The 105,006-nt window shown below is 36.6% G+C and overlaps 12 protein-coding genes, 1 non-coding gene and 1 pseudogene across 19 annotated transcripts; 7 read left to right on the forward strand and 7 right to left on the reverse strand.

Annotated features, from left to right (window-relative positions):
• The first annotated feature begins 5,520 nt into the window (after positions 1 to 5,520).
• Positions 5,521 to 7,165, forward strand: LOC137745766 (uncharacterized). Its single transcript, XM_068485774.1, has one exon. The coding sequence runs from the start codon at positions 6,161 to 6,163 to the stop codon at positions 6,662 to 6,664; it is 504 nt and encodes a 167-aa protein (XP_068341875.1). The 5' UTR covers positions 5,521 to 6,160; the 3' UTR covers positions 6,665 to 7,165.
• Positions 7,166 to 15,944: 8,779 nt separating this feature from the next.
• LOC137745132 (E3 ubiquitin-protein ligase RHF2A-like) lies at positions 15,945 to 22,123 on the forward strand. Of its 2 annotated transcripts, none has more exons than XM_068485021.1 (10): positions 15,945 to 16,164; positions 16,255 to 16,403; positions 17,919 to 18,056; positions 18,178 to 18,224; positions 18,926 to 18,988; positions 19,070 to 19,175; positions 19,552 to 19,934; positions 20,039 to 20,146; positions 20,267 to 20,635; positions 21,220 to 22,123. In XM_068485021.1, exons 2-9 carry the CDS (start codon positions 16,398 to 16,400, stop codon positions 20,580 to 20,582), a joined length of 1,167 nt encoding a protein of 388 aa, XP_068341122.1. In that variant the 5' UTR covers positions 15,945 to 16,164; positions 16,255 to 16,397; the 3' UTR covers positions 20,583 to 20,635; positions 21,220 to 22,123. The 2 variants fall into 2 exon arrangements, with proteins under 2 accessions (XP_068341122.1, XP_068341121.1); XM_068485020.1 differs by having other exon boundaries at positions 15,945 to 16,155.
• A 5,534-nt stretch (positions 22,124 to 27,657) lies between these two features.
• Positions 27,658 to 31,323, forward strand: LOC137745073 (fasciclin-like arabinogalactan protein 16). Its single transcript, XM_068484946.1, has 2 exons — positions 27,658 to 29,274; positions 30,891 to 31,323. Exons 1-2 carry the CDS (start codon positions 27,762 to 27,764, stop codon positions 30,962 to 30,964), a joined length of 1,587 nt encoding a protein of 528 aa, XP_068341047.1. The 5' UTR covers positions 27,658 to 27,761; the 3' UTR covers positions 30,965 to 31,323.
• A 16,093-nt stretch (positions 31,324 to 47,416) lies between these two features.
• On the forward strand, positions 47,417 to 50,092 carry LOC137745020 (small ribosomal subunit protein uS7-like). Of its 3 annotated transcripts, none has more exons than XM_068484871.1 (5): positions 47,417 to 47,541; positions 47,982 to 48,082; positions 48,975 to 49,246; positions 49,493 to 49,696; positions 49,815 to 50,092. In XM_068484871.1, exons 2-5 carry the CDS (start codon positions 47,987 to 47,989, stop codon positions 49,867 to 49,869), a joined length of 627 nt encoding a protein of 208 aa, XP_068340972.1. In that variant the 5' UTR covers positions 47,417 to 47,541; positions 47,982 to 47,986; the 3' UTR covers positions 49,870 to 50,092. The 3 variants fall into 3 exon arrangements, with proteins under 3 accessions (XP_068340972.1, XP_068340971.1, XP_068340973.1); XM_068484870.1 differs by having other exon boundaries at positions 47,423 to 47,541; positions 47,962 to 48,082; XM_068484872.1 differs by having other exon boundaries at positions 47,496 to 47,541; positions 47,977 to 48,082.
• A 1,322-nt stretch (positions 50,093 to 51,414) lies between these two features.
• LOC137746125 (small ribosomal subunit protein uS10m) lies at positions 51,415 to 53,051 on the forward strand. Its single transcript, XM_068486197.1, has 2 exons — positions 51,415 to 51,524; positions 52,446 to 53,051. Exon 2 carries the CDS (start codon positions 52,482 to 52,484, stop codon positions 52,812 to 52,814), a length of 333 nt encoding a protein of 110 aa, XP_068342298.1. The 5' UTR covers positions 51,415 to 51,524; positions 52,446 to 52,481; the 3' UTR covers positions 52,815 to 53,051.
• A 733-nt stretch (positions 53,052 to 53,784) lies between these two features.
• On the reverse strand, positions 53,785 to 58,176 carry LOC137744899 (protein WVD2-like 4). The gene is made up of 9 exons (XM_068484711.1): positions 57,866 to 58,176; positions 56,224 to 56,474; positions 55,763 to 56,122; positions 55,618 to 55,673; positions 55,356 to 55,433; positions 55,160 to 55,238; positions 54,808 to 54,879; positions 54,567 to 54,674; positions 53,785 to 54,474 (listed from the first exon to the last, which is right to left on the reverse strand). The coding sequence occupies exons 2-9, from the start codon at positions 56,461 to 56,463 to the stop codon at positions 54,019 to 54,021; spliced, it is 1,449 nt and encodes a 482-aa protein (XP_068340812.1). The 5' UTR covers positions 56,464 to 56,474; positions 57,866 to 58,176; the 3' UTR covers positions 53,785 to 54,018.
• A 6,211-nt stretch (positions 58,177 to 64,387) lies between these two features.
• LOC137746036 (calcium-dependent protein kinase 26-like) lies at positions 64,388 to 68,781 on the reverse strand. Its single transcript, XM_068486083.1, has 7 exons — positions 67,021 to 68,781; positions 66,536 to 66,679; positions 66,262 to 66,414; positions 65,846 to 65,961; positions 65,591 to 65,758; positions 65,032 to 65,256; positions 64,388 to 64,939 (listed from the first exon to the last, which is right to left on the reverse strand). Exons 1-7 carry the CDS (start codon positions 68,060 to 68,062, stop codon positions 64,814 to 64,816), a joined length of 1,974 nt encoding a protein of 657 aa, XP_068342184.1. The 5' UTR covers positions 68,063 to 68,781; the 3' UTR covers positions 64,388 to 64,813.
• A 1,412-nt stretch (positions 68,782 to 70,193) lies between these two features.
• On the reverse strand, positions 70,194 to 72,080 carry LOC137746037 (fra a 1-associated protein-like). The gene is made up of 2 exons (XM_068486085.1): positions 71,816 to 72,080; positions 70,194 to 70,799 (listed from the first exon to the last, which is right to left on the reverse strand). The coding sequence occupies exons 1-2, from the start codon at positions 72,010 to 72,012 to the stop codon at positions 70,421 to 70,423; spliced, it is 576 nt and encodes a 191-aa protein (XP_068342186.1). The 5' UTR covers positions 72,013 to 72,080; the 3' UTR covers positions 70,194 to 70,420.
• Positions 72,081 to 73,292: 1,212 nt separating this feature from the next.
• On the reverse strand, positions 73,293 to 73,365 carry TRNAR-UCU (transfer RNA arginine (anticodon UCU)). Its single transcript has one exon. It is a non-coding gene; the product is annotated as a tRNA-Arg (tRNA).
• A 75-nt stretch (positions 73,366 to 73,440) lies between these two features.
• On the forward strand, positions 73,441 to 77,058 carry LOC137746038 (putative pentatricopeptide repeat-containing protein At5g06400, mitochondrial). Its single transcript, XM_068486086.1, has one exon. It carries the CDS (start codon positions 73,493 to 73,495, stop codon positions 76,634 to 76,636), a length of 3,144 nt encoding a protein of 1,047 aa, XP_068342187.1. The 5' UTR covers positions 73,441 to 73,492; the 3' UTR covers positions 76,637 to 77,058.
• Positions 77,059 to 77,380: 322 nt separating this feature from the next.
• LOC137746039 (iron-sulfur cluster co-chaperone protein HscB homolog) lies at positions 77,381 to 81,514 on the reverse strand. 2 transcript variants are annotated; one of them, XM_068486087.1, is made up of 8 exons: positions 81,047 to 81,514; positions 80,593 to 80,689; positions 80,396 to 80,485; positions 79,459 to 79,524; positions 78,941 to 79,009; positions 78,395 to 78,537; positions 77,909 to 77,989; positions 77,381 to 77,828 (listed from the first exon to the last, which is right to left on the reverse strand). In XM_068486087.1, the coding sequence occupies exons 1-6, from the start codon at positions 81,394 to 81,396 to the stop codon at positions 78,400 to 78,402; spliced, it is 810 nt and encodes a 269-aa protein (XP_068342188.1). In that variant the 5' UTR covers positions 81,397 to 81,514; the 3' UTR covers positions 77,381 to 77,828; positions 77,909 to 77,989; positions 78,395 to 78,399. The 2 variants fall into 2 exon arrangements, with proteins under 2 accessions (XP_068342188.1, XP_068342189.1); XM_068486088.1 differs by having other exon boundaries at positions 77,909 to 78,031.
• Positions 81,515 to 85,388: 3,874 nt separating this feature from the next.
• On the reverse strand, positions 85,389 to 90,098 carry LOC137746040 (uncharacterized). Of its 3 annotated transcripts, none has more exons than XM_068486091.1 (11): positions 89,785 to 90,098; positions 89,003 to 89,159; positions 88,739 to 88,869; positions 88,079 to 88,187; positions 87,939 to 87,978; positions 87,635 to 87,724; positions 87,415 to 87,514; positions 87,159 to 87,295; positions 86,970 to 87,072; positions 86,041 to 86,729; positions 85,389 to 85,833 (listed from the first exon to the last, which is right to left on the reverse strand). In XM_068486091.1, exons 2-11 carry the CDS (start codon positions 89,139 to 89,141, stop codon positions 85,557 to 85,559), a joined length of 1,815 nt encoding a protein of 604 aa, XP_068342192.1. In that variant the 5' UTR covers positions 89,142 to 89,159; positions 89,785 to 90,098; the 3' UTR covers positions 85,389 to 85,556. The 3 variants fall into 3 exon arrangements, with proteins under 3 accessions (XP_068342192.1, XP_068342191.1, XP_068342190.1); XM_068486090.1 differs by having other exon boundaries at positions 89,003 to 89,226; XM_068486089.1 differs by having other exon boundaries at positions 89,003 to 89,235.
• Positions 90,099 to 92,985: 2,887 nt separating this feature from the next.
• LOC137744546 (L10-interacting MYB domain-containing protein-like) lies at positions 92,986 to 94,570 on the forward strand (annotated as a pseudogene).
• Positions 94,571 to 96,156: 1,586 nt separating this feature from the next.
• Positions 96,157 to 96,887, reverse strand: LOC137744547 (agamous-like MADS-box protein AGL62). The gene is made up of 2 exons (XM_068484333.1): positions 96,801 to 96,887; positions 96,157 to 96,648 (listed from the first exon to the last, which is right to left on the reverse strand). Exons 1-2 carry the CDS (start codon positions 96,885 to 96,887, stop codon positions 96,157 to 96,159), a joined length of 579 nt encoding a protein of 192 aa, XP_068340434.1.
• Between the last annotated feature and the right edge of the window lie 8,119 nt (positions 96,888 to 105,006).

Below are 105,006 nucleotides of genomic sequence, written 5' to 3' on the forward strand. Positions count from 1 at the left end.
AAAGAGTGGAGTAATGATTAGTTAATTGAAGGATGATGTGACTTTTGTTGGATGATTAATCATCTGTGCAATTTGTAGACGTAATATTGATCAATTTCGTGGAGGCAATTGGATACAAGTAATTAAGCCAATAAAATGTTGGACGATAAAAGTGTATAATGTGAATGTGACAGAGATCATGGACTCCCAGTCCCTCATGAGTCGTCGCCCTAAACTTTAATGACAAACGAGTATCGTGCAAAGCTTCAATTGCGTTCGTGGCCTGCGTTTTGGATTTTAGGGATTTTCATTAGGATAATAAACTTGCTTTGCCAAATTTTTGGTCATGCAGATACAGTACGCGTGTGTATATAAATATATTCAAAAAGGCACATATTCGATAGTTCTTCTTATAAATAAATATTTTTTTCTACTTGAAATAGATAAGTTGATCGGAATAGTGTGTTTTTCTTCTATATCCAAGTACAAACTTTCCTCCTATATTTAGGTTAGGCTTAATTGTAGCACTGAAGTTTCTGAACTCTCATATTAATTTCTTTGGTCGGCTTGAACTTAAGAATATGTTGGACCATTGATCCTTTTCACTAACGTCGTCCTTTTTGTTTCCTGTTAAATTTAAAGGTATATTAGAACTTCAAAAAATAATAAAAGAAGCTAAAAAATAAATGAATATTTATAAATTAACATCTAAAACTGAAAGTGACACACCTCGACATGGAATGTCCACTTGGATTCCGAATCGAGCTATGATGGCCGACTCTCGGAGGGTGACGAAACCATAAAGTGTAGTGATGTGGAAAATGTGAATAAATTTAAACATAAAAGTGCCTAAGTATAAGAGTGCGCTGGTGAACGGGAATGAACCCATATCACACGTGATATCAGAGCATAAATAAAGTACAGTAGAATGGATTGAGAATTATACCATCAGAGATAGTCTCCAATACCATATTTGCTAAGAATCCTCGTCGATACGAAAGTCTAGTTGTTAAACTTGGAGGGGTGAAAAATAAAGGTGACTGAGCCTAAAAATAAAGTTTTATAAAAAAAATTTTGAAAGCGTTATAACCCCTCGCCGTAAAATAAGTATAGTTTCCAAAATATACATACTATGTATAGTATGAAAATACCTACCGTAGCCTACTAAATCAAAAAATTGCCAATATGACACAATAGTTCATATATAAGTGCATGATGTCAGTAATCGTATATTTCCGCATAAGCAAACATATCAAACCAAGTGCTCATCGACACATGCTGATACACGAGTTCATGCTTCGTTATTTTGACATGAACATGATTGGGTGTAATAATGATATACGCTCTAGTGCTACAATCACATGAAGACTGACATTATTCACGGTCACATATGAGTCGGAGTTGCCTATTGCAACCTGTATGACAAAACTGGCACCTACTTGGATCCAAAGCGAGCGTGTGGTGCAGATGTGAACATACACATGAAAGACTGGCCTTAGCCCTGGGCAAGCACTAACACCGGGTGCAGCAATGTATAATGGGCAAACAACATAACTATAATCATGCCACAACCATTCAACAATTCTAGCCAATATTATACTATTCATGACATAAATATAATTAAGGCATCCCCTTATAGTAAGCTTACATGCACATCCCGTAGGATTATTTCATCACTTCCCAACAATAAGGCATTTCTTACGAACATGAATTTAATTATGGCAATCACGTAGGAAATTCATTAATGAATGTATATATAGAAACTAACCTATATATATATATATATATATATCAAAAGAAAGACCCAATCACAGATCATGTCGTCAAGTCAAACCCACCTCGTAGCATCGATAATCCTTGTGAAGCGTTTCACCTAGAAACGAAATCCTTTGGGTAAATATAATGTACTAATGTAATTACGCGTTTTCGTACGAAGTACGACTAACAAAGGAACTATCTTAAAATGGTCGAATTTTGGAAAATAGATGGCGGATTTGAAATCAGGACGTCGAAATACGCTAAGGAGGGTCCCCGGCAAATTTTGTAAAAAGTCAACGAAATAGTCAACGGTTAACCCTAAAAGTAATCGAGACATCCCAAGTCCGTTTTTGTCATCCATTTAATGAAATTATAAAGTTTTAATGTAGTTGACCTGACAACCCGTCCCTAATTTTACGACTTTATAAATTTTATAAGAGTGAATTAACGAAAATGTCCTTAGAGGCAAGATTGTTGACTTTCATTGACCATCTTTTCGTGACGTGTATAAGCTACTATTTTAGTGTATTCTTGAAGTACCTAACAATACGAACGCGTAGGCACAAGCGAGATCGAATTTAGAGCTACAACTAAGATTTTACGTTACTACGAAACTCGAGGGTGTTTTGTGAAATTTAAATTTTGGGTATTTTAATATTTTAATACTTTCTGAGTGGATATTTTGAATATTGTATAATTTTTCTGGTTTGTGGGACCCATACACACACAAGCTCTCCACCCATTTTGCACCACGTGTCCCTTCTCTCTCTTTTCGAATCTCATCACTCAAACTCTCCCCTTCTCTCATCCCTTCCCATTCTCACACTCTCTCTAACTCTCATTCTCTTCGAACTCGTCTCGTGAGATTGCAACCACTGGCGCAGAGGTCAGCGACCACCTAACCCCACCAACTCTCCCTCTTTTATTCATCTCAAACCTTGAGACCCTCTATCTTCTCCCTACGTTTACTGCACATATGAAATCGAACCATCAACCATCGGCGCCAACGAGATGTCACAAATTTTGGGTGAAGGTGAGTTGGCAAAATACATTGGGATGAATATCTCTAATTGCTTAGTATAAATCTAAGTGTGATAAGTGATTTTGGGTAGGTTTTTGTGACAGAAATAATTCAGAAAAACTATTTCCCAGTTTCCAGTGGACCCGTATCTTGCAGGCCTTTTGCCAGCCAATTTTCGTCCACAACTGAGAACCAAAATGGTATCATTCGAATCCCTACCATCCTATCTTCATTTTGGTTCAATTTTGGAACGAAATAGGTTCATTCCCACTCACAAGGCACTCTTATTTTTAGGCATAAATTTATTCACATATCCCACCACACTACACTTTATGGCTTTGTCACCTTCCAGGTGTCGACCAGCACAGCTCGATTCGTAATCCAAGTGGACATTCCGGGTCGGGTGATGTCAAAAAGAAAAAAATTGAAATCTGAACTATAAAAATAAAAAATGAAAATGGTTGGATTAGTAAGTTGTAAATATTAGGCAATGCGATTTCAAATTTGGTATGTGATTTCGGAAAGAAAAAAAAAATTTCTCCTCCCTTTGATGCAAAGTTGATTTGAAACCTTGTGTCAAACTATTGCAAATAAATAAGATCAAATTTTCTGAATCCAAAACGCGAGTGGCATCTCTACGGCCTCAATCATTGACTAATACATGTTTAAAACTTTTATTTTTCTTAACTTTGTTGTCATACATTTAATATGTGTCAAATAATGATTAGGGCCACAGAGAGGATACACCTATGTATAGAAGATTTGATTTCCTAATAAATAGCTCAGTTTTTTGCGGTAGACTTCAAGTGTTTGTACAATGTCTGTAACAATGTAACTAACTATAGAAAACTATGTAGGATAGTAAGGGAGTATGATTATCTCCCTTCCAAATTCTCTCACTGTCCCTCCTTTCCTCTCATACTTTATTTTTGTCTTTCTCTCTTTATAAATATGTCAACACAAGATATTAACGTAGCTTATTTGTAACCGCTCAAATAGGAGGGAAAAAAAGAAAAAGAAAAGAGAGATTTTGAGGGGAGAAAATCCTATCCCGATATTCAGACTCTAGTTCTTGACTACCCTTATGGGCAGTTACTTCTTCGAATAATTGTATTTGAACCACAATTGAAACATTTTTGCTCACCATTATAAATTATGATGTATACACCTAATCATCTATCACGTGTCCTTTATCTTAATCTTAGTTAATTTTTTTTCAAAAATTATAATTATGATGGTGAGCAAAAATGCTCCCACCACAGTTTCTAGGAAATTGCTAGTAATTGTCTAGGAAAAAAATTAAGAAGAAAAATGAAATAGCTATGGTTGGTTCGTGACACAGTGCTAGTCACATCAGGACAGGTACCCTAAACGTGATGAGGGTCTCATCCCGTTCCCACTCACATAAACGCGGAAATTGCACGTCATTGGATTAAGTACGCAGAATGGAGTTTGCTTTGTTTATTTCATTAATCCATAAATAAATGTGATTAGCCGAACTCCCTAAAATATTGATATATTCAAAAAATAAAAAATAAATTGATTAACAAATAAACTAATAGTCTTAATGCCAAAAGGAATGAGTCACGACGGCACATAGCAAGCATAACTCTGTTTTTGTACTGGATTGGTTTTAGGAGATCAATCAAATCATACCAACAAAGCACACGTATTACGTTAGGTGTTTGACATATAGGCAGATTGTAAGCTCTTTCATGTTTCGTGCCCTTCTGTTTGTGTAGTCACAATTAAACCACGTTAACATTTTATATTACTATTCCTTTTTATCTTATTATCTCTATAAAAAAATAATATAAAATGTTAAAATAACTTAAGCGTAACTACACAAAACAGGAAGGCACGAAAAGTAGAAGGGTAAAGAATCTACCTCTCTTTGACATATATTAAATAAATAAAATTACGAAAAATCACTCATATATAAAATTACGTACGCATTCAATTAAGAAGTTGATCGAACAATAATTTGACAACAAAACATTTAGCAGGATTTTTTAAGCACATCTTAAAAGTTTAGTGGACTAAATATTTGACATAGTTAGAGTAATATATCAAGTTTATGAGTTAATTATATTAATATTATATTCAAATTTTCTCATCAATTATAAAATTATAATTTATGAACTTAATATATTAATATCACATTCACTCATTTCACCATAACCGAAAGGCCTCAATTTGGTTCTTTGCAAAAACAAAGACAAAAATCCAACTTCACAAAACTTCTCACTTGTATTCGATGGAATTAGATCCTCTACCGATCCTCTTATTGGGGATTCGGGTATCAATTAATAACAACCGTTCATCAAATATCGTTAAACTATAATTTTTTTTTATATATATTTTTTATACAAAACGAAGTTACTTTGCTTTTGAGAATCTTTAATAAATAGTTGATATTAATTGATTATCTGGATTCTCAACGAAGATATCAGAAGAGAATCTAATTCTGTATTTGATTGCTATTTGACTCTCTCTCTCTCTCTCTCTCTCACATATCGATCTGCCTCACCCTTCTTGTTTATCTTTCTATTCTTTCGGTTACTCTTCTATTATTTTAAGTTCTGCCTTTCGGTTGCTCTTCTTAACCATTTGTGAACTTAAATAAATCCCCCACTAATCCACTTCACACCCTCCTCCTCTTCCTCCAAATAACACCACCCATCTCTCTCTCTCTCTCTCTCTCTCTCTCTCTCTCTCTTCCAACACATTGTTTGCCATTTTTGTAACACCCAAGAAAAAACCAAGAAACCCTTTCCCTTCTCCCCCCCCCCCCCCCAACAATCAAATAAAGCGAGAAACCCCTCCAAGAAAAGCCCCATAACCCTACGAAAATACCCAAAAACCTCCACAACAACTTCCACCCGACCGCAATACTCGTTTCCCAAACTCCTCCACCTCCATCCGTTTTTTGGCCTCCTGATACCACCCATACAGCTCCCCACACACATATCTTTGCCGTCTCACTCCTCCCCGCACGGCCACCCCATTTCCCACAACCTCCCCCTCCCATGGAGTCGCCGCTCGTATTATTCTTATTACTCAATCTTTGAACCTTTTGCATGCGACAAGGGTCGCCGGTGATCCTCGAGCAAGGAATTTTATTTCTCCTTATCAGATTTCTTCTTCTTCCTTGTCTGAGGATCCAAGACCCTTGCTTTTTTTTTTTTTTTTTTTTCCGGCAAAACTAAACACCAAAAAATCACTCCTTTTCTTCCCATTTCTCCTGAGAATTTGATTCTGCAATATTCTTGAGATTCCCGCATCGGAAATCGAAATTAAATTCTGGGTTTTGCCAGAAATCGTTCAATCTGAAAAACCCAGATAAGAATTTTCTCCATTTTCCGTTTTCTATTTTCCCAATTTTTTTTTTAAATTTGAATTATGTCAGCATCGATAACCTCATCGCGGCAGCTATTTCTCCGGCAGACTTCGTCCCCGCGCCGGCAACCGCTGCTCCGGACCCAAGTCTCAACCAGCAGCGCCCGATTTGCTGAAGTCGCAGGCGGCACAGCTGCCGATTGCGCCGCCGTGTGCTGCTGCTGCCCGTGCGGCCTCGCCAACCTCCTTGTCCTCGTGATCTATAAGGTCCCGGCGGGGCTCTGCCGCCGCGTTCTGAAGAAGAGGCGCCGCCAGAGGCTCATCAAGAAGGGGCTGCAACATCGCAAGTGCAGTTGCGGGTTCGCCGGCTCGGAGCTCCAGTTTCACACGGTGGGTTTGGAGTGCGTGGCGGGGATCACCGACATGTCGCAGAAGGTTTCCGACGACGAGTCGTATGATGAGGATGTGATGCAGCTCGAGAAGGAGATGTGGGACCGGTTTTACAGTACCGGGTTTTGGCGAAGCCCATCCCAGAGGGAACCGCCTAAGGTTCTCACTGGTAAATAATTAAATCAAAATATTTAACGACCAGTCAAATGACCAGAATACCCCCCAAAATAAAATTTACCGAGATTATTTGGGTTTCATCTGTCTCTTGATTGGTTGGCTGCCGGGTGGTGCATTATGTCTACTTGGTTTTGGGTTTGCCAAAGTTGAGGGGCTTTCTTTTTATTCTTCTAATTTAATTTAATTTACTGTGGTTAAATCTATGTGTATATGGGGATGTGGAAAATGCGCTCTTCTGCTGTGTAACCGGTAATTTAACCGTCCGATGATTTATCGGTCACTTGATGTGAGAGATATTGATGTGAGAGATAGAGAGGATGTTAATTGCTGAATTGGGTTTTTCAGGGTGATGGAAATTTGTATATTGTAATTGTTTGATTGTCATGTGTTTGACTTTGGGGGTTAAATGTGGATCTTGCGCACATTTAAAAAAAAGAAAGAAAAAAAAAAAAGAATGTTGAAGGTTTCAAAGATTAATGGAATTAATATATTGCCGGCGTATTTTTGCTTTATTTTTTATTGGTTTATATAATTTTTAACATATCTTCTAGATTATATTCAAATTGTCTCAGCAAAGAAAACAAAAAAGACCATGTGGGATCTCCAAAATTGGTCTTTGGGATGGTTCTAGATAATTATTTGGAACCATATTTTGGTTTTTGGGATGGTTCTAGACAATTCTTTGGAACCATGTTTTGAGGTTAAGACTGCGTTTTTGGCTGACTTTTTCTGTGGGGGTTATGGGGGAAGGTGATACTTTGAGGGAGAAGCGTCCGTGTTCTTTCTAGAAGGGAAATTAGGCCATAGTGGCTAAATAATGTAACTGTTCAAGGAATGTTCGTATTCGTATGTTTTACTAACACAAGTGATGTTTTATTTTAGATAATATATGAAAGGCAATTTGAACTTGAATGGTTAAGAATAGTACATATGTTGTAGTTAATGTGATAAGCTCACGACTGTGTGAAGAGATTCAAATAATATTTGTATTCATATGTTAAGATATGAGAATGACATAAATGCGGAAGCAAAAAGTATAAATATGACCATTGTTAAATGAGCTAAAAATTTATACAATGTTCATGGTCATAAATATTTTAACTGAGATTATATAAAGGCGAGGGTCAGTGGTGAAGCCACATATGGGTAAGGAGGTGCACCCGCATCTTTGGTCGACGGAAATCAGTCCTAAGAACGAGAATGTAGGTATTGTGAATTCGGAAGTGCTATTGGAATTCTTCTTGATGTACCGTGAGTAGCAAGAGGATAATGTCAGAAGATGAGCAAAAGATTGGTTTGTTTTCACAAGATTACTACTGTCTTTGTTGAATAATTTGAGTTTGAAGAAATAACTCTAGTACTTTAGGATTCACACGTGCATTGGCTGTCCCTTTTTTTTGTCACACAATTTGTCAATTTCTGACCTCACTATTGCTTTCACCCTTTTACATTTCGCCCCTCTCTCTCCTTCCGACAATTCATGACTTCGTCACTGGCGAGAATAGAAGGTACAAATTGTTTGGAAGATTTACTTATGGATTAATAGTTTTTTCTCAAAAGAAGATAGAAACACAAAAACCATTTGATTGCTTGTTTTTTTTTTTTTTTTTTTTTAAAAAAAAAAAAGAAGAGGAAGGTGAAGGATCAACCCCGAGGTTGGGAGCATTTGATTGCTTGTGTGTAAAGGGTTTCAAGGTGAAGTTTTATTTTGTCCTCCTATCATGGTAGGCAATGATAGTAACTCTTAAAATGCTCATTTGGGAGTGGCATAGAGTTGGATGTTGAAAATGAAAACATGGGGAACTTGGTAGGGCCATGTGTATGTGGCTCTACTCTTGGTCTTGATATGCTGCTAGATATTCCTTCTTTTCCATAGATCTTGTTTTAAGATCTTGCTTATCCATTTTTTCTTTGCTTTGTTCAAATCCTATGTTGCTTCACCTTTTGACACAATTTTCTTTGCACACTTTGGTCAAATTCACACTCACACAAAAATAAAGGAAATATCTCAGGCTATGTTGAGGTGAGAGATTTTTAGGTCCTAAATAATTTGGTCAAGTCGGAAAAAATAGATGAGATATTGAAAATGCAGCATCAAAAAATATGTGAGAGAGGTTAGCAATATCTCGTCTTTACGCTCGTACAATGCATTCTAATAATTCTTTGACATTTTGTAATCAATCTCTGACTAACTTGACATCAATCCTTTGGAGGTTGAAACTTCCTCACACCAAACATAACCTCACAGTCACAACACGCTCCCTCTTTAACTTTTTCTTTAATAACGGATTTGAGACGTCTTCAACCGTTAAAAGTAAAAAACTTTCTGAGTGAACTTGAAAAATTATATTTTGGTCTGAATGTAACATTAGTGGGGCATGAGCTAAGCCTAGATGTTTGAAACCTTAATGTCAAAATGCATTTAAAATTCTCTAACCATTATCCTACGGCAATAATTTTTGCTAAGAAGCATGTTTATACAATCAATTCGATCCCCCGATTGGATCGGAGGCAAACGCCCTACGAAAATATCACTTAGATTTAAGAAAGATTTTGTATCAGCTCACACCAACAAGAAAATGTCATTTCAACAAGAAAAATAACGTTAGAGTTCTGACGTCCACAATTTCTAACGCACATACACAGATTTTTTTTTTTTTTTTAACCAACAGTACTAGGGGGAGGGTTGGGCTTAGCCTAACAGTGGCTAATAGTAATGTGGTTCAAATTCGTCTTTGATGATAATCGAATCTAAAACTTTTCACTTACAAATGAAGAGAAATACTACTGAAAATGACACTCAAATTATTAAAACTCAACCGGAATCAAACAAGAAGGTATTATGCATGACAAATATTTTTAATCACTTGAAATATATATTGTTTCTGAAGATGCATTAAATTAGTATAATTTTGGATGGTAAAATTTACAACAAACAAATTAATCAATAATAGCAGAGTCATCATCAGATTCATCACCTTTTGAGCGGAATGTCGGTGAGAAGTGTAAGCGGTGAATTTTATGGTGAGAGGCATCAGCTTTCGGTCAAAACTGCAGTCATAGACTGTCATAGCGACTCGTGAGTTCATGTCAGAATTGCAGGCGTGGGCGTGTAAACTGTCCCTTTTGTCTCTGTCCCACAAAAGAAGGGCACCCTACAAAAGAAGGGTATCCTAATTTACTGATGTGAGAAAGTAAAACAAATTCGAGAAAGAGGTTTGACTAGTTTTACGGACTCTTTTGGTTCACACGAGATTACATAATCTGGAGATGCTTTTGGTCTTGGGTGAAATTAAGTAGTGATAATCATACATGCAGGAAACTTTATTAGTGGATAATATTAATAGAGAGGATTAGGGCCACTTGCGTCGTGGGACATCCATGTCCTTGTTCTTTATCCTACTAGAATATTCCAAGTCCAATTTGAAGTTTCGAAGATTTCAGGTGACATGGGACCACATAAAACTTTGCATTCTTGGAAAAATTTTGAGATTGATTTCACGTGTTATAATATTGATGAACATATGATGTTTCGATGTATATTAATATACAAGCAATAATGCAAAGAAGAAAATCAAATTCAAAACTTCGGTTGTAAAAGGTGAATGCTGTAACTAAGTGAGCTACAAGCTCCTTCATTGATTTATGGTATATCAATAATAGACGATAATGTGTTACAGTTTCAACTGAATAATAACACAATGTGGTGATTTTTTTAATAAACTAAAATATTACTCGCTTTCATGGGTGGTGTTCAAAATACACAAAATAAAAGTGGGAAGCTAGGAATAATTTTATTTTTTTTTAATCCAAATTCAACCCAACCATAATGAAGAAAGTAAAGGTTTTATCATAAAATCAATTGGTAATATGAAAAATAGCTTAACTGCTTATAAGCATATGTAAGATCTGTTGGATAGTGACCAAATTAGGCTAGGAAACAAAACAATATTGATGAGGGAACATCATGATGAGGATTATGTTTCCTTGTTTTGTGGCTTGATTTGTTCCTTATTTTGTGGTTTGATTTGCTCCTTATTTTGTGGCTTGACTTGTTCCTTGTTTTGTGGCTTTTTCAAAGCCATAATTATTTGGCTTTCGGGTGGAAGAAAGGAGGAGAAGAAAAGGGGCTGATTTTTATTTAAATGCTAGCCTAGGGAGAAGGTTTGAAAGAGGAAAAGCATCCAAAGAGATGGTGAGAGCATTTGGCTCTACCATGGGCACGGGTGAGAGAAATCAAGAGAACTAGAGTGAAAGATCTCTTGTGAAATAACTCTTGGGGTAGAGTGAGGCTCTTGGGAAAATTCTGTGAGTTGGTGTACAAGGGATATGGGATTGGGTTATGTCGATTTAACTCATGTGTAACTTGTACTGTTTTTCTCATAGTGAAGAGCAATATCTCTCCGAGGACGTAGGCAGGTTTTTGCCGAACCTTGTAAATTTCTCGGTATCTTTATTTCTCGTATTTTAAACTATTCAACTGTGGATTTGTATGTTGATGAAGATAATCAGCCAAGGCACAACAAGATCTGCTCTTTTCTTGACGTAAAATCCACTCTCAAACACATATATAGGTGGGTTTTTGAGGGTGCACTTCATATTGGTAGAGATCTTGTATTCATCATGGTCAATGAATGGAAATTGTGCGAAGTTTTATTCAATTTTTTCAAACCAAACTTTACCACTTTTAAAAGTTTTAAAATCAATTCTAAAATGATATCTTTCATTTTCTTTCGTTTTCTACACACCAGATTCCAAAATTATTTCAAAGATCCTAATGGACCAAAAAAAGAAGAACTTGTCCCAGCTTTTGCCTTCTTCTCATCACTCAATAGTCATGAGTTGTGACCCCCATAAAAACAGTAACACTTTATAATTAAGAAGACCAAAAATATTATGTTTTAGTCCTTCGATCTGTGTGAGCTGTTGGAACCCTTTAATTTATGTTCTTCAAAAGCAAGGGCTTAACTATAACCTATATTTTCCAGCCATTGTATCGATACGGTGGAGGGGAAGTTTTCATAAAATACTGTGTAGCTTATTCAAACAATTTTGTGCTTATGAATGGAACATTCATATTGTAAATTATAAAGATTATATCTGCAAAGAATCAATTAAAACTAAGATCATTTAGTCAATCAATTGTAGAAAATAGATAGACGGCTTGTAATGGTTTTATCAAATCCTTCATATGTTTTTAGACAGTTCAATGACTAAACGATCTTAGTTTTAATTGAATTTTTGGTAGAGATGATTTTCCTAAGAGATTTATAAGGAAGCGATCATAAGTACAAAGTTTTTTAATAGGCCACTAAGTATTTTGGGAAGAGCCAAGTCTTTCTCATCAATATATGAACAATGTTAACAACTCCAACAGCTTATTCATCCAAAAACACATTTTTTTCCAATACGAGCGATATTTTTATTATAAACTAGTCTAAAGAGAGGGGGAGAGTTTGAACCCCCAATGTTTTTCTTGTAAACACCCTCATTAGTCAATGACTATCCGATTCAACGAAATTCACTATTTAGTATCTAGTTTTTGAAAGAGATATATTTTACGTATAAATCTAAGTGACAACAATTGTCGAATAAAAATTCACTCTCATAAGACAGATGTATGGTGTAAATATCATTTGCCCCCATCTATCCCATTATTTGGCCATACGCTAGGTAGGAAAAGAATGGTCGAGCTGCCATAACCATAAGCAAACTCATTAAATTTGGTAGGGTTTCTGATAGAGACTTCGTTCCCTTGACTGTATTTAAGTACATATGGCTTTTGTATTATTATTGGTGGCTAATAAGTAGAAACTACACAGTTATCGGTGGCAAAAGATGATTAGCAGCCAATAAGGGCCACGGAGATTGATTATTCTTGTTCTTGATCAACAAAATGTCTGGGTCCTCTTTGAAGGGCCTAGCTGCCGAGGAAAGACAAGGACTAGTCTGCAGGGTGACTCGAAAGTGGCAAGCATAAGTGTACTTCGAAACGATGTAAGATGCTCAAACTATGAAGCTGCACATGAGGCTGTTTTTTCTTCTGGCCAACCTCGTTATTTTGTTTATTTATTTATTTATTTATTTTTATTTTTATGTTTTTAGGGTACCACATCAATTTTTTGGTTTGTGTTTGTAATTACGGATGATACAATTATCAACATTATAAATAAGGGAAATATAATAAAGTCGCACTATGGTTTAGTGATGATTTTATTCAAGTAAGAAAAAGTTTCAAATTTGACTCATATGGATGAAGACTATTTATAATTGACATATTATGTTATTTACACTAAATCCTCCTTGAACAAAAATATTGTTATATAAAGGTATTTAAAAAAAAATGTTTACGATATTAACAATATATTAATAATATTTATATTAATTATAAATTGGTCAATCAAGTGATGTGGTACAATAATGCACTCAAAGTATACAAAATTACAAAATTTGTCGCTACACCTAACACCCCTCCTTTATCATATTTTGAAATAGATCAATACAGATTCATACACTGCATTACAATTTATGTTATGCAAACCATTAAATTCAAAGTTAGTGTTTAAGTTGCTATTTTCTTATAGTTAAATTAGTCAAATCTAATATTCAAATGTTACAAGTGACTAATTTTACTATAATAAAACATGAGAAATGCTAAGGAGACTCTCAAAGTGGGAGTCTTCATGGATTCTCCGCCACCTCATATTTTTTGCACAATGTTTTATAATGTTGGCATGAGAATTGTGCCAAAAAATGAGATATCAAATAGTCCCACTTTTGAGAGAGTCTCCCTAGCATTTTTCATTAAACATAAATGGCAATACTAAAGAAAGTTGAGATCCCACCATAAAACTAATTGACAATATGAAAACTTGTTCAACTACTTATAAGTACATGCAAGGTCTCTTCTCCTATTAATGTGTCATTCTCAACACGCTGCCTCACGTGTGGCGAATTTTCAAGCCTAAGATATAGAAAAGATAAATTGGGTGACTTGGAGTACGTGTAACCATTGACTTCATACCCGGGACAACCTGCTCTAATACCATGAGGAAGTTGAGGTTCAATCATAAAAATCAATCGAAAAATGAGTAGTAATCCAACTACTTATAAGTACATACAATATCTCTCCTCCCATCAACGTTAAATTTATTCTCAACAAATGCAGAATTTGTATATGCAGTGCAATGTAGTCTTTGATTTGAGCTTCAAGGATTTGAGGCTTCTTCCTTGTCCCATGCATATAAGCAGTGGTGGTTGCCGTCCTCCTAAAGGAAAAGGAACAAAGAAATGGCCTTATTAAGCGAGGTTGCATAGGTGATGGTCATTATATCTTTTCGAATACGAAAGGAGGAAAAATAATTTTCTAATTATATGGGCCCGAAATTCATATGACATTTCCTTATTGACATAAACTTAATTAATAAAATATACAATTGATTAGGTCTAAAACAATTTATATAGAAACGAATCCTCTCTAGATTTCTTCTTCTTAATCCACGAAATTCGGAGATCCGGACCATTGAAATTTGATCCAACGGCTAAAGTTATTACAATTTTTAAAGTGGGCCCCTATTTGTAGCCGATTAAATCAAATTTCAATAGTCTGGATCCCCGGACTTGGTGGATTAGAAGGAAGGGATTCGGAGAGGATCCCTTTCCAATTTATATGACTAATTAGTAAATATTTAATTATTTTTTTACTAAATAACTTTGTATTTTAATCGTACAGCTATATGTTAAAATGAAAGTATAATAAGAAAAGTTTGAAATTTGATTTCAAAATTCTTTTTAATTAGAATTGAAAAGCTTGTTTACGATGTGGTCCGTTATGAAAATTACCCCTATCAATAGCAATTAACTGAAAACTATGCAATGGTTCGGTAGCTATCAGCAAAAATTTCTCAAGATGTTCTGTTGTCGGATGCTAAATACTAGAAGTCCATCACGAGTCTCAGTGTTCGGTAGCAAGCAGCCAAAAATACTGCATATGTTTAAGTATCTAGCAACAAAAAAAAAAGACCTCAACATTTCATCTTTCATTAAAAACATGTTCAATAGTAAGCACTATTGTTGCCGTAAGCCATCACGATTTATAATGCTCCCGAGATCTTTTGCGTCGTCGTTGTTCATGATGGAGATTTTATTTGTGTGGGAAGAAATTCACAGTCTAATAACTAGCTACTATTTAGACAAAGGACAAATTCGAGCTTATGACGACTTCTAAATTGAGAAGAAAATTATCAATAAACTAATAACTAGCTTACGTTTGCTGAAAAACTTTGAATTTCTTCGGTTAAATACCACTAATGAGTTGGTATATATGATTACATACCGTACGAATCTTGTATTGGATAAATTATATTATCCTATATGTCAATTGTCCATCAAATAAAAACGAACGAACATAATAGGATGAATAAGTTAACATCTTCTATTAATATAAAAGGGAAACAAATCCAACTACTAAATTATTAATCACAAAAACACAAAATGTACAAAATAAAAACAAATCACTAGAGTGTGGGCCTAATATTTGAGAAAAATAAGAGTGACTACACCCAAGTTTTGTCTCTAAACATTCATCAAGTTTATTAAAAAAAATAAATAAAATTCTCATACCTATATATAAAATTATCACAAAAGATTGTGTGATTTCTTAACAAAACAATAATTTTCTTTGGATAAGCATAGGGTTTTGAAACACATAACGTGGCAACCAAGCGAGTGATGAACTCCACAACTGTTGAACTTTGCTTACCGTGCTTATTTAACGTTAGCAATTGTTCTTCATATTGCGTCTGGCTATAGTGAAAATTTTGCTTCAAGAAATAAAAGAACCATGCAATCACATATTGAACAAAGACATATGGCATCAACGGAAATTACAAAATTAAGAGAAAGTCTTCATAATTAATACAAGAAAAACGAGGGTAAAAAAAAATTGAAAAATGGGCGTCCAAAGAAAAATAAAGGAAGTGAATTCTTCGAAGTTTTGTAAATTATTTTAGATGTTCAAAAAACCATCTTAGAGTAAATTGAGCGTTAAGGGTATTCAAAAACAAAACTTGGGTGTATACAGAATCATTAAAAAAAACAAATTGAGCTCAATACTTTTCTAAACGACCCCATAAAGATAAAGATCCAATGGCCGGCGTCGAATCTTGAGGCCTTCCCTGCCCATTGTGATACGTCGTGGTCTGTGGGGGTGGGTTCTGCATTCCAATAAAAGACAAGACAAATAAAGCAAGAAATACCCCAAAAGTGGGGAGTGGGCAAGGAACATAAGAGAAAAAGTTGTATATTTAGAAAATAAATGATGTTCCTAATCTTAATATTTTAACATATATTAGGTGAAATGAATATGTTTGTTGAAACATATATTATATTCATGGTTGTTTACCTGAAAAATACGGCAATATAAAACCTGAATTTTCCCAAACAAAATCAAAACAACCAGGAACCAGCAACTGCACACCCAAAATTTGAAGGTAAAAAAGGTGGAAATAAACACCATTAATTTCAATTTATTTTTATTTCCTTCTGTTTTTTCACCATTGATCAATCAATTGTGCACCGCTGAATTGTAGGGTGGTTCATTTCGTTTGGCTGCCGGCTTGCTGGCTATGAACCTCTAGTGGGGTTTTCTGGTTGGGAAATTCAGAGCTCGATCTGCTGCAATTTCGTGGCTGTTCTTCTCTGAATTTCTTTACTACCATCTCTAATCCCCTTAATGGAGGTAAACCCATCAATTTATTTTGGAATTTGATTGAAGTTTTAATCTTTTTTGTTCTTAGGATTGAAATTTTGATGTTTTGTTCAATTATGTTGTTGCTTTGATTTGGTTATTCAGAGTATTATTTTATCTGGGTTTCATATAATCTAATATGTATGTGTATTTGAACGAAATTATGGATGGAATCATGGAATGGATGGATTATTGATGATATGTGTGTGTGTCTGTTAAACAAAATGTTATCCTGTTTGAAGAAGTTTTTTTATTTTTTATTTTTTTTTTATATATATGAAGCTATGCTTTTGTATTCGAGCGATGTTCTAATCTTTTTTTTTTTTATATATGAAGCTATGCTTTTGTATTTGAGCGATGTTCTAATCTAATAAAAACTACGGGGAGGGGAATTTGAACTTGGGTGCAGGGGATTTGATTATTAAGTTTATTGTTTCCTCTTGGTTTCATATATGTGCGTATGTATTTGTATATTCGAATAAGCAAATAGATGGAATGGATGGATGAATGATGATATGTGTGTATGTTAAAACAAAATGTCATCCTGTGTAAAGGAGTTTTTACGTGAACTATTTTGTTTTTGTATTCAAGCGATATCTAAACCACAGGGAGGGAGATTTGAGCTTGTGTAAAGGGGATTATGAACAATGATTTTCCCAAATTTATTCATGGTTTGATATGAAATTAGCTATAGGTAGTTTCTCTGCTGGTGGGCAGAAAGGTAAATGGATGTTTTATTATAGTTGTGGAGGCTACTTCTGCCAAACTACCATGGGGATATATGTTAGATACTGTTGAATTTTGAAATATCTAGAGGCAAGTTGTAAGGTTTCTCTTCTCTTATGGAAAAATATCGGCACAGTACATCCCAGAGCGTTTGTTAATCTCTGATACAACTATGAAAGATATAGTTTTTCGCTTTGAGTTCTGCATGCTAAACATTTCGAGATCCTTTAAAATATATATAAAATTTTACCTAAGTCAGTCAACTTCTTTAAGCAAGAAGAGATTTTCTATATCCAAATTTCCAAACAGAATAATGGAGTGGTCTTGATTTTTAGTGTTGATGATACAGCGTGTGAATTTATCCATCACAGGTTTTCGATTTTATGAATGTCTAGTTTTCACAAATAGAAAAAGGGAACTAGAGGAAGGTCGGAATGGTTACAGTAGTAAACTAAGAAACAATTTTCCCAAAAATTAACAGTGGATGGGGTCCCAGATAAAGCTAAATAGGATAAGACCTAAGATATTCGTATCGCCAGCATCAGTTGATAGTTTGAGGTTCCCTGAGCTGGTTTTTTGTAATTTTGGCTACTCATGAGAATTTTTTAACTTAGCCTGCAGCTGCAAATGTGTTACTTGTTTTACTTCAAAAATATTTAGGACTGAGATCGGTTAACTCTTTGAGAATAGATGCTCATTCCGTTTGGGATTTAATTATGCGACTTTTCACAAACCATGTACTCTACTGATTATTTTTGAAATTGGTTTTGTGTGTTAAAGATTCCAGATAAAATGGAGGCAGAGGCTGAAAGTCATATGATATCAGCTGCTGCATTTGTGGAAGGGGGAATACAAGAGGCTTATGGCGAGGCCTGCAGCATATGCCTTGAGGAGTTTTGTGATGGTGATCCTTCAGTGGTAATATATCAAGAAGTGTATCCTTCTTTTTGTTTTCTCCTTGCACATGAGAATCTTATGTCTTCATGCGTTGATCTTATATAGATGTACCGTTCATTCCATTCTGTGTCTCGCTTTGCAGGTTACTTGTTGCAAGCATGAGTTTCACCTCCACTGCATCCTTGAGTGGTACAAAGCATATTAGTTTCAATTAGGGCTCTTATTAAAATCAATTATCGTACTTTTTATTAATTAATTTGTATTGATCTTTCATTTACACTTATTTTAACTTTTCAGCGAGTCTAGTTTTGACCTCCATGTGAGGCCAGTTTTTTGCACCAAGCAGTACAAATTTTTTTAGGGCACTGCACCACCATGGGCAGCATTCATGGACACCACCATCTTTACTTAGCGATTAAGATTAGGAATATGGAAGGAGCAAGAGATGCGACACTGGGAATAATGGGGGTGGAAGGGTTGATTAATACTCTTTAAATTGTGGTTGGGGTGAAGATATATGAATTGGCTGTGGCGATAGCGCCGTTCTTTATTATATGGGTTTCGGTGACTTGGCTGATATGTTTTCCTTCAATGCATGGTTCCATTTCCCAGCAAATGTAAATTTAAAGTTTAAAATATGACTTCATGATGATGTTAATATTTTGGATTTTGTCTGCTAATGAGATATCCACTTAGTTTCTTACTTTGGTTTAAGACAATGTTTGGGTTTCAAGTTTTATCTTGCACGAAGATTCTCCATGCACATACAGACACGTTTACAAGCATACTTAGATCATCAATAACTATTGATTGGGAATGGATTACCAGCATAATGTTGTTGGGGGAAGGTAGAAACTCTCAGAATCTAACAATATTATACATTCATATAGGTGCCAGCGAAGCTCTCAATGTCCCATGTGTTGGCAACCCATTAGCTTGAAGGATCCTTGCAGGTTCGTTTTTTGTCATTTTTTATTTTGACATGTTATATTTATTGACCTGGAGTTAACTGAAATGCATACGAATATTGGCAGCCAAGAATTACTGGAGGGAGTAGAAAGGGAGAGAAGATTTAGGGAGACAGCAAGAAATGCACCCATATTTCATCATCCCACCCTTGGCGATTTTCAATTTCAGCATGTCCGTCATCTTCTTTCTTTGGTTTTTGTTGTTGGAATAACATTTGATACGTAGGATTGACTTGGCTTGGACTAATTATAGGGATTGGATTGGATTGGTTTGGCTTGCCTTGGGTTGGGTTGGTTCTGTTTAGGCCCCTCATGTTAAATGATCTAAAATAAACCCACATAGAGGAGGTATAATCCCAACTTATCCAGTTCTTAATTAACCCAATGTTTGGCCCAAGTTAGAATTTGTGTTAAATAGCCCAATCCAGTCCTAGTCTGGTCAATCAAACGCCCCCTAAAAGTATAAACTTTAAGATTGTTTCATCATGGTTTTTAATGTGTTGATGCAATTTATTGACAAAAAAATGTGTTTATGCAATGGAATGCAGTTACCTGTGGGTACTACCAATGCTGAACTTGAAGAGCGCATAATTCAGCACTTGGCTGCTGCTGCTTCTATGGGAAGGGCCCACCACCATGGTAGAAGGGAAGGCCATAGGAGCCGATCATCTGCTCGTGGTCATCCACACATCTCAGTACCTTCTACTCATTCTAGGTCATCTCCTCTTGGTCCTGTTCATGCCCCCGGAGGAGACAGTGAACCAGCTGAAATAACTGTAGCAAGTCCATCTACCCCACTTACATCAGATGGAGACGAAACATCACGAATGAGCACAACATATCCTTCTGTTCAGACAGATGGAATTTCTTCCTTGCCATCTGGGTCTTCAAGCATGCATAGAAATCGTCAAGGAAATTCCTCTAGCAATTTGTAATAATCATTTTCTTATGTTGCATTTATGTTATTGTCTAGATCAGTATCTGTATGCACTTCTATGCAAGGCATTTGTATGACCATTTAGTATCTTTTTGTAGGAGCTCTACTAGCCATGCCTCCTCGTTGAATCAGGACAGAGCAGGACCATCAGAACTTCACTCTCTTTCAGAGTCTCTGAAATCTAAGTTTAATTCTATGTCAATGAGGTATGATATAAAGTAACCACCCTTCCATTTTGGACATCACCTTAGTAGTTTAATGCTTTTGTGTGTATACAGTCGGTTTGCTCTTTTACCATCCTCATTTGTTTTTGTACGAGTACCTAGGTACAAGGAATCGTTTTCGAGGAGTACACGAGGATTGAAGGAGAGGCTGTTCTCTCGTAGCACTTCTATGTCGGAACTCAGTTCTGAAGTCCGTAGAGAGGTTAATGCTGGAATTGCCACCGTATCTCGAATGATGGAGCGCCTTGAGACAAGAGATAATAGTACGGACAACCAGTCTTCTGGAGTGAATCAGACTGCAGATGATTCTGCTGCAGAGCAGAACAACCAGAACCGTGCAGGGATTCGTGGAGAAAACCCTTTGAGTGACAACAATATGCCTGGTACTACATGTGCCACAGGTTCTGCTTCACATTGATCTGCTATTCATTGTTTAAGCAATGCATCTATCCTCAGCATTTCATAATTAAGGTGAGTAATAATGTTGGTTTGAGTTTTATTATTCTGGTATCGAAGTTTCATCACCAATGCCACCTTATTTACGACTTGTTTCCATCACTATTGGTACTTATTAGGCACACTGTATGTAGTGAGAATGTACAATTTTGATTTGAATTCTGTGCTTGCATGCAATATTTGTTTGTGTGTGCAGTGCCGCAAGCCCATCACCTGACCAGTGTAAAAGGGATTTTGTAACCCAAAATCAATTTCACCAAAAGCTCTTTCAGTCCTTTTAGAAGCACTTCCAAACAAGTCCTTACTCTTAATCACGTGTTCATGCCTGATTTAACTGTATGCCGTCTAGCTGGCTGCTTTATCAATTAGGTTGACAGTTATTTCCGCTGCCATTTGTTCAACCATGTTTTTTTTTTCTTTTTCGCGTGAGTGAGAAATGAAGAAATCTGTGATCAAATGAAAGACCTTAATTCAACTAATTCGTTTGAAGTTTTACAAAGTTACAAATCTGCTTGCTTAATGTATATATGTACACCTATCATATTGATCCAAGTTATCTGAGTTTAGTATGGCATTAAGGTTGTTACCCTTTTCTCCAGACATGGGATGCTGAGGATGAGATGCTTTGCACATCAGGCTGGAGTTAAGGAATTTGGGTATTTGGAAACTAACTCGATTGCGGTCTGAATTCGAATAAAGAAGAGAAGGTCTCGACAGAAGAGCATCGATCTGGACAGATATATTATAAACGGGTATTATCTGTGTATATATTTTTATATAATACCCAACATATAGTGCTTTAATTATGTCTGGATGGTCTATATTGGCACTGAATTAGTTTGGATGCTAAGGAGAAATGTTATGGAAGCCTTTCCGATATGCTGTGTTACACATTATTCGTTTGAATTGAGCACTGAAATTTTCGTTAACACCTTTATGAGGACCGGTTCTTTTTTCTTTAGACATTTTAGGATGGAAATTAGTGGAAAGTAAAGTCTACCCACCCTTTAGTTAAGGTGCCAAAATGCTTTCTAGGTTGTTCTTTCGAATTGTGATTTGTCTTTCCTTCTGTTATTTTGTCTAATACAGGAACAACTTGAGGAGCGGGATGTCGTTTTGAGGGATGTGAGATAGCTAGCTGGATTTCTGGCTTTGCATGCTGATGGACTTGCCATCTCACATCCCACAAAACCGGATCTGCTCCTCAAGAGGTTTGTTATAATAGAAATGTATATGTATATATTTAAATTTCACCATTACCATTTTCTTACTAACGTCTCATGTTTGACCCCTTCACGTATTGGTCTTAAGAAGGTGGTCTGAGCTACAACATAGCCCATATTTAAATAATGCTTCTATTCTTCTTTCTTTCTTTCATTTAGTCTCGTTGCAAAATCGTCACTTAACTTCTTGAAACTCGCATTCCATTTCACTTCGTGAAAGGAGTTTAAACTCGCATTCTGTCTCACTTTTCCATGTATAAAATGTCTGTCCAGATGGATGCTCTTCCGTCGGCGTGTTGTGTCTGTCCAGATGGATGCTCTTCTGTCTCACTTTTGTGTATTTTTTTTTTTCTTATAGTTTTAGTTGGCTAGACATGTTGCACGTTGTTATTGAATATGTGGGTTCCATCAGCATGAGTGAGGTGGGGGAGGGTTGCGGGTGCGAAATTGTTGACGGTCTCCCTGCATGTAACCCGACCGTATGAATCTTAGACGAGTGGACGAAAACAAGGCAAAGTGAGACGGATTGTGAGTTTCAGGAGGTTAAGTGACGATTTTTTATGTTTATGAGGCTATACGGAGACTTGAGATTAGTCTCAGGAGGCAAATTGTTGATGTCTACATTTGGATCAACTATCTGAGTGTCAAATCTCTAATCTTCATTGTCACTCGTGCTCTAGCATCGCCACTCATAGCGTTTGATGTTTAAGTTTTCAGAGAATGTTTTCGGGATTTAAGTGTTTTTCTTTTTAAACAACGATATATTTACGCTAATTATAATTTAGTCTAAGTAGTCATACTTTTTACGGATAGTCATCTCCTTTTGTAAATGATGGTTTAGAGGAGACATTTGGCTCTCTTCAAGGTGGAATTTGGTGTAACAAATAACTAAAAATGTGTAAAAATTAGAAAATGGGTACAAGGAGCTATAAATAGAAATTACATCATGAGTTAAAATGCTAGGGAGACTACAGTTTTGTACTACATTGATGTATCATCACATGTGACAAATGATTTATACATGTGATGGTGCACTAATACGGTATAATTACGTGGTCTTCCTAACATCACCCTTTATTTTAAACCAATTTTGTAAGCAAGAAATGCATTTTCATTTTGCATTAAAAACGCAAACAATATGATCTAACAAAAAACACAAAACAAAAACATAATAAATACACCTTATTTGATACATTTTTGAAATAATTATTGGTCTACATGTTCGCCACAAATATTGTTTAGCATTAAAGACATAATGGTCATGAAAACTTTTTAATAGAAGTAATATTTCTACTCTAAACTGCATTAAGCGAATGAATAGAGTTTGGATTCAAGATACAGTTGAACAAAGAGATATATCTTATCCATCAATTTTCTTCAATAGTACGAACTATTGAGTAGTAAATGAACAATCATGATTGAATTGAGAAATTACTATTTTTACTTATTTGTTAATCTAATGAATGTAACGCTGAATTACCGAATAGTCTGGACTATTAAATACTTATCTTTTATCCACCAGAGAAATCCTACGCTTGCAAGTTTAGACGAAAACTTATTCCCAAAGTAAAGAGGGGTGTATAACATGCAAACTCCACTTCAATCTTCTTTTTCCTAAATCATTAGGCCCCTAAAATTAAAAAGAACTAAAAGAAAAAAGACTTTATCTCCAAGTTAGGGGGACACTCAACCTCAAAGTTATAGTATATGAATTAAGTGTAGGAAACCCATCAAAAGTTTATATATCATTTTCCAACTATGCGTTACACAACAATTGGTAAATAGAAAAAGATACGTTCTAGAAAAAGTTAGAAAAAGTCGGGTACAAATTAAGCAAAATAGTTGGTGTGTCATGTGCGCTCTTCAAAAATTAAAGGTTTTTATTGGGTAACTTTCATGTTTAAAAAGGCTAAAATGTTGTTTTTAACCCGATTGTCTCTTTACAATTGCAAAACAGTAGTGCTACCTGCACATTTATTTTTATTTATCGCATACTTTTTTAATTTTCAACTATTAAATTAAATAAATTGAAAATATCAATGACAAAAATTATCTAAACAACACTATCATTTGCAAAATTCATCCGTATCTTTTTTGTGTTTTTAACTACTGATTGGTACTTTGTACCAACTAATTTCTTAATAATATCTTGTATAAAATAAGTCTTTACATAGTTAATGCATACGACGTTTTTGTCAGTCAGGGGTTTTTTGATATGGGTCCAAAGTAATTAAAAATTAGATCTATTTCAAAAATCAAAAGTCACTAAAAGTTGGACCTATTTCAAAAGGTGACGTATAAAATTGGACTTATTTCAAATTTTTCCTAATTAAAAAATGATATTAGTTTTTTCATACTCTAGTTATATAATTTTGATTTTTTTTTTTTGAACCAACAATAGTATCTACGATGTGAGAATAAGTGGGTTAAACTTTACAATGAATCTATCATAATAATGTGGTTTAAATCTTTGATGAGAATTAAACCTAAAAACCTCTTATATTTACAAGTAAAAAAAAAAATATTATCAAACCATAATACTAAGTGATTTATAATTTTGATTTAGCACACCGAAACATTATGAAATCCTCGGGGGTATGTATTTGTAACATTTACACTATGTTTGGATAAGGGAAATAAACATGGAATTTTGGTAAAAGTCAGAATTTATAAATTAACAGGCACCAATTCTCTTGTTTGGATTTATAAGCATAGAAATTTAGAATTTCTGCATGGAAAAAAAACTTGGAATTTGGGACATCCAAATCCCAAGTTGAAATTCCATGTAAATAGGTGTCATTTCTCAATTTCTATGATTGAGAGTTTAAAAATAACAAATTTTGTATTCAATTTCATTGTTCTTTTAGGTTAACCAAACAAGAAAATTTACAAATTCTAGAAAATAAAATATCGTCATTTCAATTTCCGTCATTTTTAAATTCCTTAGTAATCTTAAATTTCTTCACCCAAACATAGTGTTAGTTTATGTGTACAATGGAATTTGATGGCCGGATGAGGCTGACAAGCAATCTGCCAGTGGAGAAAACGTCACCGTCCGTCCTGGACTTTAATAATAAACGAGACGAGAGAAAGAAAAGTGTGACACGCGCGCTTTAAGAGAGTGACGTGGAGGGTGTTTTTGTTGCTTAGCGTACAACTTTGGGCCTTCTTCGTGATTTTCTTCTTTGTAAAATCGGAGGACACCGACGGCTTGCCGTGAAGCCTTTTTAGCTACCCACAAGCTTAAGCTTCGGCTTCGGCTTCTCCCTTCTCACCTACTCACATGCACTCTGGAAGATTATAAAATAATAAAAAATTAAGAAAATTTTTATTTAAACCCATATAACCTTTACCAAACTTCTTATTTGCATTCATTTGATTTTTAACAAAATTATTAATATCTTTTTAAACCCAAATTTAATACCTAATATACCCTTATAAACCCAATTCAATATGTGGATTTATTTTTACACCCATTTGATTTTTAACTCAAAAGCTGCCGCAGCAGGCTGTGCCACTTGACTGCGGAATAGTTACCGCCAAATCTGAGGTCGTTGGTTCTTGGAATACCAATGATGGCTGCTCACTTATTTTGTATTTCTCAGGTCCTCATGTCAGGAATTTTTCACGCATGGTGCTGGAAATGCAACGTTTAAATCCTCTGTCAGCTCTTCAGATGTGCAAAACCCCTACGCTTTGTCCTCTGTGTTCTTCAAAACCGAGTGCCAATTTTCTTTGTGTCCTCATTTTTCTTGAATTCCCATAGCTTGCATATTTGCCAGTCTGCAAATTTGCAAGATAAAAATCAATGGCTATCAAGGGCGTTCATGTCTCTGATGTTCCAAACCTCGATCAAGTCACAGAAAATGCTGCCACACTGGCCGTACATTCTCCGTGGTTGGTTCAAGGTCTCGGCATTTGCCATCGAATTAATTACTTGGAATTCAAGAAACAAAAAACCAAGAGGAATCTAACTTTTGGAATTGGGTTTTTTATTTTTTTTTATTTTTTTTTGGGTATGTGTGAATAGGTGTGAAAGATGACGGTGAAGAAACGAAATGGGGATACAAATGGCCAAAGTTCGTGGTGATGGGACACAGAGGCAGCGGAATGAACTTGTTGTGTGCTTGTGGATTAAGAGTAAGAGAGGCAATATCTACAAGTCTTCTTGGTTTTTTGGGGTGCAGACTTTGTATTAGGACTTTTAGGCAATATTATTTGCACCAATAGCTACATTGATGCCATGATTTTGGGGTGTAGTCAGACTACACCGACAAAGAAGAAGGAAAAAAAAAAAAAAAATAGAAGAAGCAAACGAAATCCAAGGTCCTTGCAATATCTACTAGTCTTTTTTATTTTTTGGGGTGTAGATGGACAGTGGGAGACTGACTGCAGCAATTTGCTGTTGCAGAAAGATAAACAAACTATGCATGATTGATTGAAAAAAAAAAAATTAAACCCAAAATACTCAACTTCTAAACTCTAAAAAATTGAAAACAAATGAACAAAAAATTCATAAATTGAGTCATACCTTGATTGGAGGATTCAAAACTTCAAAATCACCATCCATCAATAGAAAAACTTATTTTTCTCTATGAGAGCTATTAGGGTTTTAGCCAGAATAAATGTAAGATAAGTAAAGAGTGATCGTAGGGTTTAATTATAGTGTTTGAGTTTATTGATAAATTTGAGTTTTGTTATTAATTTCATTTTTGTAATTATACAATAGGGTAAAATAGACAATTAACATTTAAAATTTTAAGTTAGGTGTAAAAAGAGGTTGCATGGGTTTAAATAAAAGTTCCCAAAAATTAATCAATCTTTTATTATGGAGGACTTTTAATTAATTTGTGTTTTTGCAGCATAAAATGAGCTAATTAAGCACTTAAAACATGAAATCTCTTTTTACTCCCTCAAACGACCCCTTACCAAAAAGAAATGAAAAATGAAAAAGATATAAGGCAACGCAGCGGTGTGAAGTTTGTATCGCGGACTTGTAGTTAAGTAGCACATTAAAGTAATTAGTTGCATGATAAATTTAATTTATGTATGAAGTTTATAAATTGTTAACAAGTAACAATAATAACTTCTATATATGCATTACAACTATGGTAGATTTGAGTTATATGTGGTCATGAGCTGACCTTTAACTCATAGTGCATGCGATATACTATTATGTAATCAATTTATCACGTGTCAATTGTCAATAAATACACATTTTGAATATATGACAAACATTTATTAGATGGTGATACCATTAAAATTATATCTTGATTGCATGAGAGAATCTCTCATATTGTATCGCTTAAAAACTACCATGCGACTCTGTCGTCATGACCCACCACATCAACGTATATCATGTTTGGTATCCAATTTGCCTTATACTCATAGGTAATGGACAAACTAATGATGTACATCGAAAAATAAAAATAATTTTTTTCCTATAATTCAAAATATATGAATTGGATTAATACCATGTAATTTGGTTATAAATTGACACATTAGTAAATGAAAACGTCAAATATGATGAGAAACGGTGCATTTGAGTTGGTACGATCGCATCAAACAGATATAATTTTTTGAATAAAAAAATTATATATTGTTTCATTTGACAACGCAACACAGAACTCCCCTCTTTATTACAACATTTTTATATCAAACACAAGTACAACTGGCGTGGCTTCGACTTCAACTCCAACTCCACCAGCTTCGCTTCACTTCCACACAACTCAACTATCTCGAAGCCAAAGCTTTTAGAGAGAGAAGCAGCAGCAGCAGGTGCCAGGTGGTGGTGGTGAGCACTAGGAGAGAGAGAAAGCTAGAGAGAGAAAGAGAGAGAAGTCTCCATGAAAGAGAGAGAGAGAAAGAGGAAGTCTCCGCGTGGTCCCCACCTCTAGCTGTCAACAAAATTAACTCTCATGTCTCTCACCTTCTTCCGAAGCCTCTTAATCTCACAAACCCCAAACTCCTGTTATTCCTTCTTCTTCTTCTTCTTCTTCCTCCTCCTCCACTTCTCTACTTCCACTTCCCACCGCCGCCAAACACTCCCACTACAAAACTCCAACTCCAACATTACCAAGGCCAGCTACCCAGCAGCAAGTCCGAGTTGTTCGCCGTATCTTTCGGGCGCCATGGACTCCCAGATCTATGGTCGCTGCTTCTTCTTCGTCTTAGCTCTCGTCCTATCCGCCGCCGCCGCCGCCACATTGCCATCCAACAAATCCTCCACCGCTGCGGTCAACTCCAACTCCGTCCTCGTCGCCCTCCTCGACTCGCATTACACCGAGCTGGCCGAGCTCGTCGAGAAGGCCCTCCTCCTCCAGACCCTCGAGGAGGCCGTCGGCAACCACAACGTCACCATCTTCGCCCCAAAAAACGAGGCCCTCGAGCGTCAGCTCGACCCGGAATTCAAGAGGTTCCTGCTAGAACCGGGCAATCTGAAGTCCCTCCAGACGCTGCTCATGTTCCACATTATCCCCAGCCGCATCGGGTCGGCCCAGTGGCCTTCCGGGTCGGGTCACCACCACAAGACCCTCTCCGGTAACCACGAGCACATTCATTTGACAACCCACAAGCCAACCGGCCGCAAATCTGTTAACTCCGCGCAAATCATCGGACCCGATGATGTGACCCGGCCCGACGGCGTCATCCACGGGATCGAGCGCCTCTTAATCCCTCGCTCCGTCGAGGACGACTTCAACCGGCGACGGAATCTTCGGACCATATCTGCCATTCACCCCGAGGGAGCTCCCGAGGTCGACCCCAGAACCCACCGCTTGAAGAAACCGGCTCCTCCGGTTCCAGTCGGGGCCCCACCAGTTCTGCCGGTTTACGACGCCTTGGCTCCCGGCCCGTCTCTAGCTCCAGCTCCCGCACCCGGACCCGGCGGGCCCAAACACCACTTCGACGGCGAGAGCCAGGTGAAGGACTTCATCCACACTCTCCTCCACTACGGCGGATACAATGAGATGGCGGACATTCTGGTGAATCTGACGTCTTTGGCGACGGAGATGGGGCGGTTGGTTTCGGAAGGGTACGTGCTGACGGTCCTGGCGCCGAACGACGAGGCGATGGCGAAACTGACGACAGACCAGCTGAGCGAACCGGGGGCGCCGGAGCAGATTGTGTACTACCACATCATACCGGAGTACCAGACGGAGGAGAGTATGTATAATTCGGTAAAGAGGTTCGGGAAAGTGCGGTACGACACGCTGAGGCTGCCACATAAGGTGGTGGCGCAGGAGGCGGATGGGTCAGTGAAATTTGGGCAGGGGGACGTTTCCGCGTATTTGTTTGATCCCGATATTTATACGGACGGGAGGATATCGGTGCAGGGGATTGACGGGGTGCTTTACCCTACGGAGGAAGAGGAGGCCAAGTCGGAGAAGAAATCTGCACCGGTTGTTAAGGTTGCTGCTAAGCCCAGGAGAGGTATATTCAGTAACTTTTTTCTTTCTCTGCATCTTCGATTCCTTGCTTAAATTTGTGTTTGCTAGTAACTAGGTTTGTAATGTGTGTCATAATTGATGAAAAAATATGTTTTCTTTGAGGTTGGATTAGGTCTAATTGGACTGGAGATTGATGTTCATGGTGGAGTAGGTTGAAACAGTTTAGAAATGGGTCAGTTATGTTATACTAGATGTTACCAATGATTAGGATGATGTGGTCATTGATTTATTTATGGATGGTTTATCACTAGTTTTCTCATTATCGGCTTCATTTCTCCAAGTTTCCGTAGTTTGATCGGTGTAATGTCAATGAAGTTTCAGAGAGGCTAATGGCATCTGCAGCTGTGTTTTTAAAGCCAAAAAACCCTCTTCCACCCCTTCTCCTTCTGATATGGCACCTAAGAACCCTAGATTAGTCACACTCCCATCCTCCCCTGTTGATATCCTCGGTTCCAAAGCTTTTCGCTGACATCTCATGACGGTTGCTAAGGTTGCTGCTAGCAATTCCCGGAGTTGCATGCTTTGTTTTACTGCGATTTGTTTGTTTCGTTTTTTATTGATTGATTCAATTCATGTTTGTTGTTGTCGTGAGGGGCTGATAAAAATGCATTTGTTTTTGAGGTTTGGTTAGGAACTAGTAAACATTTCACTAGTCATTTTGTTTTGTTTTTGATTGATAGCGGAGTGGGTTGGTTTCTGGAGAATCAGTTTACAACTGGGCTGGTACTAATTCATTCATAAAAAAAAGGGGCGGCTTATTACATGTTAAATGCGACAAATGATTAGGAGTGATGCGATCATTGATTGATTAATGGAGGTTTTCTAAGATTTATCATTTGATTTATGGGCATGGGCATACCCAAGAAGGTGACACCCAACAACCCTATATAAGTTGTAGTATTTCTTAACATGTAAACCATCTCAAACCATCTATCAGCTTGAGATTTACATCAATCAACGGTTATTAATTCCCTAATTTTGCACAAGCAACACAAAGTAGGACGCTTTTACTCGTGTTGTATGTGCCGATATTAGGACATACCTAAGATTATAGGGCTACAAATATTTTCTTGGGGGTAGAAGGAGGAAGCTTGGAAGGTAGGGCTAGGCAGCAAAGACTGTCGGTGCAAAGGCATAAAAGTTTTGACATCACGGACCTTGGAGTGCAGGGGAGGAGAGGGACCCTTCCACCAGTGTGTGTTCCGAATCATATGAAATGGTCTTATTCCATCATGGAATTTCCATGTGACACCAGCCAAGCATTACCCAGCGGTGACCTAATGAGATATGACCCACCACACCACACCACAGCCTGTCCCTTAATCTAATCTCTCCTACTAATTGAAAAGTCAGCTGGCAGGCTTTGTTCTGTCTATCAAGCACATTACCTCCCCAGCTCAGTAGCTGACCTTCATATTATTTTTATTTAATTTTTCCCATTTATTTATTTAATTTGTTTTAATTTTTATATTTTTGGATTGAATTTCATGCCGTTTTCCAAGTGGTGATTCCTTGGTATTTATTATATATTTGCATGTGATATTACAGGTTTTATTCAGTTGACTTATATTTTTTCCGTTTTCGACTTTAAATTTTCAGGGAAATTGATGGAAGTAGCTTGTAGAATGCTTGGAGCTGTTGGACATGATTCACACTTCTCTACTTGTCAATGAAGATACTCGTCTCTCTCTCCCTCTCTCCCTCTCTCAAAATTACAATTTCTGCCCCGACGAAAGAAAAAAACAAGGATGAATATTTCACTGTAACCAGTTATCGATAATGGTAAATACCGTTCTTTCTTCTACATTCGTTGTAATTTGTTTTTCGAAACACGTTCGGTTTTTTGGGGGGTAAAACAGAGTTTTGGTAAGCATGGCAGTGTAGGATGATCGATGATATGAGTCTGCATGTTATATAAATGATTTGAATAATGAATGAATGTATAAACAGAGGGAGCGTTTGGCTTGTGGGATTTCTTTGGATATCCCTCTCAAACAAAAGAATCTCCATATCCCTCTTGATTTCTCTCCCCTGATTTGTTATCAAAACTGTAATTACATACTCATTCTTTAATTATTATCTTTATTTTTCTGATTCTTTTGTTTGGGTTACCATGTTTGCATGAACAACATCCTTTTTCTCCATCGCTTTGCTTGTGAATCAAAACTTCAACCTGTTTGCTTGCGCATCAAACAACCAAAGTTCTTGTGTCCTTTTAGCACCGTCCGCTGATGTGTTCCCACCCGAGCAATCCACCATTTGCATTAATACAAATTATAAACTCGGAATCCTCTACGGTGTAATTTTGTTTATGAACAAAAATCAAACCCACGCGAACATGAAATAAGAAACTAATAAAGTGACTTAAGTGTCGGATCACCTGAGATAGGTGCACCACTTTTTGAATCTAACTACGCCGACCGGTCGCTCTAGTTCACCGACTACTTACTGGGAAATTTTCATGCGTACCACTAATTTTAAGCTACTAGTTGCCAACGTACTGAGGTTGAACCTTTTGATACCAGAGGAAGATACAAACGCAGACACCTCGATAAAAGAAGGGTGATTTTGTATAAAATCAATACAAAGTTACCATATTGACATTAGATCAACAATTTTTATGTTAATTATAAATAGGTCAATCATGTATTTGTGACATTTAAATGCATTTAAAATAAACAAAAATTACAGAATCTGCCATTACAGCTGGCACCTACTTCAACTGACAGCCAATTTCTCATATTTCCTAATTCTATTTTTTACATTTAAATTTAGACACTGTGTTGTAGTGTCCATTTCATAGTTTTGTTTTTTTCATCACTCACATGCCTCATACATGCTCGTTTTTATATTTGGATTCAGACATTGTAGTGCAATGTCTGTTTCTTGGTATTGTTTTTTATTTTTCGATTCAAACACTGTGTTGAAGTGTCCGTTTCCTGATTCTATTTTTTTCATCACTCATATGCCTTCTATGCTTAACACCTCACACGACTCTTGATTTCTACATTTGGATTTAGACGCTACAATGCAGTGTTCATTTCCTGTTCTATTTTTTACATTTGGATTCAAACACTGCAATGCAGTGTATGTTTCCTGGTTTTCAATTGTTGATCGTAGAAGTCTGTGTTTTTTGATTTTGAATTGCTGACCATAGTGTGTGTTTTCTAGTTTCGCATTGTAGGCGTGTAAACGGTGGTGGAAAAAACGCAAATGTGTACTGAAACAGTTTCGTGAAAGGGGAGAAATAAAATTCAAACAGTTTCAATTGCTTAATTAGCGATCAAAATTGTCAAGCTCCAAGAATTTGCGAAATTGTTTCCTCTTTGATACATCAAGTCGACTACAAAAAAATTAAAATAAAATAAAAGGTTTTTAATCCTACTCAAGTTTCATCGTTGGTATCTAAATGTTTTCCTAATTTAATGAATTCTTTCTTCACACATTGACTTTGCAATATCATCGCCCCATTGTGCTTTATAGATGTAAAGACCTTAAGAAGTTACAGAATTTCACAGCCTTTCATAGATGAGAAAGCACATGTCTTTGACTTCCACAAGTCCCAACTAAACACCAGCAGTCGAACCCTTGAGAATCAACATTGCCGACTCCCAATTCTAGTAATTCCAATTCGATTTCAGAAGTTGAGGAGAGAGAGAGATGGCGACGAGTCCGTCAATATTGAAGGCAGTGCTAGTGATAGCTGGGATGTGCGTAGGCAGGTACATAGTGGGCCTAGCTCTATGTTGGTACTTCATAGAGGTCTTAGTCGTCATCTCCCACTTTTCTTCTTCCTCCTCTTCTGCTTGCCCTCCCTGCTTTGGCGATTGCTCTTCTCACCATGTCCTCCATCCCCATTGGTAATGACATAAAGCATATGTGGCATTGATTATTGACCTATCTCTAATTAATAAAAATATATCATTGATCAAGTCCAAAATAAAAATATGTCCTTGATATATGATTAAATTGTAAAATTTTTGTTGATTTTTTGGCTAAATTACCTATAAAAGAAATAGGCTACGAATTAATTATTTGGTATATGTCCAAACTTCACTCAAATTTCTTTGAGGAGTTATTATGTACTTGAAATTTAGCTACAAGAACATTAAAGTGCAAATAGCATTTTGCCATTATTTGTGTAATAGTCTTTTTTTGCCAATATTTCTTCCAAATAATAGAAATAACTGAATTGATCCTTTTGTTATATGAATTTAGACCTCAAATTTCTTTTGCATTAATTTAGAATCTTGAGGTGGTGGTTGAGTTGGTGGTTTCACATGGTATGATTAGTTGGTATTATTTGTCACTGTGTAATCAATTGGGGAAAAAATAAATAAAAAGATTTTGGTCAATTATGGTAGTTGCTTAATTAAATAAAACCCTTTTTTGCATGCTCATTATATATCATAAGATTTCTTTTTGTTCTTTCTAATCAAACTTAGGCATTTAAAAATCGATTTTTAAAAGGAAGATATTACCAAGATCCTTTAGATGTGGAATCATCACTCACTTGTCCCTACGTGGGACATGTAATTTTGCATTTTATTGTCAAAAAATGGAAGTGACAGTAACGGAAAGTGTAGTATCCCACATCGCCCGTGAGGGCGTGGTCTTTGGGCCTTATATATCCATTGCCAACCTTAAGTTTCAACTAGGCCTTTTGTGGACTCCCTGAGGGGAGAGCAGGCGCTGGCTACGGCTGAGTACCGGTCCACAGAAACAAAACCGTGTGGTAGCTCTGTCTTCGGGCAGGGAATGCCAAAGCGGACAATATAGTTGGGGCTGAGGGTTGGGATGTGACAATTTGGTATCAGAGCCAGACTCACGGTCGTGGTGTGCCGACGAGGACGTCGGGCTCCCTAAGGGGGGTGGATTGTAGTATCCCACATCGCCCGTGAGGGCGTGGTCTTTGGGCCTTATATATCCATTGCCAACCTTAAGTTTCAACTAGGCCTTTTGTGGACTCCCTGAGGGGAGAGAAGGCGCTGGCTACGGCTGAGTACCGGTCCACAGAAACAAAACCGTGCGGTAGCTCTGTCTTCGGGCAGGGAATGCCAAAGCGGACAATATAGTTGGAGCTGAGGGTTGGGATGTGACAGAAAGGGATCATAAGAGGATCCCTTCCCCTTAATCCACTAAATCAGGGAATTCGTGCCGTTAAAAATTGATCTAACAGGTGAAGTTATTATAACTTTTAAAGTAGACTCGTGTTTGTAGTCATTGGATTAAATTTCAACGGCACGGATCCCGTGATTTGGTGGATTAAGGGGAAAGGATCTAGAGAGGATCCCTTGCCGTAATATTATTCAATTCACCAATATCGATATTTTAAACACTGGCCATAATACACGTATGAATCAAGAATTAATTATTAGATACTGTGTGTGGATGCAAATTTCTTCATCCTTGTTCTTGGACAAAATTGCACCTACAAAACAAATAACACATTTGGTCAAGGCCAAGAGCCTCCCACAATGAATTGGTGGGGGGGCTTTGGCCGAATAACCTCCGATGCCAAAGTTAGAATTTTGAGGGAAAAGTGTTTGGAGAATTTAGAGAATTTAGTAAGAGTGTAAAACTTAGGTTTTGGAGAAAATGAGGGTGTTTATATAGGGGTGTGGCTAGCCCCTTCGGGAGGAGATGGACCGGCCACTTGGATGATTTTTTGGGTGAGATTCATGATTTGTAGCTAATTAATAAATTAATTGAATAATAAATCAATTAATTAGCTAATTAATATAATTTTAAAGGAAAATTTTGGGGGTTAGCTTGTGGAGAATATTTGATGAGGATGGATGAAATAAGTTTTAAATCAATACCTATTTTGGGCACTTTTGACTTGATTGAGGGATGGTTGTCCACTGCTTGTGCGTAGGAGTTCCGGTGTTCCTCGATGGTAGTTTTGTCCTTTTAATCCTAGAATCCACATGTCACCTCCATATTCTTCGTGATTATTTTTGGCTCCAGATTGATAAGTATGTGATGTGAGAAGTAAAACTTCCTTATAATGACAAGTAATAAAATAAAACATTTCACTAGAAAGAATAAATTGTACATAACTTCATTGAAATTTTCATCATAAAAGCAACACAAGTTTTATGGAAGTAAACTAATATCACAAAGAAAGAAATTTAAAAAAAAACTAAAGAATGCATAGGCTCATGGATATTTCATGCAAACTTTTTGCAAATTGTCTGCAAACACTGGATATTTCTTGAAATATCGAGGAAATTGACTGATTTCTGGAAATATCGTGGATGTGGGGCGAATTTTAGTCTTCCCCTCTTTCCATATCGTTCCCTGAATTTTTGGATATTTCTGTGGAAATATCGAGTATATCCAGGATATTTCAAACACTAGTTGTGGCTTCATTTAACATTGCCTAACAAATAATTTTAAATTTCCATGTTTTTGAGAAAATTTCCATCATTTCCATTAAAAGCAATTGATATCAATATTAATATATGATATATCCGTTGATATTTTCACAAATTTACCTATCGATATTTCCACCGAAATCGATATTTTAAACACTGGTTACATCACATGTTTTATTTATCAACACCAACCCAAAAGCGGAAGTTCAGCATTCACTCTATTGCAACATGTGTGTTAATTACACCACTTGACACACAAGGAGAAATTCATATAGAGACCCCGATGCTCTCGAAATCCTCAAGAAGCCAGAAACAAATAATGGTAAAGGTCTTTCAGGGACTGTTCGAATATCTTGTACAAAATTCATTTGTGCTCATCAAGTGTTTGATGAAATATATGATAAACATATATCTTCATCACTTGAAATGACGCGTCAACATCCTTCGACAAGATGCGTCGACAACACTCGGTAATGAATCTCAACAAAACTCAACATGGCTTTTCGGCAGAACTCGACAAATGTTTTGTTCTGCCGACATGCATCCATCATAGCTCGATAACATATAACATGCACACCAAATACTCGACGAAATTTCCAACCGAAAAAAAAAAAAAAAAAAAAAAAAGGTTTTGTTTTTCATTTTGTAAAATATTAATGCAAAAACACAAATTCATCGTTCACACTGTTGCAACATAGTGTGTTAATAACATCACTTATCACATTTAAAGTGGTTTAGTCAGTACTCATGGGCTTGTAGAAGGCAAAGTTTGATGCCCTTCAACTCGTGCCAATGAAGAAAGAAGAAAGAAGAAAGAACAAGAACTGGTCTAAAGCTAAAGTCCACCTAAAGAATAAATATAAGAAACCCAAATTTCAGAGGAACAAAATGGGGTTCTGCACCGATAAATTCAACATTTTTAGCATCATTGATTGATCAGTGGCAGCTGCTACCGACCGGTCCCTTCCAAGTTATGTAGTAGGACCCTGTAGCATTAGTCAAAGTTAGGAACAAATTCTTGTTTTAATTTCTTTGGGATATATCTGGTAAACGGATCGTGTTTGTCATGTTAGTATTAATTTTGTGTCATTTGTTTTACCAAATTATACAAATCAACAAATTCTACCAATCAACAAATCTAGATTCTTGAAATTTGATGCAACGGCTAAAATTATTATAACTTTTAAAGAAGTCCTCGGTTTTTAGCTGTTGAATAAAATTTCAAAAGTTCGAATTTGTTGATTGGTAGAATTTGGTGAAGGGATCCTCTCCGGATCCCTTTCCGTTAAGGGGTTCATGTTAGCCAGATTTTGATCTAATGGAAGCCTAAACTTTATTAAACATGTGTCCAAACATTGTTAAAATTTAAAACAAATTAAAAAAATAAAAAAAAAAAAAAAAAAAAAAAACTAAATCAAAAGCAGAAGAACAAAAGAGCAACTCCGAAGCTATTCTATTATATTTTCTTTTCTTTATCTTTTTCACTAAGGTGATGTTAGACGATTTTTTTCTATACATAAATGGTAAACGGTAGGCTCTACAATTTTCAAAGTAAAATGGGTGAGTCCATCTACTCTTTCATATATCTTGATAAATTTTGTTTTACCAATTTTGACCTGAAATGTTAAAACTCCGTGTTGTGTTGATGTTAACATAGATAGTCGTTATTAGTATTGCAAAAGTCTATTTAAAAATTTTCCCTTGTAAAAGTATAAAGAACAAATTGCAGTTTGATAAGATGATTTTTTATTTTTTATTTTTTATTTTTTTGGCGTTCTGCTAAGAACTTCCTTTGATGATGAGAAAACACTTTGGTTTAATCCGTTGAAGTAGTTATTCTCACTTACTTGCTACTTACAGTTTAACACATGCTCATAAACTTGGGACAAGTTTTTACTTTCTAATATGGGACAATACTAGGCTCGTAAACTTGGGACAAGTTTTTACTTTCTAATATGGGACAATGCTAGGCCACCATCAATTCTTACCTCTTTTAGACAATATCTTCTATTTTTGTCAGAAAAAATTCCAAGATATTTTCTCAAAATTCGACTAGCTGTACCCAGCAAGGGCAGTGGGAAATGAAATAATGAACGAATGAATGTATAAACTGAGGGAGCGTTTGGCTTGCGGGATTTCTTTGGATATCCCTCCCAAACAAAAGAATCTCCATATCCCTCTTGATTTCTCTCCCCCCTGATTTGTTATCAAAACTGTAATTACATACTCATTCTTTAATTATTATCTTTGTTTTTCTGATTCTTTTGTTTTGGGTTACTATGTTTGCATGAACAACATCCTTTTTGTTCCATCGCTTTGCTTGTGAATCAAAACTTCAACCTGTTTCCTTGCGCATCAAACAACCAAAGTTCTTGTGTCCTTTTAGCATTGTCTGCCAATGTGTCGCCACCGTAACAATCCACCATTTGCATTAATACAAATTATAAACTCGGAATCCTCTATGGTGTAATTTTGTCTATGAACAAGAATCAAACCCACACAAACTTGAAACAAGAAACTAACAATGTGACTTAGGCGTCGGATCACCTGAGATAGGTGCACCACTTTTTGAATCTAACTACGCCAACCGGTCGCTCTAGTTCACCGGCTACTTACCCGGAAATTTTCATGCGCTACCACTAATTTTAAGCTACTATTTTCCAACATATTGAGATTGAACTTTTTGATACAAGAGAAAGATTCAAATTCGACACCTCGATAAAAGAAATAGGCTACGATTTAATTAGTTGGTATATATATTTCCAAACTTCACTCAAATTTCTTTGAGGAGTTATTATGTACTTGAAATTTAGATACAAAAACATTAAAGTGCAAATAGCATTTTGCCATATTTGTGTTAGTCTTTTTTTTTGCCAATATTTCTTCCAAATAATAGAAATAAATGAATTGATCTTTTTGTTAAATTTCTTTTGCATTAACTTAGAATATTGAGGTGGTGGTTGGCTACAGGATTTAAATCCAGGCATCACAAGTTGGTGGTGTTGCATGGTATGATTAGTTGGTATTATTTGTCACTGTGTAATCAATTGAGAAAAAATAAATAAAAAGATTTTGGTCAATTATGGTAGTTGTTTAATTAAATAAAACCCCTTCTTTGCATGCTCAATATATATATTATAAGATTTCTTTTTGTTCTTTCTAATCAAACTTAAGCATATTAAACTCGATTTTTAAAAGGAACATATTACCTAGATCCTTTAGATGTGCAATCATCACTCTCTTGTCCCCACGTGGAACATGTAATTTTACATTTATTGTCTAAAGATGGAAATTGACCGTTATATAACGATGTTTTTGGTTTTAATATTACTCAATTCATTCGTGTTACAGTATGTGTTTTATTTATCAATACCGACCTTAAAACTCAAATTCCACCTTCACTATATTGCAACCCGTGCGTAAATTTATTTATGCTCATCAAGACCCTTCAGAAGCTAGAAACAAATAATGGTAAAGGTATTCCAGATATTGTTCAAATGTCTAGTACAAAATTTATTTGTGTTCGTCAAGTGTTCGATAGAATGCATGTTCAACAGATCTCAATAGCATTTAGCACGCGTCGACATCCTCAACAAGATGTGTCGGCAACACTCAATATATCTATACAAAACTCAGCATGGCCTTTCGGAAGAGCTTGACATATATAGATATCAGTCGATATGAACGCATTATAATTCGATAGATTATGACAGACATACCAAATGTTCGACGAAATGCCCAACTGAAAAAATTGATTTTGTTTTTCAATTTGTCAATATTAACGCAAAAACACAACTTCGTCGTTCACACTGTTGCAACACATGTATTTAACAGCACATGTCACATTTAAAGTGGTTTAGTCTTTACTCACGGGCAAGTAGAAAGCAAATTATGATGCCCTTCAACTCGTGCCCATGAAGAAGAAGAAAGAGCACAAAATGGTTTAAAGCTAAAGTCTACCTAAAATGTAAAGACAAGAAACCCAAATTTCAGAGCAACAAAATGCGGTTTTGCACCGATAAATTCAACCTTTTTAGCATGATTGATTGATCAGTGGCAGCTGCTACCAACCGGTCACCTTTCCAAATTAGGTAGTAGGACCCTTTAGCAACAGTCAAAGCTAGGATAAAATTTTTGTTTTAATTTCTTTGGGGTAAACCTAGAAAACGGGTTGTGTTTATCTTGTTCGTATCATTCTTATGTCATATTTGTTATTATAACGGGTCGTTTTGTGTCAAATCCGTGATCTTAACGGATTCTTAACAATTGACTCGATAACGACCCGATTCATTAACGGATCGTGCCGTTTTATGTCAAGTTACAGGGTTATGCAATAAATTTTCATATCTAATGTCTAGACCTTGATAACAACCTAACTCGCTGACGAATTGATTTGAAATCTATTATTTTTGTATCATTTCATGTTGAGTTAACGAAATGTTTTAAGAAATTTTTAGGCCTACTTTGAAAAATTAATTTAGAGACCATTTTACCAAAAAATGAAAATAAAAAGAAAGATCATATTTACATTGGAATTTAGTTTATATATATTTGATTACCAAAAAAAAAAAAGAGTCAAAGCTAGAGATGTACTTGGTTAAAGTTATAATAGGACCATTAGGCCAATACGGATAAGGATTCTCTTCAGATTCACTTTGTGAGGATTCTAACAATTCATTGTAAATCGTGCTACTAATTTTCGTTAGATATTATTTGTGTTTAATTTTAAATAAAAAAAGTCATATGATTTCTAACCGCACGATACACGATAAATGGTTAAAATGTGAGAATTCTTAGGATTCCTATAATTTGAATCCAGATGGAATCCAAATCCAGGCTAACACATTAAATTATTTGACATTTGGCATTTCTTAAGACGTCGCAAACTAGTTGTTAAGGGTTTCATGTTAGCCAGACTTTAAGCTTAAGCTTTATTCAACATGTGACCAAATATTGTTAAAACAATTTTTTTTTTTAAACTAAATCAAAAGCAGAAAAACAAAGAGCAACTCTCTTATATTTTATTTTCTTTATCTTTTTCATTAAGGTGTGTCAAACGATTTTTTTCTATACATAAATGATAAAAGGTTGGATTGGTGAGTCCATCTACTCTTTCGTATCTTTTGATAAATTTTGTTCTATCAATTTTGACCTGAAATGTTAAAATCTCGTGTTGTGTCGATGTTAACATAGATAGATGTTATTAGTACTGCAAAAGTCTATTGAAAACTTTTCCCTTGTAAATATATAAAGAACAAATTACAATTTGATAAAACGATTTTATTTTATTTTATTTTATTTTTTGAAGTTCTGATATGAACTCTCTTTGATGATAAGAAAACACTTTGGTTTATTCCGTAGAAAGTAGTCTACTTACCTGCTACTTACAGTTTAACACATGCTCATAAACTTGGGACAAGTTTTTACTTTCTAATATGGGACAAGGCCACCATCAATTCTTACCTCTTTTAGACAATATCTTCTATTTTTGTCAGAAAAAATTCCAAGATATTTTCTCAAAATTCGACAAGCTGTACCCAGCAGCAAGGGCAGTGGGAAATGGAATCAAGATCTCGTTTCATCCAGCTTTTAGCTAGGGCTCCTTTGATTAGGGTCAAAGCAAAGCCTTATTCCTTAGCCATTGATTTAATATAAGAAAAACTAATGAAAAATGCTTGAAAACTTTGAGTTTTAATCATAAAGACAAAATAAAGGGTAAAGTGAATAGTATCAGGATTGATTTTTTAGTGTAAAAATGTAGTTTTTCGTTAAAGTGAACAGTATCGAGATATTTTCGTTAAAGTTCCCTTTAATATATTACACACACACACACGTATAAATACCAAGATTTTGTAAAGCAAATGTTAAGATCCCAATACGCAACTACATGGAACATTTCATTTTGTTAAAAATAACAAAATACATGCATGTAAATGTGTTGATTTGAAGACAAAGTCATAAGATGCAAACTAAATTTGTTTGAAACTTTTATTAGGGACTTGGCTTGGATGTTTTAGTACAATCACCTACTAACAATTAGATATGCTGTAATAACATTCAATGATTGTGTCAAATTGTTAATGTTTTCAAAATAAAATTGTTTTACTAATTTTGACCTGAAATGTTAAAACTCTGTGTTGTGTCGATATTAATATAGCTAGTCGTTATTAGTATTGCAAAAGTCTATTTAAAACTTTTCCCTTGTAAAAGTATAAAGAACAAATTGCAGTTTGATAAGATGATTTTTTAAATTCTTTTTTTTTTTGGCGTTCTGATAAGAACTTCCTTTGATGATGAGAAAACACTTTGGGTTAATCCGTTGAAGTAGTCATTCTCACTTACTTATTACTTACAGTTTAACACATGCACATAAACTTGGGACAAGTTTTTACCTTCTAATATAGGACAAGGCCACCATCAATTCTTACCTCTTTTAGACAATATCTTCTATTTTTGTCAGAAAAAATTCCAAGATATTTTCTCAAAATTCGACAAGCTGTACCCAGCAAGGGCAGTGCGAAATGAAATAATGAACGAATGAATGTATAAACAGAGGGAGCGTTTGGCTTGCGGGATTTCTTTGGATATCCCTCCCAAACAAAAGAATCTCCATATCCCTCTTGATTTCTCTCCCCCTTGATTTGTTATCAAAACTGTAATTACATACTCATTCTTTAATTATTATCTTTATTTTTCTGATTCCTTTGTTTTGGGTAACTATGTTTGCATGAACAACATCCTTTTTGTTCCATCGCTTTGCTTGTGAATCAAAACTTCAACCTGTTTCCTTGCGCATCAAACAACCAAAGTTCTTGTGTCCTTTTAGCATTGTCTGCCAATGTGTCGCCACCGTAGCAATCCACCATTTGCATTAATACAAATTATAAACTCGGAATCCTCTACGGTGTAATTTTGTCTATGAATAAGAATCAAACCCACACAAACTTGAAACATGAAACTAACAATGTGACTTAGGCGTCGGATCACCTGAGACAGGTGCACCACTTTTTGAATCTAACTACGCCAACCGGTCGCTCTAGTTCACCGGCTACTTACTCGGAAATTTTCATGCGCTACCACTAATTTTAAGCTACTATTTTCCAACATAATGAGATTGAACTTTTTGATACAAGAGGAAGATTCAAATTCGACACCTCGATAAAAGAAATAGGCTACGAATTAATTAGTTGGTATATATATTTCCAAACTTCACTCAAATTTCTTTGAGGAGTTATTATGTACCTGAAATTTAGCTACAAAAACATTAAAGTGCAAATAGCATTTTGCCATTATTTGTGTGTCTTTTTTTTTTGCCAATATTTCTTCCAAATAATAGAAATAAATGAATTGATCTTTTTGTTAAATTTCTTTTGCATTAATTTAGAAATATTGAGGTGGTGGTTGGCCAATGGCTACAGGATTTAAATCCAGGCATCACAAGTTGGTGGTGTTGCATGGTATGATTAGTTGGTATTATTTGTCACTGTGTAATCAATTGAGAAAAAATAAATAAAAAGATTTTGGTCGATTATGGTAGTTGTTTAATTAAATAAAACCCCTTCTTTGCATGCTCATTATATATTATAAGATTTCTTTTTGTTCTTTCTAATCAAACTTAAGCATATTAAACTCGATTTTTAAAAGGAGCATATTACCTAGATCCTTTAGATGTGCAATCATCACTCTCTTGTCCCCACGTGGAACATGTAATTTTACATTTTATTGTCTAAAGATGGAAATTGACCGTTATATAACGATGTTCTTGGTTTTAATATTACTCAATTCATTCGTGTTACAGTATGTGTTTTATTTATCAATACCGACCTTAAAACTCAAATTCCACCTTCACTATATTGCAACCCGTGCGTAAATTTATTTATGCTCATCAAGACCCTTCAGAAGCTAGAAACAAATAATGGTAAAGGTATTCTAGATATTGTTCAAATGTCTAGTACAAAATTTATTTGTGTTCGTCAAGTGTTCGATAGAATGCATGTTCAACATATCTCAATAGCACTTAGGACGCGTCGACATCCTCAACAAGATGTGTCGGCAACACTCAATATATCTATACAAAACTCAACATGGCCTTTCTGAAGAGCTCGACATATATAGATATCAGTCGACATGAACGCATTATAATTCGATAGATTATGACAGACATATCAAATGTTCGACGAAATGCCCAACTGAAAAAATTGATTTTGTTTTTCAATTTGTAAATATTAACGCAAAAACACAACTTCGTCGTTCACACTGTTGCAACACATGTATTTAACAGCACATGTCACATTTAAAGTGGTTTAGTCTTTACTCACGGGCAAGTAGAAAGCAAAGTATGATGCCCTTCAACTCGTGCCCATGAAGAAGAAAGAGCACAAAATGGTTTAAAGCTAAAGTCTACCTAAAATGTAAAGACAAGAAACCCAAATTTCAGAGCAACAAAATGCGGTTTTGCACCGATAAATTCAACCTTTTTAGCATGATTGATTGATCAGTGGCAGCTGCTACCAACCGGTCACCTTTCCAAATTAGGTAGTAGGACCCTTTAGCAACAGTCAAAGCTAGGAACAAATTTTTGTTTTAACTTCTTTGGGGTAAACCTAGAAAACGGATTGTGTTTATCTTGTTCGTATCATTCTTATGTCATATTTGTTATTATAACGGGTCGTTTTGTGTCAAATTCGTTATCTTAACGGGTTCTTAACAATTGACTCGATAACGACCCGATTTGTTAACGGATCGTGTCGTTTTATGTCAAGTTACAGGGTTATGCAAGAAATTTTCATATCTAATGTCTAGACCTTGATAACAACCTGACTCGTTGACGAATTGCTTTGAAATCTGTTATTTTTGTATCATTTCATGTTGAGTTAACGAAATATTTTAAGAAATTTTCAAGCCTACTTTGAAAAATTAATTTAGAGACCATTTTACCAAAAAATGAAAATAAAAAGAAAGATCATATTTACATTGGAATTTAGTTTATATATATTTGATTACCAAAAAATAAAAAAAAAGTCAAAGCTAGAGATGTACTTGGTTAAAGTTATAATAGGACCATTAGGCCAATACGGATAAGGATTCTATTCAGATTCACTTTGTGAGGATTCTAACAATTCATTGTAAAGCGTGCTACTAATTTTCGTCAGGTATTATTTGTGTTTAATTTTAAATAAAAAAAGTCATATGATTTCTAACCGCACGATACACGATCAATGGTTAAAATGTGAGAATTTTTAGAATTCCTATAATTTGAATCCAAATGGAATCCAAATCCAGACTAACACATTAAATTATTTGACGTTTGGCATTTCTTATGACGTCGCAAACTAGTTGTTAAGGGTTTCATGTTAGCCAGACTTTAAGCTTAAACTTTATTCAACATGTGACCAAATATTGTTAAAACAATTTTTTTTTTTTTAAACTAAATCAAAAGCAGAAAAACAAAAGAGCAACTCTCCTATATTTTATTTTCTTTATCTTTTTCATTAAGGTGTGTAAAACGATTTTTTTCTATACATAAATGATAAAAGGTAGGCTCTACAATTTTCAAAATAAAATTGGTGAGTCCATCTACTCTTTCGTATCTTTTGATAAATTTTGTTCTATCAATTTTGACTTGAAATGTTAAAATCCGGTGTTGTGTCGATGTTAACATAGATAGATGTTATTAGTACTACAAAAGTTTATTGAAAACTCTTCCCTTGTAAATATATAAAGAACAAATTACAATTTGATAAAACGATTTTTTTTTTTTTTTTTTTCTGAAGTTCTGATATGAACTCTCTTTGATGATAAGAAAACACTTTGGTTTATTCCGTAGAAAGTAGTCTACTTACCTGCTACTTACAGTTTAACACATGATCATAAACTTGGGACAAGTTTTTACTTTCTAATATGGGACAAGGCCACCATCAATTCTTACCTCTTTTAGACAATATCTTCTATTTTTGTCAGAAAAAATTCCAAGATATTTTCTCAAAATTCGACAAGCTGTACCCAGCAGCAAGGGCAGTGGGAAATGGAATCAAGATCTCGTTTCATCCAGCGTTTAGCTAGGGCTCCTTTGATTAGGGTCAAAGCAAAGCCTTATTCCTTAGCCATTGATTTAATATAAGAAAAACTAATGAAAAATGCTTGAAAATTTTGAGTTTTAACCATAAAGACAAAATAAAGGGTAAAGTGAATAGTACCAGGATTGACTTTTTAGTGTAAAAATGTGGTTTTTCGTTAAAGTGAACACCATCGAGATATTTTCGTTAAAGTTCCCTTTAATATATTACACACACACACATGTATAAATACCAAGATTTTGTAAAGCAAATGTTAAGATCCCAATAGGCAACTACATGGAACATTTCATTTTGTTAAAAATAACAAAATACATGCATGTAAATGTGTTGATTTGAAGACAAAGTCATAAGATGCAAACTAAATTTGTTTGAAACTTTTATTAGGGACTTGGCTTGGATGTTTTAGTACAATCACCTACTAACAATTAGATATGCTGTAATGACATTCAATGATTGTGTCAAATTGTTAATGGGTGATTGTATTAAGAATTTTAATGTACCTAATCAACAAGAGCAGAGCTAGAAATTTTTTACCCGCTAGCTATCGCAAGCTCAAAGTCTAATAACCTTTCTTTCAAGTGTCTATACCTACAATGTAATACTATATCGTTTCTTGAAAATGAAGATATGTAAACTTTTTGAGAAAAAAATTAAGAGAGGTATGTAAGAAATAAAAACGAGTATGTATAAAGCATAACGCAATAAATAACGCCTTGCAGATTTATATTGAATTTTGAATGGGCTTCACAGCCCAAAAACAAAGATGGCTTAAAATTCTAGTGCATTGGGCTATAACCAAAATGGACCTAGGCCAAGGCGGATAGACCTCTAAATCCAGAAAAATACAAGCAAAGAAAAAAACCCATTACATCATTCATAATAATTGGGAAATGATGACACTTAATTATGGCCGAGTATGAGGGAGCTGGGTCACCGACTCACCCGTGCTAATAATCTACATCTTCTATTGTTATTGGCACGAGACAGTACCGTGATGGTGAACTCGTACTATACAAATTATTATCCACCATCACACGCCCCATAGGAAACAAAATGGAGAAAAACTTAGTCATTTCATTGAATCAAATTGAAGACGAAGATGAAGAAGAGAATGGTGGTGGTGGAATCTCTGGTATAGCCAATCGAGTCTTTGTTTTTTCTAATGCTGTCATTGCCAGTCCTCTGATTAGATTCATTTCCAATTTGCCAATGATGCGCATGAGCAAAACAAGTTTTTTTTTTTTTTTTTTTTTTTTTAATGTAAATCTGACTAAATTATACAAAGATTTTGGAGCGAATAAGTTAGTCATCATGAGGTGTATAAAATAAGTGGGACAAGATTAATTTAACTGATGCCTTTTTAATACTTAAGGGCACCAAACACCTCATGCTAAATAGTCTTTTTCGGTGTTTAATAAACGTGTAAAATGAGATGCACGTGTTATAATATAAGTAGACGACATGATTGATATGTTTCATTTTAATGTATATTTCTCAATATCCTTCCACTTACATCATGACATGTGGTGAATTGTTATGGGACTTGTCTGGGTACATCGAAGAATCTCTCATGAGTTTGGACGGGGAAAAATAATTTCGAGAATTAATTAAAAGAAGTGAAAATATATACAATAGGGAAGGGTAAAATAGTAACACCAAAACCCAAACCCTAGTACTTGACCAAAAAAGAAAAAAAAAAAAAAAAACCAAAACCCTAGTAGATCACTTGTATCCTGCGCCGCTTTGTTGTCTCCTCCAAGCTCTCCTACCCTCCTCTGAAACTCCAACCTCCAGGTCAGTTTCATGGAATCTGCTACTTACTATGAACTTTTTAATTTTCTTAATTTTTTTTATTTATATTTTTATTAATGCTTCGTTATGTCATTGTTTTATTGAGAATTAAGCTTCAATTTTCAGTTGGGTTTCTGAATTGAAATTAGAAATTAAAGAATCAAAAATATTGTTCTTAATGTGATTGAAAGTTTGTGATTTATCCTTTTATTTTGCTTCCTAATTTTATTTGTCTAATTTTTTTATAACTTGATTTGTATAAATATATGGGTTAAGCCCCCGTAATTAATTAATTAGTTCAACATTTGGAACATTTGAGGCAGGCATTGTCAAATAGTTGTCAGGTTTCTGTAATCCCATTTCTGGGTGAAGGTGTTTTAATCAAACTAGGGTTTATAGCATTGAGTTTTCTAACTTTTGTAGCTTGAATTGCGATAGTGCAGAAACCATGGCCGCTGCTGATGTAGCTGCTCCTGCATTGGAACCAACGCAGCCGCACTATGATGTCAAGCTCTTCAACCGCTGGAGCTTCGACGATGTCCAGGTTTCTGGCGTTTTCGCTTAAATTTTGTACCTTGTTTTTCCAGAATCTGTGATGAATTTGATGAAATGTGGTTGAGTTTGGTAAAAATAAGTTTAGGTGGATTGTAATTATTGATGGCATATATTTAGAGGTACATTAGGTTTGATGTTGATATATACTCTGTGGTATGAGATAATGTTTCGGAGTGAACCGATGGTTGGTTAGCCCTCGAGGATCTGTGTTTGTCGTGCAAATCTTTGTTGGTTGCTGTCTTGCTTTTCAGAAATTTTAGACATCTGTGTGGCCTTGTTTTGTTTCTTAGATGCGCCGTACGTACAAGTTTGTTCTTGTCACGTGTATTTGATGCCGTAAAAGTGTACGTACACTTAAGTTAATTTCGTATATATGTTGATTCTCTTCATGACCATTAATCGTTGCTATCGATTCCTTGGTAATTATGTGTCAAGTTGGGATCCGGTGACACATGCATTTGACACATTTTTGTGGGGAACACTCCATAATGTATTTAAACGATCCAACTGTCTATCTTTTATGTCTTACCTCAAAGATCATTTCTACCAAAAAGTACCCAAATCCGTGACCATATGACCGTTGGCTTAAATTTAGTGTTTCTTTGTAGATCCTAATTCGTCAATTTTCTTCACTACAAATGTATGTCTTAATGGTTTTGGATTTGTCTATTTTCTTCAAATAAATGATGTACTAACATATATATGGTTCGGATGGTTGAAATACATTACAAAGTGGACCCTAGAACTAGGTGACAAAACGTGTGTTAAAAGCATGTGTCCTCAGACCCTAATCCTGTGATAAATTTCATTTTTTTGTTGAATATATTGATTAATTTGTTATACTCACGGCTGCTAATTATAATATGAATTGCCACTTTTAGGTCAGTGACATTTCACTGGCAGATTACATTGGAGTTGCACCTTCCAAGCATGCAACTTATGTACCTCACACTGCTGGAAGATACTCGGTCAAACGATTCAGGAAAGCTCAGTGCCCTATTGTGGAGAGGCTTACAAACTCACTCATGATGCACGGGAGAAACAATGGAAAGAAACTTATGGCTGTCAGGATCATTAGGCACGCGATGGAAATTATCCATTTGCTAACTGATCTGAACCCAATCCAAGTTATTGTTGATGCTGTCGTTAACAGGTACATAAGCCAATATGTTAATATCTTTCTCATAGTAATAATATACGTTGCCCTCAGTCCCTTGTTTGATGCTTAAGGGGAAGCTTATGTGCCCTTTAGTATAGTTTTCCTGATTACATGTTGATTTTTATATCTGTTGGGAACTTGGGATTACGATAGATGTGACCTTTCTTCTTCTTTCAGTTCCGTATTTGCATATCCTTGTTTTTTTTTCCTCATGCTGTATGTCTTCTTTCTGCCGATCAGTGGTCCACGTGAAGATGCAACTCGTATTGGATCTGCTGGAGTTGTTAGGCGTCAAGCTGTGGATATCTCACCTTTGAGACGTGTAAATCAGGCTATCTATCTCCTCACAACTGGTGCTCGTGAGTCTGCTTTCAGGAACGTCAAAACTATTGCTGAGTGTTTGGCTGATGAGCTTATTAATGCTGCCAAAGGTTCCTCTAACAGGTACTGCGCTTATTTGCCTTTTACATGTTATTTTCTCCAAAGTTATTTGCAGTCTGATTTCATTTCTTCCCCTTTTTTATTGTTTGTTCGCTGACGATTGGTGGTGTTTTACGTGCAGTTATGCAATCAAGAAGAAGGATGAGATTGAAAGAGTTGCCAAGGCTAACCGTTAAGAGGCTGCGAGAAAAATTTATGCAGGGAGGAGAATTTTGTACCCGTATTTGTTTTTTGCCCATTATTTAGAATTTTTCGGATATACCCTTGAATGCGAGACATGTCTCTGTCCTTTTATGTTACGAAACCAGTCATCTGTTAGTTTGGATCTTGTAATTTTATACCGTTGGATGCGGTTGATTTGATCCCTTATTCAAATTATGCAATCTCATAGACACTCTACACATGTTTCGAACTTTTGATGTATCGTTTGCACTCAATAATGGCAACCCTCCATGGATATCATTACTTGGAGACTCACCTGATTCTTTTAGGAGGGTTGCCATGGTGGAAGAACACTTATCTTCTCCGTTAGCAGCCTTCTGGAGACAAAGTTGTACGCAACCGGAAAGTTGTCGTCGGACAGCGAAAAATCACTGAAAGAATAAGAAGTTACTTGCATTTGCATATGCCATTGGTTTGATGTCTGGATGTGGCACTGCCGAGAAAGTAACAATGTGAGGCTTCAAACTTATATCCCGTCGCCACCAAAAGAAACACCTACAGCTCGCCTGCTCGGACCTCTTCCAGCCCTAGCTTGTGGATCGCTCCACAGAAAACCACGCATAAACCCTTCCTCCGGAGGTTCACCAAAACCGATTAATCGCTCTAATGTCGCTCAATTTCACTCCATCAACGCTGAAAAGATCGCCATGGGTTACAAAAACTTACTATTGATTACATGAACGCTTTAATGTAATCACCATCTAACGGTCTCATAATAAAATATGTATTTAATACAATACCATATGACCATCAAGATGGAGAACTATTATAGTGTGTCGGAAACAGGACAATTGCATCAAGTGTCATAATACAACTAGTTGGATATTTGAAAAAAAATTCAACCACTTATACTATGACACCTAAGAACATCTCCAAAGAAGATGTCAAATTTTAAACATCAAAATGATAGTTGATAGTTTATGTGGCAATTTGACATTTTATACAATATTTTGCTCCACCTGATATGTCAAATAATAATGTCATTTAATAAATTTTTTATCTTTTTGTGGAGTCCAATGATTAAAGCAACCAATCAAATATTTCAAAAATATAACAACATTTATTATATATTATATTAATTTATTAAAATATCATTTAATAAATTTGACATCTGCTGTCAAATTTGACACCAAAAGGCTTTACCTTCAAATGACTCAGCTCCACCTAAGAAATTGAAGGCTCGTTTGGAGAGGCATTTTTTACTGTTATATGCCTATGTAACAATTTTGACATCTCCTTTAGAGATGCTCTAATGTACCAAACCATATTTTCAGCATACTGAAAAATCTCATATGCAAATAGTGATTATATTAACCACATGCGAGTATTTTAGTCAAATCTCAAAATTAAATTAGAGCGAAAGTTTACACACCAATTCTCAACGTTAGTTTCACTTTTCTTAATCCACGTGGCTTTATTAAATTATACATGTGGGGCTCACATGTGAGCCACATCAGCTTTTCTTTTGGTCGACTAAGCATTACTAAATTTACGTTTGGTTAACGGGTTCTTCTACCCTGCGCCGTTCCCTTGTGCTCACCGATTCAGCGAACCCCTCCCTCCCGGCGCCATTTTCTTGTCGCCCGCCGTCTGGAACTCCCACATCCAGGTTAGGGTTTATCTCTCTCGCCCATCTCTGCAACTTCTCGCCCTGATAGCTTATCCTTGTCATTACATTTATTTTTTTAATTTCAGTTCTTAATTCTTTGTTAAAGTTTTTTTGTTTATAAGAATTTGGCTTGAATTTCAGTTAGGTTTTTGAATTAAATAAGAAATTAAAAATCACAAGTTTTGGATTTTGTACGACTGATTTAGTGATTCATATGCTTTTTCTCCTTTCATTTTTCTTGTTAATTTTATTTATCTGATTTTTATAACTTGATTTGTAGAAACATATGGAAAAATTCGAGCAAATGTCATATAAAGATCACTTTTTTAATCTAAATTTGCGGTTTATCACTTCTCAATAGGGAGTAGGATTACAAAACAGTTAATTTGGTATTGCTTGATTTTTAGTTACTGCCATTACCAAATGTTAACGCGACACATTACCGAGCCCAATGGCGCTCTAGATTCATGTAACCGACTCCGCTTAGTGGGAAAAGGCTTTATTGTTGTAGTTGTTGTATTACCAAATGTTAACCATTTTTTCTTGGTTCTTGTTAGACAATGAGGTGGGATGCAACGTTCACAGTATGAAAATGCGTTGAAAGTTATGACTTGTGACATTGTTTTCAACCTTGATCCTTGAATGAACTACCGTTAGTAAAGATTTAATTTTCGGCGTTCAACGTCCCGAGCTAAATTCTTGGTTTCACCACTGTTTTCGATACTTGTCAAAGGATGATTTGTTGAAGATTGTGATAGATATGTATATGCTCTGATTTGTGCGTTTATTTTCATTTCATATCCCAACATTTATCATGAAATTTCCAGATTGGATATATATTTTTGTTCTTTTTTATTTAAATTGCTAACTACTTTGTGTCATGGTGATTTCTATAACTAAGATTGTTTAGTAATTGTTAAGGGCCTTGTCCAAGGAGAAAGACCGTCACCTAAAGTAATGGCCGCCAAGATATGCATAGCCATTCGATCATTTGGTCGTCCATTGACGGAAAACATCAACTGGGGACTTCCACCTTACACACGGAAGATTGCACTGCCGGAATCAAGAGTCTTGTACACTGTGTTACGATCACCTCATGTTGATAAAAAGTCCAGAGAACAGTTTGAAATGAATGTCAAGAAACAGTTTCTGGTCATAAACACAGAAACACATGAATTGCAAAAGAAGTTCTTTTGGTTAAAGCGCCAGCGCATATTTGGAGCCCAATACGAACTCCGATTTTCTTGCAAGACCCGTTTGGACAAGGAAAAACTCCAGAGATTGCTTTGAAGTAAGATCCATGCATTGGACCCGAACTGCTGGATGGTTCTGGTTTTGTTTTGATAGGAAGAGGAGATGAGAAAAAAAGGAGCACTTCAAATGTTAACGAAGATAGGTTGATCTCTAATAAGTTCTGTACGCTTACGTTCTGGTTTTAGCAGATAGGATGACGATTCGGAATCGCTTTTGGTTACAGTAGAATTTGTTTACTTGTTATTGAGCAATGATTCAACACTTTATATTTCAGCTTCGGTTTGGATGTTTCACAGAATATTTTGCTTTTTGTCAACAAATAATCGCATCATTCTCAAACTAGCCTCTCCACACATGCTAATGTGAGCGTATAGACTTTTTATGTTGTGTGTATTTTGATTGCGGTGAATGTGTCTTATCGAACTGCTCATAACTAGTCCTACGGTGTAGTAATACTTATCTTGTAAGTGAAAAGTCTACGGTTCAACTCGTGCGTATGATGAGAACGTATAATATTGTGTTGAGTTTGATACCTAGTGTGTGACACATTGTGTAGCTTAGCGATTATGCAGTGGGAGGCCTAATCAATAATCCCCAGCCAATTTAGTTGTGTTTCATAGAGGAGGGAGCTTGTTCATTTCCTGAAGAGCTTTTATCACTGGTTCAAGAAACTTGCAGTGTCTTAAGAATGGCTTCCAAGGTCAAAGGCATAGATGTAATCCTTAGTTCTTAGACATGGTATTTAATGCAAATTTGGAAAGTGGGGAGAACAATAACCTAAAAAATGGTTTCAAATTATTTACCTCGAGTGCTTATTACTTGCAAGTATAGTGTCGCCGCATGTTTGATTGTTTTGGATTTGATTCAATGGTCCTCAATCACTCAATGTTAACCATTGGATTCAATTGTCAAATATGTGTCGTCACTGAGTGTCAGCAGGTAATAAAAAAAATCGTTCAGAGTTCCAACAATTGCAATTTGAAACATAGTCTTTAGCCTTTTGATATGTAGGGAGAAAAAGCAATCATCAATTATACATGAAAGACTCATAATCCATAGATCATTGTCTTCAAATTTCCACAGTAATTTGATGACTGATAAAAAACAAACTACATTGACCTTTAGAGATATCGATATACGACTTTCACGAGCATCCCATGATGGTTCCGTATTCACAACAATATGCAACTTAAACCTTTCAAGATTCTATGAACACAATGCTTCGGCATCACAAATGTCGTTAAACTCCAACCGAAACTTCATGAGGCATGATCTCGGGGATAGGTGCACCGAGGACTGGTTCTTTGATCTGGCCAACACTCACTTCAGGCTCTATCTCATCTTTGAATTCGGAAAGATGCCCTGACTGGTCCTGAGCTTCTTCAGTTTTTCCGGTGTGCGCTTTCTGGTCTTTTGTTTCTTTGATACCCTTTGGTGGTGACTTTGCAGGCTTTGCTTCGGTTTTAGTAGCAGCATTTTCCTGAGAATGAAGCCTAGTTTGAGACTTTTTAATAGGCTTATTTGGATCTATGACATCCTTTTCGCTTTTAGTCTGTAATCCTTTCTTTGAATTATTCAGTTCTTGATTCAGACGTGGGCTAAGAGATGCCCCAGCACCTTCTGAAGAACTGTTTAGCGAAGAAATGGAGCTCTTGTTCCGTCCAAGTTTTGGAGATTTTGGCCGTGTGGTTGGAATCTAAATTGATGGACAGAGAAGAGTCACATACAATGCTGTTATACAAAAGCAAACAACATGAAGCACAGGTAGGAGAAGAGTCTAACAGTTACCTTCTTGAGTTCAACTTTCGGAGGAGGCTCTTTATAGAAACTTGGCATGGGCGCCGCCTTAAACGTCAGGCTCTTCCTTAGTCGCTTGATCTCAGCTTCCTGGCTTTCCTGCAAAATAAGCATATGGAAAATATAACGAATATGCTGAAACGGAATTATGAAACAGAAGTTGGAAATAAACAAGTTGATATATGAAGAACAAAAGTATAATCGTCGGAGTGCTGTAAACTAGTCTCCACACCTTTGATTTTGCTTGCGAGTTATTTTTTTCTTCTTCCTTAGCCTGTATCTTTTCTTCCAGCTTCGTAAAAAACTGATGAACAACGAATAAGGTTCATTAGTGATACGAGTTGATTATAAAACTGTTAATATAAGAAATAATTGTTGAGCAGAAGTTCCTGCATCCAAAATGCCTGCAATTTGGAATTCCACATATTGGGAGGATGCTATGGCAGCGCTCAAATAGTGGATAGAGACCCACATAACAGGGCATGTTTTAGAATATAAAACGATTTCTGGCTTGCATCCTGAATTTTTAAGCTTTTGAAAATAGCAGTAAACTTCATAAGAACCTATAGGTATGTTCTACCAACCTCCTTCCGTTTTTCAGCACGTTCTTCCAACCTAAAGGAAAATCCAGAAGCACTGATCCTCCGCCCGCTAGGTGTAGTCCTTTTGACATAACACAGAATTCATGTAGGTATCAGTACAACAAATTAAATAATTTAGATACTGGCAGTAAAGATTAAGAGATGTGAAACAATTAATGCTCTGAGATATGAGGCATACGAAGCAACGGAGTGAGCATCATCATCCTCTTTGATTGGCAGAGTTGTTTTTACAGCATTTAAACTTTGATCAACTGATCTGTTATCACATAAAGCATCATAAAATGGCTAATCAATATCATTAAGCAGAATAAGTTTCCAGTTGAGAAATCTTTTCCTATGCACAAATTACGCATAAGTAAACAGTACAACGATCTATAATGTTTGAACAAAAAACATAAAGGTTAAGTACACTCGCGTACCGAATAGCGGTTGTAACATACCGGATCCCATTAGATGGGTTATTGGCGGATGTATCCACAGAACCAGACTTGCCGGACTGATGCAATTAAGAGCAGGCATTAGCTACATTTAAGAAGGATAATAAGAGGAGTAAAATATATAAGTAAAAACCTGAAAAAGTCTTACTGAAGAGGATCTAATGCTGGGTATTGATGCTAAAGAAGTCCTCTTAATGGAAGCTCCAGTTGTGTTCCCATCCTTTGAATGAACTCCTGTGGATGCCCGCCTAGCTGGATTATTCAGACGAGAAACCAAAATGGGAGACTCAGCTTTGGTTGCTCCTCGAGCATGTTTGACTTCTGTTTTCACCGGGTACACATCAATACTCTTCTTCATAGGATCTGCACGAGACCCTCTTGCTGGGAAAGAAAGACTCTGAGAAACTAATGCCCTCTCCTTACGAGGGAATGGAGTTGCGCCTTTCACAGTAGGTTTATCCTTGGCCGGTTTGCTCTTTGAAAAATCATTGTTCGGAGCATGAGGATTCTGAATAGAAAACACAAGTAGGAAAGGGCATTGGTACATGTGTGTCATGAAAATTGATAAGAGAAATAGCTCAAATGACAAGGAATTCTGGCATGCAGTACCTTTGCGGCTTTTGAATTTTTACCAGGCGGAACAGTCGCAGAGGCTGCAACTGCAACTTCAGAAGAGTTAATGCCTTCATCTTTTGTCACAGGTTCAGATATTCCGTTCACGGCAGGAACTTCTGCATTACCATCAGCATTCTTTCCCTCTTTGCTCAAACTCGGTACTGATACATCTACATGTTTTTCCTCGATAACACAACTCTCATCGTCGAATGTAACCCCATTTTCAGACTCCATTTGTGACACAACTAATAATAATATCGAACAATGACACAGCAAAGTTGAGGAAACAAAATCACCAAGAAATCTTATCTTTAATACCATTTTGATTAACATGAATGATATAACTGAAGTTATATACTGAAGTACTAAATGTATAAATAAGTCATATCATTCAGTATATACACTTTTCTAATACTTTATAATTTATATGTCATTTTATTTTGCAATTTATGTATCAATACAATTATGTATTTTTTTAAGTATAAATAAGCATTTATTTATACAACATATAATAAGTTTAATTAAATCCGCCTACGCGCTAGCCCTACCAACCGCCCGACTAGCGCTTGGCGTCTTTTAGAACCTTGAGTATATACCAGCAAGATATGTGGGAAATAACAATACTAAGACATCCCGAATTCTACATAGTTAAGTAGGCAACAAACATGAATGGTTATCCTATCCTCCCCAGAAGAACTCATATGTCATAACAATTCCTATCATTTTCGGGAGTGCCAAAATCACTTCTAGAGTGTTTGGCAAAAATTTAAAAGTGCTTTCAATGAGAATAAATCACTCCCAAGCGAGAATCACTCAGGGCCCTTGATGAAACTTTTAAAATATCAAAATCACTTCTAGATAAGCACTCCCAAACCAACACTTATCGTTTCAGGTTCTCAAAACGTAAGGGTTTACTCTGATATTTCCCAGTGTACCAAAGAACAAGACGAGGAGATACCCTCGAAATATTCATTTTCTATTTGGCTGGATTTATCCCTCCATCAAAAAGAGAAATTTAAAGCACAATTTGTGGCATGACAAACTACAAACCAAAAACACCACGAAATGTTTTATGATGAAATGATCCTAACATGCTACTGGGAAAGAGTTCCCATCATTTCAGTCATGAAACGCTTGATAATTCTGAGACCATAATGTATATCATTCCAGATCCACAACACATAATCCTCAACATTCCAACAGTTCTTCGAAATTCGTTCAAAAACCAAACATCTGCACAGCAATGGAAGCTAACCCTTTTACACTCAACACTCCATCACATTTACAAAATCCAAAATCCCATCAAGCCTTTCGTAGAAATTACGTGGCTCGGAATTACTTCAAAAGAAAAAGAAATCTAACCAACTAAACCAATTGTATAATTAGTCAACTGAGATTGTCACTACAGTTTTTTTGAAGAATTAATTACGAAAAAACAACTCTCTGAGGCTCATGATTTAGTTCTTGCGCACTCACATTTTCTAGAAAATTATCAACATATGCAATGTCTCAAAACATACCCAGAAAAGGGTAAGCAACAGAAACAAAGAAAACGCAGAAACCCAACAAAATAAGCAATTCAAAGGTTAAGAATTTAAGGTATAATCTTTAAGGATCATAGAAAATAAACACTTACAGAGATTATCAGGCAGTTTTCGAACTTGATTTGTTGAATTTGGGACTGAACGATTTAAATAAGCACTTGAAAGAGTGATTGATAGCGAGACCAAATAGCAATGGAAGCAAAATTCCACTGCTGAATTATGAGAGAAGAAGATAAGAACAGAGCAGAGGAATATAGTGATTGTGCTTTTGGATTAGAAGCACTTTGTGATGGTAAGTGCTTCTGATGGTTGGATCTTGAAAGCTATGGAGGGAGTTGGTGATGCACGCTCTGGTTGGGTTCGAGAAATCCGAGGGAGGGAGAGAGAGATGGCCGTGTCAATGAAGCGGATAGAGATAGAAAACAGTGAGGGAAAATGACTAAACTACCACTATGGAAGTTACTAGCAAGTTTTTGAATTCTGAACGGTGATGGAGGGAAAGGGGATGTGTGAAGAAGATCGAGGGTGTCAAGAGTTTATCTTGTTAAGGTTAGAAAATCCACATTAAGATATTTCTCTCCTCTCTGTTGGGATTATGGCAATTGAGTTGTGGATTCTGCGAAATGTTAAGGATTTCGTTTACCGTTTATGGAAATGCGATTATATTTTGGAGGGAAAAATTGTTTTCTAACGATGACAAGTTTTTTCGACCGTTGAATTAGTTATAAGATTTACGTATGTGTAAGTGAGATGTTACTTGAAGGCACATTGCTAGATGTTATTTGAAGACACATTGCTAGAGGAATTTATGTTATATCAGAAAATACTAATTGAAAAGTTATTAGAGAAGGATATTGTGGATCTTGATTAGGGTAGTATTGTTGCCTACATCATTAAATATAGTGAAACTCTCTATTGCTGTAATATTCCTTACCACGAATGACGGTGGTGCTAGAAATTATGACGACTTATAATGATGATGTTGCTTACTATTGAAACTATATTCGATGACAAACTATTGAATAATTTGAGGATTTTTAGTTGTTATTGAATATTGGGACTCATTATGAACTTCTAGTATTTGACTAGTGCACAGTTTCCCGGTTGTTTTATACTGAAATATTAAAATTTTTGGTGGACTTACTTTTGAGAATTTTGGATTTCTGACTATTGAATCGTTATATAGTTTTCATTTATAAACCAGTTTCAATTCAATTATGTACTAAACGAGCTCGAACATTTATCAAGCAGATTCCAAGACCTTAAACATTCCATTCAACCGAACCGACCGAAATTATGGAAAATATGTCAAAACTTAGAAGTACGAATTCTGACAATTCGTACCCTAAACTTCCTACATAGAGTGTTATTTTATTATTAGTTCTTAGTCGAGATTAGTTTCAACTTGGTCATTCTAACAGTCGTCAGTTCAATTTCAGTTAGTGCAGATCGTCTTCGACACTTGTTCAATGAATTAAAGGATCAATAATGTAACAATTTGTAACTTCCGGATAATAATGTGTCAATTTCTAAATGACAGAAACCAAATTACAAAGGTACCCTTATAGTTTGTCCTAAACTACAAGGATGTAAAATGCAATTTATCCATAAATGAAAGCTTAATTGAAAACCTAATTAAAATGGAAGAAGTGAATAAGCAAGTTGTCTACCTTACATGATTGTGCAGACTATCTCACCATGACCCCAATAGGATGATTAAGAGCATTAGTCAATCAATTAGGGGGTTTTCTTATTTCATTGTCTGTCTCCTTCTAATTGTGGGTGTGATATGATAGACAATCTGATGAATATATCTTGTCAATACCAAACAAAGAAAATTACTTGATGGTTAGATTACAAACAAAAATATATACTAATTAATTAGAATATAACACAAATCAAAGAAAAAAAATTAATCAAAGCTGAAGAGTGTTTTTTATTATCATCTATTAAAATATTAGATGGAGATTACTCAAATCACCACTCAAAGAAATTAAAAAATAATAAGACAAATTAATTATCCTTTTCCCTTGCGTACACTTTGAATGTTATGTGACTATCAAATCCAAGAATATTAAGTTTCATCATATTATTCATGACCGAGAGAATTGTTGATTTAGTTTTTAAATTATTATCCGAGTGAAAATTAAATTTGTAAACTATATTTTTTTTTTGAAAAAAAATCAGTTCTTAAACTAATTAAAATCAGCCAATTACATCCCTAATATTAGATTTGAAATTATTCTATTCAATTTTTCGTCAATTTAAGTCACGTGACATGCATGCGATACACTTTGGGGGAGATTGATAGTTTTTCATGAGTTTCATGACTTACCTTTTGAAGAATTACTGTACGGAGTTAACTTTAGAGAGTAAACTAGACGTTAAATTCACAATTTATATGCAACGTTAAGAGCTTATAAGCAAAAAAAAAAAAAGAAGATAGTATTACCATCTAAAATGTGTAGCGTGACTTAAATTGACAAAAAATTAAATAAAATAACTTTAAGTATAATCATAAGGATGAAATTAACAGCTTTTGAAATGTTAGACTTCCTTTATCGAAAAGTAATTTATAAACTTAATTTTTACTTAGGTAATAATTTAAGAATTTAATGATCGGTTCAACCTTTACGATTCAAACATGGCAGGGCAAAATGGTCAGGCAGCATAATCCAATAGAATAAACTGGAAGGGGCAAAATGGTCAAATGACAAATCAACCAATGATTGAAAACAGCCGGAGGAGAGTTACTGTTGGAGAACGTTGGGTCTGCGTTTTTATTGTGTGTGGGGTTCACAGGTGGTGGTGCTGTCTTTCCCGATGACGTGGCAGCGCAAAGCAGCATGATTGGTCTCACGTTAGGCCAACCTGGACACCCTACCACGTCCACCAACCGCGCGTGAGCTGTAACAACGTGCGTGCGAGATGGCCATCCGACGGCTGCTTTTAACTCGCCAGATAATCTCGGCCGTCCATTTGGGGATCGATCAAGGAAGAACATGGAATTGTTTGGGTTTATGCCCGGGATTTTGTGGGTGGTGCGTTGCATTCAACGGCTAGGCTGGATTCTCAAGTGTCCTCTTCATTTGTGATTTGGCACTTTGCCCCTCTTGGCCCTCAATGCATTTTCATGCAATCTCCACATATTTGATTCATTGACAATATTTTTATTTTAATTTTAGCAATCGAAGAGAGTGCACTGATTATTATTTGGTCTAGTAACATTTGTTTTAACTTAGTTAAAAGATATTACTGTTACAGTTGATACTGATCGGATACGATTATCAAAAATCCTTCCTCCATCTGACATCTTTCAAATCTCCCATAACTTTGGAATCATTTGCTTATCATCATGTTCAGAATTTAATCAAATAAGCATTAATTTTTTAGAAAGAAAATTATTTGACTTCTATCATGGAATGTGTCTTTCTACTTTATAAACATATTGCATTTTGACACGTGAGCATAAATTTTTCTTTTTCACATTTTGAATGAGTTGTTTTTCATATATGTGTCATAATTCATAAGGAAGGAACCAACCATTGTTTAATTTTAACTAAATTTACTAAAATGGTTTGATGAAAGTGCATCAAATTTAAGAACACCAACAAAAGGGTAAATACATTTTTGACCAAATGAAACTTTGACAGAGTAAGAAAGTGAGGGTTAGGTAGTAGATGTTGTTTGTGTCGCTACATGTGGTGATTTGTGAGGCCTCATTATTTTGATGGCTTTGTGTGAGGGTTCCAGTGCTAGTTTGTTGTGTTTATTGTATGTGCGACAAATGGTTTGATGAAAGTGCATCAAATTCAAGAAATTTGTCACTAGATAAATGTATCATAGAGCACCTCTTGTAATTGGTTGTTTTTTGTTATAAAATGTTCTATCGCTTCCGTAATAAATAAATTTAAAAAAAAAAAAAAAAAAAGGAAGTTTAGTAGAAAGCCCAAAAACAAAAAAATATGGTAAGAAAAGAAAGAAAAAGTGAAGGAACAAATATATACCCTCTAAACTTTTTGTGTGGTAATCACGACCACAAAAAATCTTTCGAAATTGCAAAACAATCGTAAGCTTATAAAAACACAAGTATACATTACATGTGCAATCTCAAGGAAAAACAAACAACAAGAACCCACATTTCACAGTGAGACCAAAACAAAAGAAAACAAAAAGAAACAGGACCATAAAGTCTCAGAAGGATGGCCCCTGCGGCCAAAAATTAACACAGAATTTGCCTTGGCTCCATAATTTGAAGCTCATGAGTTGTTTGTAGTCTAAACTGCAGTTTTTCGACAACTTCGTTTATTGGCCACTGGCCACCACAAGGTCCATGTCCCCCTTTGCATCCCAAAGCATCATTTTCTACTTTAGGCGTATGTTATGTGAGGTATATATTTGTTCACATTTATAAGGGTAATTACATTTTAAGCCCTAGATTATTTCTTTCTCGTCTTCATTTTTTCGGTCTTAAATTGAGAAACACTTATCAACTAGCTCTTGATCTATTAATATTTGTCCTTTAATGTTGAAATCGGTTCCAAGTTAAATGAATAAAGAAAAGTTGAGTAGTACTCTTATTCTATATTATCGAATTTGTGACCAATCTTAAACATGATATCGGGGAGTAGAATTCTCTATCTTTCCTCTTTTTATTTCTCTCTCTCTCTATAGAAAAGATAACACAAGATGTTAATGTAACTTAACTGTGAGCGTTCAAATAAAAAAAGATTGGAATGGAGTAAAAAAAATAGAGGGAAGAGAATCTGGATCCTAGGTGGTGATCTATACAAAGACTTGTTGTGCAAAATTAATTAATAAGTTGAATGCCCCACTTAAGCCAATCCCATAATTTCCGCAAGGCTGTATCATTTGCTCTAAAAATATTGAACTTAAGAGGTGAAGCTCAAAATTTGTGGCACCGACAAGGCTTACATGTCTACTGTTGAACTGGTGACCGAGCTTTTATCATGTCAAAGAGTACTGGTTGGAAATTAGTAGAGCAGGTTCTGCCCTTTGATGAACGCATAACATCCATAAACTTGAGGTGCACGAAAACAACAGATAAACAACAAATTAACTTTACAGTACGTAGAACTCTTCTCATGCATAATGTGAAATAGATGATTTTTTCAAATAATTAAGATCATTGTGATTTTTATCTGAGATTCGAACGTAGAATTTCCAACCAGTAATGCTTTTAGTGGAGAGTGAATCTTGTAGATCAAATAGCTTTTAGTTTGTGTTTTATATTTTTCTATTGGAATTTGTGTTTTCTAATGGAGTAATGTTATTCATATCATTTTTTTATACCACATTTCTATACCATCTTAGGTGGCATCTGATGTGGACAGCCACATCATTTGAAAAATTTGCAAAACTCAAGAAAATGAATAAGAAAGACTCCTTGTATACCACAATCATCATTTAATTAACTAGTTTTTCTTAATTATTAGTTTATTAAATAATGAACTAAATTTAAAAATCTGATTAATTCAAATGATATAGCTGTCTACATCAAATGCCACATAAGGTGGTATGAAAATATGGTACAAAAACATAGTATAAATATCATTACTCTTTCTAACGTAACCCATCTTCCCGTCACTGTAATTGTCAGCTTCTGCCACAAAGTCTCCAAGACCAGCAGATGGGACAATGGCTTTTCGATCAAGGAGACCACCTTTGAAACCGGGGTTCCTTTCCTCTTAGAAGGTAGGGTCGAAGTTTCCGTCGAGGGTATCTATATATGCGCACAGTTGGGGGGACTCAATCACGACAGAAGATAAGGTGAACTATCAAGTCCGGGTTGAAATACCACCAAAGAAGAAGGTAAAACTGAGCCTCCAAGCGAGGCAGGGTACATATGCGATGTTCCCTTCTCCTACATTCAGACTGGCACCTATCATCGCCGGCATAATCATAAAAAAGATCATTAAAAAAGCGTGAGCCGTTATTAAAACATTATAAAGTTGATGATTACACCGGAGTCGGTTACTTCGACTTCCATTCCCTCACAGAACCGCTTGATGTTGATAATTAATCATGCATGCATGCATGCATGCATGCACGCACGATATTCTCCATCATCCGGACCAAAATAACAATGGTTTCTATATCTTCATCAGATGCAGTACTCCCTCCCTCTCAATAAATAATGCAATCGTGCCCGTCGCGACTTGCAGCCCAAATGCATGTAATATATGTCTGTTGTTGTGTTGTTTTCAAACATCAATTTAGGGTTTTATAATGGGCAATAATTTACTTGCCACATAACACCGGCATGTTTTGCATGTGGCTATGTTTTAATTCTAAAATACATACATGTTTGTTGTTGCGTTTGCTTGACTGTTAGTTCAATGTTACCAATATATCTACTTACGTGGCAACACAAAAAAGTTCGTAATAAAATCAGCAAAACCAAGTTTAAGAAACAGGAAAGCAGAAGTAGTGAGATGTTCCAAAAACGATAATCAATATCGTAATCGGAATTGTCCATTATCTTTATCATTATTTAAATATTATGTCTGTAAAACATCATTCAATTTGGAGACCGTTTAGTCATCTATACATGTCAAACCAATCAACAGGTTTAATAACGAATAGTATCTTCATGATGAACCATCCATATAATGGAAAATATATTCCACAAAGAAAAAAAAATATGAAACTGTAAGCAAGGGGTTTTGTAACTTCATCGAACATTCACCTCACCACTGACGTCATGCGTTTCGTCTTTGAACGCTTCCAAAGACCATAACATAAAAAGCTATGTACAACCTTTTGTTGAACTAAGTTGGGAGTCTTACCTTCCTCTTTGATTAAGTAAAAACCAATAACACAAGATAAAACAACACTAATAACCAGAGAGGTTATGCATGTGTTTATGTACAGTCAGTTTTTTAAGAATACTGATAAATAAATTCAAACGTGAAGTTTAATGGCACCTATACGTATTTACTGAAGACCTTAATTCTGATCTGCAAATCTTCAAAAGCTGCAGAAATTCACAAAAGGTGGAAGGAGAAAGGGAGCCATTGTTAACAAACAGAGACTGCCTCCCTAAATCCAACGCTGAGGGCATTGGTGTGAATCCCCTTCTTATCAAAATCTGCATTGCCTTTCTTCATCATGGCAACGAACTCGTTGTAGTCTATTTGCCCGTCCTGAAAAAACAAACAAGTGCATTAAGTACTTGAAAAAGTTTCCATTTTGTTTTTAGCATCAATCCTATGATTTGGGTACGTCGTGTACTTACATTGTCCTGATCTACTTCTCGGATCAATTCTTCCAACTGAATGTCGACAATGCCAAACTCCTCGCAGGCTCGTTGAAGTTCTTCTTGAGTGATGTAGCCACTGCCATCCTTGTCAAAATATGAGAAAGCTGCAAATAAGTGATCTTCTCTCTCTATTTTGTTTAGATGCAATGTTGCTGCTATAAACTCTCCGTAATCAATTGTGCCACTATTGTCAATATCTGCCTGCATTTCAGAACAAGTAGCGTTCATATAAGAACAACAAAACGAGAACAGCAAGAGATAAATCCTCATAAGTTAAAAAAATAATTTGCTCCAATCGAAGAAAGGAAATTGATATGCTAGTTTACTCTCACATTACTTAAGGATTAACACCGTAGGCCACATAAGCAATCATAGAATAGCGAACAGATTCTAGGAAAAATAATGCAAGCATTCTCGTAATCTACTAACAAGATGGGTCATAGACTATCTACAATTTTTAAGTTTTCCTCATGCCTGAGGGATCATTTTCCGAAGACCTAAGGGCAGCGAACGATAGTCCTGATATAATACTTACAGCTTGCATAAGATCATATATTTCGGACTCATTTAGATTAGCTCCAAATTTTTTGAGTCCATCTCTGAGTTCATCAAAAGTAATTTGACCACTATTGTCAGTATCTATCATCTTGAAAATTTCTTTTAAACCAGCAATTTCTTCTTCCAAGAGGTTCTCTGCAATGATCTGCACACAATAAAGTCGATATTTTATAGGATAGTATTCACAATGATTTATAAAGTTTTAAGTATAAATGGTAAATGCAAGACTTACTCTAAGAGCCATTTTCTTAAATTTGTTCATTGCAGAAAACTGCTTCAAGCGACTTAAAACAGCGGAATCAAGAGCCTTGTCCGGAGCCACTCCATCAACCTGAACCCATGGGTGGCCTGCAAGAAATCAGAACATACATTATTGGTTTGAACTGCAGACGTAATCCTCCAACAGAATGAAAACATTTATTTTCGCTTATAAAAGTTTCACCCCTAAAGTTTAATTTTAATCAATCATGTCAATGGTACAATTCATTCCAATGTTCTTAGTTAAACGTATCGCACGGAGGATCTGATTATATAGAGAACCGTAAGTGAATGTGCAAAATGAGGAGCGAATGTGTGTGTCAAGCATACTATTGACAAGGGGATTACAGTGCCACTTTCTTCATACTATGTACAATCATATAAACTTACAGAGAACTTGATGAGCAGTTAGCCGCTTTTTTGGGTTTCTAACAAGCATTCTCTTAACGAGATCTTTGGCACTTTCAGATATTCTAGGCCAGGGATCCGATGAGAAGTCAAGATCGCCATGCAGCACCTCTTCAAATATCTCTTGCTCAGTTTCTGTTTGAAATGAATAGAAAGAATAAGAAGAGGGGAAAGAGCAAGAGTGCATTGTGAAATTACACACATATTCGAGACAGGAAGACAAAAGTTTGTCCAGTAGACAGATTAAAACTCTTACCACCCCAAAACGGAGGAACCCCACATAATAGAATGTAAATGATAACACCGGCACTCCAAACATCTGCTTCTGGACCATAGTGCTTGCGCAAGACTTCTGGTGCAACATAATAGGGGCTTCCAACCACATCACGGAATCTCTCCCCTGTAAATTAATTGTATCAGTAACATAAAAGACACAGAAAATTTGTATGTAGCACCAGAAAATTACCTAAAAGTCAACTAATAACTGAGAGCTGGAAATGTTTTGACAAAGTAAAAGAAATATTATATATATAACAGGACGTGCTTGACATCATTCAGATACTAATACCAATCCGATTGGTGTTTCGTATGATAAGTTACCGAAAGGTCAAAGGGTATCGATTTAAAATGATCTAAATTAACTTGAGACAAAATCATAAATGGAAATGAGATGGATCGAAAGAAAAACAATGAACATAAGATGGATCAGTAAGGAAAGAAAAAACAAATTGTAAGACGTACCTGGCTTAAAGAATATTGATAGTCCAAAATCGATAGCCTTAAGCGGTGAATCCTCCTGCTCGTTGACAAAAAGAAAGTTCTCCGGCTTAAGATCACGATGCATGACACCCAAAGAATGGCAAGCTTCTACAACTCCAACTATAGTCTTCGTCAGTTGAGCTGCCTTTCTTTCGGTGTAATGCCCTCGCTGGATAATCCTATCGAAAAGCTCACCCCCTGCACATAATTCCATGACAACATGAACTGCAACAGCATCCTCATATGTTGCTTTAATTGTGATTACATTTTGATTCCCTGCCAAGTGATGCATAATCTGAATTTCTCTCCTCACATCCTCCACATCTTCTGTAGTCAGGAGTTTCCTTTTAGCGATGGATTTACAAGCATACTCCTTTCCAGTCGCTTTCTCCACACAGAGAAAAGTCATTCCAAACTGCCCGTGTCCGAGCTTTTGGCCCAAATTGTAGTACTCCTTCAAGTGCCCTGTTTTTGTTTGCAAGACAGACTCGGCCTGAAGCCCTGCACTTGCTACCCTCTTGACATTATGGGGCTTCTTGGGTTTCGCTGGCACTGCTGGCTTAGTCTTTTCCTTTTTCGCTACTACTTGTACCAGTCTAGCCTCTCCCATGTTAGTCTCTTCCATTTTCGCTACTACTTGTACCGGTCTAGCCTCTCCCCTGTGAATTGTTGGTGGTGCTAGTTTAACCTCTACCTTGGGAAGTGTTACTTGCCTCGCAAGTAACGTCTCCTCCTTGTGTTTCTGAGGCTGTGCCGGTTCCTTAGGCTTGTCTGGATGAACCTTCTCCTTCCCACTTGTAGCCTGCACGGATTGATACTCTTCCTCAGCTATCTTAACTGCTTCTGGGGCCTTGTTTTGAACATAGAGAGTAGCTTCTGATGGATTCTTACTCAATTGCGGCGTTTCATCAGTACTATTGATTCCTCCACTGGAAAAACTGCCAGTTGATCGAGACCACCAGAGTGAATTCGAGACGGAATGGATGAGTGCGTCCTTGGTTGATCCGACGCAGTTGTTCCCCATCTGGATATCGATGTCTCAATTCTTGTCAGAATTCCAAATGCAGACACAGATCATATAAGGGGCAAAATCCCCTCTCTTATCTCCCAAAAAGGAAATGGATATTAAAATGGAAGGACCAAAAATGGAGCATTATCCACCAATTTAACCAACTCAATCCCAATCACTTTAAGAAGAATAAATACTTGAATCAAAGAAATATCACCATCTTCTCAAACAAAAGTTGTAATTCCCTCGTACCGTCGAGGTTCTCTGGAGAAAAAGGTGCAACCTTTTAACCCCAGGAAGAGCCTCAAAATAGACAGAAACTCCAAAATGAACTAACCAAAAGGAGGACTCCCCCTTCAAGTTAGAAAAGAATATGAAATTTCCTCAGAACCAATCAGCCCTCCAATGTATACCCAACAGAGAAGACGACTGCCCGAGGCTGAAACCGAAAATTCAACAAAACCCAATATTTGGGGCAGAAAATATTGACAAGTTCCGCGTCAACAAGGAAGAAAGTTTCAGAGTATGAAGAGAGAGAAACAGTGGAAGAATTAGAGAGAGAGAGAGAGAGAGAGAGAGAGAATGACAAAAAAACAGTCGTTTCGAGTGGTTATTTAGATTGTGGAGAAAGAGTATTAGGATTTTCTCTCTACCCTTTTCCATATTATATAATCGCAATCCGCACACGAACGGAGAAGGAAGGAAATTGTGGTATGAAAGAGAAAGGGTGTATGTTTTTCTGTTGGAATGTGTCAAGATGCGTTTCTTCTCTCTCTCTCTCTCTCTCTCTCTCTCTCTCTCTCTTTTTCTTTTTTCTTTTTAATTTTTTTTTAACAATTTTGACTAAACACCCACAGAGATTTTCACCTTTCCGATGGCCACTGAAGCGGAATGGACGGCTGGGATCTTTGTGATTTGGAGGGTTTAAGGTTGGTAGGATATGACCGGCACGCCACAATGGGGTCTGACAACTGTAAGTACAGCCGGGAGCCGATTTGGTCATCTGGGGGGGTCATTGCGTGGGCTGGGCACTCCGCCGCCGGCAGCAGGCCGTAGCCGGTGAGATTTCTTCTCTCTATTCCGGTGGAGAAAAATTAATTTAATTACCACTTTTGCTCATCACACCAGCCACAAATTAAGTGATGATTTCATTTCACGTGGCAGATTGAGTCTAGATATGTTACGTAATTTTAATCGCAATAAGAGCTTATAACACGTCATGATTTCTTTTCATGTGGCAGATTGAGTCTAGATATGTTATGTAAATTTTAATCGCAATAAGAGCTTATAACACATCATAGGTTTTCGTTGGACCAACCCATCACCGCGTGTCATGTTTAACCGGTCCACACTTACTCCAAAGAAATCACGATTGCGGATAACATATAACTTAATTACATGGGTTTAGGGGAGGGAGAGTATAGTATAAGCAATAGGCCTACTTAATCTCGTAGTCGTAGGAACATGTTTGACCGACTCCACGAGGTCGGCTGGTTTTCGTTGGTCAATCATGGCTTACATAGTTGTGTTGCACCACTATCTGCCTTCTGGTACTGGTTGGTAGGTTATATGGAAACTTCGTACAAGACTTGGGCAGTTGCATCTATCAATCAGAGGACTCCCCCAGTCTCATTCCACATGAAAGTTTATTTATAATGTGAAACGAATCAACGAAACATAAAAAGCGTCAAGAGTCGACCTATTGATGCGATGAGCGGGAGATAAACACGTAGTTGTATACAACCAGTAACATTAGATTGTGTTTTGTGGTCCAATAGACAGTCGGATATAATGGTTTCATCTAGAATATTTAAATCTAGCTGCTCATGTGACAATGTTTTGCATGCATTGACGCGTTCTAGAAATAAACAGAGGATTCTCATTCAATATGAATTTGTATATTTAATGTGAAGCGTGTGAAAACGAAACAAGAAAAGCATAATATGGCATTGTCCTTAGGCTCAGATGTCATAAAATTATATACTTGAATCGAGAAAATGTGCCCCATCACAACCGATTTGTATACAACCACATGTCTATCTCTCCCATCATCGATGAAAGAGGTCGACACATAGTTTCGACCGATACGATATGATCAGCTAATGCAATCGGCAAATAAGATTTCTCTAACATTACAGGAAGATGATTCATGCTTAAAACTAAAACCAATTAGCAAAACCATTGCTTTATAAAGATGAACACATTATTCTTTAGATGGGCTTGCAGGACACAATCCTTTATAGGATCTTCTCTACTATAAACGAGAAATTTCAAGTTGTATTCTATATTAAGGAGAAAGGGAAAATACGATACTAACAGGGAAACGGATGTAGTCATTCTTCAAACACATCACGGACAATGGACAACTCTTCTTCAAACATCTCTCGCCAACCCAGAGAGATCAACTTGTCCTGAGTCGCCATCACTTGCTTTAGGAAAAGCTTCCTGCTGACGATGACCTTCCATGGGCACCTCTCGCCTCCTAGATGGTAGAGGGCAGGAAGGTCCCTCATCAAAGATGTGTGGAGTCCCAAAAGCACTGAAGAAGCCACTCTTCAACTCCTCCGCTGCTTCAAAGAATCGGTTGAGGCCACCCATAAAGTTGCGGTCAATGTCTTCAATGTCACTTTGTAACCCTGGGAAGTCAAACGCTCCATGCTGTGATGACCCAAAGGTGACAGACCGTTTGAGCATCTCGTCAGTGACATCATCTTCTGTGTACTCTTTGTTGGATTGCACCACTTCAACAGGCCTAACAAAACATAGTACTCAGCAATTGGTTCTACATTGGTCAACGTTATACCAACATAAAAACTGCCCATACTCAAACAAGGGAAGAAAAAGAAAAGTTTTTTGTATGTGCTAGATAGCTCCAATTACGTCCCAGAAGCTGCAAAAGACAGTTGGAGACATGGTGCTCATAAATGTTTCACTACATAGGTAGCTCATCCTCATACCAATATACTATAGTGTTCAGCTTTAATGTCAATGTAACTTTATTCGCACAAGCATAAAACGTTTTATCCACTGCTAAACCAATTCTACTCGCTTCAAATTAAACTCGGACAATTTATCACGGAACAAACAGCATAAAGAACTGCTGAAACTGATACCATTCTCTAACAAGAACCGCAAAGACCTATTTTGCATGACCACCTCTAAGCATATTCATCTGACATAATCTAATCAACGCCACAACGCTTTCTGTATGCAGAATCAAATACAATCAAATCAGAAGTCTTATGTGTACTCTTATTAACACGAGTAAGATTCAATCAACCCTGCAAATAACCACGCGCTATTTATACTTCACTAAACTGTAAACCTCGGGCACTCGAACAAGCTATACACGAAGGCATAAAGATTAGGGCCCATTCTCATCTCTCGTCTCATATTTCCATAAATATTTTTCTTAATTACAAACAACATACAAATTGGATTCAATTTCGTACTGTGTTGTCATAAAACTACAGAAAACCCAACATTCCTATAATCCAACAAATATCATAACGTTCAACATTTTTCTATCCTAAGGCATAAATCCCAACAATAACACCCCAAAAAATCCTCAAAAAAATAAAAAATAAAAAACTATAATTGGCATAGATATGACAAAATTCAGCTGAAAAATTAAATCCAGACTAAATCAAAGTGACACCATCAGACAATTTCTATCAAATCACAGAAACCTTAGATAAAAATATTCCCAATTTGTCATTGGGTTTTAGGGGAATGAAGAAATCGATGGAGAAAGAGATTGGGATTTACCGGCCGGCGCAGTCCCTGAGAAGCTGCTCAGTCTTCTCGCACTTCCGCATGAACTTTCCAGGCTCCACCTCCTCAGTCTTGCACTGCGTCTTCACCACCTTTCTCGTCGAGCATCGCTCGCCATCCGATCTAGGGTTTATGTCAAGCGCCGAAGAATTGCTGTCGCCTTCTTCGTCGTCCCTCCACACCCAACCCATCTTTCTTCTGTACCTCTCTGTTCGCGCCAACTTCAGAAAATCTCTGCGATTTTTGCTTAAGTCGGTGGAAGGTTTGGGAAGATCGATTCACTTCGGCTCCAAGGCTGCTTGTTGGGCTATAATTGGGCCGTTGTGGGCTTAGTTGGAGAGGAGGTTTTCGGCCCGCCAAAAATGGATGCCATGTAGAATGACAAGATCTCATTGGTGATACAGTGAAGCCGTTATTCTTATCCATCTATTCTATTCTATTAAAATAAAGAAAAACTAATGAAAATGGTTTGAAAATTTTGAGTTTTAATGATAAGGATAAAATAAATAGTATCAGGATTGACTTTTTAGTGTAAAAATGTGGTTTTTCGTTAAAATGAACAGTACCGTTGACTTTTCGTTAAAACTTTTTTAAAAGAACCCTTATTGTTAACTTTTTACCAAGTTTTTTCCAATTTTACCCTCACTTTTGATACACAATACTTACATTAGGAGGGCAAAATAGTAATTATGTATCTTTTGAGAAAATGACAATCATATCCCTATTTTTCCTATTTTACCCTCACTTTTGATGTACTATACTTACATAAAGAGGGCAAAATAGTAATTATGTAATATTAAGAAAAATATGCCTTTATTAAAAGATCTGATCATTATTGTCTCATAGTCTTTTTAAAAACTTTAAAAACTAATCACACTCCTTAATAAAAAAAACAAAAAAGAAAATGAAATTATTCACACACAAAGTGTGTGCTCATCTTCTAGTATTTTCTTTTAAGAAAAGTATGTATATGCCACTTAATACTACGGTCTGGTAGTAATTTTTTTTCACTCGAAAGTGAGAGGTTTTAGGTTCGAATCTCGTTGATGGTGAATGAGATACCAAATTAAGTTGCCCATTGGCTTAGTCGAACTCCTCATTCTCTTAGTGTACAAATATCGATGTACTGAAAAAAAGATAAGTACGTACGGTGATGCGTACATTAATAATAAAATGACACATGGTTATTCTTATACTTTCTTTTAAGTACATACAGTAATTTAAAAAACAATGTACATTAATAATAAAACGACACGTAGTTATCATTAACGATACGTACTTATACAGCATTGATAATGTTGTAAAACCGTTATAATTATAATTTCTTTTAATCTCAGTATGTACAATAATTTAAAAAATAACGTAAGTTAATAATAAAACAACACGTAATTACCGTTGACGGTACGTACATATGTCACATTAATAATGCAATGAAACTGTAACAGGATAGAAAAAAATATCAAAATTCCCGCACGCTCGGTGGGACTCGAACCCACAATCCTTTGATTAGAAGTCAAATGCCTTATCCATTAGGCCACGAGCGCCTTTATTCAAGAAGTACAATCTTAAATTATTAAGCTTTAATTATCAGCGTATCCACTCCTTATTTTCGTGTCGATCTATGCTTTTAGTCTGTGAAATCCCGCGCAGAATACAATTTGAAGGCGAAGCATGAGAAGCTTAATCAAACTACAACGCTTGTGTTCGAGCTCAAGCTGCAAGATTATCCATTTCCGCTTCTCAAACTTGTACAAGATTAATCGTTTTGTAACGGTTGCTCAACCATCAAAGCCTAATAAGAAAACCCACTCCAAACAAGCACCAGAAACCGGCGGATTTGGCTCGCTCTTCACTGAAATTACTGAGATTTTGGGAGCTGAAAACGTTACTGCGGATAAAACCCCATCTGGGTTTTTGATTTCGGAGGAAACCCAGGTGAGGGTTGGGGAAGAAGATTGCCAACCTTGCACGCAAACTGTTTGTAAAAATGCGGAGGAGAGTGTACTGCAAGAAAAGAAAGATATAACAGGTTTGGAGGATGCGCAGGTGGAAAATTTGGCTGAAAGTGATGTCAGCCCCGTGGTTCAGGAGGTTACAAAGATTGTCAGGACGGAGAGTGGTTTGGTTTCAATGGAGGAGATGTTAGAAAAATCGGGTTTTCCGTTGGATTCAGATATTGTTGACAAAGTGTTGAAGAGGTGCTTTAAAGTGCCACATTTGGCTTTGAGGTTCTTCAATTGGGTGAAGCTCAAACAAGGGTTCTGTCATACAACTAAGACTTATAATACGATGCTGTTTATAGCTGGGGATGCAAAAGAGTTCGGGATGGTGGAGAAGTTGATGGAGGAAATGGAAAAGCATCTGTGCGAGAAAGATGTTAAGACTTGGACTATTCTCATCTCACAGTATGGAAATGCTAAGTTTATTGGCAAAGCATTGTTCTTCTACGAAAAGATGAGGAAAGAAGGTTTTGAACCGGATGTAGTGGTTTACAGGTCGATGATACGTGCACTGTGTAATACTGGAAAACCTGAAGTTGCGATGGAATTTTACAAGGAGATGGTACAGAAGGACATGGGACTTAGCATAAATTTATACAAGCTGTTATTGAATGGTATAGCTAGCTCTGGCGATACTGCTTCTATAGCCTTGGTTTCAGATGACATGATTAGAGTTTCGCAGATTCCAGAACACATTGTTTATGGTTGTGTCTTGAAGAGTTTCTGCATATCTGGAAGAATCAGAGAAGCTTTGGAATTTATTCGTGAGCTCAAGAATAAAGAGGTTATGCTTGGCCCTGAGTATTTTGGCGCTTTGGTGAAAGGATTGTGCATGGCTGATAGAATCACAGATGCTTTGGAAATTTTGGAAATTATGAAGAGGAGAAATATTGTTGATGGGAAGGTTTACGGGATCATCATCAATGGGTACTTAAGAAATAATGATGCTGATAAAGCACTCGATCTGTTCAATAGCATGAAAGAATCTGGATACGTGCCTACAACTTCTACCTACACAGAACTGATGCAACACCTCTTCAAGTTGAATGAATTTCAAAAGGGCAGTGATCTGTATGATGAGATGCTGGAAAGCGAAGTTGAGCCAGATATTGTGGCGATCACAGCCATGGTTGCAGGTCAGGTTCGTCAAAACCGTATATCTGAAGCATGGAAAATATTTAATAGTATGAAGGACAAAGGCATCAAGCCCACATTGAAGTCGTATTCTATATTCATTAAGGAGCTTTGTAGAATTTCAAGGACAGATGAGATTCTCAAGGTCTTTGATGATATGCGAGCATCTGATATAGTCATTCGAGATGACATATTTAATTTGGCTATGTATCATATGGATAAAAAGGGAGAGATGGATAACCTTGAAAAAGTAAAGCAGTTGCAGAGGATCTATAAACTTCATCCACGAGAAAGAGAAGAGGTTTCTAATATTGAAGCATCCGGGGGTGACGAACTCAGTACACGGACGGACTTTAATTATTTACAACCAGCGAAGATGGATTGTACGTTCGTGGAGCCGCTTTCAAAGGCTTATGATGAGCATCATTTGCAAGATATTTGTAAAATTCTGTCCTCTTCAACAGATTGGCCCTTAGTTCAGGAAGCTTTGAAGAATTCTGCTGTTGATTTCACTCCAGGACTCGTTGTGGAAATTTTGAGGAATAGCAGCGTGCATGGTTTCGTAGCATTACAATTTTTCGCGTGGGTAGGAAAGCGAACTGGTTATAGCCACACTACTGATACTTACAACATGGCTATCAAAACCGCAGGGCGCGGAAAAGATTTCAAGCACATGAGAAACCTCTTTTACGAAATGAGAAGAAAAGGTTTCTCAATCACACCAGATACATGGACAATAATGATAATGCAATATGGTCGAACAGGTATGACAGAGATTGCTCTGCGGATTTTTGGTGAGATGAAGTCTAGTAATTGCCACCCAACTCTTAGTACCTACAAGTATTTAGTCATATCTCTTTGTGGGAGAAAAGGTAGAAAGGTAGACGAAGCAATTAGAATTTTCAAGGAGATGATCCGTGCCAGTCATGTACCTGACAAAGAGTTGGTTGAAACGTATCTTGGTTGTTTATGTGAAGTTGGTAAGCTCTCAGATGCCAGAAGGTGCATAGATTCTCTTCCTAAAGTTGGTTTTTCGATTCCTCTTAGTTATTCCTTGTACATTAGGGCTCTATGTCGAGCCGGGAGGTTGCAAGAAGCTTCAGCATTGATGGATAATGTTGGGGAAGACCGATCAAAACTGGATCAGTATACTTATGGGAGCCTTGTACATGGACTTCTGCGGAGTGGACAACTAGAAGCAGCACTGGCCAAGGTGGCTTCTATGAAGCAGGCGGGTGTAAATCCAACCGTCCATGTTTATACATCCTTAATAGTTCACTACTTGAGAGAGAAGCAGATAGGAAAGGCTTTAGAAATTTTTAAGGAAATGCAACAGAAGGGTTGTAAACCAACAGTCATTACCTATTCTGCGCTTATTCGAGGGTACATGAACATGGAAATGGTTTCCGAAGCTTGGGATGTCTTTCACAACATGAAACTTACAGGAACATTGCCAGATTTTAGAACGTATTCGATGTTCATCACTTGTCTTTGTAAGGTGGGCAAATCTGAAGAAGCAATGCGGCTTATAACTGAAATGATGGAAAGTGGGATTGTTCCGAGTGTGGTGAATTTTCGAACCATATTTTACGGGCTTAACAGAGAAGGTAAGCAAGATTTGGCTCGCACTGTAATGGAGCAAAAGCTATCATTAATAAGAAGCCGCAAGGTGTTAGCATAATTCCTCCTATTCCTCGTTTCAAATTTGGAGGTGCTGGTAGTGGTGACATGGGAGTAGCACGGTGTGCACTCTTCCCTCCGTTGCTTCAGATCTGACTACATTAGCTTTGAAGATTTCTCATTCGCCCTTGCTCTTCTCCGACCAAAGGAAACCAAAAGTGACAGGTGAAGCTAACATTGCGACGGAGGATCGGTTTTTCAAGATAAAGGATTTGAAAAAGTCTTTGCAAAGGAAAATAGGCTAGATAAGACTGAAAACAAGAAAAATAAGAACAGTGATGAAGCTGATGATGACTAACGACGAGGAGGAGGATGACAAAGATGCAGACAGACTTACAAGGTGCTACATTTATGTTTTCTCCATTTGTTCAGTTTTACAAAATCATGCTTCATCTGTGTTTGTGTATTAGACATATATATATATATATATATATATATATATATATCCAGTAGTAACCATGGCTTGTGTGCTACAGATATGAAAACTTCAATGGGAAAAAAGGAAAAATCGCCCTCACGTAATGCGGTTGCGGTTGCGGTTGCGGTTGCGGTTGCGGTTGCTGCTGGAGAACTGGTTGTGTCTCCATACCTGTACAAATTGAAATTGGTTCCCGAGGCTTGACCGATGTGGTTCTAAGGGTTCCAATGTAATTGAATTTCCGTTGGAGAATTATAGACTTGGCTGCTTGCTTGGGCAACAAGAAATACCCGCAGGAACGACATTTTGTCTTTCTAATTTCTGCATGAATTTTCCTCGAATTCATATCGTTAAGATTCAGGAACTGGAGGTAAATTCCTCGCACGGACAAGATTCGTATTCTGTACATTGTTTTGGCTCATCGACGTTGAGGATCAAACGGATTTTCGAAATGAAAAATACTCTATCGTCCACCCCGGTTTCAATTGCTCTTTCACCAGTGCAGAATTTGCGGGCACCCGAATCAGGCAACAACGCTTACAGCCACTGAATTCAAGTAATTCGACAGAAGCGGTTTCGAAATTTACAAATGTAACAAACATGAGTGATTATTAAGAGCTGCCTCTGAACCATCTTCATAAGATTACAGAATCATACAATGGAAAAATATTCGCAGCTCCAACAAATCTCAGCTCAATCTTCTTATTTCCAATGTTTAATTTATATCCAAGGGACGCGGGAAAAATCTCAACCCAGGTCTTCAATTAAAACCTGGCTGTAAAGATGAACAATCTAGGCTCAGTTCACAGCTTTCGTTCAAATGAGAAAAAAAAACACAAGACTTAACATACTCACACTTTGTTGCGAAATCTTCTTGTCAATCGTGCAGTTAAACTTTGTTTGTTCAAGAACCATACTGTTTGAGATCCTAAGAGCCTGAAAGTTGCCGGATGATGGCCTAGTTAGCATATTATCCATCTGTTAACAATGAAAACATATAGATCCAATCTTTTCAAATAAATATTCAATTTACTATTTGACATTACAGGATGACAGCATGACCATATAAAGCAAATGGTACCCTCCATTCTCCCATAATCCCGTCGGAAGTGAGGTTTCCGGGTCCATATCCATGAGGTCTCTGTCTGTTTGTGTTCTCGTACATTACCATGCCAAAGAGAAAACCAAACAAATGTGCACTGGATAGAACAGAGCCATTCCCCAGGGGCACGTTCGTGAACACAGATATGATTATGCACCTTCTGCCCTATATGTTGACTCCTACACTCATTTTTTTCTATTGAAGATTGATGATTTAGCTAAATAGTTGCGTAGTCTTACCTTTATTACTGCTTCTTTACAACACTTTCATTTACACGCTCATAGTAAGTCATTCTCCGGATAGCTTTTAGAGCTTCTCCAAAATTGCGGCTACGAAATGCGTTTGTAAAAACGTCGGACCAATGCTTTAGTTTCTCTTTCATCTAGATGAGCAAGAACAGAGATGAGTTGATAAAAAATAAAACGAATAAAAGGGCAATAAGGTCAACATCACGCATATTTTTATTAACAAAAGAGGTGAATTAAAAAGGTAAAAATGCAAGCTCTTCTTCATGGAACTTGAGGAAACACAGAACCATTACAATAGAACAAAAGAGCATGAAACACTAATTAACCTTGGTCGAATCTAAAGAATCACACTGAAGACCCCTTAGTAGCTTAGTCCACTTAACTTTTTATCTTTTGGCAATTTCTCTGTGTGATAGTTTTGAGAACTATGAAACTCTAGGAAATTGCTCTACAAATTAGACTGCAAGCGATGTGACAAGAATTGTCGTGTTCCTTGCTAATTATTCCCACATGTATGTAAAAAGTCTTGGTTCATACCTGAGATTGAATCTCATTCAAAGCCTGAGAGTCAGCAGCCTCTTCAACAGCTTCCCTGATTTCCAAAATCTGAACTTCCCGAGCCAGAAGGTATAAGAAAATCAAATTAATATTCACTCAATGACCCATCAACTTCAGCATATCCATCAAAACAAAAGAAAAACAACTCAGTGACTCCAAACGTCTATGGGAAATGTTTCCTCCAACATTAATAACAAAACTTCATTTCTTGAAGGAAAAGAATTCTAGAATAAGAATTTAAGAAACCATTCAACTACAAACCATCCCAACTGTAAGTTTTACGACACAAGCTTCAACTAGATTACAAAATTTTCTAATGGATGATATTCGTCTCAACTATGTGCACTCCAAATATGTCAAATTATCCATCAAGCTTACAGAAATAAGATCTTTACCATTTTTTCAGTCAATATTTCACTACAATCAGATTATGAGTAAAATTGCAAAGAGATAATAGGTTGTATAAATATGACAGGATTTCAACTTCTTCAAATTACCTCAGTTAGCAACTCTGATTCTGAAAGTGTCTCTTCTTCATCAACGTCCACACCTTCAAGCTTGAGCTGAAAAAAAATAAATAAATAACAGCTTAATTTCAAAACTTGTAGAATATGAATAGCAAACACTAATAAATTGGATGATCAAGAAACTTTGCCTAGATTATCTTCTCGCCCTTATCTTTTGAATCATGGGACCATGAAACTAAATGCAGGTACGGAAAGCTACTCACAGAGGGAAATGATAATACACACACAAATTCACATCATGAACTATTGAATGATAGGATTATTCATCATGACACTGTTGCAAATGAAGAATGTGAAGTCATCCATGTTTTAACTGAAGAAAGTTGAGGTACCACCATAAAATCAATTGGCAATATGAGGAGTAGCCCAACCTCTTATAAGCCCATGCAAGGTCCCTCCCCCCATCAATGTGGGACTCATTCTCAACACGCCCCTTCACGTGTGGCAAATTTTCCAGCCTAACACGTGGACAACACAACGGGGTGACGTAGAGCACATGTGGCCATTTGGCTTCACACGTGGGACAACCTGGCTCTGATACCATGAAGAAAGTTGAGGTTCCACCATAAAACCAACTGGCAATATGAGGAGTAGCCCAACCTCTTATAAGCCCATGCAAGGTCCCTCCTCCCATCAATGTGGGACTCATTCTCAACATTAACTATGCGTGTCAAGAACCTCTCTATCATGGTCACAACACCCACATACACACACATAGAAGCCTTTGTAAATAAATAACTGTTAGGGTCAAGATTGATTTGTATCATACGAATATTGTTAGTTATTTACCAAGTAATCACATTCAATAAGACCCTTTTCTACCAAACTAGTCCAGTTCTCAGAACATTCGTTTGAACACAATAAAAATGCATCAAACGATAACCTCATACGCAAAAAGCACACTTACAATGTAAATTGCCCTCGCCAAGGGCTGGCTTAGTGTGCGATATGCATCAATCACCCGAGCAGACTGTTCAGCAGCATACTCTCTTTCTTTCTAAAACCATGGTAAACATTAAAAAAAAAAAACATTTACTCTATCCGGAAAGTGTTATCTTTTACATTTCCCATATGTTGAAAATGAAGATATGTTATCACAAATACCTCTGATTTAGTATGAACAAGATCAGGGTGCAGTTTTTTCTGCCAGGCCTTATACTTCCCCTCCAGATCGTCCACTTTGGTATCGTACTTTCTCTCCCTGTTAATATTAATTTGAACAAAATTGAAAACAAATCCTTCTAGTTTGTGAAAAATGCTCAAATAAGTATAACAGAAACTAGCTTTGTTTTCCTATAACCACGCAGACAGTGACTAATTAAAGACTCAAAATTTTCCCTTGGACTTGTAGCTCGTTTGGTTAAGAGCATTCGCGCATACACCCGAGATCCCGAATTCGACTTTTCCCCCACCCCCAATATATATTATACCAAAAAGAAACAATTAAAAGTTCAAAACTTTCACCTTCTTTCTAGCTCTCTCTCATTTTCTCAGCAACCAAACAGATAGAAATAACAAAGGGAGAGAAAACATTATTGTTAAAGCCTTAATTGCTTACAGTCCAAATATCTGAAAGTAATCCACCGACTGATCCACCGGCTGAATGCACCGACAAGACGAACACAACAGAAACGGCACCGCTTCGGGCGAGGCACTACAGTTCCAGCACCTAGCGTCCGCTTTCTCTGCCGATCGGGAGCTGACGAAGCATTTCCCGGGAATTCTGTGATTCCCGGGTAAACCAAATCCGCCGAACGGGAAAAGGCGGCGGTCCGCTTCTACATTGGACGTGAAAAAAGCGGGAGATTGGAAATTTCTTGACGAATTGAAGGAGAAAAGAGCGGTAGTCGGAGTTAGGGTTCGCCGGAGAATGGCGGAGAGAGGAGTGAGCAGTTTCTTCTTCGACATTGTTGGAGCATACAGACTTGTTCAAATGCAACTTCCAAGGCTCTAACCGTTGAAGTGAGAAGCGGCAGTTTATTGGGACACGGGAGGAATTTGGCTCAAGAAGAAGGGTAGAAATGGTAATCTCGGTTTCGGAGATGATTCTAGCCCCGGGGGTTTTTTAGGTTGACACGTTTTTTATACATAAAGTCGAATTTAGGATATTTTCAACAAATTCGACAAAGGTTCCCCCCTCTCGGTGCTCTTTTCTCTGGCAAGAACACACCCACACACACCCATGCCCACACCTATAGCTCTTTTCTAACCTCGTGGTTGTGTTTTGGACGTCAAACCATGAAGAAACCATCTCGGAGACATTTCCCAGTTTTCCGACGAGCATCGCCCCTTTCGAGGAAATTTCCGGCCAAACCACGGCGATTTGGCCGGCGTGCAAGGTATACTAATTTAGTATTGAATAAGTTATACTCATTTGAATCTTACCCAGTTTCCGGCGGACACCCGTGGCTTCCAGGCTGTTTTCCGGCCAACTCCGGCCACGATGACGGGAACCAAGGGTATATTTCGATTCCTTACCTTCGGGGCTTCAATTTGGTATATTGAATGACATGTTTTGGTTGAGTTTTGGGCTCCATCGGAGCTTCGGAATTCTCAGGCCGAAAACCTGCCTTCTCCTTCCTTGGAATCCGGCGAACCACCAAACCCAAGGCCTTTGAGCCTTTCCTGCCAAGCCCAAAACCCTAGGCAGCCCAACCCAACCTTTTTATTTATTTTATTTTGTTTTGTTAATTCAAAGGCCTTTGGGCCGTTTCCTTTAGGGCCTTCGGCCCATTAACCCTAAACCCATTAGACCCAAACCCTTAGGCCCAAACCCAGATCCAACCCAAATCCAAACCCTTTAACCCAATCCGGATCCAAGCCCAGACCCGTTTGACCTGCTGACCCAGACCCGGTCAACGGTCAGCGTTGACTTTTACTTTGATCGGTCAACGTTGACTTTGACCGTTGACTTTTTGGGTTTTCGTGCGGGACCCCTCTTAGGCTAATTTTAACGTTCTGAACCCGTTTCTGATGTCCGTTTCCCCAAATTCAATCGTTTGAGTAGAGTTTAACTAAGTGTACCCTTTATGTGTTTAGGGGCGATTATCTGTGACGTTTCCTTCTTCGCTAGATGGCGTGGCTTTTTGACAGCGAAGTACTGTGAGTGGACCCCTTCTAAAAATGCATGTTTTGATAGTATAAATGCATACATGAAAAGCATGATTTGATGATTATGTTTAGGGGTGGTTCGGTATGGGATCCCATACCGAAACCCTTGTCCCGATTCCCAAACCGAAATTTTCGGGAATCCCAAATTCAATACCAATCCCAAACCAAATTTTCGGGAATCTCAATTTTCGGGAATCCTGAAATAATTTCGGGATTTCGGGACAAATCGGGAATCCCGAAATGCTTTTGGGCTTTTGGACTAAAATTTGACATATTATGCTTTTGGGCCCAAACTGCCAATTTGTTATTTCTACTAATTTGCCCACTGCACAAATTTGACATAGTTTCATAAATTAAGTTTCAATCTACCCACTGCCCATTTGTGCACAAAGTTTCAATAATAACAAAGTTTCAATATGTCCACTACACATGCATCATGCATGCAATAAAAATAAATTAGGTATCAAACCCAAAAGCAAAAATAATAGTTACAAGCCAAGGTTTTAAAATAAATAAAGTAACAAACTCAAAAGCAAAAATAATAGTTATAAGCCAAGTTGGGTGGTGATTCTGGTGAAGGAAGGCTGGTGGCACAGTGGCTGCGCTTCAAGCTCTTGATGGAACGGAAGTGAAAATTGAAATGTGGGATCTGACCTAAAAACAAATGAACGGCACAGATTAAATCTAAAACAGTGAACGGTTGAAATAATTCTCTTATAATTAAAAAATAATATATATATAATATTTATTTCGATTCGGTATGGGAATACCGAAAAAATGGAGATGCAATACCGAATCCCGTACCGAAAATTTCGGTTTGGTTCGGGATGACATACCGAAAATTCCGGGAATTTTGGTTTGGGATCGGGATTTTTTCGGTTTGGTTTGGGATTTTTGGGATATTTTTCCAGCCCTAATTATGTTTTATGAAACGTTTTACGAGATAACATGCTTACTGAGGCTAGTTTGAATTATTACTATTTTTCCTTTAACCCATGTTCTTATAGAATATCTGATGGATGACGATATGATATTTAGAACATGTTTAGAACACCTCTTTATAGTATAGATGATACATGACTTTATACTATGAAGTTGATTTTCAATATATGTATGTTCATTGGTTTTGTACTTACCTAGTGGTCCTTTCCGCTACGGGACGTAGGGATAGATATGGTTCGTCCCGGACGACGGTTTGGTGTTGGCATAGGGCCTGGAGTGTGTTTTCCTCTGACTGTCTGCTCAGAGACGGGGAGTCGGCATGGGGCCTGAAGAGTTATATCGGACATTCACTAGTGTTTATTGTTTATGTGAATTATGATTTGAGACATTGCACGACATGTTAGGTTTCGGAAAACCTATGTTTATCATTATATATGTGTTTTCATAAAACCTGGGGGTTAGTATGTTGATAACTGCTTTATTATACATATATATATATATATATATATATATCAACTTGGTCCACTCATGTTTGTTTTGCGCCCCCTTCAGGACTTAGAATCGAGGCATACAATCCTGACGTCCAGGCACCTTCGCATCGGTATCTTCGAGTTCTCTCGGTGTAGGACACACTCCTTTGTTTCATTCAATTTTATATTATTTTCTTTTAGTGTTCTAGATTAGAGTTGTGCTCTGAACACGGTCCTTATTTGCATATTCATTATTCTTTTATATTTATAAACCTTATTTATCCTTTGTTTTCAGTATTTGTACTCAATAAATGGCTTTCGTCACCCTCGGGTGTTGGCCAACACGTGCCTATCCTGGTATTCGGGGAATATCAGGGTCAGGGCGTGTCAACAGAGCCCAAATAAAATTTGATTTCATGAGATGCTAAATTGAACACCCTAGAATTGTTTTGATCGAAGGCAACTTAATAGAATGAAGTAGGGTGTTAAAATGACAGAAATAACCATGAACACAAGTCATGTGCGAGGCATATGACTTATTTTGGATGAAAAACTTAACAGAGTTAGGGTGAGATGACAAATTGATGATTTCGGAAAAATTAGTATGACAAATTGTTTAAAATTTTAGTTTATATGACAAATTGAAAAATTGGTACAAATTCATATGACATTTCAAAAAAAATTCCTTTAGTTTAACAAACAATCTAAGTAAAAATAACAAAAATAAAAGGAATAAAATTAGAAGTAAAAAACAACATGTAAAAGGGCAAATTGTCAAATGCGTGAGTCTGTGACAAGAGGCTAGTAACCATATAATTTGAAAGAATCAACTTGATCATATTACAATTCGACAATAACATAAATATTTTGTAACATTCTCAACGTATATATATATATATTAGGCAAATATCTTATGTTGCTAGACAATCTAGTAAAAGAACATTCTGCTATTTGCTAAACAATTTTGGCGCAAACAATTTTATAGAGAAATGATAAACGCACATCATTTTTCCTACTACACATCTATGTTTAGCCATGTCCATTGTTTCTGTTTTATTTATTCAATTTGATTGCGCGAAATGAAGATGAATGTTTGAGAAGCTAAAGAAGATACGCGGGAAAATCATATTTCATCTTATATTGCCATCTGTATATCACTACATGTACGTATCAAACAAGAGTTTAAAGGCTTGGGGGCCAAGGTAACTCCTGCAATGAAGGAAAACAAGTCACTTGGCATGGGTTTCCTTAAGGTTGAAATAATATGAAGGAAAACTTACATGTCACGAACGTATACACCCTTCGTGCAGGGGAACTTACTTGTCAAGGGTGTGTATTCTCGTTGTCGTCGAAGTTATTTTTCGAAAACGCAAGATGTGACAAATAGATTTACTTTATTATTGTAGATTATTATTCCCGAATATCGTACATCCTTAAAGTCTCCTAAAGCAGTATACTATATCTTTAAGCATCATATAAGTTTTTCTCATGAGTAACATGTTAGAGTTACAGTTCAGCCTCTTCCCACCTCTTAAAAATATGTCTTTAACTGATGCTGAAGCAACAGAACCGAAGCGCTTTTTGCTGCCTTGACTTCTTTGTTCTACTAGGGCGACTTTCTTGATCACCGTTGATCTCGGAGTTCATGCGGTCGGAACGATGCATAATATGATCCACAGCAGGTGTCTCTGTAGTTCCGTCTTTGGAGGAAAGCAACGCAACCTGGTTACTGTCATGAGAAACCGAAAGTTCCTGCTCCAGGGAAGTAGGTAGTACTCTGTTAAGGTTAACATCCTTCGACAAGGAATTCGAACCTGCCTTGCTGCAACGTAAGATGAATAAATAAAAACGTTAAACTTTTGGCTCCGAGATAAAATCACGAAAGGAAGTAAAAGATTGATCATGGTGTCTTATTGTAATGCTAAATGAAGTGATAAAATACGTTAAGGATAAGTTTCTGAGCTAATTTTGACGTGTATTATTTGCACCGCCAAGAAGAAAGTATGATCAGTATTATTGACACAATTACCTTAAGTTGTGAATGACAGAGCTATTCCTCGCGGACTCGGGCTGAGTCGTCTTGACAACCTCTTGTTTAGATGCTTCAGGAACATGTTCACCACTTCCACAAACTCCACCTTCTAAAGATTTTGGGTTACCTACATTATTTTCCTTTGGCGGGATTCCATTGGTGAAGCCAGAAGAGGACCGCATTTGAGCATTCAATCTATTTTGCTGAACCTTATAAATTACCTTTTCTAATGTTCCTAGAGCTTGTTCCACTTCAGAACTGATCAAAACATTTCTCTTTCCATTTACATGATCCCCTTCAACAACTCTGTTGGGTGTTCGAACCTCAAATCGCCTGCTTTCTTCGCTCTTTACCTCCTCAATCTCATCAAATGAGTTTCCACCTATAACTTGTGCAACTTCTGGAGCAACTTCACTTCCAAGGTGAACTTGTGCATCATCTGGAGAAGCATTAATTGTAGGGTGATCATTATTGACTTTATGATCCACATCTACCAAACTCTCATCCGTCTTATCTTTTACCAGATGTTCTTCCGAGAGCCTGAATGTATCATTATGTAGCTTCTTTTCTTCCAAAGCCCCATTTGATTTATTATGTGAAAAGAGAGCTTCACGTATATGAGAGTACAGCGGGCCACTCAAGGCCTTACTGTAATCTTCGTTGCAGTTAAGCTTAGAAGACACTACCTGTAAGTTTGTAGGAGTGTTAGCATTGGAAAAAGTGAAGAAACGTAAAAAAAATAGAATCTCATACATTAGAATGAAGGGATGCTTGCATGCAGTTTCAGCAGAACGCCCAACATGCAACCTCAATAAATTTCCCTACCCTCCCCTTCCTTTTCGAAATCTCTTTTGAGTATATAATTTTTTGCACACGTCTATGTATCTTTAGCTGCATCGTTTTATACTAAATACAAAACATATAACCTTTTGGTAGAGTTTGAGACCATTGCCAATGAGCTGCCTTGAGATAAAATTTATAAGGGATGGCGGGATGAAATCCATCTTTATATCCGTACTTGATATTGTCCTACAATAATAGACGTTCTTCAAAGCTTTAATGACAAACCACAGAACAAAGTCAACAGGTATTACATTCAAGTTGCCATGGCTTACCGAAAGTAACTTCTTTCGTTGGTAACCTTCTGCAAAGCAAAGCCACCCACCATATCTATCCTTACAGCATCCTTTGCTCCAGCAGTAGCCTCATTGGTGGGACAATTAGTACCATCAATGCTTTCCAAGTCGGAGATCTGAGACGACATTTGCAATAAATCAGTTTATTCAGGTTTCTATTTTGGAATTGCAGGAGTATTGGGATTATGGAAACCAAAACAAATATTGAAGCCAAATGATTATTTTGGTTACCAACCGATTTAAAGAGCACAACAATCAGATCATCTTGGAAGTACTCAAACATAAAATAGTGTACAGCTGCCTCCCTAGCTGAAAGTGGCCATGGAATTTTCATCCTTTCTTCCAAAAATATAAACAAAACTCAGCATTCCATATGGAAATATTCTCGGACGTGAGAAATCAAATAAGAATTTTTTTAACACATGATATAGTTTTATGTTTTATCTTAGACAAACCTCACTAAAGATATCTGTTCACCGATCCTGACCTTCTGCAAACATTTGCTAGAGAGGATTTTGAAAGTTGGAACTGTAGACTGAGGCCACCTGGAGGAAGTTGAAATAAACCCAATTATTGTCTAAATGAGTTAAATCCCTTCAGTACAGTCTTTTAGCTCCTTAACGACACCGTTGTTGCAAACTTGTAGCCGATTTCTCACAGAAAACAACTTTTTCAGTATAAATTCCATCAAGCAGACCATATCTCATTACAAAATATATGCATAAATCAAGTGCATATGCAGTGATTGAAATGACTTACCATTTCTTGTAAAGGTCTGACTCCCACGAGATGCATAAACCTACAACAAAAGGAACCTTGTTTGTCTCAAAAACACTCTTTTAAAGTTCAATATTTGTTAATGAGGCATATGAACTTTCAAGTATTTTGGTTTCACTTACAGACATCCACAGGCCCATCTACATAGCCTTCAGCAAGTAATGTATGAAAGGGACTGCCTTCAATTCCCTCACGATACATCACACGGAACTCTTCATTATCGTGTTTTAACTGTAAGCAAAAAATTATTTTGAACGTCAGTGTCACTGTCATCACACAGGGGTCACCACGCCTTGTTGATTAAAGAATAGAAAAACTTACTAATCATTAATATAAATGAAATAACATTTAATGACTGCTGATCAACATCCCAATTGAATAAACCCCCTTAAAATTTCAAATATACTGATGTAAATGAATAGCATTAGATTTCAACAACAATAAAAACCATTTTTCAAACAAGTGAAGGTCAAAAATTAGAACTTTACAATGTTCATGACGATGTTAAGTTTTAGAAGTTGTGCGTATTGAAAAGAGAGTCAGAACCACTTTCCCTTAGTGCATGATAACAACAAAACTCAGCAGCCTTAATTCTCTCACTTATTAAAGCGAAGAGAATTGATTCTACAGAAGCAAATTTATAGTTGAGGCCATGAGGGAGAGGCGCGCACATACACACACACATATATACATGTAAGGGAAGTAGAAAAGTATTATAACTACGAAGACAGTTGCAGAGCAGAGCAGGATTTGAAGAACATAATGCAGATTCGATAACATACTTTCCATTCGGGTTGGGTTGTGGTCTCACAGGTTTTCAATCCCTTGTCATTAACAAGGGAAGCACTCCTTAACATATCCAGTAAATTGGATACTTCAGCCGTCTTTTCTTCAACCATATTCTCATTGCATCCTACAGGAGCCATAAATATAAAATTATTAAGTGTTCACATATTTCTTACACCGCTTTAAGACATCGGTGGTGCATGATTGTTGCCGGATTAAATATGTCAAACACAAAAAGGAATTTGTTAAGAACTAGCAACCTTCATTTTCATTTTCCAAAGAACGAATCAGCTGATTCTTGACAAGGGTTTTCAATGCTTCCTCATCACTTAGACTAGGAGATGCCAGTGTCCTGTCCAGCCTCTCCCTGTACTGGGTGATCTTTCGCGGTTTCTCCATCTTCGTATCTCCAAAAAACTGCGAAGATCCCTCGTTAAGAAAGTTATGCTACCAGTCAAGCCAGATATTCCCAATATTTTGCAAACTTCATTCCCTTAACACATAATTATTTATAAAAACAAAGATTAGAGTCTGTTATAATCAAGAAAAAGCTTCAAACATCACACGTGCCATAAAAAAAATAAAAAAAAGACATAATCAGTTAACCTTTCATTAAACAAACTGTTACATATTGAAATTTATAAGCGTATTGAGCAACCAAAAACATTCAACTCCAATACTTCTTTTGAATATATTCCATATTGGGTATTCAGGTTCAATATCCATACCGCTTTTTCTTATTGCATAGAACAGTGTTCTCTCTCTCTTTCCCGGAGTTGAAATGAATTTAGTGTGGATTATCACTCGTATCAAAAAATTCCAACATTCACAACAACAACAAAAATTCAGTTTTGGGCAGATGGGATAAAAAAAAAAAAAAAAATAGAAAACACTAATTCGAGTGCCTACACATATAAAATCGCATGAATATCATCAAAAAAAAAAAAAAAAAAAAAAAAAAAAACCAAAACAGCAGCAGAGATACCAAAAACGATAAAAACCCATAAGAAATTTCAGTCAAAAGTTTGAGACTTTAACTCACAGGAAGCTCTGTAACCAGTTGCAGTGACTGCCCAGTTCACAACTGTGAAGTCTGAAGAGAACCCAGAATTCGAATACTGAAATCTTGAGGATTTTGTGCAGATCTCAATGGAAAAGTAATGATTCCGAGCACTGAAAAAAGAGGCAAGGCCAGCTGATTTTTTTTATACCCAGACGGATTTCAAACATGGAAAAAATAGGTCTTTGGGCGTAACGGATTGCAGACGCATAGCAGCTAACTGAAAGTCTAAAACCACATGCTAAAATACATATCATAAATTAAAAATCATATTTGTTTTTCTTTTTATAAGACGATACTGGGTAGAGGGGTTTTGATCCGTAACAATTTTATCGAATTTATTATCTTAAGTGGTCGTTTAGGAGAAATTTTTCCAAGTGACGGGAACACCATGACACGTGGTGTTCCCTCACACATTAGGATTTAGTTTTATTTATTTATTGAAATATAAAATTGAAAGATATTCAAGATGTCAAATCCTAATGTGTGAGGGAACACCACGTGTCATGGTGTTCCCGTCACTTGGAAAAATTTCTCGTCGTTTAGAATTCAAAATAATTGAAAGCGTTTAAAAAAAAAAAAATTTAGGTTTTAAAAGTATTTTAAATGCTATCAAGAAGAAGCATTAATTATGTGTCTTTTGTATGCAGCACTTTAAACGTTTTTTCAGAATTCACTTTTATTTTTACTAAGAATTGATTTCAAAAATAATTTCATCAAAAGCATTTTCAACCATTTTAAAAGCATTTTTAGACAAACTAAGAAAATAAAAAGTGAATTAGGGGAGACAAACAAGAGTAGTAGATAAAAGGAGAAAAGAAATAAATGGTTACATATATGGTTGAACCATTTTAGAGATTGTCACATCACATCCACATCTAAATATACTCAGAGCTCGTTTACTTATTAGTAATGAAAATGAAAAGAAAGGGAATGGATTCCGTTTATGACTTCTTCCGCCTTTACTTATATATAACCGGTAATGAGATTACTTAAAATCCGTAATGAATTAACTCAATTTTAGCAGTTTGATTAACTAGGGGAAGTTGTTAATCCAATTCTCTTTCCTCGCCTTTCCCATTCCAAAGTGAACTGATTCCATAGTTTTTCATTACTAATAAGTAAACGAGTCTTATAGTGGTTTTTATTTATTTTTTTGTCAGTTCACCTAAATAGAGCAAACTATTTGGTATATATTTAAAAAAATTGTTATTAACATTTAAAAAAAAAAATTCATTCTTTCTTTACAAGTATATTCTTCCTTCAAATATTAAATTTTTGCAGTGAAAAATAATAATTTTAAAATGCAGTAACAATTATCAATATTTATGTCAATATTCAAAATCCGTGGGGTGCGATGCATAAAATACACTTGACATGATGGTGATTATACCAAAAGCCAAGAGGGTGCTTGACACGTTGATTTATTCGTAACTAGTTATGGACGTTAGCCATTCATTGACGTGGCGGTCAGGTGCGGTTGGAAGGAATAGGAAGCCACTACTAGATTCGCGCCCCTACGCGCAATTGAAGCAAACTATGGCTGTATTCAATTGGAACATTTCGAATTGCTTACTAGCTAAGTTAGGTTGATCGATTGGTGATATTCATTTTCATTTGAAAGTGAGAGATTTTAAGTTTGAATTTTATAAATGATGAATTCGATATTAAATTAGGTTACTCATTATGTGGCTTAGCCGAAATTTCATTCCCCTTAATGTAAAATATCAATGTATTAAAAAAAAAATCATTGGGTAATAACGTATTTTTATCGTATAAATTTGATAATTTTAAACTGTGTAATTTTTTAATTGTTATTTCATTATCATTTAAAAAAAAATTTATTTAGTTATTAATGTTTTAAATAAGTTGGCAGTTCATTATGAATATGTAATTTGCTGTCAATTTGTTGAATATCTTTATATGACCAAACAACATTTGGTTCAAATGATGTTTTGTGTAGAGGACATTCCAAATAAGATTCAGAAATTAAACAATTTTGAGTACGGGGAACCTCAACTTTTTTTCATGATATAGGAGCAAGTTATCCTATGTAGGAAGTCCAAAGGTGACACATGCTCCACATTATTCCTATCTGCGCTATCTAGACATTTAACTTGGAAATCGCCACATGCGGGTAGTGTTAAAAATAAATCTCGCATTAATGAGGAAAATGACTTTACATCTACAATAAACATACATTGTTCGCAAGAGCTGAATATGAGGCGAAGATAAATATTATCTTAAACTCTATTGAACATGTTATTGTTTTGCGGAAGAAATACATCATTGTATCGTTGATGATGTTCTTATTTAATAAAATATCGAAATCTAAGGGCCTCAACATGTTGTAATAGAATGTTGTGAATCAGGTGACGTTCTTACCTAATACGCGTGAATGTGTTCCAGGTGTGTACATAAAACCAAAAGAATGAAGTCGTTGTGAGTCGGTGAGGGAAAAAAAACAAACACAAAACAGATGGATTTTTCGAAAATTATTCCATAAGTCGGATAGAATAAAAAATTTGGTTGTTGAGCATGTGACTGGAATCACTGGATCAATTAGATGAAAAGAATATGTAAAATATTTGAGGATATGCGCACTCACATTTCTTATATGCTTAGTTGTGTCCCCTTTTTTTTTTTTTCTTAATTTTTTTTTTTAATTTTTTTTTTGTGGTAAACTAGTTGTGTCCTCCTTTTGATAAGAATAAAGAAAGCATCGAAAATGAAAGAAATGAGACGTGATATCCGTGCACTATTTTTCTTTTCCTGCACATGCCAAATGAGAATTGAGGGACAGAAATATATAAACTGTGGTGTGCAAACCTCTCGGGATGCCATGGTCAAAATATTTTAGCAGCCTAAGCTTTTTTGTTATTATTTCGTGAGGAGTTGTAAGGCTGAAAGTGAGTCATGTAAGAAGGAAAAGAATAAAAAAAAAGAGAATTTAGTCGGAAGGAAAGGAGCAGTGTCAGAAGAAAATGGTGAACAAGGTTATGTTGAGACAATCTTGGTGGGGAAAGGAGCAATGTAATAAGGAGATGGTGGAGCTGGTTTGAAAATTTAGTTGTGGTGCCGGGCGGCACGGTGATGGTGATGGCAGCTGTGGAGTCGTAGCAGTTCTGTCTACGGAGGGGGAAATAGAGACGGAGATGGTGTAAACATGATGATTGTGATGTAATGTGTGAGAAAGAGAGATGTGATCCTAAAAAAATTGACTGGTCACAGACTATGGACCAATTCTTCCTTGAACTAATGTTGGATGGAGCGCACAAAGGGAATAAGGTTGGTCGCACTTTCAAGAAGAAATCATGGATTACCATGATCACATGCTGTAATGAGAAATTCGGGTTTCAGCATGGTAGGGCGGTATTGGAAAATTGGTACACTGTCAGCATGGTAGGGTGGTATTGAAAAATCGGTACAATGTGTTCAGGAAACATTACAGTAGCGTTAACATTCTGCTTGATGAAAAGGGTTTTACTTGGGACGAAACACAACAGAAGGTGGTGGCTGATGATCCTGTCTGGAACAAGTATGTCGAGGTATATTTGAATTGTTCTTGATTAGTAATTTAATGGAGACATTCTATTGCTCGTACCTTACTTTGTTATAAATGCAGGCACATCCCAGTTTCCACGTGTACAGAAATAAAGCTATGTCATATTATTCCGATTTGTGTATCATATGTGGAAATGACGCTAGATTTTTGAAAAAGTTCCATCAAGCCGCAATCGAGCTCTTTACAAGGGAACCAGTGCCAAGAAAATTGACGGAGATGCTCAGAAGAAGTCAATGGGTTCAAGTGATGTCAAGAATTTTTCAGATCGAAAGGAAAGGCACCGTCCTGTAAGCACACAAACCTTACAACTGTCTAAGAAACCATTAAGTACGGATGGAGTTGCGGCCAATGCTCTAGGAGATATGGCAGTTGCAGAGTCACCGTTGAAGAAACTGAAGAAAGAGGCATCTCCGTAGAGAAATTTACTGATGTCCTAAATGCTATTGACATTTTGGAGGATGAGAAGAGAGCCAGGATATTTTTAGCATTGCACCCCGCTCTGCGAAAGAAGTGGTTGATGAGAAAGCTTCGTCCACTGTGATCCATCTTTCTTCCTCCTCCCATTACCTTCACAAGGTATAGTTTTGTAGCTCGTAAGTCGTAAGTTGGGCACATTGAACAATGCTAGCAATATTTGTAGAAAGGGCTCCTTGCTAGACAATTATACTTGCTTTTTCTTCAAGTAAAAGTCGTGAATATGATGTAGGTTGTGATTAATAACATGTTACATGATTAACATGTTTTATGCAACAGCTTTGGGTGGGCTGTGAGCCGTAATTAACTGATACTTCGTACCATAAATTGATGATAGTTAAGGGGATGAGATCGGCATGCAGTTTAAGTATGTTTCGTGTGCATGAAGAAAGCTCTTGCAGGAACGAATTCTATAGAACTCAATTTTATAGATTGTATGCAGTAGAAAAGATGTAAGACACAGGTGGAGTATTACGGAACTCTTAATGCAAACACCAATTTGTAGAATGAATTTTTTTATCTAAACAGATTGACCAGACAACCAAAGGTCTTTCGATGCCTCAGTCCTTAAACGTTTGAGAGAAACTAAAAAATATGTAGATAGTTCTAAGTTGAATTCGCGTTTATCAGTTCCCTTGGATGACTTGAATATATATTTAAAGTGGAAGAATTTTGTTATTGTCTGCTAGCCTAGGGCTAGGCAAGATGATGGGCGGAGCAGTTTCCCTACAAGTGAATGAAAGCACCGATACAAGATTTATTTTAAATTGAAGTTGTTTTACACTAGTTACATCCATCCGCGTTTTCATCAAGAATGCGTTCTTGGGGTGATCTCGTAGTCCTACGGCACAGGCCTCGGTGCAACCCAAAATTTGCCGGCCTTGTTGTCGCAAAAAATTGGGAGGTCAACAAATAAATTCTCTTGTAAATTCTTACAAAGACTTCTAATTGATTAGTGTCTAATTTGAATTTATCTTGTAAATTCCTTCTATTATTTCGCATTCTCCGTACGCTTCAAAAGCAGAAATAAATAACAAATAATATGGAAAGAAACAGATCGGTTTGTGTTTCGTAGAAGTTAGTAAACAAGTAAAAAATGGGAAGGATAATCAAACATTAATTCTTACTTCGATTTGGGGTTGTTACTAGTAAGCACTTCAATGACAATTCCCCATTCCCTTTGTGCAATTGTAGTGTCCTTTGGATCTTCCACCACAATGGATGATCCCCGGCCCATTCTAATCTGTAGACTCAAAAATAAATTAAAATCATAACGTTTAACTTGAATCTATCATCATATTCTAAGAGTTTAAACTCGGAATCCATAATGTAGAAAATATGATAGAAACTTATTACCCAATGGTTTTAAGAGCATAGAACATTTTGGTCGTCGTCCTTTAAAATTGGTAGAAATAATCTGTAATTTTACAAATTATTGCACTAGTTGTCCTTCCGTATATTAAATTATCAAGTTAACAATTATTCATTTACGGGAACTCGGTAACTTTGGTCATAGGGCGCCGTATTGATGTCAAGTAGGTCATTTTATTAACAATGTTAAGATTTTATTTGGTACTTATAAAAAAAGTTCTTATTTATTGGCCCTATTGTTCTTGTTAATTTATGCAGTACCGATATTACGTTCATGCATGTAAGTGGAAAATAGATCAACTAAGAATAATTAAAAAAAAAACAAATGTTAATTTATATTTTTACGACGAACAAGCAAAACAGATACTAAAAAAGAACATCGTGTAAACTTCATTAACTGATTAGTAAAAGAAAAGCACACCCAGAAGAGATCATATATTGGTTTTTTATTTGATTCATAATTATATTTGCACATACAAAATTCACACGCTTTTTAAGAATTGGCTACAATAATAGAGGAATCTAATATTGTAAATGGATTATAATACGCATCAAGTAGTATATCAATTTCAATTTTGTGTGTCTTACAAATACTCTCGGCCGGTATTCGCATGTATAAAGACAAAGCGAAGTTCTTTTTTGGTGTTGGAATTGCCCGAGAATTCGACTGCCATAATATTATTACTATCTGTAGGATCCCAAGGTAAGATTGTGAATAGGGTTTTACATGTACATGCAATTTCTTCCTTAATCCCTTAATCTAGTTAGTTTACAAAAGATTAAATACTCTATATATGCAGTAAAAAGAATCAAACGTTTAATAACGACACTTGTACAAAAGGTAACCCTAGTCAATGAAAGCTCTCCTTTTCCTCCTTGAGAAAATAAATGTAGAACTCGATGACAATTGTAACAAAATAAGTAATACATCACAACGCATGGTCTCACATCAAATAATGCCTCACAACCAATTTACGCATTTCCATCTCATCCAATTGCGTAATTACTTTAGCCTTCAATTTTTCTAATGAACTCTTGAACTGCTTCAGTTCATCCAACTTCTTCACAGTCTCGATTGGCTGGTCCCACCAAAATTTGCTCGCCTCGTTCTCCTCCATCTCCTCTGTGTCTTTTTCAAGATCTAAGCCAAGATTTTCAAGATCTATGCTCGTTTTGGACACCATACAAGATTCTATTGAATTGGACTCGTTTATACTGCTGTCTGTATCATGATCTTCATCCTCAGAACTAGCATGCATGGAGATGTATTGGCGGCCATGCAAGGCATTGTTTACGCGTTCAAGGCGAGAGAGAACAGAATCCGCCGATGGGTGGCCAAAGACGTACAGCCTGCCACACGGAGAGAAAACAATGACGGCCACCTCAGCGCCACACAGACGGCTGAGTTGACAAGCCTTCCTGAAAAGACCGCCCCTCTGTTGGAAATTCAAATAAAAACAAGCTGTAAAAGGTTGCTTCTAGCTGTTAGTTTCTTTACAGGTTGTATCCACACATGCTGCAACTACAAAGACTAAAGTTTCCTCCATGTGCTAGCTGAAATGGTGATGAAAGACAGCAAGTGTGCTGCCATGTGATGTGCTAGCAGGAAGACATCAGTGTGCTGCTGTGTATTAGCCGAAAGAGTGTTGATTGCAAGCTGGAAAGATAGCTGCATATGTGTGCTAGACTGTCCAAAGTTCTTGCATGTGTTTTAAAGGGTGTAAAGATGTTAAACACCCCATTCATTGCATGTGTTGTTGCATTGTTTATCAATTTCTGTTTTGTATAAATAGGCCATCTTGCTAAGCTTAAATTATCCCATCCAAATCCCATTTCCATTCTCATTTTCAGCTTGTAAGCTTTAAGAGTTGTAAACTTTTCTAATATTTCAAAGTGTTTGTTATCACCAAGCTTGCTACTTCTTTCATATATCAAAGTCCAAGTGTTTTACCAAAGCTTGTTGCTTCCCTCCTTTCTCTATTTCTTTGTCCAATTTTATTGAGAGTGAAAGTGAGAGGTGTGATAGAGTTTGTAAACTTATCACCCACATATTTTGGTATTGAGTTAGTAAACTCTTGTGAATACCAACAATTGGTATCAGAGCCAGAATACCATTCTGGCAAGTGCAGTAGCTATGGCGTCCAATTTAGTGCAACTCCAAGTTCCCACATTGAAGAAAGAAAATTATGAAAGATGGTGCATCCAATTCAAAACATTGTTTGGATCACAGGAGCTATGGGAAGTTGTCAGTAGTGGGTATGTTGTACCCACTGCCGAGCAAGAAGCCGTATATACTGCGGATCAAAGGAACACTCTCAAGGACTTACGAAAGAAGGACCAAAAGGCGCTGTATCTTCTATACCAGGGTTTGGAAGATTCAACGTTCGAGAAGGTTGCAGAAGCAACAACGAGCAAGCAAGTATGGGATACACTCAGTACAATCTACAAAGGAGTAGATTGAGTCAAGAAAGTGAGGTTACAGTCACTTCGAGCAGATTTTGAAACTGCTCACATGAATGAAGGGGAGAGCATCTCCGACTATCACTCAAGGCTCATTGTGATAGTAAATCAGATGAGGAGAAATGGCGAGAGACTCGATGAAGTACGAGTTGTGGAGAAGATACTCCGGTCACTCACATCTAAGTTTGAGCATGTGGTGACTGCCATTGAGGAATCCAAGGATTTGGAGGTGATGAGTGCAAAGGAGCTACTAGGATCCCTCCTAGTTCACGAGCAACGCATTCAGAAGAATGCAAACCCCACAACGCTAGAGCAAGCTTTGGAGTCAAAGTTGAATATTGACAAACCAAATGGAGGTCGTGGGCAGTGGAACTCACGTCGTGGGAGTTCATCTAACCGTAGTCGAGGACGAGCTCGAGGAAGAGGTCGAGGCTATGCACAAAATCGAGGTCAGTCTCAAGAGTGGAGATCTACTCGAGGAAAGACGCATATCCAATGTCACAATTGCAAGCAATATGGACATTATGCCAATGAATGTTCACATAAAAATAGTGAGCATGTCAACATGGCAGAATCAAGTGGAAATACTGATGAAGAACTTACAGTCTTGCTAGCACACCATGATTCCAGTAGCCAACAAGATGTTTGGTATTTGGACTCTGGTGCAAGCAATCACATGTGTGGAAAGAATGAGTTTTTTGCCAAACTAAAAGATGGGGCCTATGGATCTGTAAGTCTTGGTGACTCCTCAAAGTTGCCAGTTGAAGGCAAAGGGAAGATCAAGATCATCCAGAAGGATGGTAAAGAAGAATACATCTTCGATACATACTACATACCAGGTATGAAGAGCAACATTCTAAACATTGGTCAACTGCTCCAGAAAGGGTACATTATACATATGGAGAACATGTTTCTTACTCTCAGGAATGCAAGGAGAAAGCTTATTGCACGTGTTCGAATGTCAAAGAACCGGATGTTTCCGTTGAATTTGAACACAAAGATTGGAAGCTGCAACATCGGTGTAATGGAAGATGAGTCATGGAAATGGCATCTTCGATTTGGCCATCTTCATTTCAATGGCCTAAAGTTGTTGTCAAGTGGAGGAATGGTTCGTGGTTTACCCCAGATTGAAGCCACACGCCAAGTATGTGAAGGTTGTGTGCTTGGCAAGCAAGCACGACTATCGTTCCCTGTTGGTGATACATGGAGAGCAAAGGCACCACTGCAGTTGGTGCAGACAGATATATGTGGTCCATTGGATCCCATGTCTTATGGAGGTAATAGGTATTTTATTACCTTCATTGATGATTTCAGTAGAAAGACTTGGGTCTATTTTCTCAAGGAGAAGTCAGCTGCCCTAAAAATTTTCAAGGAGTTCAAGGCACTCACAGAGGCTGAAAGTAACCACAAGCTTGTGGCTGTGAGATCAGATAGAGGTGGAGAGTACACCTCCAATGCTTTCCAAGCATACTGCAAGGAGCAAGGAATTAGGCATCAACTTACTGCTGCCTATACCCCACAGCAAAATGGGATAGCCGAAAGAAAGAATCGAACCATCCTTGACATGACAAGGTCCATGCTTAAGGAGAAGAATTTGCCAAAAGAGTTATGGGCAGAAGTTGTAGCTTGTTCGATTTATTTGTTGAATCGATGTCCAACAAAGAGTGTCAAGATGATGACACCACAAGAGGCTTGGAGTGGATACAAGCCGAATGTTACACACCTAAGAATTTTTGGGTGTGTTGCATATGCTCAAGTTCCAGAAGCCAAGAGGAGGAAATTTGATGATAGAGGTGAGAAGTGTGTGTTTGTGGGCTATAGTGAAGAGTCCAAGGCATACAAGCTCTACAACCCACTAACTGGCAAACTAGTGGTTAGTAGAGATGTCATCTTCAGTGAGGAAGAGACATGGAAGTGGAACAACAAAGAAGTCAGTAAAGAGAAGATCGTCTCCACTGATTTTGAAGAACCAGAAGTTGTACCACCTATTGAGCAACAGCCTGCTCAAACAATCACAACAACTCCAGTGCACAGAATTGCAAGGAGTGGTCCTACATCTAGTGAGGAAAGCAGCTCCTCAACTCCAGTGAGGTTAAGGAGTCTCACAGAGATTTATGGACAAGAAGAAGAAGAAACCAATTTTTTCTGCTTTTATGCAGACCATGAGCCTCTCTCATTCAATGAAGCTGTGGAAGAAGATTGTTGGAAGAAAGCCATGGAAGAAGAGATCCATGCCATCAAGAAGAATGACACTTGGGAGTTGACAAAGCTTCCACCAAATCAGAAGGCTATTGGTGTTAAGTGGGTGTACAAGATCAAACGCACTGCAGATGGGAGTGTAGATCGGTACAAATCAAGGCTTGTAGCAAAGGGCTACAAACAGAAGTATGGAGTGGATTATGATGAAGTCTATGCTCCAGTTGCAAGACTTGACACGGTAAGATTACTAATCTCTCTTGCCGCTCAGCATAAATGGAAAATTTATCAATTAGATGTCAAGTCAGCCTTCCTTAATGGAGTTCTTGAGGAAGAAGTGTATGTGGAACAACCGGAAGGCTTCCAAGTACAAGGAGAAGAAGAAAAGGTGTATCGTTTGAAGAAGGCTTTGTATGGCCTCAAGCAAGCACCACGAGCTTGGAACTCAAGGATTGATAACTACCTTCACCAAAATGGATTTCAGAAATGTCCATACGAGCATTCAGTTTACATGAAGAATGGTGCAAAAGGGGAGTTCTTAATTATTTGTCTCTATGTAGATGACTTGTTGTTTACAGGAAACAATGAAGCAATGTTCTGTGAGTTCAAGCAATCCATGTTCATTGAATTCGAGATGACTGACAATGGATTAATGTCATACTTTCTTGGCATAGAAGTGAAGCAAGGAAGTGACGGTATCTACATCTCTCAACAAAAGTACATGAGAGATATATTGGAGAAATTCAATATGGACAAGTGCAATATTGTCAACACTCCAGTTGCAACTGGATTGAAGCTGTCTAAGGAAGGAGAAGGTGAGTTTGTAAACTCAACCGTGTACAAAAGCTTGGTTGGAAGCCTAAGGTACCTTACAATCACAAGACCTGATATAGTTTATGGTGTTGGACTCGTGAGTCGATACATGGAAACACCAAGGGAGTCTCATTGGCTGGCCGCCAAGAGAATTTTGAGGTACATAAGAGGTACTCTAAACTATGGTCTATTTTATAATTTTGGTGAAGATGCAAAATTATTTGGTTATTCAGATAGTGATTGGGGAGGTGACCAAGATGAAAGGAAAAACACAACTGGCTATGTGTTTTTTCTAGGATCAACAGCTTTCTCATGGACTTCAAAGAAGCAATCAATTGTTGCTTTGTCATCATGTGAAGCCGAGTATGTTGTTGTAGCCTCAACCGTGTGTGAGGCAATTTGGTTAAGAAATCTGTTGAAGTCAGTGTGTCATCCACAAGTGGAATCGACTGTAATTCATGTGGATAACGTGTCTGCAATCAAACTTGCAAAGAATCCTGTTCAACATGGAAGGAGCAAGCACATTGATACCAGGTTCCATTTTCTAAGGGACCATGTGAAGCAAAAGACAATTGAGCTTGTCTATTGTCACACAAAGGAACAAGTGGCTGACATCTTCACTAAACCACTACCAGTTGAATCATTCCGGTTATTGCGTGAAATGCTAGGCATGAAGGCGTTTTGATTTGAGGGGGCGTGTTGGAAATTCAAATAAAAACAAGCTGTAAAAGGTTGCTTCTAGCTGTTAGTTTCTTTACAGGTTGTATCCACACATGCTGCAACTACAAAGACTAAAGTTTCCTCCATGTGCTAGCTGAAATGGTGATGAAAGACAGCAAGTGTGCTGCCATGTGATGTGCTAGCAGGAAGACAGCAGTGTGCTGCTGTGTATTAGCCGAAAGAGTGTTGATTGCAAGCTGGAAAGATAGCTGCATATGTGTGCTAGACTGTCCAAAGTTCTTGCATGTGTTTTAAAGGGTGTAAAGATGTTAAACACCCCATTCATTGCATGTGTTGTTGCATTGTTTATCAATTTCTGTTTTGTATAAATAGGCCATCTTGCTAAGTTTAAATTATCCCATCCAAATCCCATTTCCATTCTCATTTTCAGCTTGTAAGCTTTAAGAGTTGTAAACTCTTCTAATATTTCAAAGTGTTTGTTATCACCAAGCTTGCTACTTCTTTCATATATCAAAGTCCAAGTGTTTTACCAAAGCTTGTTGCTTCCCTCCTTTCTCTATTTCTTTGTCCAATTTTATTGAGAGTGAAAGTGAGAGGTGTGATAGAGTTTGTAAACTTATCACCCACATATTTTGTTATTGAGTTAGTAAACTCTTGTGAATACCAACACCCTCCGCTTCGAAAACGAGACCAGCAGGGAATTTAGTTTCTCTATTTTCTTGATAACAAGTTTTCTTTGAACAGGTTTTTTATTTGGAAGAGCGGTACTAATAATGCTCGGCATATCTCTAGCAAAAATGGAGCGAGTTTATGGAGTTTGCGATCTACAGTAGGTTTGTGCTTGTAGAAGACGATATAAGGGAAGAGATTAGAGAGCCCTAGAGTGGGATATATATAGACACACATTATGAACAGAAAATAAGTCGGTGAAAACATCTAATTGATTAGGCAGTTAACCCTTTTCCCAAGGTTTCCTCATCCGTTTCTAAATCCAAATATTTTCTTCTCTTATCACGCGTTCTCCAGATTTCAAGATGTGGAAAGACAAACTCGTAAACACGATTTGATTGTTCGGAGAAAAAAAAAAAAAAACGATTTTGTTTGGTTTGTGTTTCCTATAAGTTAGGAAACACGATTAATTTCAATGTACCCAATTCACGGTCATATAATGTTATTATTTTACTTAAAATATAATAAATTTACTTATTTTTCATTCATTCACTTTAGAAGTGGAACATAGGAACTTTGTTGCCCACTCATATTTAACGTGCAATAGTAACACCTCGTGGTGGCAGTCGCGAAGTCAGGTTTTGCCGAGGGGAGGGGCAAAATTCAAAAGTGTGTAAGGTTCAATCGAAGCAGTTGCTTTCACATTGGAGAGTGCAAAGTTTTGAGTCAATATTCATAACAAAAAACAATCTCTTCACCATAGCAGTTGTAAGCGGTAATATCAAAGCCATGTAAGAAGCTTAAATTGGTTAGGTTTAGATTCTAAAAAACATTAGGCGCTAGTCAGGCAGCGGACTGGGGCCTAGCAGCTTGGCGCCTATTTGAGATTTAGGCAGGAGCCTAGATGAATTTAAATAAATTTCTTTTATCGTAAAATAAGCATTAAACAATATTTACATTATTTAAAAAATTAATACAATATTTATAGATAATGTGAGAGTTTAAGATAAATACGCTGAGGGTCTTAAAAAGAGGGAAAAAAAATACATATAAGAATAATATAAAATAAAATAAAAAAGAAGAAGAGAGAAATGGGTTAACAAACCACAAAAAATAGTGGGTCAGAAAAAAAAAAAAAAAAAAAAGAGGACAATATTTGAGTACTTACTAGTCAGTACTTAATTTACTCACTATAACAGGTGGCCTAATAACATTATAACATCTGTCTATTTAATATTTTCCCAAACCTTTTGCTATGTTCAAGCTAAAAAAAAAAAATAGATGAAAATACCATTGAAATATTAAATGATAAATTACAACTTTTTATTCATAATCTTTATACAAACAACAATTTAGTTTAACCATTTTCTATCATTTTTAATAAGATCATTAATTCCTTGCAATTGAGAAAAGTAGTTTCTCAAACACATAGAATAAATATAAATATCAAGTTAATCATGAAATGCCTAATTAAGTCGATCTTGAAGTGTCAATAGGTACGTGAAGTTTGGGGAAGAGATTGGTGGTGTGCTGATGATGGTGGACTTCGGTTGGGTGGTGTCCTGATGATGGTGGGATTTAGGAAATGGAGGATTAGGGAGTCAATTTGGATGGGGTGGACTTTCTTAGAAAGTCGAGCCTTTTTGTTTTTTTAATAAAAAATGATGAGGCTATCAGCCTCCCACATGACCTAGGTGGCGGAAATTTTTTTCAATGTGATCGGAATACGGGATGGTATATCACGCGTTATTATACAAATAGTAGGATATGTTTTTAAAAAATTAAACTTTTTAAAAACTCAGGTGTACTATGTTGATGCACAAAATTGGGTCAATCTTGGACCAACGTAAATCCAATCGTAAATCACACAAACGCACAAGAACACAAAGATATATCGTGGTTCACCTCAAGTTAGACTACGTCCACATTGGTGTCGATCCAGTTTCACTATGTAAATTGAGGGTTACAATATGAAGGCTAGGGTTTGCTCTCTTTGTTATATCCTCTAAAGTGAGGTGAAGGATCCCTTTTATAGAATAAGGGTTCCCTTCACCTCTTACATGCTTCATGGGCTAGGTCGTGAGGCCCAAATACTAGGGCCCAATATATGGTACAACAGGAGTCCCCAAAGTTTTCAGTCAAGAAAGTCTTTTGGCTGGAGACTTCAAATCCAATCCATGTGCTGGCCGAAGTGACTAGATGTCGTCCAAAACCAGTGCTCGACATGAGGTGATGTTCAAAGTGAAGCAATACTCAGCTAGAGGTAGCACATGTTTCAAGGTTGCTCGACTAGAGGCAATACTCGCGGCGAGACGGTTGCTCGGCTGAAGGCAATGCTAGTTGCAAGGTGGCTCAGCTCGTGGCGTTTCTCATTGTGAGTATGCACTCGAGGTTAGCTTTTGCTCATTATGAGTTAACTCTCGACCATTTGGTCACTTTCAGGCCGTTCCCCCTATCAACTCCGGCCACGACTGGGCCTCGAATTTGTATAATCCCTTTCCCTACATTTCTCGCTTCATGTTGGTTTTAAAATCACTGAAAATGACTGAGATTTGAGCTCGTTAGGAGCTCTGGAAGTCGGAGGTTCAACTTGCAAAATGCAAACCTTTGCGATGAAGATGAGTACAGCCGTACTCGCAGGCATGTAGCGCACATGAACACATGTGGATGGTCGGAGGGTGCAACGCGTAACTACCTATGCAACCATCTTGCAACGGTGCGTGCAGCGATGCTGGGAGGAACTCGAGATCCCTTTTTAGGTTCCTCGACATGACGGACCTGAATCCGCCCTTTGTTTTTCGAAATTCCGTCGTTTGGTTATATTTTCGTTAAGGGCAGCCACTTGGTTGTTATATGATTCCATGATCCAACCTCACCAAACTTTAATACATTATATTACGTAATATTTGAGGACATTAAAAGCTTACAAATTGGGAATCCAACGTACGAATCTTCCCGAATTGGATTTGTAAGTT

The sequence above is a fragment of the Pyrus communis genome, chromosome 9 (genome assembly GCF_963583255.1).
Source record: "Pyrus communis chromosome 9, drPyrComm1.1, whole genome shotgun sequence".
NCBI lineage: Eukaryota > Viridiplantae > Streptophyta > Magnoliopsida > Rosales > Rosaceae > Pyrus > Pyrus communis.

Coding starts and splice junctions, on each gene's coding strand:
- LOC137745766 (XM_068485774.1), top strand. CDS start 6,161: ATGTCAGCATCGATAACCTCATCGCGGCAGCTATTTCTCCGGCAGACT.
- LOC137745132 (XM_068485021.1), top strand. Junction 18,225..18,925: donor CTCCACTGCATCCTTGAGTG/GTACAAAGCATA, acceptor ACATTCATATAG/GTGCCAGCGAAGCTCTCAAT. Junction 19,176..19,551: donor GCGATTTTCAATTTCAGCAT/GTCCGTCATCTT, acceptor AATGGAATGCAG/TTACCTGTGGGTACTACCAA.
- LOC137745073 (XM_068484946.1), top strand. CDS start 27,762: ATGTCTCTCACCTTCTTCCGAAGCCTCTTAATCTCACAAACCCCAAAC. Junction 29,275..30,890: donor TGCTGCTAAGCCCAGGAGAG/GTATATTCAGTA, acceptor TTAAATTTTCAG/GGAAATTGATGGAAGTAGCT.
- LOC137745020 (XM_068484871.1), top strand. CDS start 47,987: ATGGCCGCTGCTGATGTAGCTGCTCCTGCATTGGAACCAACGCAGCCG. Junction 48,083..48,974: donor GGAGCTTCGACGATGTCCAG/GTTTCTGGCGTT, acceptor TGCCACTTTTAG/GTCAGTGACATTTCACTGGC. Junction 49,697..49,814: donor GCCAAAGGTTCCTCTAACAG/GTACTGCGCTTA, acceptor TTTTACGTGCAG/TTATGCAATCAAGAAGAAGG.
- LOC137746125 (XM_068486197.1), top strand. CDS start 52,482: ATGGCCGCCAAGATATGCATAGCCATTCGATCATTTGGTCGTCCATTG.
- LOC137744899 (XM_068484711.1), bottom strand. CDS start 56,463: ATGGAGTCTGAAAATGGGGTTACATTCGACGATGAGAGTTGTGTTATC. Junction 55,434..55,617: donor AACCCATCTAATGGGATCCG/GTATGTTACAAC, acceptor ATGTGATAACAG/ATCAGTTGATCAAAGTTTAA. Junction 55,239..55,355: donor GATGCTCACTCCGTTGCTTC/GTATGCCTCATA, acceptor TTATGTCAAAAG/GACTACACCTAGCGGGCGGA.
- LOC137746036 (XM_068486083.1), bottom strand. CDS start 68,062: ATGGGGAACAACTGCGTCGGATCAACCAAGGACGCACTCATCCATTCC. Junction 66,415..66,535: donor GGTTCCTCCGTTTTGGGGTG/GTAAGAGTTTTA, acceptor CATTTCAAACAG/AAACTGAGCAAGAGATATTT. Junction 65,759..65,845: donor TTAAGAAAATGGCTCTTAGA/GTAAGTCTTGCA, acceptor TATTGTGTGCAG/ATCATTGCAGAGAACCTCTT.
- LOC137746037 (XM_068486085.1), bottom strand. CDS start 72,012: ATGGGTTGGGTGTGGAGGGACGACGAAGAAGGCGACAGCAATTCTTCG. Junction 70,800..71,815: donor CTCAGGGACTGCGCCGGCCG/GTAAATCCCAAT, acceptor ATGTTTTGTTAG/GCCTGTTGAAGTGGTGCAAT.
- LOC137746038 (XM_068486086.1), top strand. CDS start 73,493: ATGAGAAGCTTAATCAAACTACAACGCTTGTGTTCGAGCTCAAGCTGC.
- LOC137746039 (XM_068486087.1), bottom strand. CDS start 81,396: ATGTCGAAGAAGAAACTGCTCACTCCTCTCTCCGCCATTCTCCGGCGA. Junction 79,010..79,458: donor AATCAGAGTTGCTAACTGAG/GTAATTTGAAGA, acceptor CGGGAAGTTCAG/ATTTTGGAAATCAGGGAAGC. Junction 78,538..78,940: donor TGAATGAGATTCAATCTCAG/GTATGAACCAAG, acceptor TTGCTCATCTAG/ATGAAAGAGAAACTAAAGCA.
- LOC137746040 (XM_068486091.1), bottom strand. CDS start 89,141: ATGGAGAAACCGCGAAAGATCACCCAGTACAGGGAGAGGCTGGACAGG. Junction 88,188..88,738: donor CAACCCAACCCGAATGGAAA/GTATGTTATCGA, acceptor TTTTGCTTACAG/TTAAAACACGATAATGAAGA. Junction 87,515..87,634: donor GAACAGATATCTTTAGTGAG/GTTTGTCTAAGA, acceptor TTTGGAAGAAAG/GATGAAAATTCCATGGCCAC.
- LOC137744547 (XM_068484333.1), bottom strand. CDS start 96,887: ATGCAGCTATCTTTCCAGCTTGCAATCAACACTCTTTCGGCTAATACA. Junction 96,649..96,800: donor TCCTGCTAGCACATCACATG/GCAGCACACTTG, acceptor AATTTCCAACAG/AGGGGCGGTCTTTTCAGGAA.